Source organism: Lygodium microphyllum, chromosome 29, assembly GCF_053477565.2.
Source record: "Lygodium microphyllum isolate KBCC chromosome 29, Lygodium_microphyllum_v1.1.10, whole genome shotgun sequence".
In the NCBI taxonomy this organism is placed as follows: Eukaryota; Viridiplantae; Streptophyta; class Polypodiopsida; order Schizaeales; family Lygodiaceae; genus Lygodium; species Lygodium microphyllum.
In genome coordinates this window covers 24,558,370-24,702,548 of record NC_141163.1, presented here as the reverse complement: position 1 = coordinate 24,702,548, position 144,179 = coordinate 24,558,370, and the positions used below count along the sequence as shown (strand labels likewise).

The window sequence follows — 144,179 nt, the reverse complement described above, 5'->3', positions numbered from 1 at the left end:
GTAGGCTTCTCTAACTGCCTCACACCAACAGAAGCTCCTAGAACGGCCGCTTAGCAGGTGAGTAGAACAAGGTCACTAGAACTCCCATCTACAATGACTACTCGAACCTCCCACAAGCATACCAAACCTAAACCTGGGACTTCATGCCTCAATTGCCGGTCCCCAACAAACAAAAAAAAGTAACCCTCACAAGAATATATATCATTAATTGCTTAAGGGAAAGACTCAAAAAGGGGACGAAACCACCTAGAATGGCCACAAGAAGCTCCTCCATAGCAAAGGCTCCCTCCAAGGACTTCGTCAACCTATATGATGCAATCACTAAAACAACAAACCATTAAACATACCTGCACCAAACAGACATAGGGCCCTCTTGGCCTAAAGGAATAGCACATTTTTACCGAAAAACTAACTGGCCCTCTTGGCCTAAAGGAATAGCACATTTTTACCGAAAAACTAACTGGCCCTCTTGGCCTAAAGAAAGCAAACATTCAACCCTTAAAACAACTGGCCCTCTTGGCCTAAAGAAATTAATTAAACTAGCTCATATAGATTGCTCCTTGGAAGAGGACAAATCTACAAAAATATGCTCTATTCGAAGGGGAAAAATAGGGCTTGCAGCCCTAAACTAAATGCATCAAGTTGTGACCCATACTTCCTGCATATATAGCAAGAGGCATACACATAGCATGTCATCAAATCAATCTATGGGTCCAAGATAATAGTGGTAGATGGGTCTCGGCTACTCTTTGCATTACCCATATCAACCATCGCCTGCCATATAAGACATGGTCTGATAACATTCCCCACAAGCAACCAAGTCCTATCTCATTATCAAGAGCAACATTTGGACTACGACCACAATTGAAGAAGAGGTTCTCTTCATAAGAAAAATGGGATAATGAATCCACAAACTGATTCCAATAACATGGAATTATCTTAAGAGAGACGCTGTCAAATTCATCAAGTAGGGTTAAAGCAGTTCGATGATACATACGAAGGATGGGATTCTGGACTGTATATGTCCCATTGAGTTGATTTAAGATCAGTTGGGAATCCCCTTTTACTAATAACTTTCGAATGCCACCTTTCTTGGCAATATTCAATCTTATAATCAAGGCTTTATGCTTCACCATGTTGTTAGTGAATCCTACCTCGAGATAAGTAGCTAATTTCATTGTAACTCTACGTCGGGGATCCTAGATAACTACTCCAACACTCACTTTTTAATAGGGCCCCTAGACGCCCCATCAAAGTATAATGTGTACGTCCACAATGTACACAGCCACCCATCCAGAACTCCCCTATTCATAATATTTAGCAGATGAGCTGATGGCTCCATCCCACCTTCATCATTAAAGACTACATGGACACTCCTCAAAATCTGCAAAACATTGATGAGACAGAAGATCTTAATCTCCCAAACGAATGTCCTGTCGCCTTGCTCAGTCACTTTATAGCCTTTAATCCACCAGATGAGCTTTCCCTGATGATATCGTTGCTCTAGATATGGGTGCTCTAAATAAGGAATCAGTTGACCCATCAATCTCTATCGTTGTTTCCTTGCAAATGTGTGATCAATCACGCATAGGCCTGCAAGGCACTTATGTCATTAGTGTAGTCAGAAATAATAAGGTTTAATCTTATTAAGATTAACCTTATTCTTAAACTCCACACCCTCAAGATCTGCTAATAATGATGTGGATTTATTCTTCCTGATCCTGACAATCCTATAAGGGCAATCCCATTTGGGCTCCAACTTTCCTGGAAATAATTCTCTATGCACATTATAATACAACACTAGATGTCCTTTCTTAAAAGTATATTTCTTTGCTTTTAGGTCATGGAGCTGCGTCATCCAATGATTGGTCACCTCCTGATGTAGTAAGCTCTGCAATTTAAACTCATCGAGGTGTGCTAGAGTTGTAAAGCACTCTAAGAGGGCATCCCCATCACTCAAATAATGATTGATTGCGAATCTTATCATTGGCAACTCAATCTCTAGAGGTAGGAGACACTCCTTCCCATAAACTAATTTGAATGGGGTGTGACCAGTAGCTCGTTTGAATGTCATATTATACGCCCATACTGCCACATATATTTTTGTATCCTAGTCCCATTTCTTTTCAGAGACTATCTTAGATAGGATACCCACAAGTTGCTTATTGGTACTTTCAACTTATCCATTTTCTTGAGGATTATAAGGGGTCATCTTATTATGCTTGATTTTCAACGCTTTCGTCGGGCTTTTAATCACCTTGTTCAAAAAATGGGTTCCAGGGTCTAATAATATTTCTTTTGGAGGATTAAATAGACATACTCTTTGCTTTAATAGGAGACTAGCGGTTTCCTTTACATCATCTTTCTGTGTTGCACATGCTTCCGACCACTTAGTAAAATAATCAATCGCTACAATAATATATCTTTTTTGTGTAGTGGACGATGGAGTAATAGGGCCCACAAAGTCAATCCCCCGATTCCCAAATGGAAGGATTGCCATAATAGGAGCGAGTAGTCGCTTCCTATTCTCTCAACTATCATGTCGTTGACAAATGTTGCATCTTTTAACGTACTCAAATGCATCCTCGAAAATGGCAGTCCACCAATACCGTGCCCTCAAGGCTTTTTGCACAATTAGCCACCCAACGAAATGATATCTGCAAGCAGAGTCATGGCATTCTTCTAAGGTCAAAGGGACCTCATCAGGTATTACTCATCGACAGATATCGTTTACCCCTTGCTGATACAACATGCCTACGATTATTGTGAATTTTAAAGCCTGCTACTTAATCTTTTGCTTTTCTAACTTCAATAGACTAGCTCTAGTCTCTCCCGTCGACAAATAATGTGTCATCATCACATACCAGGAGGGAATAGATGCCATGTCAATCTTGAACAATGAGTCCCAGTCACTACCTTCAGCCAGAGCTTCCTTTGGCTCCCCAAAGTCCACAAGGCACTCTACAATACCCTGCAACTTGGGTGGCTTGCTCTTAACCTCATAGTCAAACTCCTGTAAAGTGATTAACCACTTTGCCAAAGGATAGGGTGGTTGTAGCTTATTCATCAGTAGTCGTAGCCCTTCTGCCTTCCTATAAAGGACAACCTTCTCATAAAGGATGTATTGCCTGAACTTTTTAGTCACAAAGACCATCGCAAGGCACAAATTTTCCATATAAGTATAATTAAATTCGGATACACCAGCTTCTGACTAGCGAAGCAATCGGGTGATACCACTTCTCTTCCCACATCTGCACTAAACAGCAACTAATGCTATGCATGGTGATTGCTAAAAAGATATAATAAAAATTTTCCCTCTTTGGTGCTTTCAGCACAGGTGCTCTTACAAGTTCCTGCTTGATATCCTCGAAAGCCACCTTACAAGGGTCACTCCACATAAACAAATAGTTGAAGGATAACAAATTTGTCAATGGCAATGTTCTTTTTGCCAATGCGTTTATGAACTTCCGATAATATCCAACTGATGACAAAAAGCTGTAGACTTCTTTGGGGGTCCGTGGTGGACTCATGGCGACTATAACTTTGATTTTTTCAGGATCTGTCACACAATCCCTACCAAGCTAACTACATGCCCCAACAAGAGCCCATAAGGTACGCCAAAAATACACTTCCTCGGATTGAGAGCTATGCAAAATTATTTGCATCGCTCAAAAAATTTTCATAAAATAAACAACTACCTTTCTCTCACGATGGCTGCCCCTAAATCATCAATAAATACCTTCAACTCCTCAGGGGAAATGTCACCAAAGGTCTTATCAGCAATTTGTTGCCAAGAACCAAGCGCATCGCATAAACCAAATGCCATCACATAATATGCAAAGGTCCTAAACACTGTTATGAACATTATTTGAGCTTATCCTCTTCTGCAATTGCCATCTAATTATAGCCTGCAAAACAGTCCATGAAGGAAATATATCTCCTTACCCACCAATTGATCCAGAATCTGGTTGATAAAGGGCAGTGGGTAATAATCCTTAACTGTTTGCTTATTCAACTCTTGAAAGTCCACACATAGTTAGATTTGATTATTTTTCTTCTTCATGATCACAACTCGTGAACACCATTCAGTGTCCTACACAGGGAAGATCAAACTCGCTTGTCATAATTTCTGTAACTCCTCGAACAGCCCATCCCGCAACTCAAACGGCATACGCCTGACTTTCTGTCTCGCATGAGACAGCTTCTTTTCTTCAATGGAATTGAATGGACAGCGAGGCTGGGAGGAATTCCCCTAAGTTCATTGTAACTCCAAGCAAAAATATCACGGAATTCTCGGATTAGAGTGACATAATCCTCCCATTCCTCCGCACTAAGCATAGACCCTAGCTTTATTAGCCGCTCATCGTCTGGTGCACCAAGGTCTAGCTTGATAACATCTGCATCCCTTATTTTATCTTGAGCTTCTAATGGCTCATTCAATGTTACTTGATAGAGGTCTTCTGTGGTGGATCCCTCTTTGGATTCGTCAGTCAATGACATCTCACTTGCAGACACATCTTCCATTATCTCTAACTCTGTAGAAGACAAGGGAGCTTACTCACTTTGAGGTGATTTAGGATATGCATCGATGACTACCACCCGTCTAGCACCTCTGCCAAATATCAATCTACCAATAGGTATGTCTACTTGACAATCTGCTTGTAAAATCCAAGGTCGACCAAGCAGTACTTTGTAACTTGGACGCCCTGCGTGTATGCTTTATAAGTTTGTATTCATTCTCTCCTCTTTATTTCCTCTCATAGTTCTCTCATTGATTCACACACACACACACACCCTCTCTCCATTTTTTATTGCACTCATATGTTTGTGTATGTGGGCATGTGTGCATATGTGTGCATGCATACATGTGTATATATGTTGTGAGCATGTTTTTATAATATACGTATATTTGTGGGTATTTTTAGAATACAAACATTACATACACATGCTTAACCATTATAATATTATTTCATCTTAAAATTCTCTCTTTTTGTAGTATATGTATATTTGTGGGTATTTTTAAAGTATGCACACATTGGATGCACATTTCAACCATTAAAAATTTATTTCATCTCATATCTTCCATGGGAAAAGAAATTAATCTCATGTGCATATATACATACACTAGTATGTGTTTGCTCATGTGTATGCATACATGTGTGTGTTGTGTGCTTGTTTTTATAGTATATGTACATTTGTGGTGGTTTTAAGAATATGCACACATTATCTGCACATGTTTAGTCATTAAAATACTATTTTATTTAAACTTTTATTTTTTCTTTTATATAGTATATGTATTTGTAGATATTTTGATTGTGCATACATTGGATACAAGTCTTCAATCATTAAAATCTCATTTCATCTCATATCTTCAATCAGAAAAGATGCTTCTCCCACACAGAGAGAGAGAGAGAGAGAGAGAGAGAGAGAGAGAGAGAGAGAGAGAGAGAGAGAGAGAGAGAGAGAGAGAGAGAGAGAGAGAGAGAGAGAGAGAGAGAGAGAGAGAGAGAGACCCAACTTTTCACTTTCATTTCCTCTTTCCAAATTAAATCCTCCTTACAATAAACTCTTTATTTCTTGAATACCAAGCCTCTTCTCCTTTGCCACAAGCAAACCTTTAAATAATAAATAGTACAGATTCTAGCCTTTGAAACGATCACCATCATTGTTGATGTTTGTTAATACACATATATGCACAATAGAGTACAACTTACAAGTGCTTGTTAGCCAATATCAGCCTTGCTCATGTGGTTCAACTAGGTTAGTCTAAGCATGGATTTGAATGTTTATATTTGTGTAAATATTCTCAAGTTGAAAAAGTAGGTGTTTTTTACTTTTATGTTGCACTAGTATTGTTGCACACATTCACAACAAGCTTTTTGATAGCATGTGAATATCACTATTCAATTAAATGTTTTGGTTTTCATTCAAGAGGATAAGAGCAATTGAAGCTCTAGATTACATGTGCACTCCTTGGCTCTGTTCCAATTACATAAAATAAAGATATGTGGATAGTTTATAGATCCCTTTGGTAGTAATTAACACTTGAGTTTGAGGGGGGTAATGCAAGTTTTCTAAATCTTAATCTCATTAGTCTCGGTACACGAATATCGGATCTCGATGACTCCATAAAAATACTAGTGTTAATATTCATTTTAGTCTAGAATCTAGTATTTATATGAATCCATAAGAGGTGACTTTGTGAAATATTGTTGTATAAGCATTAATCTCACTAGTCTCATAACTTCTAATGGTGTACCAATTGTTAGTGGCAAGTCTCAATCATGTTATCCATTTGTTCAAGGCAGTCATATTTAGTGTTATTAACATTTTTTGTAAGGTATGTTTTAGTAAGGTGATAGCAACCAGCTTACATGACATGGTAAGTTCATAAGTTTGTGGAGCTTTTCTTTTTTGCTCATGATCAAGTGGCTCCCCTAGCACAATCAACCATTTTTTTATCAACCCATAAACTCTAGTTCAAAATCTCCATTTTTTAAACAATCCTATGAGTGTAGGAATTGAACTCAAAGACCATGTGGTTACCATGCTTCAACTTTTCAGTTGACCTACACCCATTTGGTCAAGTATGTGTCTCTCTCCTCTCATTTTCCACTATCACTCTTATTGAAGTTGATTGATGTATTAAATTGGCCTATTTGCGACTATGTTTTCACATACAAACCATGCATTTTGATGATGATTAAATGGTACAAATGACAATATGGCTTTCTATGATATTTGACATGCAAGATGGTATTATAGAGTTTGTATTTTTCCTTAGAGCACAAAGTAGAAGTTTCATTCCAAAAGAAGAGAGACATACATTGGTTAGATTTTTTTGTATAATATGTGGTGATGGGCTCATTTGTCACTTTTAAACTTTGGAATTTCTTTTTCATTGATTCTATGTGTGTTTGTGTGTGTAATTGTACTAATTAGAAAGTGTAGATTTTTTTGTATAATATGTGGTGATGGGCTCATTTGTCACTTTTAAACTTTGGAATTTCTTTTTCATTGATTCTATGTGTGTTTGTGTGTGTAATTGTACTAATTAGAAAGTGACAAGCTCTAGCACATCAACTATAGAGACCAAGCCAAGTCCATCGTATTCAACTTGGGGAAAGTCCATCCTATTCAACTTTGCAAAAGCTTCTCATTCACATTCCAAGAAATGATTCGAGCAATAGCCAAATTTTCAGTCAATAGGGAATTTTCTCACAATTGATTATTTATTGGATGCCAAGAGGTCTTCTTTTGCACCATTTTCGAGGAACCAACAAGATGTGGTAACAACAATGGGGATTTTCAACTTATGTGTTGATCAAAACTAAGTACATGCCACAATGAGATCTAAATTTGAGTGTTGCCATGGAATATACCCATATTCTATTTTGCAATCATGTTTCACCTAGCTCCTCACATGGTCTATTGACACTATGGTCGAATAGATTGGTTGTTCACTTGACCATTGTAAGATGAATGCATATTTAGGTTGTACACTAGCCACCTATCTTTGAGATGGTGACAAGGGGTTTAGTGTTTAGGTAGCTAGTAAATTTTGGAGAAGAAAATGTCTCTTATTTTCTAAGAAAAAAAAAGATATAATATTATGAAAGTGAGTTAGAAACAATATTGTAAATGTAGATGTTATTCAAAGTAGTTGTGTGAGCTAGAAATACGTGTGGGATAGAATAAAGTTGCAATGACATGCACAATAGGAAGAAAAAAGGAGTTATTCACAATGCATTGCCAAGTGAAGGAAAAGGATTGGTGAGAGAAGCATGTACCCCTCATCACTCATCCAATAGTCAGAAAAGACATCTACCTCACTCTCCTCTACTATTTGGCTAGTTTGTGTCAACTCTAAAGTTTGATTGTGATTCAGATACACCTCCACCTTATCATAGGAAGAAGGCAAAGAACATCCAATCTCTAGTCTCACTAGCTCTTACAAAGAAGGAAAAGCTCAAGGTAGTAGACTCGAATATTCCAAACACACAGTTGTTTAGCTCTATGCGTGTTAGGTTTGTAGGTGCCTAATCATGTTGTTACCTTCACGTGTTGCATGTACACGTTAGCTAGTCTAAAAGAGATACTAACTCAAGTAGATTGGCAATGTGATGGTACTAGTATGCATTCTCATTATTATTATTGTTATGGATCATTGTGTATATAATTTAGAATTCATGCATCATTTTTACATTATGCATTTTCTACATCTATTGGTACTTTCAGCATGTGTTGTGTCCATGTAGTACAAGTGACTTAGTGAAAGCAATTAAAGCTTGGGCTATTGGATGGTTCAATGAAACTAAGGACAATGACGATGGGGAATTTTCTCAAAGGGATATGGAAAATGAAGTGGAGGCTACTTTAGACATCGTGAGAAAGCCTAAAACTGGTGAAGAAGTCAAGGATACTTTGGTTTATGGTAGTTGAAGAACTTGGTGCCACTTTTTCTAATGCTAGTGGATGTGAGCCTAAAGTTCATGAAGGATCCTTGGCTACTTTTTCTAATGCTACTGGACATGAGTCTACAGTTAATGAAGGAGTTGATTTTGCTATTGGTGGATACATGAGACAACAACACGGTAGGGTATATTTCCCTTGAGTTAATCTAGACACACCATTATTTAAGAGCAAGCCAACTATTATCTTGGATATCAAGGGTGTGTTACTTGCATCAATCAATTAATGGTAAGTGTGAAAAAACTAGTACCATACTTTTGGATTTAGTTGAAGTGAAAATTGGTATTGGGGTACTTGTTGATAACAAAGAAGATACACATCATTCCTTAGATTTTAACACTTTGATTTCTTTGTGTTTCAAGAAGAGAAAAACTAGTTAAATTATTAAAGAATTGCTTAATTCCGATGTTCAACTTTGGAGTGTTTACACAAGACTATTACATGCTAGGAATGGATTTTAAAGACATGGGAGAAAACTGTTTTTTACAAGATATTGTCACACTTTTGGGAGTTGAAACTAGATTATATACCATTGAACACTATTGTGCTAGATGACAATGAGTACAAAGCATTGTAGGATCCCTCAAGCATATGTTACATATAGCAAAGATACTGGAAGATCAAGATCATATGGAGATGAGGTAGTATTTTATGACAACCATATCAATTTGGTTCAATATTTGGATTAGAGTTGAAGTTCACATGAATTTTGCAATGATTTCATCTTTGCAACAAAGGAAGATGCTAAGAGCAATGCATTTGAGACTATGTGGCACAACACAGTGCATTCTTTTAGTAGGAAGCTTGATCCATGATTATAATCAAATTAACAATGTCATGTAAAATTATCGTAAATCATAAAGCTTCAAAAGTTTGAGGACTTTGAACCATGATGTGTTCAACTATTTTGAAGTTAATCTCTAGAATGGAAAACACATAATGGAAAAAAGGTAGCAATGAACATAAGTACAAAAACTAACACAACTAATGGTTCAAATTTCTATCCATATGTGCATGAGCACGAGCTTTGATGGTGATCTAGATAGATGCTAGATTGACAGATGATTTTTGGCACCAAGAAGTGCTTAAAAATAGCCAAAAATTTTGAATTTTAGGGGAAAAATAGACTTTGTCAAAGGTGGCAGCTGCAATCAGTGCGATTTTAAGCGGCAATGCCCAAAAAGTGTTTTAAAGAGCCACTGGACGACGGTCGGTGAATTTTCATAAATTTTTCGTATGACAGATGAGACCTTGGGAGATGCCTAGCAATAGGGAACTTCAAGATGAACAGGATTTTTTGGACCACGAATCGGACACCGAACACGGAAGAGGGAGTGCCCGGGAGGCCAAGGACCACAAAGGCCAAGTGTAAATGAACTAGAGGTATAGGAGGTGTGACCTTTGGGGCCAAAAACAACCCCCCCCCCTCCAACCCAAATTTTCATGCAAAAGGAGGGGGGACTATTTTTCATGAAGGAAAAAAGAAGGAAAATGGTGCTAGCTTGACAGGTGACGAATGGAGAGGAGGAGAGGAGAGGCCATCTACCACCTAAATGTATCCCCCCCCCCCCCCCCCCCCCCAAACTGATCAAATGGATGATCTCCCTCCTGTCTATACTTCCTATCATTGCCTTTGGCCTTTGAGATGGCTACCCAGTTGTGGAGATTCAAAAACAATCTTTCTCTCTCCTCCCTCTCTCTCTCTCTCTCCTTAAGAGGTAGTTCATGCCCATGAAGAAGATTGAAGATCCATTGAAGACCGCTTGTCCGACATGTTATCGAATCACTCCCGGATTGGTGGAGGGCTATCGTTTGTTGTTTGGAGGTGGGCTGAGCATTGAATGAGGATTATCTTGCTATCCTACATCAGATTTTAAAACCCGCAAAGAAGGAAAAAACCGGTAATTCTATTTTACAAAGGAAAATTGCTTGTTTTTGACATTTGATTGAGTCAATGTTGTTCTTATGGAGTGAAAATTGGTAGAAATGTTGTTCACTGTTTTCTCTATGCTTCCATGATGAAAAGAATTAGAAAATGTAAATTTAAAATATTGAAAATAAGTTTTAAAAACCCATAACACACGATTTTAAAGAGAAAAATGAGATTTTTGTGTTTTTGGGTGGGATAAACCGATACACATGGGATAAAATGCTTATAAAATCTATATTTCTGTTTTCCTAAGAATCAAGAGCCACATCTTTGGAAATATATCAATTTTTACTTGGAAAAATAGAGAAAAATAGAAAAAAATAAGAGAAAAAATAAGAATATGGCTTAGAAAAACAAGAAAAAATATAATAAGTAGTTGTGGATGTATGGTGGGGTAAAGCATGAGGTTTGGCTTCAGTTTGCCTTATTGTTTTGTTATAATGTGTGACGTATTGCTATTTATACACTAAATCATGACAAAACAACCTCTATACACTTATGCAACGAAGCAAAACTTAAACAACGAGGGTGAATAGGATTTTGTGCAATAGTTTGAAGGCTGAAATAATATAAATTCTGATTTTTTTTTCTATGCATAGCATTTAGGAAACGGTTTATTTGGAAATTAGGGATCTAATAGCACTAGGTTTGCCTTGGTGCTAGATTCTTGCAATGAAGCATATACGCGTATTAGTTGGAATTCATGGAAAGATTGTTTGTGTACTAGCACATAGGTTGATTTCGAAACATAAATGTTTGTGCATGATGAGACATCCACCTATTGCATTGATCATACATGTGGTATCAACTCGTGAAAATGCATAGCAATTATTTGAATTATACTTGACCTCCACTTGAGAGGGTGAGAAGTCCCTTGTCGTAGGTTAGTCATTCGTTTCTTGGAAAAATTTATTGGTAAGAAACATGGTATCTCCTGGATCTCGTTGACAAAGAGAGGAGTCTTGTTGCGAATGTGTTTATATGTAAAAGTAGCGCATCTAGGGGCCAATCCCCAAGATGTAGGAGATCTGCAGTGGGATCATGACAATCTGTCGGTGGGGTGCCTCCTTCATGTGTGATACATGGCTCTTATTCCCAATATGTGTGGGATACCCCCTTTGAGGGGTTTTGGGGAAGGTACCGTTGGACTCTCATCCAACTACAAACACAATATTAGAAGTATCTAGTATGCATTTAGTTATTACATACACTCTTGGACCGTGAAGCCAGGTGGTAGTGGAGGTGTTTGTTTTATGCATGAGGTTTAGCTAGTGCCATAGCTAGTGCTAGCCCATTTTTGGTCCCATTAGTGGTGCATTTGCCGGGAGCTGCCTCAAAGTGGTGGCTTTCGAATCTAGGGTTTCTTGGGACCTATTTGTTAGTTGATGTCCTTTGAAGAGATCCATCAAGCCAAACTCCAAAAACAAGAGAGAGCTGAGAGAGTTAGACGGAGGGCCGAAATCAACATGCATTATTCTCCCAAAAGGAGTAGTCCTGAACCTATTCAAGGGCAGGGTCTTAGTAACCTTGGCCTGAATCAAAGTCCGTCAAGAGAGGTGGAAGTTCTAGCACTTCCCCCCTCCCAATTAATATGCCCACTTCAAGTGGTGTGACAACTTTGCTTATCCCGATTCCGTTAGCAAATCCAATCATTGCCATGGCACAACTTATCGCAATCCCTGTGGTGGGAATGGTGGATTTGCTAGCCTTAGGTTTTTCCCTACCCATTTTTTAATGGGTTAGTGAAAGAGGATGCAGAGCGTTATATAAGGGAGTTTCAAAAGCTGATGTTTAATTGCCACATCCAAGAAGAAGGGCATCTAATGATGTCCTTCAATATGACCCTGAAGGGAAGGGTAGCCATATGGTATCACGGCCTTGAGGTTGGAACCATAACCACCCTGAACTTATTTTATGAAGCCTTCCGAAGGGAGTTTTCCCCTAAGAGAGGTGGCCAATATTGGATGTGCGTGTTGAATTTGACACATCAAGAACCACATGCAAATATACAAGCGTATGCCAAGAAGATCAAAGAGGTTTTCAGTAAATTGGATGCCTCTATCCCTATTCCACTCGCTGCCCAGTTACAATACTTCTTGCATGGTCTTGATTTTAATATCCATTAGTAGTGTCACCTTGGCGAATATAGACACTGTCATTAGACGAGTGCAAGAAATAGAGTCATGTTTGCAAGTGGTCTATGCTTCTCGAATCAATCCCAATATGGGTCTAGCATCGGGAAATAATTTGCAATTGATCAATGGAAGTGGAAGCCAAGGGATGGGGATGGCCAACCCTTATGGGAGAGGGAATGCGATGTCAAATGTGCCTTTATTGCTGCCAGCTCCACCTAGTGTGACTATGCCTATGGCTATCAGATACCTCTAAATGTGGGAAGCCAAGCAGCGAACCCTAACGTCATTCCTATGGGTTAGCAACTAACACAACCAATGCCTAATCAAATTGTGCTAGCCAAGGGACCGGTGGGTAGATGATTAGGGCTATGAGTTAAGTTTGTCAAATGTCCTTAGCAAAATCAAGGACTGATGAAGCACTACACAGATATGATCTCTGAAAAATATCGGCAAATAGCCGTTGATGTTAATTTCTTAAAGAAACAACAGAATCTGATGGAGTTGACGCCCCGAAGAGGGTGCACCCTCTAGATTCAGCTGCCAATGGTGTGGTAGAAAACATTATCCACGTAATTGCCTAAATGTCGTGTGACATTTGTGGGAAGTCCAACCATTTAGAAGCCACCTGTTGGAGCAAGATCAGTTCCCTCAAGCAAGGCAGTCGGCACAACCAGGGCCTATTAATCATTGTGTGTAAGGAAACAAATTTCAGCAGGATGATGGGCCAAAACAAATACTCCAAAGAGGTAAGGCTACTATCGAGGAACTACCAGGTGGTAGTGGGGTGAGCCTCATCTAGACTATGTCGGTTAATGGAACTGAAGCTTCTTGTCTACATGCCATAACAAGAGGCCAAAAACATAGAGAAGGCAACAAAGATAATGTAAAACCTATCGACGAAAACCCAGGCAAGATGATAAAGAAACACAAGTTCTAAATCTTGATAAAGAAGGCAGACCTTTGAAGCCCATAGAGAGTAAGGCTGATGCCAAGAGAGATAAAGAGGTATCGAGAAAGAAGGTGAGAGTTAAAAAAGAGGCAATAAAGCCGGTGCAGCGTCCTAAAGAGCGGATGGTTTGGCATGAGAAGTGAGCTTTAACAAATTATCACTAATTTGATTTAGCTAGCTTCCTTTAAGATGTGGAACCAGACTTGAATCTCTTGCAGCTAATTAAGCTATCACCAGGAGTACGCAAAGAATTTAAAAAGATCTTGCGTACGGGTTATATTGTAGAACCCTTGGGAATAGCGCGGGTAGGGGATGACTGGTTTGAACATGCCAAAAAGCATTGCCCAAGGGTTGTAGCCTATGTTAATGGGATTCTAGTGGATAGTGCACAAGATCCTCGATTAATATTATGATTTTTGAATTGATGGAGAGGTTGGGTCTTGTGATTCAAAAAGATGCCTCCACAATCCTTCGAATGGCTGATAATAGTCTAAGACATCCGAAGGGCTGTATTACTAAAGTCCACATGACAATTGCCAACATAGAATGCATGTTGGACATTAGGGTAATCTGATTTATAGATGCATGCACACATGGAGAGACAAATCCACGCATGCACGTGTGCACACACACACACACACATATGTATGTATGTATCACATATATGTATACATGACATGCACGAATGAGGTGAAAATAGATGAGAGAAGGTAACTCTAGACAAAAAAAAAGATAAGGAAACTGATGAAGAGAGAGCACACACTTATCAGACCACAAACACACATATTTGACACACTTATACTGCACACCCCCCTACATATGCACATGCACACACATGAACATATGAGGTGAAAAGGATAAGAGACAAGGGGCTCTAGGAAAGAAAAAAAGAAGAGAAAAAATTTGATGAGGGGGAGAAATAAACACTTTAAGAGACTTCACAAATAGAAACACACATACTAAACACATACATATATATTGTACTAAACACACATGTTTTCCAAAGCCACTAGCAACTCCTAATCGACATGCCGTTCCTCCCGCCCTTGCCATCGCAACCCGTCGAACCCCCCCCCCCCCCCCCCCGCTGACGCGAGGCATCCCCCGTCTCTCTCGCCTTCCGACCGCCATCGCATTTTTTGAGCCATTGATAGCTCTCACCACCGCAACGACAATCCTCTCCCCCTGCCTTGCGGCCACCCATCCTGTCTCCCGCCCGATAGCTCGCCCCCGCCCTGCGCGGCCGCCTACCCTGTGGCCACCTGTTCGCCATGTGCCCCCCCACCCGCCCCCCTTCGCGCCCGCCCTACGCCCCCCGGTGCTCGGACCACTCGCGCTCGGCTTTTTCCCCTTGGCCATCCACTATCCCCCCGCCCCCAAGCGTGCTCTCTCATGCCTAGAGGCCCAGCTAGGCGGTCACACCACTGCTCTGAAAACAGCAAATTTTCCCTTTCCCCTCCCCCCCCCCCCCCCCAATAGCGCAACAATGTGTTAGGTAGGTTCCCAGCAAGGACACACAATAGAAATCTCTGATCAGACACCAACACATTCTGTGAGTATCCCCCCAATCAAACACCTTGCACATCATCCTCTCTAAGGAACAACTCTCAACCGTCTGTGCCACAGAGTTGGAGTTGAAAGAAACAACATTCTTTGATCAGGTCATTTGGACACTCCCCATCTAGGACTCAGCTGCGAGATTGGCTCCACTCCACGCTGCGCATTGGCACAGCGCAGATCGTGGAGGTAGTCCTCATGGGCGAGGTTTTTTCATGGTTTGACTCACCTTTGCGGATGCAGCTCATGAGTTAGTGGAGAGCTTGCCCTATGCCTCCACAAAGGGGGTCATCTACATGGTTCCCTAGTATAGCGGCTTTACGGTGGAGACATTCGCCCTCCACAACAGATTTCTCAGACACCCAGTCACTCTACTTTTTCCCAGACTGGCAATAGAGTACCACCAGTTAGTGGAGGACTTTTGATGGCTCTTCTGCACAATTCTTCCTGCCTCCTTCATAGATGCAGTGACAGCTATAGGAGTCCCGAAGGTACAAGTGGCCATGAAAGACACAAAGGGTATACCCAAGTTCTTGGAGATTGAGGTAGGAGGTCACTCCTTTAGGCAGCAGGTCATTGTGATTGGGCAACTAGAGCAGTGCCTGTGTTGTCATGACATTGGACACCAAGTAGCAGATTGCACGCATTCCGGAGCCAAGGTAGCTCCGTCGACAGGCCCACAGGTGGATGCTGACGGCTTCACATGGGTCCATAGACAACAGAGAGGGAGATGATAGGGGGGGCCGTAGCCAGCACCGCAGTCGCGGCCTCAAACAGCAGGGTGTAGAAGAGCGAGTGAGGCCCCCTTGGTAGAGCACTCTATAGCCCCCCTACCCATCCCACCCGGCAAGACCGCAGTCCCCTACAACCACCACCCATGCCACAGACTACCCCACCTGAGATCCCACATCCCTCACACCCACCCTCCCCCACATCCCACGTCCCCCCCCCCCCCCCCCCCCCCCGCTGACCCTGTGCCCCCCTTCCAGGGCCACCAGCCCCCCCCACACTTGCCACATACCTTCGACCATCCCACCATCACTCAACCCTCTTTCCCCCCACCATCTCCCCTACCAAGCAGCCCCCTTGATCTGCACCTGTGTCAGGTGATCCCCCCTGGACCCACTCATGCTCCTCCCATAGAAGGTGATGAGCCACACACGCCTACATCCTCCTCGCACCACCACTCTTTGTTAGATATGCTCAATGCCCCACCCTCATAAGGTGCCATCAATGATGCATGGTGCTCAAAGTTGTAAAGCGCCCTTTATGAGGAGAAGACAAATGTGAGCCCGGACATTGGTTGAGTCCTGACTTGTATATCTGATGAGGTCTATGTGACCAGATTACAAAAAGGTGACCATTGTGGATCTAATCTTTGGGTTGGACTGAGTAGTTACGCTAGTAGCAACTTGAGGCACATTGCATCGAGTTCCAGGGTAAGGGAGTTAAAAGGGGCCCCTATTTTGGGGTCGAGGGGCCACAGAAGCGGCCCTTAGCTGGGGGTTGCCCCCCTAAAAGGGGTCTGGGGGCACCACCCCCGGCCCGATGATGGTAAAGGGGATATTCCCTGGCTGACTAGTGGAGGCTCATATGGTAGGTCAGTCACGCCAACCTAACCGCCTTCATAGGCTATAAAAGCTAAACCCCTTCACAACCATCGATCATCTATCTTTTACCCAGTCAGAGTTGTTCCAGCTAGGCTTAAACTCTTCACCTATCTTCTGTCTAGATTGCTATCTAAGCTTCACTGTGGAAGCGCAAGGGTGGATAGAGCCATCTCTGTATCAGTTGTTTGGAGCTAAAGAAATTTTCTAATTCTCCTCTTATCTGTTGTGTACTCTCTATCTCTATCTCTTTCTCAGATTCTATTCGCTGCACCGTGTAATTTTTACATGGTATCAGAGCCTAAGGGGATCTAGGGATTGAAGAGTGCGCAAGAGGCAAAGGCTTCAATAGGAAAGAGAAACAATATCGTCTTCTAGAAGCGGTTCTTGTGCATCAGGAGGTGGTGATGCTATACTAGCTATTCAAACACTGAGGATTCATCCACCAACCTTCAGTGAAGGAAAGTTAGATGGTACAAACTATACCTTGTGGAAGTTCAAAATTACAACTATCCTTGATTCTTATGAGCTTTTGGAGACTGTGCTAGGGACTGATGTAGCCACAGCTTACCCCCGACCCATCAAATCCTAGTGTGATGATTCCTCCGAATGCAGATCTTCTATGAGCTTCGAAACGAAGGAATGCAGATGCATTGTGTGCCTTAGTTACAAGTTGTTCTAACAGTGTTCTAACTTTGATTCAGCATACAAACAAAGCATCAAAGGCTTGGAATGTACTAAGAAGCCAGTATGAAATGTGAAACCAAAAAAGGATTCAAAACTTGGAGAATCAACTAATAGCGGAGAAGTTTGCTGAGGAAGAGACAACTGAAGCATTCATCACTCGGATTAAGAATCTGCATGATCAAATGGCTGGTGCCGGGATACAAAAGACTAGTGAGGAGCTAGCTCGGAGATGTCTTTGGATTTGTCCACAAAAGTTTGATGGACTAGTAACTGTCCTTAATACTCAGGTGAGACCTCAAGCTTTGAGTTTTGAGGAGTTTTGTGCATTATTACTTGAGGTGGAGTTGAGGCTGAAAGCCCAAGAAGGAAGCAACAATGGAGATGTTGCATTCTCTGCCAATGCAAAAGCAAAGGTGGTTTCTCCACCAAAAATGATGGTTACAAAAAGAAGAAGGGCGGTAAGAAGAAGTTTCAAGGAGAGTGCTTCTACTGCAAGAAGAAAGGGCATGCAATCGTAGATTGTCATGTCAAGAAGGTAGATGAAAAGAATGGTACCCTTAAAATTAAAAGGAAAGAGACGGCCAATACGACTGAAACAAAGTTGGATTTATTCATGGCGACCATTGAAGAGGTGTACTTCTCAACACAAGAAAAATCAACCACTAACTCATGGGTATTGGATAGTGGGGCCTCCAACCTCTACAAGAATCCATCACTGTGACGATTGGAAATGATACAAAATGCCCTACTACGGGCACAGGTACTATTTCATTTGTTGCTGCAAATGGTGATGTCAAAAAGCTTTCAAATGTGTTATATGTTCCTGAAATTAGGAGAAATCTGTTATTTGCTGCCATAACTGATCTTGGTCATGAAGTGAGGTTCAAGAAGACAAGTGTAGAAATTCTTGACAGTGATGGCAAAGTTGTTGACAAAGGAGAAAGAAGGAACAACCTATATGAGCTAACTGCTCTTACAGCCACCGTTGGAGTGGGCACAAGTAAGCTTTGGCATGAAAGGTTTGGACACATTGGATTTGCAGTGTTGAAGGAGATGCACAAGGAATGTATGGTTACTCGCCTACTTGAAATGACTGAATTGAAGGAACCATGTGAAGCTTGTATGATGGGTAAGCAACAGAGAAAGGCATTTCCATAAGAAAGAAAGAATAGAGCACATGCTTCTCTAGAGTTGGTGCATGCTGACTTGGGCGGAAAGATGCCTACACGGGCCTTGGGGGGATCTTCTTATTTTATGTTGATTGTCGATGACTACAGTAGAAAGATGTGGGTGTACTTCCTTCATGATAAGGCTCAAGCTTTTGGTAAGTTTAAAGAATGGCTAACACTTCTTGAGAATAAAACAGGGAAAAGTGTGAAGAAATTTAGAACAGATGGCGGTGGTGAGTTCAACTCAAAGGAGTTTGAAGACTTTTGCAAGAGCAAAGGGATCAAGCATCCATTGACGACGCCTCACACACCTTAGTAGAACGGTGTTGTGGAACGCGAGAATCACACCATTGTGGAGATGGCAAGATGCATGCTAAAGGGCAAGGGATTTCCTAACCAGTTTTGGACTGAAGTTGTTAACACTACAGTCTACATTTTAAATCAAAGCTACACAAAGGCTCTCAAGGGAAAAACACCTCATGAGGCTTACACTGGTAAGAAACCATTTGTCTCACACTTTAGAATTTTTGGATGTGAATGTTATGCACATATTCCAAATGAGAAGAGAAACAAGTTACAACCAAAAAGCAGAAAATGTATCTTCTTGGGTTATAGTGATGAGCAAAAGACTTATAAATTATATGACCAAGAGGCAAAGAAGATCATTGCGAGCCGTGATGTGGTGTTCAAGGAGCAGCTACATACATTAGAGGAGAAGGCAAGTTCTTCCACTTTATCATCAAGTAAAGAAGTAGTCCACTATGAACGTGTCCCGAGAGATGTCCCTATCCTTAAGGAGGAGGAAGCATCATCTTCAAATGATGAAGAAAAAGTTTACCAACCTAACATCACCCCATAGGAAAAGCCATTTCCGTGTTGGGTGAAGCAGCTCTATGACCACAATAATCCTATGCCCACATCTGTTGAGAAGAAGGCAGATGGACCAAGGCGGTCTCAAAGAATAGAGGAGCAAAGGAGGGCTTCATCTCACATAGTCAATATGGCCTTGATGGCTAAGATTATGAGAGAAGTAAAGGAGCCAACTGACTTAGAAGAAGCACTTGCAACATGGAAGGCAGCTATGCAAGCCGAGTATGACAGCATAATGAAGAATGACACTTGGGAGCTAGTGGATCGGCTAGCAAAGAGTAAGGTTATTGGAACCAAGTAGCTCTGAAAAGTAAAGTACAAGGATGATGGTACCTTAGAAAAGTATAAAGCTAGGCTGGTTGCACAAGGATTTTCACAGATTGAAAGGTTTGATTTTCAAGAGTCATTTGCCCCAACTTCCAGAATGACCACTATTTGCACAGCACTTGCAATGGCCGCTCACAAGCAGTGGCCAATTTACCAAATGGATGTTAAGTCAGTATTCTTAAATGGTGACCTCAAGGAGGAGGTGTACGTGGCTCAGCCACCAGGGTTTGAGACCCCCCATTCTAAGAACAAAGTGTGTAAGCTGAAGAAGGCATTGTATGGGCTGAAACAAGCCCGCAGAGCATGGTACCAGTGGATAGATTACTTTTAAACCATAAACTTTAAAAGATGTGCCTTAGATGATAAATTGTATGTTTACAGGGATGGTGAAAAGTCTGTAGTGATTGTCTTATATGTGGATGGCCTTCTTATTACAGGTGACTATGAAGATATGATCAACCAAACTCGAAAGGATTTGAGTTTTGAGTTTGAAATGACAGACTTTGACTTGCTGCACTATTGTTTGGGAATTGAAGTCTGGCAAGAGCCAGGAAAGATCTTCATCTCTCATAAGAAGTATGCATGGGAGATCTTGAAGGCATTTGGTATGACCGAGTGCAAGGAGATAGCTACACCTATGGAGGTGAATGCAAAGTTATCCATTGGGGATACATCAACACTGGCAGACATTGGGAGGTACAGGAGGATGGTCAGTAGTCTAATCTAATTGTGTAATACCAGACTAGATATCAGTTTTGCTGTTGGTGTTTTGAGCAAGTTCTCAAACAAACCTCATGAGAGTCATTGGAAGGTTGGGATGCGGGTGCTCAAATACTTGAAGGAAACTCTTGACTATAGTATCACATACAATTCCAGGACTTCTCTTGTGGGAAATTATGACTCAGATTTGTGGGCAGGAGACAGTGATTCCAAGAAGTCGGTTTCTGGTTATTGTTTCTCTTTAGGTTCAGGAATTTTCTCTTGGATTAGTAAGAAACAGCCACAACAATGGCATTGTCTTCTATCGAAGCAGAGTACAAGGTAGCTTGTTTTGCTGCATGTGAAGAGGATCCTATGGCATATGGGAGTGCAGGATGAGGTGTGACAATCAGAGTTGCATCGCCATTGCCAAAAATCCAGTGTTTCATGCACGCACCAAACATATAGATATCCAGTATCACTATGTGCGTGATTTGATGGAGGATGGAATAGTGAAACTGGCCTACTGTCCAATAGAGGAGAATGGAGCAGATATCTTCACCAAAGCACTTACAAAGGATCTTCTTCAAGTTCATCTTAAGAGACTCGGCATTGGACCGAGGAGATAGTTCACCTATGGGTGGACATTGAGGGGGGGTGTTAGATATGCTCAATGCCCCACCCTCATAAGGTGCCACCAATGATCCATGGTGCTCAAAGCTGTAAGGCTCCCATTATGAGGAGAAGCCAAATGTGAGCCTGGACATTGGTTGAGTCCTAACTTGTATATCAGATGAGGTCTATGTGACTGGATGGCAAAAAGGTGACCATTGTGGGTCTAATCTTTGGGTTGGACTAAGTAGTTAAGCTGGTAGCAACTCGAACCACATTGCATCGAGTTGTGGGATAAGGGAGTTAAAAGGGGCTCCTATTTTGGGGTCCAAGGGCCGCAGAAGCAAGGTCCAAGAGCAACGCCCCCGGCCCGACGGTAAAGGAAATATTCCCTGGAATATTCTCTGGCTGACTAGTGGAGGCTCATATGGTAGGTCGATCATGCCGACCTAACCGCCTTCACGAGCTATAAAAGCTAAACCCCTTCACAGCCACCATCGATCATCTATCTTTCACCAAGTCACAGTTGTTCCAGCTAGCCTTAAGCTCTTCACATATCTTCTATCTAGATCGCCATCTAAGCTTCACTATGAAAGCGCACGGGTGGACAGAGCCATCTCTGTATCAGTTGTTTGGAGCTAAAGATATTTTATAATTCTCCTCTTATCTATTGTCTACTCTCTATCTCTATCTCTTTCTCAGATTCTGTTCGCTCTGCCGTGTAATTTTTACAATCTTTCCCCTCCCACACAGCCACCAGCTCATCTGGCCCTGCCGCCCGTCACACCTTCGCAAGATAGGCACACCTGTTGCCACAGGAGTTCTTCCACAGTGGCCCATGGTCCTACTGAGAGTTGTGGAGCGCAGAGTGTTCCCACTACCTCTAGAGGTAGGGATCTCCGTGGTTCGCAAGTCAATGAGAGGCAAGGTCCATCTACTAGCACCACTGGATGGACCGAACTACTCCTTTTTCTTTTAGTCCTCTCACTCAAGGGGTTGGACGACAATACAAACGGAGGAGGAGTTGAAGAGTCAGGTGTGGCGGACCACATCTCCCAGTGGATGGAAGAAGGACTAGCATTGTTTGCACATTAGTGGCCTGGTTGCATGATGGACATTAATTGGTGGGCTGGGGCCAAGGTCCCATACTTGTGTCAAGATTGTGGGAGAGAAAGAAGGAGTCTCACTTGTAGCTTTCTTGCTTGCACAATGGGGGAATACACACAAAGATGGAGGCTGAAAACAATTTTTCTCTTCTTAGTTGTGTAAGCCAAAAGAACTCTCGTACAAAGAAATAGAAAAACCCTATATATGGGTCTCAAACCAAACTCAACTAACTAAGGTGGCATACTAACTGAGCCAGGAACTAGAGTAGATAAGGATAGCTGTCATCTAGCTATTATTCATGGGCGGTATACCAACCGCATCTGCAACTGACAAGTCGGTGACATAAATGCACAACGGTCACCCTGGCATATCACGAGGGGAGCTCGATATCTCAACACTCCCCCTCGATCTCAATCCCAATTCCTGCACACCAAGCAGGTCTCTGAACTTGCGCAGCTTCTCTGCGCCCAATGCCTTCGTGAATATGTCAGCTACCTGATCCTCTGTGCTGACATAAACTAGATCGATAAGACCTAGTAAAACCCTCTCCCGCACATAGTGATAATGCACCTCAATGTGCTTTGTTCTAGTATGATAGACTGGGTTATTTGCGAAGTGTATACTGCTCATGTTGTCATAATGAATGACAACTCGCCCATCTGTAGACTGATGCATATCATAAAGTAGCTTATGCAACTAAGCTACCTCACATGCAGCCATTGCTGCACCCCTGTACTTAGCCTCTGTGCTTGACAAGGCAACTGTAGGTTGTTTCTTGCTGCTCCAAGTGATTGTATCACTCCCAAAAGAGAACACATATCCACTGGTAGATCGTCTATCAGAAATACTACCAACCCAATCAGCATCAGTGTATCCATGCAATTGTATCTGAACCCCAGTCTCATAAAATAGTTCATACTGCAATGTGGACTTCACATACTTGAGTATGCGTCTAGCCACATCTAAATGCGGTTTCCTTGGAGCCTACAGAAACTGACTTACCAATCCAACAACATAGCTCAAATCTGGCCTTATAATAGTCATATAAATCAAACTTCCTACTATGCATCTGTATATAGTAGGGTCTTCCAGAAGCTCACCTGCATCTGCACTCAGCTTCATATTCTGCTCCAAAGGAACTAAAATAGACGTACAGCCTGTCATCCCATATTTGGACAGCATGTCCAATCTATACTGCCTCTGCAAGAGCCATATCCCACTTGGTGATCTAATCACCTCAATGCCCAAGAAATAACACAGCTCTCCCAAATCCTTTATCTCAAACTTCTACTTCAATAGCATTTTTACATAAAGGATATCTTCATCACTATCACCTGTGATAATCAAATCATCAACATAAATGACAAGCAGCATAATACATTTCTCTGTTTTTCTCACATAAAGTGAGAAATCTGCCTTGAAAATCTGAAAGCCAATAGTGACAAGATACTGTCCTATCTTGTTAGACCATGCTCTAGGTGCTTGCTTCAAGCCATACAAGGCTTTCTTCAACCTGCAAACAAACTTGGGATGAACAGCATGCACATAACCTGGTGGCTGCTCCATATAGACCTCTTCTTGCAAATCACCATGCAAAAAGGCATTCTTTACATCCATCTGATGTAAAGACCATCCCTTTGATGCAACCATAGCAATGACTGCTCTTACGGTTGACATCCTTGCAACCGGACTAAATGTTTCTTCATAATCAATCCCATATGTTTGTGCATACCCCTTGACTATTAATCTTACCTTGTATCTGTTCACAGAATCATCTACATTGTGCTTTATCTTATAAGCCCACTTACAACCAATTGCATTCTTATCTTTAGGCAAAGGTATCAATTCCCATGTAGCATTTGCTTCCAAGGCATTATTCTTCATCCATGGCTTTCTCCCATTTTTCTTTTCCCATAGCTTGCTAAAAAGAAGTGGGTTCTGGTTCCTGTATCACTTTGACCATATAGGCATAGTGAATGGCTGTAAATCCATCATATTTCAGCCTATCCACAGGATACCTAGCTCTGGTAGACCTGCGAAAAGTAAGTTCACTCCGAGGTGCTCTCAAAACATCCCTGGTCCTTCTTACTCTAGGTGTAACAATAGAAGAAATACCCAACTCATCATCAATGCTCTGTTCTGAGCAACTGGATTCACCATCCACATAAGAGTGACCTGCATTCACATCAAACATGGGCTGATCTACCTTCTCTTTTCCTTTTCGTAATACCTACATACTACTATCTGCATTGCTTTGAGAAGATTCTCCTGATCTCAATCTGCCTGTCCATGGCGAAGAATGTGAACCACTGCTAGAGGACGCTCCTAGTCCACTAATATCTTGTGACTGCTGCTGAGAATTCTGTGTAGCATTACCATTTTGTGCATCTACATTATCAATCACATTTACTGGTTTATACCAGCTACTCATCTCATCAAAAACATCTTTGCTCACTATAAACTTACGAGTAGAAGGATTATAGCATCTATACCCTTTTTGCTGCAGAGAGTAACCAATAAAGATGCAATTCTCAGCTTTTTGATCCAACTTGGATCTCAACTCATCTGGCACATGAACAAAGGCAATGCAACCAAAAATTTTCAAATGAGAAATATTTGGTTTCCTACCAGTATACCTCTCCTCTAGAGTCATGCCATGTATTGATGCAGTGGGAGTCCAGTTTATTATGTAGACTGCTGTAGCAACTGCCTCAGCCCAGTAAAAATCTGGCAGGTCTTTTTCATTGAGCATGGTACGAGATACCTCTCCAATATACCTGTTTTTTTTAATGCAATTCCATTTTGTTGTGGGATATGACTACATGAATATTTTTTATTTATGCCATGCTCTTGTAAGAACCTTGCAAACTCATTTGAGAGGTATTCTCCCCCTCCATCTAACCTTAGGCATTTTATTTACAGGCATGTTTCTTTTTCAACCATAGCTTTAAGAGTTATTTACAGGCATGTTTCTTTTTCAACCATAGCTTTAAGAGTTTTAAAATGCCCAAAAACTTCACTTTTTTTTTTCATAAAATACACCCAAACTTTTTTGCTATAGTCATCAATAAAAGTAACAAAATAATGACAACCTCCAAGATATGCAGCTTTAGTAGTCCACACATCAGAGTGGATTAATTCCAATGGCTTCTTACTCTCTTGAACATGTCTAGGAAATGGTTTCCTTGCCTGTTTTCCAAATTGGCAGGCTTCACATACCTTATGCATTTCTGCAACCTTAAATTTAGGCAATCCTGCAACAATATTTTGGGCTTGCATTGATTTAAGTCGTTGTACATTAACATAACCAATGCGTTTATGCCAAATATCAATATCTGCAACTACGCCGGTCCCATGTGCAAACATTGCTGCACTGAATTCAGGCATGTCTGCATCCTACAACAAAGCATCCATGAGAATTAAATCTGACCTGCAAGCCCTGCTTAACCATTTGACCAACAGAAACTAGATTCTTGGTGATATTCGGGACATGAAATACATCCGACAGATATTTCTTTTTCCCATCTTGCATAGACAAAGGAATTTTTCCAATCTGCACAATACGATGTGCAGTATCATCACCAATCTCCACAAATCCTGGTTTTTCCATTTTTCTTGCATCTTACATCCATTCTGCATGACCTGTCATGTGGTTTGATGCACATGAGTCAACATACCACACATCGTTGCTTTTTTCTGCACTTATCACAGAATTGGTCATGTGCTACACCATAAACAAATGCTTATTTCTATCATCACCTTGTCTACTAGAAGATGCATAATTCCCTTGTTGCAATTTTCCATTCATAATGTCATTCTGCTTTTTATAGCAATCTTTAGCCATATGACCCATTTTACCACAGTAGTAGCATTCAACATTGTTGTTTGTATTTTGGTCTCTTTGCCATCCACCACGACCTCTTTGGCTCCCCCTACCTCTAGAGTTACCACGTCCTCCTCCATAGGACTAGTTTTCTTGAGTTTGCTGCATATTTTGATTTCTACCACGGCCTCCAGATCGGCCTCCTCTACCTCTGCCTCTACCTCTTCCAGCATTTGAGTAGAAGACAGCTTCTTTTGAAGTTCCTCCTGAAGAAGATGCACCACCATTTCTCTGCTCCTTAGAAATTAGAAGAGCAATCAACTCCTCAAAATCAAGAAATCTTTCACGGACGGAAATGGATGTTCGAAACTATGCATAATCCTTTCCTAGACCATTCAAGGTCACACAAACTAAAGCATCATCTTCCACTGGCGACTCAATGGAAGCAAGTGCATCTGCAATCTTCTTCACCTTCATGTGGTAGTCATTGATGCTCATATTTTCTCTTTGCACATTTTGCAACTCTTGCTTGAGCTGCATTTTTCTGGCTTGCATATTTGTGCTATACATTTTTGACAAAGTATCCCATGTCTCCTTTGGCGTACTTGCATCTTGAATATGCACAATCATAGAGTCTGAAATGCTGATAGGCAGCCAGTACATAACTTTCCTGGCTCTCTCATGCCATGCTTTAAATGCTTGCATTTGCTGTTGATTGGGAACATCAGGAAGAACTAGTTCTTCTTCATTTCTTACAACGAATTCCCAATATCCTTTTTCCATAAGGAAATTCGTCATTCTAAACTTCCATGCTTGGAAGTTGTTCTTGTCAAGCTTTTCAGTGACAATCTGTGAAAGAGAATCAGACGCCATTACAGAATACTGCAAAAAATTCTGTCACTGTAAAGAACACAACTTCAGCCTCACAAGGGCAAATCTACAAAATTGACGAAAGTGGTATTTGATCACACAGTCACTTCCTAGTGACGATTTTGCATCAACAGGCAATAAGGATGATTCTGTAACTCCCAATGTCTCTGCACACAGGCATACGATGCAATTTCTACAGTAACTTTTCACCGACCTGTAGAACAGTGGTCGCACAGCATAAAACTGGGCCTTTTTCTGAGTGCGTGCAGAAAACTTCCGCCTCCAAAACAGGCCCTGAAATTGCCTCAAATCAAAAAAACAGAGTAACCATGGGCCAAAGCCCTCTCCCGCAGCATATACTGCCCTCTTGCTACATCACGAAGGGCGTCTCAATCTGAGACAATGCACTCTTGCACTTTCCGGCTGTGCTACCTGCAGAGACTTGCTCCCAAAACAGAAAAATGAAAGCAACACTGGTCCTCTTACCAGAACACTGCGAACTTGGTTTGCTTTCTTGATCTCCTTACCACGAACAAGGCTCTGATACCATGTCAAGATTGTGGGAGAGAAGGAAGGAGTCTCACTTGTAGCTTTCTTGCTTGCACAATGGGAAAATACACACAAAGGTGGAGGCTGAAAACAGTTTTTCTCTTCTTAGTTGTGTAAGCCAAAAGAACTCTCGTACAAAGAAATAGAAGAACCCTATATATGGATCTCAAACCAAACTCAACTAACTAAGGTGGCATACTAACTGAGCCACTAACTAGAGTAGATAAGGATAGCTGTCATCTAGCTATTATTCATGGGCGGTGTACCAACTGCATCTGCAACTGACAAGTCGGTGACATAAATGCACAACAGTCACCCGGGCATATCACGAGTGGAGCTCGATATCTCAACAACTTGAGCATTATCTTTTGAGCCCCTCCATAGTAGAGGGCTCCGAGGGATGTGATCAAGTGGCCCCTAGCACAAGCGGCCCATTTCTACGAGTGTACGAAGTCACAGTTCTCGGCATGGCTGATAGATACATTGATAGTACCACTTGGAGCATTTATCACCCCTATGGTTAAACCAAGGGCCACCATGGGGGACTGTAGTTCACCATCCAGACCTATGGCAAAACATACATGCATACCCTATAGTTTCTCATCCTCATTAGCAGCCTCCACACAGATCAGATGTCTGTTCCGTCAGTCGTAGGTTTCCCCATGAGCTTACACCTTGCATCCTGGAATGTGAATAGTCTCAACTACAATGGGGTATGTGGTTCCAGCAAGTTGATTATTCGACAGGAGCTATAGCCTGCCCTTGCCAAACGGATCGACATTTTACTTCTACAGGAGCACAAGCTCACTTCCTCCCAGGCCAGCGTGTAGGAAATGTACTCCCGGGCAGCTCACACACTTACTTGGAGCATGCCATAGGTACCCACGGCAAGAGTAAAGGCGTATGCACCTCTATTGGCTCGAGTCTCACCGTCTATGTATGAGACCACGGGACGATAGTGATAGGGAGGGTTCTATAGATTAGATTGGATATTGGTGACTCGTGCCTTGGATTTCTCAATGTCTATGCCCCTATGGAGGTTAGGGCACGCAGCAAGTTCTAGGTGGAGATCGCGAATGGACTCCCAGAGGTGGACTCCTGGATCGTTGGAGGAGACTTTAACATCCTGGAGACTTTAGAGGACCAGCAAGGCAGAGGCACAAACTACTAGGGCATGGCCGGGGAGGAGCAGGAGGCATGGGAGGTATTTCTAATAGCAGTTGGTACACGTGATGCTTGGAGAGACCCTGCCTGCCAGATGAGGGAGAGTTCGCTGCACTTCTCCTGGGGTTACAGGCGGCCAGGTGTCCTGTTGGAGCGGTTGGACAGGTTCTATGTGGGAGAGTGGGGAGGCTCTCATGGAGGCCAGATTGTGGATAGTTGGCGAGCACCACATTGTTCAATCATTGCCCGATTCTCTTGACACTAGATCCCCCAGCGTCTGCCCTAGACACTCGATCGTGTCGGATTCCTAACTCGATCTATAGGAGGGAGGAGGTGATGAGATAGATAGAGCAGCTCTGGACTAGGGAGTGGAACAGGAGGGACCAGATTGTAGAGAAGGTTGTAGAGGTCCTAGCCGAGTCGAGCAGAATCTGCCAAGAGACAGCCATACAGGCCAGGGAGTAGAGCTCATAGGAGAGAGCTCTCCGGCAAGACCTTGCAGCCATGCAGAGATTACTATAGGAGAGAGCTCTCCGGCAAGACCTTGCAGCCATGCAGAGATTACTACAGGAGAGAGCTCTCCGGCAAGACCTTGCAGCCATGCAGAGATTACTACAGGAGACACCAGGGGATTCCACCCTCCACGAACAGGAGGTGCGAGCACAAGCAACCATTGCTAGCTTAGAGGACAAGCGCTCAGTGTTCTCTTTCCGCACCTTAGTAGCTTTTTGGGCACGGAAGGGGGACACAATGTGCAAGGAGTTTTTCTAGGTGAACTAGCCTTGCACCTCAGGAGAGTAGATATATAGCCTTCGAGATCAGTAGGGAGAACTCGTTCTAGCCCAGACGAGGTGATGGAGATTGCCACTAACTACTGTGTCTTTTCTAGCAAGAGATAGCCTCAGCTCAAGGACAACGATGTAGGTAACAGGTGTGGAATCACATCCCGTCCCTCGTCACAAAGGAGATGGGGCGCTCCCTCCTAGCCCCCTTCATAGAGAAGGAACTAGAGGAGGCTTTCCATACACAAGATGGGTAGAAATTCCCCGGAGAGGATGGCCTCTCTAAGGCCTTCTTTACTACCTAATAGGAAGTGGTGAAGGACCCCCTACTGATGGCCTTCCAGGAGATTTTCACTTCAGGATGACAGATGCCAGGGAGCCTTTCAGCAGGCCTTATCAATCTTCTCCCTAAACCAGGAGACCGATTGGAGCTTTCCCAGTGGAGACCGATCACCTTATTATCAATTGCCTATAAGACACTGGCAAAGATGATTGGTGGGTGACTATGCCCCATGCTGCCAGACATCATACATGACACACAGACTGGCTTTGTCCAGGATAGGAGTATCTTAGACAATGTATTCATCTTATTTGAGGCGACAGAGTGGGCTCAGTACAATGGTTAGAGACTAGTCATATTACTCTTGGATTTTGAGAAAGCTTATGACAAGGTGGACTGGGATTTCCTAGAGGGCACTATGGTGAGGTTGGGTTTCCCCCAGGCTTGGATTCCCGGGGTCGCTGCACTTTACAAATCGGCCACCAACAGGGTTCTCATAGGTGGTAGAAGGGGGGAAGAGCTTTAACTAGAGAGATCGGTCCGGTAGGGCTACCCCCTAGCCCCGTACATGTTCCTACTCTTTGCAAAGGCGATTCTCACTTCCTCGCGTCCCGTGTGAGCGGATTACGCGGCCCCCAACTCCCAGTGAGAGAGGAGACTAAGTTGTTAGACTCAGAGTATGCAGATGATACATCACTCTACATAGAGGACAATGAGTTGATGCTGGAGAGAGTGAGGCTGGCTCTTGAGGTGTTCTATTTTGCAACGGGAGAAAAAATTAACTCACGAAGGTTGGTTGGTTTCCTCACAGACCCGGACTCTAGCACAGAGTGGGGCGTCCACCTAAGATTTAAATGGGTGAGCAGAGAGCATACCATCCGATACCTAGGGTTCCAAGTGGGACTCAACATCACTCCCCCCCAGTAATTTATTCTAGTCCTCGATTCTATTCGGAGGAAGCTCACCTACTGGAGCATGGCTCACCTCTCACTAGTCGGCCGGGCCCTGGTGGTTAACCATGTTCTCCTAGTGACGACATGGTACATCGCCTCATATTGGTGCTTCTCCTCATCCTGCATAGTGTAGCTTCGCCGCCTGGTGCGAACTTCCTTTGGTCCAGGTCAGACAACTCTAGTGATTCCTGGGTGAAGGTGGCATGGGCGGCCATCATACAACATCGGTCAGAGGGAGGGCTTGGGATCATAAACCCAGAGTTTCAGAGTATGGCCCTCTTGGGCAAGCTAGTTGTCGGCAGCCTCACACCAAGAGGGCAGACCTGGAATGTCCTATTGCAAGAGGGTCTTCAGGATTGTAGATCGAGGCTTGGCGGTGAGTGGAGGTCGTCCCTAAGATGGATCTTCACATCAGCCAGATCACCCCTCCCCAAATCACCTTTCATATGCAGCTTACTCCACGTTTGGCAGGGCCTCCGTAAGGCCCTAATCCAAAGCCCCCCAGGCTGCCAGGAGGAGATAGACCATCAGCCGATGATCTGGAACCCCATGTCAAAGATCAGGAAGGGGCACAAATTGGTGAGCGCCCCCACATCCAGTGGGCTAGCTGGGAGGCCAGCCTGGCTCGTACCATCAGGACATGGTGGGAGGTGTTCAAGATGGCGGACGAGGAGGTGTTGCAACGAGTATTAGGCTGTTAGAGAGGAGTGGAGTTGAGGCGAAGGGATATCTTTCTAAGTTCGTACTATATTGATGTAGATCTTTCCATTTCTCTCACTTAAGAATTGATGTTTCCTTGCCCATTTTTAATGGGTTAGCAGAAAAGAATGCGGAATTTCACCTTTGTGAGTTCCAAATATTGATGTTCAATTATCGCATCCACAACATCATGGAGCTGTTCTGTTGGATCTTCTAACGCCACCTATGGGATAGCTGGAGGCCAAGGAGGGCATCGTAGGGCCCATAGGGCTTCTTGACCTGAGTATTCCCCTTGAGCATAGCAGAGATGGCGTCTAGGCGGTTGGTGGCACATGGAGGCTTGGTGGTGGGAAGTTGGCTTGCCCAGATGTAGGAGGAGGGAGGTTGTAAGCGTTGCACATAGTGGCCTCTAGAAACCCCAGAGCATTGCATTTGGTCATGTGAGGAGGTGCAGCTCATGTGGAGAGGAGCATGCCGCATCCTTTGCCGTATGGCACCCAGCCTTGGATATATCTCATGGGGAGCTTTCTGCTGGTAGGCACTCAGCAAGGGCCATCACCTTCTGTATGAGGTTGGGATGCAGGACACGGTATTCATCATTGAGATAGGGTCGTGCGCAATGGTTGGTTTGGAAGCTCTACCCATCTTCCAGGTACTGGAGCCCACATCAGACCGCTTTGAGGTATAGGAGATCATAGGGAGTCTTATTGGATAGCATATCTGGAAGGTGTGGTGTCAGGAGACTTTCGGCGGAGAGAGACTTTCAACACAGGCGACCTTAGTAGAGCTTTGGACTTCCATCATCCACTCCCTCCGTGGCCGTTGAGATCAGGTGTAGGGCAAGTCCAAGACTTGTCAAGAGCTCCATTGTCACTTCATGCATACTTGGGGCGGCCATGACCTATTTTTCATTATGCAGGCAGCCAGCCCGAGATGGCGATACACCCCCCCTCCATGGCTTCTTGCCCCTATCCCCCCCAAACCGCCTTGAGAGGCTTGTATACATTATGTATTTATGACTTTGCATCAACTCCAACTAGTCTATTGAGCATGAGCACTCCGTTGTAATCAGTTTTTTTGAGCAATATAATTAGCCACATTTTATTTGCAAAAATAATTTGCACTAAACACACATACATATATACATGTGTATGTGCACCCGTGCGCATGCACACATACATAAATGTCACACTAAGGCCAATGTGGCCTCCACGACAAAATTGAGAGTGCATCCATGTCTAATATCATCTCATCAATAAGGTGGGGATAATATTAAAATTAGTAGCCTATAAAACAATGCTGAGAATAATTCTACAATGAGATTTTCCTAGCGCAGAACCATGTCTAGTGTTGTCCCATTGATAGAAAGAAAACGGAAAACCAAAGCTAACAAAACTATATATAGAAAATGTAATGAAAACTATAGGTTGTATGATGCAATTCCTAGCTGCTCAACTGATATGCTTGACTATGAGTCTTCAATGGAGAGAGAGAGAGAAAGAAAGAAAAGAAAGAAATATATATTAACATCTACATAAGGCCAATGTGGCCTATGACACAAAATCCAGAGTACATCCATATCTAATGTCATCTCATTAGTAAGGTAAATATAACATTACAAATAAGTGGGTAGCCTATGAAACAATACTGAAAATAACTATACGATGGGACTATACTAGGGTTGAACCATGTGTAGTGTTGTCTCTGTCTCTGCTAGGCTGGTAGTGTCCGTAGGGTCATCTCTATAAAAAAAGTCTATCACTGCTCTCTGTGTGTCTTTTGGATGAGTTGGACTCATGTCTCATAGTAGTGCAGTTCGGTGCCTCTCAAGCTCCAAGAGGAAAAGACCTGGGCATCTCTGGTCCTCATACTCCATGACATGACAAAGAGGTCCAAATCCATCACGGAAGAGGCAGTGGTACCGTCCTCGTATGTCATAGTATACTATACATTTGCATATGTAGTGCTCCTCCATCTCAGGCTCTCAACCACAAAGCTGGCAAGTCCTATCCTCTGTTAGGGTATTTGTCCATCTACTTGTCTCCATCTAAAGCCTATGTGAGGAGGCGTGAATCTGTCCGATAGCAACCCATACGCTATGGGAGAGATGGGTGTCTATATATGTTGGCCGAATAGTAAAACCATCATTAGAGAGAGACAAGAAATTAATCATGTAGAACTCTATCCTCGATCCTAGAGGGAGTGGTGGATGGATCCATGTCCTTGCTATCTCAATCCTCAAGATATCAACTCTAATCACCTGGTTCGGCTAAGAGAAAGTGTAGGGCAGTCAATGCTATAATCCAAAGGTGGAAGACAGTCAATATCCAACCCATGTAGGCTTATCCAAATAGCCATCGGTGAAAACCAACAGTTCTTCTCACCTCCTGCTGCTAGTTGTCTAGATGAGGTTAGTGCCAATCTAGAGTATCTATGGTGTGGAAGTTCCCATAGTCTATGCTAAAAGGTCAGTTCCCTCAAGAATGCCTCCGTAACTATAGGTGTTGCCCCTAGCTCTGCTCTGACAATGGGATGTGGGGTGGAGAGCTTACTCCTAATCATGTGTGTTATCATCATGATCAATGGCCTTTCCATGCTATCCCAACCATCATAATAATCCCTCTCTACTCCAATCTGATCAATGAGTGGGCTAAGACCCTTGTGGTACAATCTGCAACCCCATATCTCTGCTCCATATAGTAATGTAGGTGTGACTATGGTATCAAACAACCAGAGTTTGGTGTGGGGCTTCTGAAACTGTATATGAGCACAATGACTCTGGAGTGCCCCTAGTGTTGTGTATCCACATGCCAGACGTGCCTCTAATGCCCCTCTCAACAAAAAACGTGGGCCAGAGAAGGCGACTCCCAAATAGACATTCCCTCACATGCTCCAATATGTCTACCCCAAATGTGAACCGGTACATAGATCTAGTCACCCATGCTGCTGACGTATTGAAATCCATGGTTTTGGTCTTCCCAAGGTTCACTGTGAGGTCTTTATCTCTACAGAAGATATGCAAAGCGTCTAGATGGCACTACAATCCCTCCGGTAAATTTGAAATGAGAACAATATCATTTGCATACAATAATATTGGTATCAATACCCCTGCCAAGCTAGCTCCAGCTGCTCCTCCTCGGTCCATGCAATCAGACACTTCATCTATGTATAGACCAAACAATGTGGGTGAAAGTGGACATCCTTGTTTCACTCCTATGGTACTGTCAATCCTCTCTAATAGCCCCCCAGGTATACGTACATGACCTATCACTGCCTCATATAATGCATAAACACCCCATCATATACCCTCTGGTACTCCAATGTCCTGCAATCTCTGCATGATGCGTGTACGAGGCACTGTATCAAAAGCTTTGCGAAAGTCTACAAAGCAACAATAGATCCTCCTCACTAATGGCTTTTAAGTGTGAGAATATGGTCCAGCGTGGTATATCCTCGTCTGAAACCTACCTATCCTTGTGCTCTCTTGCCTTGCATTTCAGCCCACTCACTGAGTTCATGCTCCAATATAGATCCATATATCTTGGCCAAAGTATGAACGATCATAATAGTCCTGTAGTTGCCAGGAATCAGGGGATCACCACTTTTAAATAGCGAGATTATAGTATTATCTGACCAACTCATAGGGAAACCTTCACATATTGCTCTATTGAACATATGTGCTAATATGGGTGCTAATATGTTACAAGCATGTGAGAAATGTTCTGCTACTAGTCCATCCTCATCCTGTGCCCTCCCATTTTATAATCTATAAATTGCATCCCTAACCATTTTCCATGTGAAAAAAGACCACTGTCTTGGCCTATAAGCTTGTGGGGGCTGCATAGAAGGCTGTCTTGGCAGGTCATACAACTATCTCCCATAGTCAAGCCAAGCATCTGGTGATGTAATCTGTATGGGAGGCCGTCTTTCATCAAGCATATTCCATGCGCTCTTGCTATCCCACCCCAAAAATAGTTGATATATCTTCGCTTTCGCTTTTGCTAAGTAGTCTCGTTTCTTCTTCCGCACAAGGCATTTGAAGAACACCTTTGCTTGGCGATGTGTTTGAGTGCCTAGCTCCACTTCTCTCTGTAAGCAAGCTTAGGTGACTACACTTATCATCATACCAGCTATTTTGCAGTAGATCGTGTGGGTCTACATTGGGGCAAGGTGTGTGGGAACACATACATGGCTAATCCATGTATAGCCTCTGCTAAATCCCTTGTACATTCTTCCAACAATCTACTTAAGTCCAATGTATGTAAACTAGTCTACAGAGAACCACTGTAGATATGTGAGGTGTCTTCTATAAAGTAGTATTTGGGATGTCTAGGGAGGCATGGTGTTTCATGTTTCATATGTACACAAGAGCATGTACGTCAAAATAGCATGATCTGCTGCTATGCCAATTGGTCTCTTAGATATCTTAAAATTTTGGATGTTTGGTATCAATGCTGGTGAGCCCATCAAGTAGTCCACAATACTTCCCCCTCCTTTGTGATTGCAACATGTCAAATTGTCAAATCTTGGCCATTGTGGCTGACCATTAAAGATGGCTAGTCTATGTGCACTTTCCAAAGTCAATAAGTGTGTCCCATAGGTACTCACTTTTTTATCCTCCGCTCTCCTACGTAGGCCTATTTCATCTTTGTCGATCTCTTTGAACATGGCATTATCATGCATATAAAAGTCTGTCTATCTCCAATGTGTGCATTGAAATCTCCTACTAATAATATGTCCCCAATGCTCGCATATCTCATTATATCCTCAAAGTACATCAAAGGGAGATCCATCTCGTGTGGCATAGGTAGAATTTGCAAGAGGAAAGCAGCATATTGCGATGAATATATCCCGTGGTCTTTCTGCATGTATCCTAATCCATAAATATCGTGCATCATCATCTCTTTTCATTACTTGCACTATCCCTTTGAGGTCCTTCCGATATAGTATGGCCACACCTCCAGAACCCCTAGTGCTTCCTAGTTTTCTAGGTGCTGGACGAAATACACTTTTCCACTTGTATCCCCTCACGTCTTGTAGTCGGCTACCTTTACATTGGTGTATTTCTGCGTACATTGCTATATCTATGTTTCGGAAGCCATCTTCAAAGTAATCAATATCCAAACGTAGGGCTCCATTACAATTCCATGTTGACATCCAAAGTGTCTCATACGCCCAAAATGCCTTCACACTATTTACACTCACTTATAGAGCAACTCCTTCGGGTCAGCACTCATGCCAGTCCCGCCAGACTACTATCACTGCCGTTGCTCCTACCAGACTGCCGCCTCTTGTAGGACGGACATGACAACCACATCAGCTCTTGTCACTTGCACCGCCAGGCACGTCTCATCACGCCATCTTATCACTCACGCCAGCATCCCCCGTCAGTATTTCGTCAACGATCGCGATCATGATGGCTCAGGCGATCCCGCCATAGCATCCCCATCAGCGATCAGTGTCACGCTAGTCACGCAAGCCTGTCCCGTCACGCACACCAATGTCATGCCAGAGTGACGCCCATCACGTCACTCGCCACAGAGATAGAGAGAGAGAGGATGAGAGAGAGAGAGAGAGAGAGAGAGAGAGAGAGAGAGAGAGAGCACACGCACACACACGAGGGGGGGGCCATAAGAGAGGAGAATAGAAGTGCCAGAAGGTGATGAGAGAGAAAAAAGAGATCAAACAAACGATGTGGTTTTGAAAGGAGACTAATGGACACACATACATACACGAGTGGCTTCTTTGCAACTCAACCACCTCTGAATGTTCATACCACATGAAACATGCACTAGGATGTGAGGTCCCCTAATTGTTATTGACACTGATTCTTTGAATCAAAGTGCAAAGCAACACGAAAGAATCCCTAACTGTTATTGACACTGGTGCGCAAAGCACCTCAGAAGAACCCCCAATTGTTATTGAGTATGGTCCTTCAACCCCAAGTGCAAAGCACCCCGAAACAATTCTAGTGCGAAGTGCCAGAAGAATCTAGGCCTAGAGTGCCTAGTCCCATTTTATTAGACAAGATTGAGCCCCATTTTTCACCCTTAGCAGATGTGGGAATTGACCCTGATCTGAAAGGCAACTCAAAATGCATTTTTAAAAGAAGAAATAAAAAAGACTAGAATGCCATAAAAGCTCCGCAATTTTCAAATCAGAGTCCAAAATGAAGCACAATGTAAAACGTAAGTATCATTTTAAACAAGCATTATGGGATGTTCATTCCCCACCACAATAATGATGCTTACAAGCTAGCTTATTGGGTTCATAAAAAGAATTGGAGCTGGCAATTAATATATATGATTGGAGATGCTCAAATCTGCTTTGTGTATGATGTCTTAAACTGACCTGTGCCCTACCCCCAAATTCCAATCTCAAGGGGGACAGAGAACTTCCTCTCACTTTTAAGACAACCACAAGGGGGAGAAAGGATCCTTTTCTCTCTCTTTTAAGCCGATCACAACAGGGAGACGTTCACTGTACAGTGGAAATTGCAACTAGCAAAATTTCAACCCCAAGCATCTAGGGAAGCACATCAGACTCTTCCTCGTGTATACAAGGTGCAACACTTCAACACCATCTAACAAGAACAGTTATACTACATGGGCAACACATGTACAGCATCTTCAGGATCTTCTGCTGTAGCACTGCCTGCCTGCCTGCCACCAAACATGGGGCGCATGTAGGCATCATCAAACTTACGCCAAAAGTAATGTACAGTTGATGTAGGTGCCCTTAGGAGCATCTGAAGACTGCTGGAATTTGCCAAGGTATTATTCCCGTTCAATGAATCCTCTCCCAAAAGTGGAGAATACAATCCGGAACCTTCAAGAGGATGCTTTGGGGACGATACAGAAGAAGATGAGGTAGAGCCCTCACCTGACCTAAGATGATGGGGAAGCACACACTCTACTAGGGGCTTCGTCAGCATCCCGAAAACCTGAAACCAGTTGATTACATGCCTTAATAAAGCTTTTAAAACAGTTGGACATTTCGAGCAGTTATTCTTACAAAACACACATACCACAGTGCTGACGAGCACAACAATGAGAGTGCTGGTAATCACAGTCGCATGAACAGGATTCCTAGTAGTTCCAGAGACTGTAAACTGCATAGAAACAAATTTGATATGAATATAGGAGTGGAGAGGCAGAACAAAATTAATTAGTGTCACACAATCTAATTCCATTCTTTTTTACTGGTCTTCTAACTAATACAGACAAATAGTACTCTCAGGTTTGTTTGGAAACACATCCAAATAAAGGGATTAACTGTATGGACTGGTAGTAATCAGAGTGCTGAATAAGCACTTACTTGATTATATGCAAGGGCTACAGAAACTGCACCCCTCATTAAACCTGCCCACAATATGATTATCTGCAATATCAAATCGACTAACTTGAGGGTTAGAAATTTAAAATTGAAGCTAACTTACACTTGTTGAAACTCTTGTGTGAAGGTGGTCTACCTGGTGCCGAAAACTGATTTTCGCACCCGGTGTCCGCCTTAAGAAGTTTGAAAATGCTGACAATGGGAAAACAAATGCTGCTCTGCCCACGACGATGCAGAGAATAAGAGCAGCTGAAATTGCTGCAGATGTCAAAGGACTGCATATGAAACATAAAGAGTTGTCTTAAACGCTGAGGAATACACAAATACAATTACTAGAGCACACATATAAACAATAGCACTGCTAAAGAAATGACCAACATGCATGTGATGACACTCTTTACTGAATCATGATTATAACCTCACACTCAACTTCTCCCCTTTTGTACGTCATTTGCCAAAAGGGTCTTGATATCAGGCACCTTTGCCAATGCTAGTCAGTCAGAAAATGCATGGTGGCTGTGATGCCAAACCTCCTACCTGTGTCACTCTGCAGGCATGTATAATGGGCGCTCTGGATGACTTATCTCCAATAATTCATGCTCGTGACCCTTTTGCTGTGTCTGAATATCTCTTGGTGAGTTCCTCGTCTCCTTGTCACCTTGCTCATCCTCTCTACTCAGTCCAGAAAGAGCTTAGGCATGATATCGACGATCAATCATCAGGTCGCCTGTAAGGCTTCCCAGACTCTTATCCTCCTGAGACATACTACATCCGTGTGCGCATGCATGTGCGAGACACACACACACACACATTTATATATTTATTTATGTTCAATTGTTTGCATGTTACTTGAAACATAGACTAGCTGTATAGTGATTTGTCTCACAGCCAATTTGGCATCTACCTAGAGGTTGATATATCTTTCTTTCTTTATTCTCTCTTCTCTTTTTAAAAAGGATTCCAAATTGAAGTATATAAATATTTACGAAGGGCCTTCCGAACAACCAGTTGTTGTCAAAGAAAGGTACAAAACAACACATTTAAGCCACAAGGCTACAATGACAAGAAGGGAAATCATGAAATAGGTAAAACCCAGGTGGAATGAAGGTTGCTCCATCGCATGTAGTGCAAAAGAAAAATCTACCACTGCTATAATAACCCTTTGGATAGAGACCCTAAATTGGTAGGGAAGTCTAGAGTTTCACAATTGAAGCCTCCAATCTCACTACTGAGCTCAACCATCCTTGGATGACCAAACTTTACTTGCCTTCCCAATCACCCATCTATTATCTGCTACCATTTTGTGATAAACCTGATTTGGCCATTTCCTTCCTGGATGCACAGAAGCCTGGTCCAACAACTACATAGACGACTTCACAGAAACAAGTGTGAGCTGGTATGACAAGGAACGGTGCATCATGCAAGCATGACTTCATAGAGAGGACAAAATCGGCTAGCTCACATGGGTCACATTGCATCTCTCAATGCTTCATTAGGCACAAGAAATGGCCCTACAATGCGAGGATTGATGAGTTCTTGCCACTCATATTGCATCTCTCAATGCCTCGTTAGGCACAAGAAATGGGCCCACTGTACGAGGATTGATGAGCTCTAACTTCTCCCAGCTCTTCTTGAGCTAAGATTGCAAAGAGGCTTGGAGAAGACTCTTGAAGCACCATCATAACACCCCTATTACCTCATGAAAGGTTTGGTACACAAATCATGCACTTGAAACCCTCCCCCCACCATAACCCAACACTGCGCCATCCTTCTTCAATAATAAGAGGAATCCCTTTTTCCAAGAAATTACTTCAGAGCAAAACAAAAATCTGAGCAACGTGTAGCAAATCATCCCCTTTAGTATACCATCAAAGTGTCTCTCTCTCTTAGAGGGAGCCACACAATCAACTTCACAGTATTTTTCTACATAGAATAAGGGGGAAGAAAACATTGTTTGGACATAATGAAAAGACCATGATTTGAAAGTTTTGATCCTCAAAGTAGTAGACAGAAAAGAGTATAAAAGTTGCATCATTCACTTCCCAATCAACATGACCTTATTTTACTATTTCATGAAGTTGGTAAGTGTGTGCCTACCATATCACCCACTTGACTCTATACCCCTGTGTAGATATAACCAACCTTTTGTATATAAATTGTTACCAAGATATATTGGCTCAATGACTCAATTTTATTTTATGCTTATTTATATTGAAAGGCGATTCATATTATTTGAGTGGTTCAAAATATAGTTAAAGGTTCATCTCTCTATTCGAGAGTGGCAAATTACCAAACGCCTTGGAATTATACTTCACTCATCATTGATGAGATGCCTAAGAGAAATTATAAGTTTAGACGGGCGGCCAGATTGACCAAAAAGCCCAAATAACTAAGATCTTTTCACTCAAGTAGTCATATTGACAAGAAGCCTATATAATGAGTGGTTTCAGAAAGCAAAGCCAAATACTTATGGTCAAAGAACCAAACCATGAACCGATGAATCTATAAAATTAAGTTCTCCATAATCTAAATTTGATAGTTTCTAAAATTTAGAAAGTTACTATTTTTGAAATTTTGTCAAATGGAAATTCTATTTATATCAAAAGCTCTAGAATTTCACAAGAAACAATTTTGTCTGAAACAACTATCTCAAATTCTTAAACATTTGAGAGTTTTTTTTTTTGTAGAAGGTTTAGAAGCTTTTTTCACTAGAAGGGTGGCATGTGATATCTAGAATAGGACATGTGTCATTTTGAAGGGACAAGTATTTCTACACTTGTCATTTTCAACGAACACTTGTCATTTGTAACGTTTACTTTTCACTTTTGAGCATCTAAGCTCCACACACATATATTGGAGGTCTCTCTCTTCATTTCCAATAAGTTCTCTGAGATTTCAGCCACATGCTTTGTACTCTCCTATCTATCACTCATCTAAGAAGCACTTTCTACTTAGCTTGATCTATTCTAAGCAATAAAGAACAAAATCAGCTTGCTACACAAATTATATAAAACTTTGAAAACCTAATTTTCAGAATTGCAGCAAATCAGCCCTTCGTATATGATTCACGCACTTGGTGCCCGTGGTTTGTTTCAATAAATTCTTGTAAAGGGGAGGGAGCTAGTTCCCCTCTCAATGTGGTATTGAGTCCTCTCTCTCTCTCTCTCTCTCTCTCTCTCTCCTGTGTCTTTTAATTTTCATGGTTATAATTGATCAAGTTGGTTAAGTTTAAAGTATTGTCATTCTCACGTCCTTCCCCATGTTCACATTGGTATCAAAGCAAGGTTTTCTTTCTTGCAAGAACTTTTTTGGGGCAACAAGATCCTTGGATCCAACTTTCTTACCATATCAAGAGGTGAAGAGGAGAATTTTAGTGGATAGGAAGGCTCCCGATACTTTGTATTATATGCTTCTCTAGTTATAAGGAAATACAAAGATACAAGGAGTTGGAAGCGGATCTAGGATTTCAAGCTTTGATGAAGAGAAGGGATAAAGAACACACTAAAGCAAAGGTCTTTGAAGATCTCCCTACAGAGAAGGCTCTCGAGACAAATGGTATTACAGCTATAAAGAACTATCTCAATATGAAAGGTATCAATGTTATTGATGCAACTATGTCTATGAAAGATTACACATCACCTATCATTCGAGGATTCACCCAATCGGTGACTTCAAAGTCTCATCATACAAAAGTTATCTCCTCCTATCCCAAGGATCTCTCCATGGAAAAGAGCAAGGAGAAAGTCAAAGAACCAACTATTTCCATGGTAGTTGAATCTCCAAATATACTTTTAGCAAAGAGTACGAAAAGACTTCAAGCCTAGAGAAAAGAGTGTCAAGTTTGATACTTTCTATGGCAAGAGAGATTCTCAAAAAACTATCCTTTACTAGACAATTTAATGCTGCTTTTGGTGGTGATGATTATACAGAAAAATCAAAGATTAGGATTATTAAAATGCATTTGAAAGACCCTACTTTAAATTGGTGGTTCAAAATTATTCAAGAGAGAAAGAAACCCAAGTCTTGGAAAGAGTTTAAGGAGATGTTCAACATGAAGTTTTTGTCTTCATCTTTTGAACCCAATGTGCAACAAGAATGGGATGAGCTGAAGCAAAGTCAAGGAGACAATGTTGAGGCATATATCAATAGGTTTGGAGCTATTTCTCTTAAATTTCTCTCTCTTAATGAAGTTCCTTCCAATATAGAGATGAGAAAGTTTATCCATGGATTACATACAATGACACAATGAGCTATCAAGATAAAAAATCCTTTGAAGGCAGCCCAAGATGCAGCCCTGGAAGCTGAAGGACTATTGATGCCATGGATGATTCGTAAAGCCTTGAAAGAAGAACAACAAAAGAAGAAGACCAAGGTGTTTAACCAAAAGAAGTCAAATAAACAAGACGCAAAGCGTGAAGATGGAGGTATACCATCTTTGCCATCCAAAAAGAAGCCAAGATATTAGCAGTTAGCAAAATATACAAGAGAAGGGGAATGTTTCTCTTGTGGAAAAAAAAGACACAGCACGTCAATGTCTTAACAAGGCAAAGAGGAAAAACCAGCCTTGAAAGGCACCTTAAGTGAATGTTGTACTAAGGGATCATTACAATGGGGTGAAACTCCATAAAAGTTTTATATGTATCCTCGGATTTTTAAAGCTCTACATCTACCAAAGAAGAGGTTTGAAATAGTAGAAATTTCAAGTGCTACTTTTCAAGGAATGAAGTCTCAAGTTACTCCCATTTTTTGGGAAACTACAAATTGAGATAGGACACTACGTAGATCATGATAGGTTTGTCATGGGAGATCTTAGTCATTGTGATTTTGTATTAGGAATACCTTGGCATAGAACAGTAGATCTAGCCATTGATTGGAATCAAAATAAATTTAGAGTTCCTATAAGGGCAAAAATGTATCTTTTAGTATAGGAGTGGAAGGAAACTTTATTTCCATCTAATAACATGTGCAAAGTTGTAAAGCAATGAAAACGTCTATTCTCTCATACTTCCATTTTATCAAAGATTCTAACAAAGAGTCTAGAATTGAAGAGTCCATCTCAAATATGAATGAGGAGAGAATAAATATCTTTAAAAAGTATGAAGATTGTTTTACAAACACTTTACTTGACGAGCTACCACCAAATAGGCCAAAAGATCATAACATTGACCTCATTCCTAGGAGCTCCCCTCTAAATAGGCCACCCTATCGTATGAGTCCAGCACAACAAAGAGAGATTATGAAGTAGGTGAATGAGATCTTGGAGAAGGGTCTAATAAGACCTAGTTTCTCACCTTTTTGCTCTCCAATCCTCTTAGTGCAGAAGAAAGATGGATCTTGGTGAATGCATATGGACTATAGGAACCTCAATAAAATTGCAATTGGAGCATTCCCCATCCGAAGACCGAGTAGTGGATGTCTCTTTGATAGCTAAACTAGAGTCTTTCTTCTTCTCCTTGACCAATCTTTGCCTATATTCTTCAATGTAATGACTGGGCTTCTTTATAGTAGTGGTATCTTCCTTTCTTCTTGCCTTTATCTGCATCATGGGCAGACTTGCTAGATTGCTGTCCCACATCAGCCCTCGGGTGATTTTTTTAAAGCTTGCTTTGCTTTCCCATTGCCTTCGTATTTGGAAAGCATGGCTACATCACCTGAATGCATAGTAACATACTTCCTAGTTTATTCCTCCTATAGCAAGAGACATGTCAACTCCAAAAATGTGAGGAGCTCTTGTGCCCCCCTCAAAGACAAATTCAGCAAAGTGTGAACTCCAAGGCAAGAGTCTAGATGAGAGTTCAAGGTGATGTTTATCATCTCATCATCTGTCAGCACCTCATCAAGGTCCAACTGCTGCTCTCTCAAACATGAATGTAGGTGGGATGATTCTTCGTAGCATCACCCTCGTCCATATCCACATGAGCCAATTCTCTTCTCAAGTAAGAGTTTCTGGCTTCATTACATGCTACAACCATCTATTCCAAGATATCCCAAGTTGCCTTTGAGGTCTTGCATGACCGGATAAGAGGGATAATTGCCCTCTTCACTAAAAGAAGAGGGCAATGAAAGATAAAGCCTATGCATCGTTTTAATACCATTTCTTTTGTTTTTCGGTAAAAGAAACATGGGTAGCAGTAGGGGCAGCTTGCTGTGCTCTAGCCCCTCTAAGGTGTCTAAGGTGCAAACCCTCATGGTCGGGCTGAGTTGCCAATTACGAAATCCCAAACCACAAGAAGAAGTAGCCATCCAATTTATCCTCCTAAATGAGGATACCCAAAATTTTGTTCTAGTCATTGTGACCCAACTGAGCCATGGTTGCAATAAATGCACAAACTGTGACCAAACACTTCCAAGCTGAAGTGCAAAATGTACTCTCACAAGTACTAAGATCTCAACATGGGATATAAATCTAAGTACCAAAACTATCAAGTATCTTGAAATCCATGCAAAGACTACACAAAACAGTACCAAATCTGTAACACAGCATTTTATTTACTGTACCACTGCACTTGCCTTGGAATGTGTGCCAAATACAAATTTCAGCAAATTTAATGCTGAAAACCCCCAAATTTTGGAGAAACTTTTCTGCCAAATCCGATCCAAACAGCAGTTGAATGCTGTTGCTGCACCTATTTGCTGCCTTGGGATGCATGCCAAGTAAAATCCCCAAATTTTCTCAACAAAATTTCAAGAAACAGAACAAATTTCATACTTATAGCCTTAGAATTCCATGTAATGTCACCTGGGGATGCACGTAGACAACAACTAGCAATTGGCCTTTACCTTGGATGCGTCCAGACCCAAAAATCAGAAAAGCCCCAATTTTCTTGCACTGATGTTGAAGAAATAGCGCAATGTTAACAATTTCAATGGATATTCACACAAAGGGGCTCAAATTGAACAAAAGCCCCAAATTTGCTCAGAGAAATTTCAAGAAAATTCAAAATTTGGGCAATGGTCGAAAACCCCCAAATTTCTTGGCACCAGTGTGAGAAATTGATTTTTTCTTTGAAATTGGGTATGAGACGAGCAAGATACAAATTCTTGAAAACCCCCAAATTTAGAGATTAGAGCTTCAAGTTTTTTCTTTTTAGATCTGCAGAAAATGGCGATCAAGGCTTAGAGTATCATGGGCAGATCTGAGATGTTAGATATGATTAATGGCCCACCCTCATTAGGTGCTACCAATGATCCATGGTGCTCAAAGTTGTAAGGCCCCCATTATGAGGAGAAGCCAAATATGAGCCCAGACATTGGGTGAATCCTGACTTGTATATCAGATGAGGTCTATGTGACCAGATGGCAAAAAGGTAACCGTTGTGGGTCTAATCTTTGAGTTAGATGGAGTGGTTAAGCTGGTAGCAACTTGAGACGCATTGCATCGAGTTGTGGAGTAAGGGAGTTAAAAGGGGCCCCTATTGTGGGGCCCGTGGGCCGGGGAAGCGGCCCTGGCTGGGGGGTCCAACGGCCCCCCTGGCAGGGGTCCGGGGGCAGCGCCCCTGGCCCGATGGTAAAGGGAATATTCCCTGGAATATTTCCTGGCCGACTAGTGGAGGCTCATATGGTAAGTCGGTCTGACCTAAGGACCTTCGCGGGCTATAAAAGCTAAACCCCTTCACAGCCATTGATCACTCATCTTTCACCCAATCAGAGATGTTGTTCCAGCTAGCCTTAAGCTCTTCACCTATCTTCTATCTAGATCGCCATCTAAGCTTCACATAGTGGAAGCACACGGGTGGACAGAGCCATCTTTGTATCAATTGTTTGGAGTTAAAGAATTTACTGATTCTTCTCTTATCTGTTGTGTACTCTCTATCTCTTTCTCAGATTCTGTTCGCTGCACCGTGTAATATTTTACATGGTATCAGAGTCCAGGGGGCTCTAGAGATCGGAGAGTGTGCAAGAGGCAAAGGCTTCAACAGCAAAGAGAAACTATGTCGACTTCCGGAAGCGATTCTAGCGCATCAGGAAGTGGTGCAGGAGGTGGTGTTGCTGTACCAGCTATTCAAACACTGAGGATTCGTCTATCAACCTTCAACGAAGGCAAGTTAGATGGTACAAACTACACCTTGTGGAAATTCAAAATTACAACTATCCTTGATTCTTATGAGCTTCTGGAGACTGTATTGGGGACTGACGCATAACCACAGCCTACCCCCGACCCATCAAATCCTAGTGTGATGATTCCTCCGAATGCAGATCTTCTACGAGCTTGGAAACGAAGGAATGCAGATGCATTGTGTGCCTTAGTTACAAGCTGTTCTGACAGTGTTCTGACTTTCATTCAACATACAACCAAAGCGTTAGAGGCTTGGAATGTACTGAGGAGTCAGTATGAAACACGAAACCAAACAAGGATTCAAAACTTGAAGAATCAACTAGCAGCGGAGAAGTTTTCTGAAGGAGAGACGGTTGAAGCATTCATCACTCAGATTAAGAATCTGCGCGACCAGATGGCTGGCGTTGGGATACAAAAGACTAGCGAAGAGCTAGCTCGGAGGTGTCTTCGGATTTGTCCACAAAAGTTTGATGGACTAGTAACTGCCCTTAATACTCAGGTGAGACCTCGAGCTTTGACTTTTGAGGAGTTTTGTGCATTATTAATGGAGGAGGAGTTGAGGCTAAAAGCCCGAGAAGGAAGCAACAATGGAGATGCTGCATTCTCTGCCAATGCAAAAGGCAAAGGTGGTTCCTCTACCAAAAATGATGGTGACAAAAAGAAGAAGGGCGGCAAGAAGAAGTTTCAAGGAGAGTGCTTCTACTGCAAGAAGAAAGGACATGCAATTGCAGATTGTCGTGTCAAGAAGGCAGATGAAAAAAATGGTACCCTTAAAAGTAAGAGGAAAGAGACAGCCAATACGGCTGAAGCAGAGCTGAAATTATTCATGGCGACCATTGAGGAAGTGTGCTCCTCGGCGCAAGAAGAATCTACCACTGACTCATGGGTGTTAGATAGTGGGGCCTCTCGTCACATGACCAACAAGAAAGGTCTATACAGTTCTATGCAACCTCTACAAGAATCCATCTCTGTGACAGTTGGAAATGATACTAAATGCCCTGTTGTTGGCACAAGTACTATTTCTTTTGTTGTTGCAAATAGTGAAGTCAAAAAGCTTTCAAATGTGTTGTATGTTCTTGAAATCAGGAGAAATCTCTTATTAGTTGCTGCCATAACTGATCTTGGTCATGAAGTGAGGTTCAAGAAGACAGGTGCAGAAATTCTTGATAGTGCTGGCACAATTATTGGCAAAGGAGAAAGAAGAAACAACCTGTATGAGCTAAGTGCTCTTATAGCCACCGCTGGAGTGGGCACAAGTAAGCTTTGGCATGAAAGGTTTGGATACATCGGATTTGCAGTGTTGAAGAAGATGCAAAAGCAAGGTATGGTTGCTCATCTACCTACAATAACTGAATTGAAGGAACCATGTGAAGCTTGTATGATGGGCAAGCAACAGAGAAAGGCATTTCCACAAGAAAGCAAGAATAGAGCACAGACTCCTCTAGAGTTGGTGCATGCTGACTTGTGTGGTAAGATGCCTACACAGGCCTTGGGGGGATCTTCTTATTTTATGTTGATTGTCGACGACTACAGTAGGAAGATGTGGGTGTACTTCCTTCGTGATAAGACTCAAGCTTTTAGTAAGTTTAAAGAATGGCTAAAACTTGTTGAGAATGAAACAGGGAAAAGTGTGAAGAAATTTAGAACAGATGGTGGTGGTGAGTTCAACTCAAAGGAGTTTGAAGGCTTTTACAAGAGCAAAGGGATCAAGCGTCAATTGACGATGCCTCACACCCCTCAGCAGAACGGTGTTATGAAACGCACGAATCGCACCATTGTGGAGATGGCAAGATGCATGCTAAAGGGCAAGGGATTGCCTAACCATTTTTGGGCCTAAGCTGTTAATACTGCAGTCAAAACACCTCATGAGGCTTACACTGGTAAGAAACCATTTGTCTCACATTTCAGAATTTTTGGATGTGAATGTTATGCACATGTTCCAGATGAGAAGAGAAACAAGTTAAAACCAAAAAGTAGAAAATGTATCTTCTTGGATTATAGTGATGAGCAAAAGGCTTACAAATTATATGACCAAGAGGCAAAGAAGATCATCGCGACCCGTGATGTGGTGTTCAAGGAGGAGCCACATACAGTGGAGAAGGAGAAGGCAAGTTCTTCCACTTTATCATCAAGCGAAGAAGTAGTCCACTATGAACCTGTCCCGAGAGCTGTCCCTATCCTCAAGGAGGAGGAAGCATCATCTTCAAATGATGAGGAAAAAGTTCACCAGCCTGACATTACCCCACCGGAAAAGCATTTGCCGCGCTGGATGAAGCAGCTCTAGACCACAATAATCCTATGCCTGCATCTATTGAGGAGAAGGCAGACGGACCAAGGAGGTCTCAGAGAATAGAGGAGCAAAGAAGGGCTTCTGCTCACATAGTCAATATGGCCTTGATGGTTGAGATTATGAGAGAAGTAAAGGAGCCAACTAACTTAGAAGAAGCACTTGCAAATCCATCATGGAAGGCTGCTATGCAAGCGGAGTATGACAGCATAATGAAGAATGACACTTGGGTGCTAGTGGATTAACCAGCAAAGCGGAAGGTTATTGACACCAAGTGGATCTGGAAGTGGCTGCCCATAAGAAGTGGCCAGTGTACCAAATGGATGTTAAGTTAGTGTTCTTAAATGGTGACCTCAAGGAGGAGGTGTACGTGGCTCACCCACCAAGGTTTGAGGCCCCCCATTCTGAGAACAAAGTGTGTAAGCTGAAGAAGGCATTATATGGGCTGAAACAAGCCCCCAGAGCATGGTACCAGCGGATAGATAAGTTATTTTTAAACCTAAACTTCAAAAGATGTGCCTCAGATGCTAACTTGTATGTTTACAGGGATGGTAAAAAGTCTGTAGTGATTGTCCTATATGTGGACGACCTTCTTATTACAGGTGACTATGAAGATATGATCAACCAAACTCGAAAGGCTTTGAGTTCTGAGTTTGAAATGACAGACTTGGGCTTGCTGCACTATTGTTTGGGAATTGAAGCCTGGCAAGAGCCAGGAAAGATCTTCATCTCTCAGAAGAAGTATGCATGGGAGATCTTGAAGGCATTTGGCATGACCGAGTGCAAGGAGATACCTACACCTATGGAGGTGAATGCAAAGTTATCCGTCGAGGATACATCAGCACTAGCAGACATTGGGAGGTATAGGAGGTTGGTCGGCAGTCTGATCTACTTGTGTAACACCAAACCAAATATCAGTTTAATTTTTGGTGTTTTAAGCTGGTTCTCAAACAAACCTCATGAGAGTCATTGGAAGGCTGGGATGTGGATGCTCAAATACTTGAAGAAAACTCTTGACTATGGTATCACATACAGTTTCGGAACTTCTCTTGTGGGGAACTGTGACTCAGATTGGGCAGGAGACTGATTCCAAAAAGTCAATTTCTGGTTATTGTTTCTCTTTGGGTTCAGAAATTTTCTCTTGGATTAGTAAGAAGCAGCCAACAGTGGCATTGTCTTCTACCGAAGCAGAGTACAAGGCAGCTTGTTTTGCTGCATGTGAAGCAGTATGGTTGAGAAGGATTCTATGGCATATGGGAGTGCAGGATGAAGAACCAACTGTGCTGAGATGTGACAATCAGAGTTGCATCGCCATTGCCAAAAATCCAGTGTTTCATGCATGCACCAAACATATAGAGATCCAGTATCACTATGTGCGTGATTTGATGGAGGATGGGATAGTGGAACTGGTCTACTGTCCAACAGAGGAGAATGGAGCGGATATCTTCAACAAAGCACTTATGAAGGATCTGCTTCAAGTTCATCTTCAGAGACTCGGCATTGGGCCGAGGAGATAGTTCACCTATGGGTGGACATTGAGGGGGGGTGTTAGATATGATCAATGCCCCACCCTCATTAGGTGCTACCAATGATCCATGGTGCTCAAAGTTGTAAGGTCCCCATTATGAGGAGAAGCCAAATGTGAGCCCGGACATTGGGTGAGTCCTGACTTGTATATCAAATGAGGTCTATGTGACCAGATGGCAAAAAGATGACCGTTGTGGGTCTAATCTTTGGGTTAAATGGAGTGGTTAAGCTGGTAGCAACTCGAGGCGCATTGCATCGAGTTGCGGAGTAAGGGAGTTAAGGACCCGATAGTAAAGAAAATATTCCTTGGCCAACTAGTGGAGGCTCATATGGTAGGTCGTCAGCAAGCCGACCTAATGACCTTCGCGGGCTATAAAAGCTAAACCCCTTCACAGCCATCGATCACTCATTCTTTCACCCAGTCAGAGCTGTTGTTCCAGCTAGCCTTAAGCTCTTCACCTATCTTCTATCTAAATCACCATCTAAGCTTCACACAGTGGAAGCGCACAGGTGGACAAAGACATCTTTGTATCAGTTGTTTGGAGTTAAAGAATTTACTGATTCTTCTCTTATCTATTGTATACTCTCTATCTCTTTCTCAGATTTTGTTCGTTGCGCCGTGTAATATTTTACATGAGAGAGACTGCATACGGGATTCCATAGGAGCTGAAAACAACAATAACTTCTCCTCACAAATAGTAGCTTATTTTCCAACACAACAGCTCCTCTTTGACTTCACATGGATGACACCGACTAAGCAATGGTGAGATGGAACCCATGTGTTTAGCTCTGATACTAACTATTGAAAAATGGAGAGAGAGAGAGAGAGAGAGAGACTATATGAAGAGGCACTGGCTGTCAAAGATCAACTGACAACATACCTTCTAGATGTGCCACCCTATGAGGCTCCCGATCATCTCCTACACCTGTGAATGCAGCACAGTGGGCTTCTGTACTTGATGGATGGGTAGTGTGCCTAGGATGTGCACATTGTAAGAACCTACCTCAATGATGATGATCATGTTATACATCTTATCCTCATACAATAAGTGGCAACCCTGACTAACTGCATGCCAACCAGTATCCCCTACCTATAGACTATCTAGCCACTCTAAGGGAGCACCATCCAATGGCTTGTACCCACAAGAGCAGTCCAAGGAGCTATCATGCCTACAAAAAGCCAAGCGCCTCTAAGCATCCTGAGCTTTTACTGCCAGGATAAAGGCCATCCAAGCTTCATGCTCCTCATTGGCCATGACCTTGAAGTCCATGCCTCACCTCTAATGGTCCTCTAGCATCTCTAGATTGTTGAAGTTGCCTAGACATATAAGACTTGTAATGTCATTGTTTAATATGCTACGAGCTCAAGGGTGATGGACTAGTACTAGAGATTCTTGTGCCTTTTTGTACACAAAGATTCTCAGAATAGTGTCATTACTGAGGAACAGAAGATCAGCCACCAGAGGATCAATGCACATACACAGACCACCTTTTCTTGTTCATTGTCACCATTAGAGGGGTCACAATGGAGCGGCCCATATAACTTGATAAGGCCATATAGCTTGATCAGGGCAGATGACCAAGGCTACATAAGGGGATCCAAGACATAATTGCCAGGCATCAGCAGCAGACGGATTTCTTTGGGTGAGGGTGTTATTACACAAGTTTTCTTCTCACCCCTATGTACCTTTTCTTGTAACAGTTTTGGTACAGGTTCTTCAGTACTCAGAATTGTATTCATCAGACATGTCATGTAGCTTTTCATGTAACAAATTCACAATTAAAACAAAATCATATCAGATGAGGCTAACATTACCAACTTGTCTGCAGCTAACAAAGAATAATCACATACAAGCACTGGAAATATACTAGCTCTTGATTCTAGTAAAATTTCATGGTTGCAGAACTAAGAAAGCACTAGTCCACACTACAATCACGTAGAGCGCTTCTGCCTGTCGCCGTACATTACAATTTCCAAAAAAAGCAACAAAATAAACTTTGATAGGTAATAATGCTTACCCCACATTTGTCATTTGCCATTTATCTTTATCCAGAGCATCCATACCAACGTAAAGAAAGATAAAAGTTTCAGCAATAAAGGACATGGTTGCAAATGTATGCCTGCGAAGAATAAGTGCAATGATCAAACATAAATTTGAACTCAATTGAGATACTCAGCAAACTCCAAGAAGCCTTGCATAATATGAACTGTTTGTGACAATTGTAATATCAGGTCTTTGAAAGACTAGAAAATTCAAAAACATCCACTTTGAGATGTTTTTGTCCAGAATTTCTGCTGCTACAAGCTTGTTCCATTAATTTTTGGAAGTATTACATTTAAAGAGACGTAGAACAATGTTCAAAATACATAAAAGTCAATTTAACTTTTTCAATGCTTTGACATGATTTAAAACTCCTTGAAGATAAAAGTATAGTGTCTAACCCCTTTGATAAAAGCTTATCTAAATGGATCAGCTCCTAAAACTATGCGGGCACTGGCTCTTCTGCATCTACCTCCCTCTATTGGGCTCTTTTTATCCATTCACCTTGACAATCCCTTCCAATTCCATTTTCCACTCCCTTCCATCACAGCTCACATGCTTTCCCATGTCTCTTTGTCCTTCTTTTTACTCCAACTCCCCCAGATACCACTATAACACGTCTACATTGTTTCCTTTTCCTCCTCCTACTGTCACATGCTCACACACTCCTGTTGTCCATATGCTTAATCATAACTCTTATCTGAAAATAGCAGATTGTGAGAGTTGTGAACAGAATTTCTATTTGAGCAACTTCCAAAAATAGTAACCTCCTAAATTTAGGAGTCGCAAAATTTCAGTGACTTAAAATGGCCCATAATTTCTTACTGTGAGCTTAGTGACTTGGAATAAAGGCTTGCTAGAGTTTCTTAGACATTAACATGAAATATCTCCTCCTTGGTTTTGATAATAGGTGATAAGAGTGGTTTTCCATATATGATCTCAAATGGTAATTTACTTATAGAAGTACGAATTGTGTCGTTATAGGCATATTCTACTGAAGGCAAATACATTTCCCATTGTTGGTTGGCTTCATGGCAATAGCACTTCAATATATCCAATATTTTGAGATTGGCTATCTCACTTTGACCATCTGTTTGAGGATGATAAGAAGAAGAAAAGCTAAGCTTTGTATCCAAATTTTCAAAAAGAGCTCGCCAAAAGAGACTAGTGGTTCGTGGATCTCTATCACCCACAATGGATTATGCAATCCATGCTACTTAAAGATTTGTTGAATAAATGTTATAGCCATATGTTGAGACTTGATAATCTTCTTGATTGGAATAAAATGAGTCTATTTGCTAAACTTGTCAATCATTGCCATTTGCTGATTTTGGCAAGCCAAAAATAAAATCCATAGCAATGCTTTCCCAAGGTTGGCTCGGAATTGATAATGGTTGCAAAGTCCCTCTAGGCTTTGACTGGCATGCAAGACATTCTTTAATAAATTACTCAATGTCTCATCGAAGTCTTGGCCAAAATAAATATATTTCAAGTGTCTTGGTTGTGGCCAAAATTCCACAATGAGCCATTTAAGGTGCCGCATGACATTCGTCCATTACTTTAGGCCTGAAAGTTTTAGTAACATGTTACTTATTCTCCATCATAAAAAAACCATCTTTAATAACATAAGAGTTTACCCTTTTACCGAGTTATAAATTCTCCCATATGATTTTAAAATCTTCATCAGAAACATACATGTCCCTCATACTAGTGAAATCTGTATGATGAATCATGGACATTGCATGAATCTAAGGTCTTCTTGACAAGGCATCACCCACCTTATTTTGCTTTCCAAGAATATATAGTATTTGAAAGTTAAATTGAGATAAATGATTGGCCCATCGAATATACTTTTTTAAAATCTTTGGTTGGTTGAGAAAATGTCTCAAATTGTCATGGTCTTTCTTGATGAGAAATTCTCCACCTAAAAAATAATGTCTCCAATCTTTTAAAGCTTGAATGATAGTCATTAACTCATTTTCATAGATAGTAGCATTTCTTTCTGCATTTTACAACCTTTTGCTTACATAAGAAGCTATATGCCCTTTCTGGTTTAAGACTACACCAATGTAGTCTCCTAAAGCATCACATTCCACAAAGAAAGGTCTCAACAAAATAGATATAATCAAAACAGGTCCTTTACTGATATAGAACTTTAGAGCTTCAAAAGTTTCCTTCTCTAGTTTGGTCCATCGGAATGCCACTGCTTTCTTGGTTAAATCATTCAATGGTCCAGCAACTACTACAAACCATTTAATGAATCTCCTGTAATAAGAGCATAATCCCAAGAAACTTCAAACTTCATGAATACTAGTCAATTCTGGCCATTCTACATTTTTTGGATCCATTCGAATTCCATCTTTAGATACAATATGGCCCAAGTAGTGAATCTCTTCTAAGAAAAATTCACTATTTTTGCCATTGACATAAAGTTTGTGTTTGCAGAGTTCTTGAAACACTATTTTCAAATGTTGCTTATGCTTTTTTTCATCTTTTGAATGAGCCAATATATCATCAAGGAAAGTATATGTTAACTTCCGATGTGCACTAAAGATTCTTTCTATGATTCTATTAAAGGTTACAAGAGCATTGGTGAGACCAAATGGTAGTACAAGAAACTCATACAAACCAAAAGTTATCCTGAATGCTATTTTATCAATATCTTGACAAGTAATCCTTATTTGATGGTAACCACTCTTCAAGTCAATCTGGGCTGAATACTTTAGATCCATCAAATCTATCCAAGATATCATCAAATCTTGGAATGGGAAATCTATTCCGAATTGTAATTTTATCGAGAGCCCTGTAGTCCATACACATGTGCCAAGATCCATCTTTCTTCTACACTAAGAGGACTGGAGAGAAAAAAGGTGAGGAATTGGGTCTTATTAGACCCTTCTCCAAGAGCTCTTTCACTTGCTTCATGATCTCCTCTTGTTGTGTTGGACTCACACGATAGGGTAGCCTATTTAGAGGTGAGCTCCCAGGAATGAGATCAATGTGATGATCTTCCGAACTCTCTGGTGGTAACTCGTCAAGTAAAGTGCCTACAAAACAATCTTCATACTCCTTTAAGAAACTCATTCAGTCCTCATTCATATCTAAGATGAACTCTTCAATTCTAGACTCTTTGTTAGAATATTTAATAAAAATCAAGTACAAGGAAATAGATTTTTTCATTGCTTTACAAATTTGTACATGGAATAAGATGAAAATAGAGTTTCCTTCCACTCCCACATCAAAAGATACATTTTTACCCTTGAAAGGGAATCTAAACTTATTTTGATTCCAATCAATGGCTGGATCTATTTTCTATGCCAAGGTATTCCTAATACAACATCACAATGATCAAGATTCCTTCAAACTCCATTACTTAAAAAGCAACACCTAACATTTTCAGTGTTCCAAACCTCTCCTTGGATAGATGTAGAGCTTCAACAATCCGAGGATGAATATAATGATATACACCCCTTGTATCAAAATGAATGAGAACAAGTTGATTCGCAATCTTACCCCAAGCCATAAAAAGCTTTCTTTTCTCTAATGGAGTTTCATCCTGTTGCAAGGATTCCTTAGGTTACAGCATTTGCTTGAGGTGTCTTTTGGGGTTGGTTTTCCTTCTTTGCCTTATTAGAGCATTGACCAACCATGTGTCCATTTTCTCCACAAGAGAAATATCATCCTTCTCTTGTATATTATGCTAACTATTGATATGTTAGCTTCTTTTTGGATGGCAAAGGTAGTCTACCTCCATCTTTATACTTCAGTTTTTGTTTATTGCCTTTTGATCAAATATCTTGATCTTCTTTTGAGGCTTTACCAATCATCCATGGCATATGCAATTCTTCAGCTTCTAAGGCTACATCTTGGGCTGCTTCCAAAGTATAAGGTTTTTTCATCTTGATAGCTCGCCGTACTGTCAAATGTAATCCATGGATAAACTTTCTCATCTCCATATTGGAAGGAACTTTCTTAAGAGAAACAGTTCCAAACCTGTTGATATATATTTCAACATTGTATGCATGGCTTTGCTTTAGCTCATCCCATTCTTGTTCCACATCAGCTTCAAAGGATGAAGGCAAAAACTTCTTGTTGAATATCTCCTTAAACTCAATCCAAGACTTGGGTTCCTTTTCCTCTTTAACAACTTTGAGCCATCAATTCAAAGCAGCATCCTTTAGATGCATTTTAACCATTCTAATTTCTTATTTTTCTGTATAATATTCACCACCAAAAGCATTGTTTTTCTTTGCTAAAAGCATCTTTGAAAATTCAGCTACCATAGAAATAGCTAGTTGTTTGACTTTCTCTATGCTCTTCTTCATAGAGGGATTCTTGGGACAAGAGTAGGTAGCTTGTGTATGATGAGGCTTTGAAGTTACCGCTCGGGTGAATCCTCAAACTATAGGTGATATGTTACCTTTTCAGAGACTTAGTTGCATCAATAACATTGATACCTTTCATGCTAAGATAGGCTTCCATAGCCATAATACCATCTGTCTCAAGAGCCTTCTCGGTACGGAAATCTTTAAAGACCTTGGCTTTAGCCCGTGCATTAGCCCTTCTCTCCATTAAAGCTTGAATTTCTAAGTTAGCTTCCAGCTCCTTGTATCTTTGTATCTTTTCATAATTAGAGAAGCATACAAATACAGAGTGTCGGGAGCCTTTCAATTGTTCACCAAAATTCTCCTCATCGCCTATTAACATGGTTAGAAAATTGGATCCAAAGATTTTTTTCACCTAGAAAAGTTATTGCAAAGAAGAAGTCATTGCCTTGATACCAATGTAAGTGTGAGGAAGAACGTCGGAGTGACAATACTTTAAATTTAACCAACTTGATCAATTTATTACCATGAAAATTAGAAGAGAGACAGAGAGAGAGAGAGAAGAGTCGACACCATATACCAAGTGTCTGAAACATATTACAAAAGGGCTAATTTGCTACAATTCTGAAATTTAGGGTTTTGAAACCCTAATTTCTACAAACTCTAGGCAGCAAGTTGATTTTCTTCTTTAGTGCTTGGATTAGATCAAGCTAAGTAGAAAGTGTTTCTTCGATGAGAGAGAAATAGGAGAGTACAAGGTATGAGGCTAAAATTTCAGCACGAGAGCTAGTTTCAAATGAAGAGAGAGACCTCCAATATATAGGTGTGAGGCTTGCGTGCTCAAAATTGAAAAGTAGAGCCTACAAATGACACTAAAAATGACACGTGTAGGAATACCCCTCCAGAGAGCAGTTACAAACTTTTTAGTATAGCTGACCCCTTGACCACTGCCATCTTAGACACTACATCTCCTATTAACAAGCACCATCAAGGGATATCATCAGCATCACAGTAGACAGAGCTACAACATTATTCAGAGCACAACGCCCTAGAATACCTCCTCAGCAACGTAGGCATGATCATTAGCGACATATTCATGTCACAATTTCTCGTTACAGATGAAGATTACCACAATGACTCAGTCAAAGGTAGCTTGCAAAGCCTTGGTGGATTCCATATACTTAGAGGAAGATACTCTACACTCTTTTCAGTCTTTCAGTTTCTCATATTTTTTATTTTCCATTTCAATTTATTACGTAGACCTAGACATAATTTTATTTTCTTCTCTAATGAGAGATGATGATACCAGTTATATTAGTTATGGTCTTATATGCCATTCTAGCCTTCTAGAGATGTATGACCGTAGGGTCCCTGATTGGACCATCTCCCCAGCATCTGACAGGCATGGAAAGACCTCATGCACCATAAATGAAAAGAAATAAGAATAAATTCATCTCATGATTCGCTCTGAACTATGAATTATGAGACAAGAATTGAAGAAAGAAATACGAGAGTAGGTCAAAGCCAAACTGATAGTAAATCAGAGGGCAGAAATGCAAGACATGCAGATAAAGATTAAGAATGACTTACAGGTCCGAAATGCATACACTGAAAACTGAAATGTTGAAAGTGATAGATGCCTACAAATCTGAAATCTTAGAAATGGGAAAAGAATTGAGTACATTTAAGAAAAAAAAAGTGAATGTGCAAGAAGAACTACAAAAAGAGAAAGAGGCTTTGAAGGCATGTGAAAGGGAGGTTCACTCATAGGCAGAAGTGGCAAAGACAACACAGAAGCAAATAGAAGAAGCTAGCCCATGGAGTGAGGTAGTAAAAAAGAATAAGGGAACATCCGTGAACAAGACTGAAGTAATGAATGCTACCTTGGAAGAAGAGGCTAGGAGACCAGCTAGGGTTTTACACGTACGGGTAGTAGGATGGGAGGAGAAGAGCAGCCCACAAGAAGATGCTAAGACACTTGCTGACAAAATTGGGGCTTCAGACGTACGTATCGTCAGTGCTTGGAGAGTGGGAAAAGAGGACTCTAAGCCCAAGGCTCTAATTCTTCACTTTGGGGACATAGAGAAAAAAAAGGCCTTCCTCCTCAAGAGGAGAGCCCTCAAGGGTGAGAAGATCTATTTGGATAAGGACCTTACCCCAGCACAAATAGCGCATCACAGAGAACACATGCCCAAGGTATTGGAGGCTCGCAAAGAGGGAAAGTGGGCTGTTTACAGGGATGGACGAGTCATCATCACTGACAAAAGGACTTCATGACGGTACAAGACCTATGAGACACTTCGGATGTCAATATGGAATTGTAATGGAGCCCTACGCTTGGATGTTGGTTACTTTTAAGATAGCTTCCGAAACATAGATATAGCAATGTACACAGAAACACACCAATGTAAAGGTAGCCGACTACCAGACGTGCGGGGATACAGGTGGGAATGTGCATTTCGTCCAACAGCTAGAAAACTAGAAAGCACTAGGGGTTCTAGAGGTGTGGCCATACTATACCGGAAAGACCTCGAAAGGATAGTGCAAGTAATGAAAATAGATGATGATGCACGATATTTATGGATTAGGATGTATGCAGGAAAACCACGGGATATATTCATCGCAATATGCTACTAACCTCTTGCAAATTCTACCTATGCCACACGAGATGGTTCTCCCTTTGCTGTACTTTATGAGGATATCATAAGATATGCCAGCATTGGGGACATATTATTAGTAGGAGATTTCAATGCACGCACTGGAGATAGACAGAGTGACTTTTATATGCATGATAATGCCATGTTCAAAGAGATCGACATAGATGAAATAGGCCTACGCAAGAGAGCCCAGGATAAAAAAGTGAGTACCTATGGGACACACCTATTGACTTTGGAAAGTGCACATAGACTAGCCATCTTTGATGGTCTGCCACAATGACAGGGATATGACAATTTGACATGTTGGAATCACAAAGCAGGGGCAAGTACTGTGGACTACTTGATGGGCTCACCAGCATTGATACCAGACATCCAAAACTTTAAGATATCTAAGAGATCAATTGGCATAGCAGCAAATCATGCTATTTTGACATTCATGCTCTCTTGTGTACATATGAAACATGAAACACCATGCCTCCCTAGACATCCCAAATACTACTTTACAGAAGACACCTCACATATCTACAATGCTTCTCTGCAGACCAGTTTACATACATTAAACTTGAGTAGATCGATGAAAGAAAGTACAAGGGATTTAGCAAAGAATGTACAAGGGATTTAGAAGAGGCCATACATGGATCAGCCATGTATGCATTCCCACACACCTTGCCCCGATGTAGACCCACAAGATCTACTGCTCCCCAAAATAGCTAGTATGATGATGAGTGTAGAGTCACCCGAGCTCACTTACAGTTAGAGGTGGAGCTAGACACTCAAACACATCGCCAAGCAAAGGCGTTCTTCAAATGCCTTGTGCGGAAGAAGAAACGAGACTACTTAGCGAAAGCAAAAGCAGAGATATATCAGCTATTTTTGGGGCGGGATAGCAAGAGCGCATGGAAGGTGTTTTATGACAAACAACCCCCCATAGAGATTACATCACCAAATGTTGGCTTGACTATGGGAGACAGCTGTATGACCTGCCAGGACAGTCACCTATGCAGCCCCCATAAGCTTGTAGGACAACACGCTAGTCTTTCTTCACATGGAAAATGGTTAGGGATGGAATTTATAGATTACAAAACCGGAGGGCATAGGATCAGGATGGACTAGTAGCAGAACATTTCTCACATGCTTTGGACATATTAGCACCCCATATTAGCACATATGCTCAATAGAGTAGTATGTGAAGGTTTCCCTATGAGTTGGTCAGACAATACTATAATCCCGCTATTTAAAAGTGGTGATCCCATGATTCCTAGCAACTATAGGACTATCATGATCGGTCATACTTTGGCCAAGATATGTGGATCTATATTGGAGTATGAACTCAGCGAGTGGGCTGAAATACAAGGCAAGAGAGCACAAGGATAGGCAGGTTTCAGACAAGGACATACCACACTGGACCATATTCTCACACCTAGAGCAATTATTGAGGGTCGAGAGCCCGAGACAAGAGGATCTATTGTTGCTTTGTAGACTTTCGCAAAGCTTTTGATATAGTGCCTTGTACACACATCATGCAGAGATTGTAGGACATTGGAGTACTAGAGGGTATACGATGGGGTGTCTATCCATTATATGAGGCAGTGATAGGTCATGTACGAGCACTTGGAGGGCTATCAAAGAGGATTGACAATACCATAGGAGTGAAACAAGGATGTCAACTTTCACCCACATTGTTTGGTCTATACATAGATGAAGTGTCTCATTACATAGACCGAGGAGGAGGAGCTGGAGCCAGCCTGGCAGGGGTGCTGATATCAATATTAATGTATGTAGATGATATTGTTCTCATTTCAGATTCACCGGAGGGATTGCAGTGCCATCTATACGCTTTGTATATCTTCTGTAGAGATAAAGACCTCACAGTGAACATTGGGAAGACCAAAACCATGGTTTTCAATACGTCAGCAGCATGGGTGACTAGATCTATGTACCAGTTCACATTTGGGGGAGACATATTGGAGTATGTGAGGGAATATGTCTATTTGGGAGTCACCTTCTCTGTCCCACGTTTTTTGTTGAGAGGAGCATCAGAGGCACATCTGGCACATGGATACACAGCACTAGGGACACTCGAGAGTCAATGTGCTCACATACACTTCCAGGAGCCCCGCACCAAACTCTAGTTGTTTGACACCCTAGTCACACCTACATTACTATATGGAGCAAAGGTATGGGGTTGCAGCTTTTACCACAGGCGTCTTAGCCCACTCATTGATCAGATTGGAGTAGAGAGGGATTATTATGATGGTTGGGATAGCATGGAAAGGCCATTGATCATGATGATAGCACGCATGATTAGGAGTGAGCCCTCCACCCCACATCCCATTGTCAGAGCAAAGCTAGGGGCAACACCTATAATTACAAAGGCACTCCTCAGGGCAGTGACCTTTTGGCACAGACTATGGGAACTTCCACACCATAGATACTCTAGATTGGCACTAACCTCATCTAGACAACTAGCAACAGAAGGCGAGAAGAACTATTTGGATGAGCCTACATGGTTTGGATATTGACCGTCTTCCACCTTTGGATTACAGCATTGACTGCCCTACACTTTCTCTAAGCCGATCAGAGCTAATGAACCAAGTGATCAAAGCTGATATCTTGAGGATCGAGACAGCAAGGACATGGATCCATCCACCACTCCCTCTAGGATCCAGGATGGAGTTCTACAGGAGTCATTTCTTGTGTCTCTCTGATGATGGTTTCACTATTCGGCCAGCATACATGGACACCCATCTCTCCCATAGCGTACGGGTTGCTATTGGACAAATTCGCACCTCCTCACATAGGCTTCAGATGGAGACAGGCAGATGGACAAATACCCTGGCAGAGGATAGGACTTGCTAGCTTTGTGGTTGAGAGCCTGAGACAGAGGGGCACTCCATAATGCACAGTATACTATGACATACGAAGATGGTACCACTGCCTCTTCCATGCTGGATTTGGACCTCTTCATCGCATCATGGAGTATGAGGACCAAAGATGCCTAGGTCTTTTCCTCCTAGAGCTCAAGAGGCGCTGAACTGCATTACTGCAAGACAGGAGGACAGCTCATCCAGAAGGACACACACAGAGAGCAATGACAGATTTTTTCTACAAAGCCCACCCTACTGACACTACCAGCCAGCAGAGACACAGCCACCCCGCCAAACACCTTACAGGCCACGCCATGGAGTCACATTGACCTTATGTAGACTTTAATCTCTCTCTCTCTCTCCACATCTCCATGGAGTTCCATTTGCCATAGCCTACTAGTCACACGCGCAAGCTCCTTACCTACTAATTAGTTGCCCTTCATCCGGGCTGAAGGTAAAATAGGTCCAAGGGGGATAAAAGAAGTGCCAATGCGGATGAAGTCTACCAATAAAGTCCATCGGTGAAAAATCTCTTCACACGATCCTGGAAACCCCTCTCTGAAAAATAAGGGGTCAGGGAATTCATAGCCATATCACCAATATCGTTCCCCTCTGAAATGGATGGGAGGTACAAGGGAACCACCAGAGGAGGTGGTGGGGGTGAGATGAAACCTGTGGAATAGGTGGTGCATAGTTAGAAAAACCGCTGCAGCTACGAAAGCCAAGCTTGGAGGCCTCGTACAATGAAAAAGGAATGGAGCTTGTATAGCCCTCTCTCCTGCTAACCTATCACTAAAATGGCTCCTCAAGGACCCTCAATAAAAACAATCTACTCGGTAAAGACAACCCAAGTATCAAGTCTAGTAGGGCCATGCACAGAGGAGTGGGAAGCCCAAGTCTAGAACATGTAGGACTTCAGAAACAAAACTCAATGGATAGTGAGGCAATAATGGCAAAGTGCCAACCACTAATAGGCACCGACAAAAAAATATCACCCAATTGTGCCTATACCCTCTAATGGACAAAGTTCCTGCAACAAATCTCCTTGAGGAGTCTTAAGATTCGAAGTACCATTGTCAATGAGCCAAGGCCCCTCTGTAGCCGATAAAGGCTCCTCCATCTCATGGATGTGAAGGAACACAAACTCACTCATGTGTAACAACTAGTGAAGAAGTAAAGGAGGACTCAAATGTTTTAGCTCCATCATTCGCTCTAGGACAAAGATGATGGTATTTTCTCCAGCACTTCTACCTAGGATGAGTGTCCTTCCCACTGTGTGGGCATTACGGCTTTTCTCTGAATATATAACACAGCCCAAGAAAGCCTTCAAATGTTTAATCTACTTGTTTTTCTTGTTCTTAGCCTTCATGCTCCCAAACTAGTAATAAAAGCTTTAGAAAGACTAGATCCACTCTCACCAATCTCTTTGAGTCGCTCTTCGTGCTCCAAAACAAGTGGAGATAGCTCTTCCCATAGAAGAGTTTCCCAAACCCTAGAGGTAAGCCACCTAGTGTAGAAGACGTTCTACTTGGAAGATGGCAACTAAGTAATGAGAATCATTACCATGTTCTATGATGAGATTTTCCTACCTAGGGATGCAAGCTCATCTCAAAGGCCCTCTATCTTATTGATATCATCTTGCATAGAAGGGAAATCGTTAACACAAAACATCCAGAGTTTCTTCCCAAAGGGTTTCTTGGCCCATCATATATCCAATGTGGGGATCCTCCATTGGATGGAAGATAAGGGTATAACAAAGTCCCATAAGTCAAAGGTATCAAGGATACACTCCACTTTGCAACATCAAAGGGAGTAGTCACACCATCAAGGGGATCTTCGTTAGGGAGCGAAGAAAGCATGGACACTTGAACACAGGTGCCATTACAACAATATGAGGACCTATAGTATGGGCCCTATAAGAAACATGTAGCGAAGCAAAGGTGGAAGGAGGGTGCTCCAATCTTCTCAATCTATCAAATCAAGAATGAGGCTTTGAATGTAAATCCTTGTATCGTTCTTTGCAACAGTTTGACTTATGGGACCACCTATCGAAGGAATTCCTAAACAATCATCTCATCTGAGTCATCAAGACTATCAAACTAGCACTCCATAACTCTTCAAATAGACCTGCAAATGCATTAAAAAACTCCTAGGTTTTGGTGTCGAGCTGCCCGAATGTAGGGAAAATTGGCTACACTGTGCAAAGAAAAGTTGTAAATGCTCTTCACACTTCATAGAAGGCCCCAACAAGCCCCAAAATCTGTGTTCTTCACAATAGATCTGCTCCAAACAGCAAGAGTGGTCTTCTCTTCACAAAACCTTGAAGTCCTCATTTTGGCAATGATACCATATGAGGGTGCGCAAGGGAAGGGGAAACACAAACACGGAGAGAGAAGGGAAGAGAGAAACTACAATGAAAGAAGAGAACAAAAGCCAAAAATCTGCACGAAATCTGAATGAGAGCTCAATACAAAGAGAATTGATGCTACACACAACCCAAGGCATCAGTGAGTGTACCGAATTGGGCTGATGATGGAAGGTAGCACAGGAAGACAAAGGAGAATCCCTGAAAGTCGAAGTGTGCTGAAATCTATAGAAGGTAATGATGGCAGACACTAAAGGTGGGCCATATATATAGCCAAATATGCCCAAAACTAGCAAACTGCATAAATCTAGGGCCAAAAGTACTGGCTGACCTGATAATCAACAAAATAATAATAAAGAAATGTTGACTATCAATATACAGCTGGTCTCCCTCATCCTAGTTGGTGTGACCACACCTAGAACCGGCTGAAAAAGAAATGCATGCTCTGAACAGAGCTGCCTCCTCCATCAAAACATGATTGACTAAATGTCAAACCTCCTAATGTCCCTGTCTGACTGAGGCTCACAAGCAAGAGATGATTGTGCATGACAAAAATGACTGCTAACAATTATAGCCCACCAAATTGGTTGTGTCCGTCTCTGCTAACAATTATAGCCCACCAAATTGGTTGTTCACACAACCATTGTGTTTGTAATGTACTTAATTACTCTTCACAGAGTTCCTTGTACTTTGTATTTTGCCTCAAGTATTTCTCTAAGGTGTTATTAATGGAATGTTCTTTCCTTTATTTTTATATTTTTTTTTTAAGAAAACCTTTCTTGCTATTTGGGATTTGGGCATGGGCACCTTCCACTCGGATCTGCTTATGGCCTCGCACTGCCACACATTTGCTTTTTCCATGGCTCTTGTATTAGATATACTCCCCTATTAGTGGATATTGTTTTCTTTTTTTGTGGGCCATCTACAAGGCTTGTATCCTTGAGATTGTTTGACTAAGATGGTAATTAAAGATTTCTTTTTTCTTGGATAGAGAAAAAAATAGACAATGGGGAATTCTGTACTGAAGCCTGCTTTGAATTTAGAAAGGACTAGTCAACGTAAGACAGATATCAGCTTATTTCTCAGTAGATAAGGGAGTACATAAAAGGCAGTACTCTTGATAGATGTGAGGGTATGTAAAAAACAAAATCAGACACAGATCCCATCCTCTGTTTTGTCAGGAAAGCCATAATAATACATTGGATGAGCTTTCATGAATGGATTATTTGGAAAGTATGGTGGCAGAGTGAAAAAGATTCCAAGGTTCTGTATAGATTAAATACATGCAGATTCTTTGCTGCGACAGATAAAATAAACAAAGAAAACACTTGAAATAATATCAAGATTCTCTGGTTTTCAGAGAAAGGCCTGCACAACATTCTGAAACAGGCTAATGAACTTTTGAGAAAGATATAGTTTGACTCAGGTATACTGGTCGTTTTGCTAGTACACTTGGCACAAAAAGAGGACAGGGTAATGAACTTTCGAGAAAGACATGGTCTGACTCAGGTATATTGTCTGTTTTGCTAGTACATTTGGAATAAAAGGATGGTTCATGCCACATGGATCATGAAGCCCTAAATAGGAATCTAGTTTCCACATCTTGGATTACTCTTACATGTGACAGTTTCATAGGATTTGATGAGCAAAGGATACAAGCCTCTTGTAAGCAAACAAAAAAGCTTGAGTACATTGAAAAAAGAAACAAGAGAAAACCAGTTAAACCTACACCATGTACGCAAGAATAAGATGGAGCAAGATTAAAATAGCATGTAAGAGGGAAAAAATACAAGTTTCTTTATCATTGAAGTTACTACAGTAGGGGTTAGTGGTCTCTCTTGGTTGCTACATTCACCTTCTTGTAATTCATGCATACTTGGATTTTCCCTTCAGTTTTGAGTACCAGGAACATGGGTGATACCAATTTGTATGCTCAATTTCATAGACGAATCCTAATTTGAGGAGCTTGTTCAACTCTTCTTGAACATGATGCACACACATATCACAGATTCATCAGATATAAATGTTATTTGATTGGGATTGTATGTGTCAGCACATGGAGTGAGATTCCCTTGCAATCATTGTAATTCCAGACAAACACATCTCAGAACTCATTGAGCAAATTGATAACTTTCCACTCATCCTCTTCAATGAGATCCTCTGCAATGTAAATCGGTCTTGGTGTCTTTCCTTTAGTGAGTTTAGCTCCTTGACTTGTTCGGGTCCCTCAATGGCTCACTGGGCTCACCTTGTCTCTTCACGTGAAGAGCATCATAATGACATGATCCCCTTTGGAGTGCTGAGGGGCATGCTGAGGTGTTTTTTTGACTCCTTGCATCAGACTTTGTGTCCTTCTGAGCACTTACGATAGTTGCAGTTGCAAATTTATGGCATGAGATGGTTGCAATCCTGAGGTTAATTTAAACATTCAGAATTATATTCATTTTGTAACTTGCCTGGTGGTTATCCTCGAGCTTGCTGTCACATTGTGCCATGTATAATGGGACATCACAATGCCGCAAAAGAATACAGTTAAAATGCCACTCAAGGAGAGTAACTGCAGAAAGAACATATCCAGTTACTGATCACCCAGTCAATGTGGCTAAGCAGGACACTTTTAATGAAAAAAAGAAAAGTGGAAACAAGACTGATAAAATCAAAATACCTCAGCTAGCATGTAAGACAAGTACGGCATAAGCACCATTATCGCAATCTCTCGATCAGTTGAATGCCTAGTAAAGTTCAATCTTGTTAAAAATGTGTAGAAACAAGAATAAACAAGAAAGTAGACCACTTCTACCAAAACTGATACACAGTCAGATTTTAAGAAGGGTTCAATTTGAATGCTTGAAAAAAACAACCACTAACTACATAACTAGCACTTATCACTACTTTCAAACCCACTCAGCTTTGTCTTGCAGTTGGTCATTGCCATTCTCATCCTGCAGTTGTGCAACACAGCAAGTCTGAAAGACGCTCTTGTCTCTTCTCTAACTTCACATTGTTCTCTCTCATTTTGATGAGGATACCTATGCAGATGCCTCCTCCACTATTACCTTTTCTTGTGCTCATTTCTCCTGCCAACTCAGCCTCTGTCTCCAGTGTGCATTCTTTAGCCACCACCATCTTGACTTTGAAATTGTTTGTCCATCTTGCCCTTGACACACCTCCCAGCTGTCTCATGATATTTCCATTGGTGTGTTCCTAATTTCACACATTCCTTTTGTGCATCTGTGATTTGAACACGTTGACAGTCATAGAAGTCAAATGGTTAAGCCTTTTGAGAAAAATGTCCACTTCGCACTCTAGGCTGTGTATGTTTCCTGCTAAAATTGTTGCCAATTGTGCAACTTCAATGCTTGCACTTGCTGCCAATCTACCCTCATGATGAAACGTCCCAAGAAGTGCAATCTCATTGGATGCCATGTCAAAATATCCATGCTTGTTTGGTTGCACTTGGTTTTGAGAATAGTTCAAATGAGAGAACCATTTAGATTAGGCATAGGTGTTGGTGACTGGAATTCGAGCAAGCTCTGGCTCAACTTAAAAACTGAGCACACACTTGGATGTGCATATTAACTCCCAAAAGTCATCCACACTGTGAAGAAGGAAGAAGCACAATGTTTTTTCAATTTAGTGCAGTTCCACAAGGTCTTCATAGTAGTCATCGAGGCTTCATTCAAAAATAATTTGTTTAGTAACAACAGTTCTCTTTCTCACACTATGTTTTGTGATATCCTGCTCAATGTTGTTCTGAGTTCATGTATTGAAAGTATGTGTACCTAATAGGGCCATGGTGATCAGCATCCAGGCAGTCTCCATCTCCAGCTGCCCTGATATATCTAATGCTCTGTGTACCATCAGCCCTCAGTGTAAAATGGATGATATGGAGGGAGAGGGATGTAATATTTGCATATCCTTCTCCTTGGCCACCTATGCAACTCAACTTTGTTAAAAAGACGGATCTAGAGCATGGCAACTATGGAGGTTGGAAGATGAAAACTAGATTCATAGTGACATGGACCAACTGTTACAAGAGTGAATTAGGTTCCAAGATGGAAGCTTGGACACATAAACACAATCTTTGTAAGGGACTGACAATGACAATGACACTAACTGAAAGTATAAAGCATCATGATATTGCATTACTCCCTTTGAAAATGATAGTCAAATACAATGCTTTATAGTAGTTGGGTGGTCTCTCCTCACTGTGCATATGGGATTCAAGACATCTCTTCCTGGAGCATACATCATTTGTCATACCTTTCAATACCCTCCCTCAAATGATGAGTTTCTACACTTGCTGGCTTTTGCCCCCCCATATGATAACATGGCCCGGGAGACTAGCTCATAGACAACCTAGTCAAGTTAAAGCTTGAAACTTTACATCTTTGGCAAGGGTTTTGTTTTACAAAGCAAATCCACTAAGGGAAACAAAATCCACTATGGGAAAACATAAGATCCACTATAGAAAAGATTATTTCTTCAAAACAATCTGTCAGAGTTGTTGATAGCGGAAGCATCTTCTTCATTCATGAACTGACTTTGATGATGGTTACCATTATGCACTTGTTGTGCTCTTTTACAGTGGAAACATTTACTGGCTATATGGCCGGTCTTACCACAATAATGACATGTATTCCGATCTTTGTGGTCGGAATTGAATCCTCGGCCTTGGCCCTTTGCTTCATAATTTCCTTTGGTGTACAACAGATTGTCTTTCTGTGCTGAGACAACTCCCTTTGCATCTTTGTTTTTATGTTTAGTTTCTTCATGAAGTAGAGAGTGCTCAATGTCCTTAAGTGAGAGATTTGGAACGTTACTTAAGGTAGATACAAGGTTCTCATATGGCTCTTAATTTACACTTGCTAGTAATACTGCTATGGCTTCATCTTTATCGATGTTCTTTTTTAGAGTAGCAAGTTGAGTTTTCAGACTCTTAAACTTATTAATGTGCATGATCATAGAAGAACTATCTTTTACATCCAGTTTGTAGAATTGCAGGAGTAGTTTTACCTTAGAGTTTTTAGCTTGAGTTCCAAAGATCCTGTCAAGCTCATCCCATGCCTTTTTTGCATCTTTGATGCCGGAGATATGGTGCAATACATCATCAAATAGTCCCCAAGCAATGATGCCTAGAGCCTTGCTGTTCATCTTTTTCCACTCTTTTGTCTTGAGCTGGACTTCTTCAATGAGCCCATCTTCATCATCTTCCTTCTAGCTATCTGCATCTCTCCTGTATCATCCTTAAATAGATCCCAAAGATCCTTCCTCATGAGATGGTACATTGTCTTTTCCTTCCACACATGAAAGCCTTCACCATTGAATTTGGCTATTTTCTGAAGTTCTAACATTTTGAAGAAGGTCTTACCTCGAGTATACTCGAGCAATGTCTATCCTTTTACAATGAGATTGAAGCTTACAAGGGATTTATTTAGTTGGGCATTCCAACTTAAAAATCTTCATGTTTGTGATTGCAAGAACTGAAGTACAACCAGCAAATGAGTTGTTCTTGGATGTGTTAAGAAACACAAGTGCCAAGAAGCACTAGATAAGTATCAAGAGATACTATCTTGGTGTCAGGCTTGATGATGCCTGATCTTCAGGTAGATTGCTTGAAATCTTCTTCTTGAAGTTTGCACTTGCTGAAACTGATCAGATCTAAATGACAGAAACTCCAGCTCATTGAGAAGGATGAGAAATTGAAGTGGGAGAAGAGCTTGAGTTCGGTGACTATGGATGCTTGGTCTTCTCTTGAATCTTTTTCTTGCTGACTTGGAGGGCAAACCTTACTCGGAACTTCAATGACTCAACGAATCAAAGTAGCATGGACTTCTTTGAGCTGAGAGAGGTGAGAAAGTGAAGAGATTTTAAAGCTTGAAATGAGGAAGCTATGGCTTCTCTATTAGGGTTTGCAGGCAGCTACCAATTTTCCTTGTGATACAACTTGTAGGAGAAGAATTTCTTGGAGATATTTTATGGGGAGAGAGATTGGATATGGAGCTTTAAAAGCTCTATAGCTGCAGAGTAAACCACCACGTGCAGGAGGAGAATCAACGGTATGAATTGCAACAGGCAAAGAATTACAACGAGCTGAAATTTTTCGAAATGCTGGGGCACGAAGCATGTAATGTCGACCTTTGATGTGATTTAGTGATGCATCCTGAGTGAAAGAACAAATCTCTAGAAGAGAGCTAGCTAAGATAGGCTCTGGTTGAGGAGATCCAAGAGCTCCAAGTGTTGCAGGTCCAGTCCGGCTATGCCTACCAAACAGTGAGTATGAGTTCAAGTGAGAAACTAAAGTCATGCATTTAAACTAAGCTGTCTTGAGGTTGAGTAGAGCTTAGAGGAGTGAGAGGAGAGCTAAGCCATGCTTGAGTGAGCTCTAATACCATATTAAAATGACGGATCTAAAGCATGGCAGCTATGGAGGTTGGAAGATGAAAACTAGATTCATAGTGGCATGGACCAACTGTTACACAAGTAAATTAGGTTCCAAGATGGAAGCTTGGACTCATAAACACAATCTTGTGTAAGAGACCAACAATGACAATGACACTAACTGAAAGTACAAAGCATCATGATGTTGCAGTACTCCCTTTGAAAGTGATAGTCAAGTACAATGCTTTATAGTAGTTGGGTTGTTCCACTCTCCTCACTCTTCATATGGGATTCAGGACATCTCTTCCTGGATCATACATCATTTGTCATATTTTTCAATATACTTACCTCAATCTTCAAGGTGTGACACATATACACATCCATGTGGTTGGGTTGTCCGATAAGCATTTCTAAGTCTAACAAAGTGTCTCCCTTTTTCTTTTCTTTTTTTTTTGGACATGGGGGGTGGCATGTGTGGGTGTGTTGTTGGGGTGTGGTGGTGGTGGCATGCAAGTTGACACCTATTGAGGCCGAAAATGGGTTATGAGAGAGAATTGTTTACAATGATAATCGTCAATATACATGAAAGTGGAGCATGCTGAATAATGATCAATGACATACAATGCAAAGCAAAGAAATATACAATGGTATACAATAAAGTACCCATATAGTGATATAACAAGAAGGTGTGCTAGATGTATGGAGCAATACATGACTAGCTATGTGATCGAATAATACTACACTGATGACTACCTCCATTCAATCAGGAGCAATGGTGGGTATAGTATCTCAAACATCCCGTGACAAGATAATGTGTGGGTAGCATTTGGACTAATCCTTCAGCTCTGTCTGCCATGCTACTATTGGACTAGTGGTAGGATAGTAGACAAGGTGGATATCTCCTCCATGTAGCCTCTTTGACAAAGTGATAGTGGCTCTCTGTATGTTTCGTGCGTGTATGAAACACTGGGTTCCGTGCCATTGCAATGACACTCTGACTGTCAATAAACAAAGGAGTAGGCTCTATGATAGATACATCAAGATCCGCCAACAAACATCTCAGCCATACACATTCAACCATCGTAGTGAAAGCCGCCTTGTATTCACCTTCACATGACAATGTGGCAACAATGGATTGTTTCTTGCTAAGCCAAGAGATGCAAGATGAGCCAAGAAAGAAACAATTATCACTAGTAGAGTGGCATGAATCAAAATCACTAGCCTCACAACTTGCAAATGTGACATGCGTCGGCAATGCATATATCTGCTCACGGCTGAAATTGCAAACTAAATGTCTGGCCTTGTGTTACATAAATAAATGAGACATCCAACTGCTGGAGCATATGTATGGATATCAAACAAATCGCTATCATCATGCAAGGACAACTTGAGTCCAATCTCCATTGGTGTGCAAACTGCCTTGCAATCCTGTAAGCCAAACCTCTCAAGAAGTTTGTATCTAGACCATGACAATCTTAAGAAGTTTGTATCTACACCATGACAATCCAATGCCTCTAACAACATGAATGAACTGAATGCCCAAATAATAGTGCAAAGGCCCTAAGTCTGGCATTTCAAAAGTTTGCTGCAAACTTTGTTTGAATGCTGAATTTTGATCAACATGTCTCCTTGTGAGTAAAAGATCATCAACATAAAGACATATGATCAGCAAGGATCCCCCCTCTTTACATACATAAAGTATAGACTCTAATGAGCTATTAATGAACCCTTGGCTGAGTAAATACGCATCAATTTTTCCATACCAAGCTCATGGAGCTTGCCTCAAACCTAACAAAGCCTTTTTCAGCTTGCATACCAAGTGTTTGCATCCCTCAACTGCAAAACCAATGGGCTGTTATACATACACTTCTTCGAAGTTCCCCATGTAAAAATGGAATCTTAATATGAAGTTGTGGTGCACAGTCCAACCATGATGGGCAACCAAAGCAACCATAGATTGAATGGTGGTCATGCAGGATGTAGGAGAAAATATCTCCTCAGAGTCGATGCCTTTCTTTTATACATAGCCTTTGGCCACAAGCCTGGCCTTATACTTGTCAATGGATCCATCTACATTCTTTTACAGCTTATAGATCCACTTTGTACCAATGGCTTTCTTCTCAACACACAAGGTCACTAAATCCCATGTTTGATTCTTTATGATAGAATCAAACTCAGCTTGCATTGCTGCCATCCAATGCACACTATGTTGTACATCCTCGAAACATTGAGCCTCCTTATCATCAAGTGTACTACCATAACAAACTTCATTGTATTTGCACCACATCATACAGATGAGCTTGTCTTCTACTACAATCAGCAATAAGAGCATCCAAATGCCTATCTTTCATAGTCTGCAAGTACCATCTAGGCATCTACCTAGCTTCCTAACTATGTACAAGCTCTTGCTGAACTTCAGATTCAGCATCTTGCTGAATATTCAGATCAGCCATAGGCTGATTTTCTGCATTACTCAAATGGAGCAACTTGCTGAACATTATGTTCACTTGTTGAAGCTCCGGCTATATCACCAAAAGAAATGGGTAGCAACCCTTCAAATACATCATTGGCAGCCTGATATGTATCAAAACCAGCAAGGGATAATAATGATTTTTCATCAAAAACCACATCCCTACTAACAAATACCTTCTTAGAGACACGATTCCACCCAAAAGTACTTGTCCAAAAATGTGAGCATACACAAGACACCCAAAAGTACAAAAATGTCCTACAAAAGCTATCCACCTGTTCTGGGCACCTATTCAAAACATGGCAAGCACACATAACTACTTCCATACAAAAACTATGTGGTAAGCTCTTTGCTTTTCAGCATACATCTGTCCATCTCCATGAGTGACCGATTTTTCCTCTCTACAATCCCATTCAGCTGTGGAGTATAAGCAATAGTGTACTAATGGACAATGTCTTTCCGCTTCAAAAAATTATTCAACATGCATGGAAGACATGTATTTTCCCCCTCAATCTGAACGAATAGTCTTAATCCTATAGCCAGATTGATTTTCACCAAGTGCTACAAAAGACAACAATGCATCATACACCTTTGACCTTCTTACCAAAGAGTAGACCCAGCAAAATTGAGTAAAGTCATCAATGAAAAGTGACAAAATAGTAATAGCCATCCAATGACTTTGTCTACATATGGCCACATACATCAGAGTACACAATCTGTAATCTGGCGGTTGCTTTAAAACCAACATCACTAGGAAATGAAAAATGATGAATTTTTTACAAAATACATCCCTCACATATATACTCAGCAGGTCTCTCCAAGAGAGGTAAGCCATCAAGCATCTATATACACTACATAAGCATCAAGCTGCCATAGTTAATATGCCCCATGCGAGCATGCCATAACTCTGCCTGTGACATAGCAAAGTAAAAGTAGATGTTACATAGACCAACTGATCAACTAAATAAGCATCTAACTCATATAGTCCATGACATAAAACACTAGTCAAAACCAAAGTCATGAGTTCTTTATCGCTAACCATACATCTGTCATCATCAAATGTGACTTGTAGACCACACTTCGCCAAAGAAAAAACAAACAACAAATTCTTCTTGATGCCTGGCACAAATAATGCATCCTGCAAACAGAGAATAGAGCCATAAATGGTTATTAACACAATCTCCCCAATACCTCTAACAAGGTACCATAAATTGTTGACACACTGCATAGACTTACAAATAAGAGCTGCAATAACAGAGAAAAACAAACCCCTGTGAGTCATAAAATGCTTAGAAGCACCACTATCAAAGAACCAAGTGCTCGCATCCTCAATAGAGCTAAATGCTCTATCAGCCCAAGAAGAGTCACAATTGCATGTATAGAAACAATAGCCACAATCTACCACAAAAGACGCAGACTCAATAGCAATAGAAGATGCATCAAAAACAGACATCCTTGACTCCTCCTTGGCTATGTGCTTCCTACAGGCTTCTTGCAAGAGTGGCAGTTGCCCTTCTTGGCTTGCGTACCCCCCTATTTCTTATTTCTCTATGAAGTACCTAAAGTCCCAGAACTCTACGGAGCATTTTTAGCTTGGTTGCCCTTGCCCTTCTGCCTTGCCATAAAAGCCTACTCAAAGGCTATAATATCCACCTCACTATTGTTTCTTTTTTACTCTTCTTCTAAGAGCAAACTAACCAACTGAAGAGAAGTAAGTGTCTGTGGTGTAACAAAGCCACAACTCCAGGCCGAACTTCTTCACTATTGACATAATCCCTAAGATTCTTTGCAATCAGCACATTTTTCATCATAAAAGACCATAGAGAATAGTTGTTGCCATCCATCCTATCCTCCTTGGACGCATATGTGAATATATCACCTTGTCCCTAAATGGCCATGGTAAATGTCACTCATCAAAGAGCACAAGAGCAATACTTCAAGCTTGACCAACCTAGAAATCTGAGAATTTCCAGAAATTACAGCAAGCACCTTGCTGTAATTAGCAAATCTAATCACACTTTGTTAAAAACTATCTTATGTGTACGTTATCCAAGGCACAAACAGTGCTCAGCAGTACAAAAAATGCAAAAGCTGTCCAAGGCACAAACAGTGCTCAGCAACACAAAAAATACAAAAGCCCCAATATTTGTTGTCCCAAAATGCACAACTTCAATCTCTTACAGTTGACGCTGATGTACATTTGCCAATGTCTGAGCTGACTTCAAAAGCCCCATATTTCTGACCCAATATTCACAAAATCTCAGCAATAAATGTGTCACAAACACATGCAGGAACAAAGATATGTTGCCCAAGCGCAAGCCCCTACCAAAAGATTACATCTAAATAAAAAATTGATAAATTTATTATTTTACCTCCTTTATGGGTCATCACGGCTTTAACAGCTATGAGCTTGCGGACAAACCACGGCACTAGAAGCGCTGGAGAGGCAAGTGGCGTAGCTATAGAACCAAGCGGAGCTGGCAGACTGCAGGTGGCGTTTGGCAATCGAGCTAGAGGCAGAGCCACAAGGAGCATGTCGACGAGAGCTGGGGCAGGCAGGGAAGTAGAGGTATTGTGGTGGCGGACCAGGCGAAACAAACAGGTGCAATCAAACTGGCGATTGCTGAGCTCGAGGAGGTGGCGCACAAGACTAGAGGCATAGGTCGCAAAGATAGCTAGCAAGCTACAAACAGTGACTAAGCTAGGCTTTTGACGGCGCAAACCTGCAATAGGTGGCAAAGTAGGCAGACAGGCGGGAGCTGGTTTGGCAAACGCTTGTAGGATCAGGTACAAGAAGCAACAGCTATGCTGGTGGCGCCAAGCAGTTGGCGACTGCTGGAGGTGGCTCTAGTGGAGCTGAGGATAGCTGGTGGCAATGAAGCTGCTAACACTCAAGGTGGCGGCTCAAGTGGTGGTGGCTACGAGCTTAGCTTCAACTCTAATACCAAATGTGAGAGGTGAGAGGATGCACAAAGATCGAAGCTCAGCTAAGATTACAATTGACAGTGAAGAGAGAGTGAGAGTAAAGACACGAATCCCAATGCAATAATCAAAAGAGTGTAATGTGCACAAAGTACAACCCTTAACCCTTAGGATTGCTAATGTGTGTTCACATCCAAAAGGTGTAAAACACGAAGTGTCCAAACTATGTAACATAAACTCATAAAATAAAAGAGAATAAAGATGGGAGGAAAAACCTCTCGTAAGGAGAGTAAAAAGTGCCCCATTGTACTACCGAGGATCACCAACACTCCTCTATGAGTGTAGGCATGAGTCAAACCCAACATGATTGTCTATCCCCTGTTTGTAGGATACCTACTTGAAGAAGTGATATGTGGACCCTCTAAATCTCAAGTAGGAATCAGCTTAAGCATCTCTGGAGACTCCATGACTAATCTAAGGGGATTTTCTCCTCTATATAATGTGGGGTATCAAGCCCAAATTGTACTATTTGCTTTGCACCTGCAAATGTAGTGATTTTCATTGTGAAAATATGCTATGGTTTACACAAAGAAAACATAGAATGTATGAACATAGCTAAAACACAATAACTCAAATAGTAACGCAATAAATGCAACCCTAAATGCAAAATGCAAAACACAAAATGCAAAAACACAAATACAAACAAAGAAGAAAGAAAACTCTGAAGTAAATGAATCAATGCTATAAATGAATGAGAGAAATATATAAAATGCTCAAGAGCAAAGCTTTCTAAAAGCCAGTGGCTATTGTGGGAGCAGGCTAAGGGAGGTGTCAATGTTTGTTGTCTACCAAAGACAAATCCTGAGTGTAGTAACCACCACTCGAAGCAAAGACTGATGAAGAAAAATGTTGAAAACACAAAAATAACCTAATGTAGAAGCAAACACATATCAAGCTAATGCTGGAAATGGAAGGATAGCAGGCTAGAAACCAAAATATATCAATCTCTAGGGCTGAAACTAGTAATACAACAGTGTAATTGCCTAAAGATGATGGCAGTTGATCATCGCCAGCAGTGGGAGGGGGCTGGGCAACAACTATAGACCACATAACAGCAATCGTTGAGGGGTTCACATCTAGTAGAAGCGGATTGATGGCCAAATGTACAAGATAAGGATGAGAAACTTGCACAAAAGGATCCAAGGCATTAGACAAATGGTGCGCGAGGTTGATTGCCCAGTGGCCTACCAAGACTATGGAGGCAATGGTTATCTTACCAAGGGAGCCCAAGTGATCACCCCAAACATGTCAAGGCATCAAACAAAGGATGCTCATCAGCTACTCAGTGGCCTACCAGTACCTATAAAGGCAAATGGAACCACATTGAACCTCTTTTTGTTTTCTTTGGAAGAATAGATATGGTTTACAGCCTTTCAAGTAACTATGTCCCTAGGTAGAATGAGAAGGGATGGTTAGATCTAGACATCACAAAACAAACAAGCTATCCCAACCATTTGGTGGTGTAAATGACAAGGAAAAGAAGTAAAGTATAGTGATATCATGGTAAAGAACTGTCAATGGAGACAACTGAGGATCTACCTAGGTGTGCTCTGCATAATGAGATAAATAGAGTAGTGTGCTACATGATGAGAATGAACATGCAGTAGATGCCACTTGGACAATATCCCTTGTGGAGAAATTGTTCCCTTGCCCAAGCACCCTAGAACAAAGATGATAATGATCATGCAATGCAAAGGGAAAGTACAATAGGAAAGGGAGATTGATGTCGAAGACAAATGCTGAAACCTATAGAATACCGATGAAGGGTAGGAACACCCTCCCAACAATAGATGTCTGTGCCAAAGGAGAAAGAGGAACCTAATATCGGTCTTGTTATGGTATCGAGAACTTTGATGAATCTGATAAGGAAGGTAGACCCAACACCTCTTAGCCAAAATGGCCAAAGGAAAATCAGCCTTCTGGATAATAAATATGTTCATACTTGATCTTGGGAGAGGACTCACATGCTAATCAACTTGCATAGGCAAGTCCCAATCTTAATCTCAAGAGAAGGCTTCATGCTAGTTGAGAAGCACCAAGAGAGCAATCCACTATGCAAATATATCAAATGGATGAAGATGGAAGGCCTAACCCTCCCCAACTAGGAGGGCACTAGAAAGGTCAACCACCAAGGTAGTCAAGATGGACCCGTACTTGATCTCGGGAGAGAGCTCCACTAAGTGTCATAAACATGCCTGAAACTCAACCTCGAGAGATGGCTCTTATGCCAGTCAAGAATGTAAAGGCACAACCACAAACCAAAATTGTAGAAAATGATGATTAAATGATTAAAAACATCTCAACTAAAAGAAAAGAAAGACCCATACCAAGAAAAGGATGTGCAAGTCCCGATGTCTAAAGAGAAGATATTGTCTCCATCTTCATGCTAATGGAGGCAATATTCAGCAAGGCAAAAACCAATAAACAAACCTTCAACCTAGGCAGGACTGGTAGTATACCTACAATGTTAGTCCTAACTAGGATACAAAACCCAACATGAAAAGATCAAGAAAGAAACCTACATACCGGAAGTTCCATATTGAGATGCTTTGGATGTTATGAGCGTGAGATGCAAAGGAAGTGAAGAAGGAAGGATGCAGCAGAAGACTTAAAAAAGTGCGGCTAAGCCTAAAGGAAATGTAGCCTAAGGTGCCTAAGGATAACCCAAGACTCCTCAAAGACTAGCCTAGGGGAGGATAAAAACCAAAACAATTAGAGATGCCATGAGGCACTAAACTGAGGGGGAGATCCAGGATCTATTCCACTAGTGGGGCCAATCAATGATGACCATGGATACAAGGGGGTGGAGAAATTGCACTACCTCCCCGAGAAGAGGTTAATGAATGGGGATTGGATTCAGCTTTGGTGTAGATAGAAAACCCTTAGCTAGGGATGAGGTGACTTTGGGTGTGGGTTAAAGACCCTTGGCCTTTGAGCAGCAATTGTCATCTGCATGGCCTAGTTTCTAGCAAAATGTATAAAACCTATTATTTTTAGGCAAGAAGTGCTAGAAGGGTCTTTGTGAGAGTGTGAGTGTACCACTCACTTTTTCCTTCAAAGAATAAGACTGACCATCGGCAGCAAAACATGGTTCGTGTTTAGGGTTGATCGGGAAGGCGGAATTGAATCCAAATGTGGAGGTAATTTCTTTTCGCTCCTTGTTTCCTTCAAAGAAGGAAGTGACTCATTAGCACAAGATGGAGATTCATGTATTTGAGAAATCAACGAGGGTGGTACAATGTCCAAGAGGGGGATTCCCCACACAACAAGACCAAAGGACAGAGAGTAATGCACTTGCGGATGTGTGTAAGATACAGTGTTAAAGGGTAGTATTAGGTGACCGTCAATGTTTGATGCGGAAGATTTCTACTAGGTGTCCCCCTCTATTATCAGCCACAAAGCACGACGGACTCCTCTCTGTTTCTCCTCCAAGCCATGTCTAGGAAGTGCTGGCTTGATTTCTCACTCGTGTGCCTCCCGCTTGCCGTCTCCTTAAGGTGAGTTATACTATTTTTGCACTCACTTCCTAGGCTCCCCTTGACCCCATTCGGGTGCCCAAGGCCCCCGAACGGTCTTCTCTCGCACTTGTTCCCCAAAGTGTTACACCATAAATGTAACATTTCCTTCCCCTTAAGAATCAGTTTCGTCCTTGAAAACAATACTTGGAAGGCCCAACTGTAAATTGGGAAATATTTTCCTTAAAGTACTTACTCGCTCCCATGTTGAGCTTTCTTCCGAACAATCTCTCCATTTGACCAGATATTCTTGATAAATAGTATTCCTTGTTCGTCTGTTACGAACATTTAAAATTCTTTCTAGTTCATGTGGATTAGATTGGTCATCTAATAGCTCCTCAATATTATCATTTAAGATTAGATTATCCATATCACCTAGCTTCTTTCTTAGCTTACTTACATGAAAAATTGGATGTGTTTTACTACCAGCAAGTAGTTGGAGCTTGTAAGCCTGTTCTCCCACCCTTTTAAGTATTGTGAAAGGACCACAATACCTAGGTGACAGCTTTGGACATCGTCCCGTTTTCATGGTTTTAGTTTGTTCAGGCACCTTAAGATAGACCAATTCCCCTTTTTCAAAGGAGATGTCTCTTCAATGAGTATCTGCACAAGCTCTAGCTCGATTTTGAGCTTTCTTAATATTTTCTTGAGCAAATTTTAACATATTATTCATATCCTCCAAAAAGTCCTTGGCTGCCTGAACCTTTTCCTTATGCAGTCCTACTGCATGAAGAGCTCTGGGCTGAAACCCATATATTAGCATAAATGGACTATATACAGTGGAAGAGTGCTTGGCACTATTATATGCAAACTCCGCCATCAGTAGATACTCTTCCCAATTATTTTGCCTTTACTTACATATGCCATGAGCATATCTTCAAGGATTTGGTTAACCCTTTCAGTTTGCCCATCAGTTTGAGGTGCTCCACCGTACTCATGCTAAGTTTAGTATCCAATTTCCTAAATACAGCACGTCAGAATTGACTATCGCCGAAAGACTATACAATCGGTATATGTTCTCTATGAACAATCTAGCCAATTCTGGTGTTTTAACATCAGTTGAAGTTGGAATAAACCTAGCCATTTTGGTTAACCTATCCACAATCACCCACACAGAGTCGTGCCCCCTCTGTGTTCTGGGTAGCGTGACAATAAAGTCCATAGAGATACTCTCCCATTTTCCCGAAGGAATCTCTAATGGGTGGAGAAGTCCTCCCATTTTCAATCTTTCAGCTTTATTAACCTGGCATTTATTACATTTGACCACATAGTCAAGGACGTCCTTATTCATTCCAAGCCAATAGAACTGCCTTTTAATAAAACTATAAGTCTTATTAACTCCTAGATGTCCCGCACTAGGGGTATCATGATGCTCAAAGAGTATCTAGTGCCTTATTTCTTCATCTTTCGGGACACATACTCTAACCTTGTAGAGTAAATAACAATTATCAATGGTAAAATTCTTCCACTTGAATCCCATTTGAGCAACTCTTGATGCTCCATTTCCTTGTTGAACATTCTCAGATGTTCCTTCCTCAGTGGAGGCTCTTCTATTTGGATCCCCATTTTCTATTGCTTCCCATATGTTGAAATATGCCGGATCAACCTGGCATTTTCCTTTTAAGGACTCAAGCAAATTGAAAGTGAACTGAGTAAAACTCAATTTGTTTATGATGGGCATTCTACTGAGTGCATCAGCCACTATATTATACTTTTCTTTTCTATATCTTATCTCATAGTCGAACTCTTGGAGGAGTTCGGCCCATCTGGCTTTACGCCCTTGTAGATCCGGTTCGTCAGCCACTTAATGCTTTCATGATCCGACAAGATCAAAAGTTATACAGATACTACCTCCATTTCTTCATTGCATGTACTATTGCATACAACTCCCTCTCATAGACAGAATAATTCAGTTTTCCACAGTCTAATTTCTCGCTTTCAAAAGCAACCGGTCGACCCTCTTGTAATAAGACCGCGCCTATTGCTCTATCACTGGCATCAGCTTCGACCATGAATGGTTTATTGGGATCCACAATTAATAGTACTAGAGCTCTAGCAATAGCTACCTTAAGTTTTTGAAAACTTTCATTTTGGTCTGTTTCCCAATTAAAGCTCTTCCCTTTCCCTTTAAGTTAGTCCGTCATTGGAACAACTACCTTGGCATAATCTCGAATGAATCTTTGATAAAATCCAGATAAACCTAGGAAGATCTACAGATCTTCCAGGTTTCTTGGAGATGGCCATTCAATAATTGCCCTTACTTTTTCTGGATCCATCTTGATTTCCTCTTTCGAGAAAATATGCCCCAAATATTTGACCTCTTATGCGAAAAATTCACATTTAGTTTTCTTCGCATAAAGGGAATGGGTTCTTAACAATTGGAATATTAACCGTAAATGTTCCAAATGTTCTTCTCTTGATTTACTAAAGATCAATATATCATCCAAGAAGACTACTACAAAGTGTCTAGATAGGGTCGTAACATACTATTCATCAGCTTCATAAAAGTAGCTGATGCATTAGTAAGGCCAAAAGGCATCACCAAAAAATCATAATGCCCATATCTAGTATGAAATGCCATCTTAGGAACATCCTGGGCCTTAATTCTTACTTGGTAATAGCCTGATCTTAAGTCAATCTTTGTGAAGAATTTGCCCCTTGTAATTGATCAAAAAGATCTTCCATTATGGGCATAGGAAACTTATTCTTCACTGTTATCTTATTAAGTGCTCTATAATCAACACAAAGTCGCATAGAACCATCTTTTTTCTTTACCAATAAAATTAGTGAAGCCCAAGGTGAATTACTGGGTTATATAAACCCTTTATCAAGGTAATCCTTAATTTGTCTTTTAACTTCTTGGTGCTGTGTTTCACTTAACTTATAAGGTGGTTTAGAAATAGGGTGTGTATCCCTATCTATGTCAATTGGGTGATTTACATCACCCCTATCTAGTGGAAGGCCACTTGGTAAATCAGAAGGAAAAACATTTTTAAATTCATCTAACAAACCACTTAATTCATTACTTACATTCAACTCACAAATATAAGAAAATTGTTGCTTTATATTACAAAAAGTAAAAGTGTCCTGTACAGGGAGGAACCATAACGTATATACCTCACAAGCTTCCTTTTCATCATCTTCTGAACTTCAAGGGAACACATCAAAGGGTTATTAGATACTTCATGTTCACCTTGAATCACAAAAATCTTACTATCCCTTTCAAATTCCAGTGTATTATGATAATAACTACGCTTTAAGGATGGTTCCAATCCCCATAGCCACTCCCTCCCTAAAGCAATATCGGCCCTTTCCATATTCATAATTTGGAAATCAAGCTTATCTTTATATCCTTGGATCTCGATTTTCAAATTGGATACCATTGTATCCCATATTTTATTATCCTGACCTTGCATCATACGAACAACATATTGATGCTCACTCTTTTGTTGGGGAAGTTTCAATTTTTTGACAAGTGCATAATTTATGAAATTGTGGGTGGCAGAGTCATCAATCATGACTCTGACCCTCTTTCCCGCTATCAATCCATGCACTCTAACTAAATCATGTGGCCCGAAAGTAGGCTGCCACATAGAAGTTGACATACAACACCTGTGTTGTACATCCTTGTGCAAGACCTCTAAAGATTTATACTTTTCATGCCCCTTTAATTCCAGGGTCTGCACTATATGGATTTGTTTCTCTTTTCCCTTGCCCTTCTCCTTATCCTTTCCTTTATCTTCCCCCTTTTTCCTTTGAGAGCAATTCCAGGCAGCATGGTTAGGAGATAGGCAGTTGAAAGAGGACCTTTCTTTTTTGGCCTTATCAAAGTCATCTTGACTTAACTTTGGCCTTACATATTGTTTCTTTTCAAAGGGTTGTTTCTCACCCTTAAGGAATGGCATTTTTCTTTTAAATTTTCCTACAAATTTTGAGGCTTCAAATTCCTTAGTCTTGGGCTCCGTGTCGATGAGACTAATGAGTGAACCTGGACGCGTACTATCTTCATTGATTAATGCAAATTTAATTGCCTCTTCAAGCGTCTTAGGTGAACTCCTTTTCACTTCCTTTTTACAGGCCTTATCTAGTCCCCTTATGAATCCTCTTGTCTTTTGAAATTCATCTATTCCTTCCAATTTGAGGATTATCTCACGATACTCCTCGAGATATGTCAGCAAAGGTCTTCCCTTTTGTCTAACAAAATCCCAATCTTCCCAATTTCTTTCTATTTCATTTTTAGAAAGGAATTCTTTCAAAAAGACTCATTCAAATTGAGCCCAAGTTTCAGGTAGTTTATTTGCCTCCTTTAAAGTTCTCCACCATTTATATGCTTTCGGCCCCAAGGTTAGATTGGCCTCCAGTGCTTGGAGATGTGGTGGAGTATTCTTTAATTTGTGCAAATCTTCCCATTTTTGAAGGAAATTAAAGATAGTATCTTTATTTCTATCTCTTTCCTCCCCATGAAACTAAGGGGGTTTCATATCTTTTAACACTGGGTTATCCCTCAACTTTTGGTGGGGTTCCCTAGGGTCTCACATAGTCACATCTAGATCTTTCAATGAATATGGAATATCTGAGGTCTGTACCTTACCTTTATCCCTTTCTAGTAATAAGGCTAATTGGGATTTTATTTCGGTGAGTGCTTGAGTTAGCAACTCCATTTGAACCCCCTTTGCTTGCACACGAGCAGTTAAATCATCAAATTGTTCTCGTGTAGCAAAAAATTCTTCCCATTGTTCTTCTTGAATTTCTGTTTCATGGGGATCCATGGTCCCCGGAACTAGAGCCTTCGGTTACTCCCTCTTTCTCCTTCCCCTCCATTAATACACTGGAATTAAAAAGCAAATATAAGAAATTTTCGTACAAGATGAGGTACTTCCCTGATTACAGTGATAGGGCAGATGTCCATTGCCTTGACAGCTTAGTGATAGCAAAAAACGTGAGGAACAGTTCAACTTTCCTTCAATCTGTGCAGATCGCGTGAGAATAAGGCCTATCAGGCAAGAACACAAGATAAGGAGGGGATTAAACACCCCCCTCTAGGTCACGTGTGAACAAGCTGTGACCACAATTGTAATTTAAAAAAGGATTTCGCCCGACTTGCACCATCCTGTCGTCCATGCCAAGTACACGAACTCTACCCGCGACGCCAACACGGAAGTAATCGGTCAGGCAACGCCCACGCATGTTCGAATCTGGACTCGAACTGGAGACCTCTAGTGTGGATACTAGCGTGATAACCACCACCAATCCTATAGCCATCGCCAACACGAAAGCGTCCGCCAACACAGAAACGTCTAAGACAAGACCCAACGGCTCTTTCTGAAAAGACGATGACTAACATGACCCGCTCTGATACCAATATTAGGTGACCATCAATGTTTGATGCAGGAGATTTCTGCTACGTGTCCCCCCTCTGTTATCAATCATAAAGCAGGAGAGACTCCTCTCTGTTTCTCCTCCCAACCACATCTAGGAAGTGCTGGCTCGACTTCTCACTCCTCGTGTGTCTCTCGCCAACCGTCTCCTTAAGGTGAGTTATACTATTTTTGCACTCACTCACTTCCTAGGCTCCCCTTGACCCCATTTGGGTGCCCAAGGCCCCCGGACGGTCTTCTCTCGCACTTGTTCCCCAAAGTATTACACCATAAATGTAACAGGTAGCATTCCCACAACAACTTACCAAGGTGCGGAGTGCTAAATCTCTAAGTGTCTAGTAATGGCCTAAAACCTTTATGTGCATCAAAGACATGAATAGTCTTTCCTCAACTGAGAGGTGATCAATCTCGTCACAAAAAAGTGCTCCAACTGAGATGCACCTTATGAAGGAGTATGAAACAAAGAAGAGTTGGGTGGCCTTGGTAAGTGATCCCTACAAAGAAAGTTAGTAGAAAGAGCATTGTCCTCAAATCAAGAGCGCGATGTCTCCTTAGTACCTTCATCGAAGGAGTAGTTGGAGAAAGCATCAAAGGATTTGAAGATGTAGTTGTTTGAGCCATTGTAAATCAGTTATGTGTCATTCATGTGCTCGCACAAAACCAAGCCCTCCACGAGAGCCACAAGATACTCTTTAAAAGAGCATGGGCTCTAATACCATGTGAAGATTTGCATAGAGAAAACAAAAAATATATAAATATGACTAGAACACAATAACTCAAACAAAAGTGCAATAAACGCAACCCTAAATGCAAAACGCAAAATGCTAAAACACAAACACATACAAAGAAGAAAGAGAACTCTAAAGTGAATGAATCAATGTTGTAAATGAGAGAGAATGTACAGAAAGCTCAAAAGCAGAGTTCTGCAACAACTAGTGGCTCTCATGAAAGCAAGCTAAGGAAGGTGTCAATGTTTGTCATCCACCGGAAATGGGTCCAAAGTGCAGTAACCACCAATCAAAGCACAAACTGATGAAGAAAAGTGCTGAAAACACAAAAACGACCTGATATAAATGCAAATGCAAATCACGCCAATGCTAGAAATGAAAGTGCAGCAGGCTGGAAACTAGAACACATTAGTCTCTAGGGCTAGAACTAGTAAATGCAGCAATATAACCATCTAAAGATGATGGCAATTGATCACCCGCTAAAGATAATGGCAGCAGTGTGAGATTGGGCAACAACTTAGCAACACTCATTGGGGACTAGATAGCTAATGAATGAGGGTTGATGGCCAAAACCTGCAAGGATGAGAAACTTGCACAAAAGGATGGAGTTGAATGGTGGGCAGGCTATTATTAATGGATACAAAAGGCTTCTGCCAAATTAGGGTTTTGCATGTGGAACACAGAAACTTTCTAGGGCTATTTTACATAGCTAATCAGTATTTAATGTATTTTTAGTCAACACTCACTCTCCACCTTCCCTTGGCATACTCTACAAATCCTATTGGCTCTAGGAATGCAAGCTGCTCTTTGTCTCAAACTTGAGCTGACGAGCAAGATCATGAGCTAGACAATGACTACTTGCATCTCATGCACCATGTATATGTCTAGATATCCAAGTCTCTCAATGAAACCATCTACCATTGCCTCATCAAGTGGTCCTTGTAGTATGACATCTTCACGAGAAGGGGCTATTAAGGAGAGATCTATGTATGCTGTATATGCAACTAGTAGAGATCCTATCACATGACCAGGTTTCTCTTAGTGCAAGAAAGGTATATGGAGGGGAGTTGCAGTTGTGAAGAAAATACCCTAACACAGAAACACAAATAACACTATACAACAAAGCACAAACTGATAAAAAAACACAATTAGGGTTAGGGTAACTCAAAGACAATGAACACAGAGAATGAATAAAATGATATGACTATTGAATATACAATGCTCATATAGCAAACACACTATGTAGTGAATGAATATTGTACCTCAAACTCCTGTATCTACAGAATCAAGGCACGGATAACGAGCTGGAGAGTGTGTCGTACTCCGAATGGATCTTGAAACGTAGCAAGGGAGCCTCCGGATTTCAAACACCAGCAAACACAGCCAAGGAAGGCTGGATCTGATGCAGACGGCAGTGCAAAAGAGAGAAATACTAAAAACGCAGATGAGGAGAAAGAAAGACTAAAAACATAGGTGAGGAGAGAGAAAACAATGAACGTAGCTCAAAGGAGAGAGAAAACAGCAATGACAGGTTGAGGAGAGAGGAAATCTGCAAACACAAGGAGGAGAGAGAAAACAGCAAACGCAAGATGGGGAGAGAAAATATGCAGTGACAACAGCTGGGGTCTGCAAACGCAGCAGTATGTTAACACAGCAAGTTGTACGACAACTTGATGATGAACAGCAACAATCGCCTAGTCGGGAATAGCAGCAAATTGATAACGGAGACTGCAAATGGACCAAATGAGTGAAGAGTGCAATAGACAACTTAGACTGCGATGTCCTCTGCCAATAGGATATGGACAGCAAGTTGAAAACACCTGAAACCTACAACAATGAGATTAAGGCTGAATGGAGAGCAGCAAACCTATTTATATAAAGTTTGGGCCCTCCCAAGTGGGTTTGTGCTAATGGGATACAAACACTCTCTACTAGGAACCCATTTCTTTTTAAATAAACAAGGTTTCATCCTTAATTAAGCATGTTTTTGGATTGTTTAAGTGAAGCTAATGCATTTTTAGCTCAACACCCCCTCTGAAGCCCTACAATAGTGCCATGAGAAGTAGGCCAGTCAAGTCATTTTTTCTTTATCTCTTCAATTTTGCATCCACAAGCTGTTGAGATAGTGTGGTAGCAGTAAAGGGTCGATCATTAGTGATCGAGACCCCTTGATAATTGACCAGTTTATTTTGGAAGGGGTTGTTTGAGAATATGGGTACCATGTTGAAAATCTCATCCTCCTTCCATCCACAGATAGATGGTCAGTTTGAGAAAGCAAATTCTACAGAATTAGATATTTTGAGGTGCTATGTTTCAGACCACAAGACACAATGGGAGCAGTATTTACCCTTGGTTGAGTTTGCTTACAACAACACAGTGCAAAGTTGTATGGGCAAAGCTCCCACCCCAAAGCAGCTAGAGCATCGGACAAAGGATGCACGTCGGCTGCCCAATGGCCTACTAAGACTACAAAGGTGATGGTTATCTTACCAAGGGAGCCCAAGTGATCACCCCAGAGAGGCTAGGGCATCAGACAAAGGATGCACGGTGGCTGCCCAATAGCCTACTAAGTGCGGATGCAATCAGCTATAAACTTTTTTTTAATTTTTTGAGGGCTTTGTAGTTTTGATAGATTTAACATTAAGTGAGGGTATCAAATTAGTTTTTGCCCTATAGAGTATGCATGCCTCAAATGGGAGAGTGATAAGGAATGGCCAATAGACCCAAGACCTTCACAAAACAAGCATACTATCCCTACCATTACTGGACGTATATTCAAACACCACTTTTAGCACAAGGTATGGTCATTACGAGTTTATCATAATGTCATTTGGATTAACAAACGCCCCTGCTACCTTCAATAGATTAATGCAAGATATATTCAGACCTTATCTTGATGATTTCTTCATTTTATTCTTTGATGAAATCTTAACATATTCCAAGGATGAAAGAAGTCACGAGTCACAACTGCAAACAGTTCTTGAAACAATGCAGACTCACAAGCTGTATGCTAAGAAGAAGAAGTATGCATTCTTCAAGAAGCAAATCAAGTATTTAGGGTTTATAGTTTCAGCAGAAGGAATTTCAGTAGATTCGGTATGTACAAGACTGGCTGCCTCCAACCACCATAAGTGAAGTTCGTAGCTTTTTGGGTTTAATAGGATGATATTGGGTCTTTATCAAGAATTATGCCTTGATTGCTGTACCCTTCACTAGTTGACATGCTTTATAGACATCTCAAGCTAGCTTCAAGTGAGGAAGGCCCTTAACCATCTGACGGCGAGACAACTCATAAAGAGAGTCATAGCCAAGATGCCCTAGGCGAAAACGCCAAAGACGCTCATTGTTCGTAGGCTTTTGAGATGCAGCTAATACCTGGAAGCTATGAAATACCAAGCCCTCGACTATCAGCTCGGTAAGAAAATGGGTTTTGTGGTATAGGTCATTAAGCTATGCCTTACCACGAGAAATCACAAAACCAATCTGAGAGTCAAGGACCTCGGTTGTGGTCGCTATAAAGAAAACTGCTTACCCTAACCAACAAAGTTGCTGAACAGATAACAAGTCCACCCCAAGCTGAGGAACATAGGATACATTGTCCAACAAAGCCAAATCCGGACCCTTGTCAATGGCAAAACTGACACAACCTAAAGCTTGGATCTTGACCGAGGAGTTGTTTCCTACGCAGACCTGCTCGGTTGTTGCTGCAAAGGCTTGGATATAGAAAATACCCTCTATAGGAGTCATGTGACGTGTAGCTCTACTATCCACAATCCAAATAAGTACTGATGTGCTCGGTTGTGACAAGTGGGCCTTTGCGGTAACCTCGTTGGGAGGTAACTCACTGATATGGAAGAGACTCACATCGAATGTCTCTACGGAGACAATGTGGGCCTCTACAGACTAGTTAAACAAGCCCTCTAGAGTTAAAAACATTGTCCATTGAGATGGCTAACCGATGGCAGTGTGAGTCTGACCTTTCCGCTACCCCTCACCATCACCCTGCCTCCCCTAATGCGGATGCCCAACTAAAAGGCGAAGATCTGTGACATGGTTTTTGGTTCTATGCCTCTTGCCTTTGATCAATACTCATCATCAAAATGGCCAACCTTTAAGTACATTCTACCACCCGGGTTTGAGTTGAGACTAGGAATTTCCTTGTGATTCCACTACTGGATTTTGTTTTTTATATTGATTTTGATTTGAAGTTTAATTTTGTTTACCCTTCCCTTGCTGCTCCTTTTGAGAATGAGCAACAAGAGTCCCCCTCTGAGGGGTTATTCATATCAAACTGATCGAATAGTCATACATAATGCAATAGCCAAGTTATAAAGTTTGACTCCTTAAAACGAGCCTTGTCACATTAAATGCATGCTTACGTAAGATGAGGTAGAACCATGAGGTATCCAGAATGTGGGGTAAGTTGGAGGTGGAGGTGGAGGTGGAGATGGTGGTGGTAGTGGTGGTGTCGTCGTCGTCTAATAAGGAGCAGAAGGAAAAGATGGGTAGATAGATATAGGTTGTGATGTCCAATGAGTACTGATTGATGCGGAGGCACTGGAACATGAGAGTTTCCATAAGGTGCCGGTGGAGATGAAGGCACTTGGACATGTAAACCCTGTCCAAATGTCGGTGGGCACACAGCATAATGACGAAAGCGTCCACTAGGCAATGCCATGGAGGCAAATTGTGACACCAACTGATCCACACTCGGGCAAGTCTGGAGGGATACCGAAGCTGCAATGCTTTAAAAAGTGTCTAAGAAAAATGTGGAACACCACCCAACTGAGAAAGAGATGAGGTCCTAACAGCTATGCCTAAGTTTGAAGAACTCACCGGTGTGGTGAAGGAAAACACATGTGATCTACATGAGATTTAACATGCAGTGCACTTAATGGAGGCTGAAAGGATGTGGCAACAAAGGGTGGATGGGAGAGAGATTAAATGGATTTGTGATAGGTGTAGATGTGGAAAATAATGTGGGTTCTTTTTGTCCATTAGATGCATTAAATTGAAATGATAATGATGAAGATGCAACTATTTCATTTTGACCTTTGAAAAAAAAAATTGTTCAAAGGAAAAGAAGGGGAACGAGTACTCACAATTTCTTGTTTCAACTACTTACCTAAGCTTGAGTTCATAAAGAAATGTCTATCTTCCTCATTACTCATAAACTGGAAGTTGTTTTGCATACATCCTTCATCATGAAAATCATCCATACCAATAGGAGAAGGGGAATCATCATTAATAGAATCTGAAATGGTAGACATAGTTGGCACCGGAGAGAATAAGTATGAAGGCAATGGAGTGTACTCTATGCCAGTTTCCACTTGCGGATGGCCGGTTCTAAGTGGAGATTCTACCCCTCTTGCATTGTCAGTAGATCAGTGCAACAAATCTAAAGGGTGAAATTCAAACTTACCTTCTATCTGTTGCTGGGCTCTATGCATCAAAATGAGATCGTACTCGGCTGCAGTGATCTCATAAGGTCGTGGAACTCCATGGTAGTCCACCGTCTATCTGGCCATGTTGGGAGCTTGTGAAGCAAGCTATGAGGCCCACTCTGACTCATTCCTCAATGGATTTAGCTCAGATGTAAGAAGTGGTGCGGAAGTAGTGTTGGAAGTCATCTACCCTTCTATTGTTCTTGCTTCTTATATAGAGCTTTCACATCAAGGACTAGGTTTCTCTTAGAGAACTCGGCTCTCATAACATGTGAAGAAAATACCCTAACACAAAAACACAAATAACACTATATGACAAAGCATAGATTGATAGAAGAACATAGTTATGGTTAGAGTAACTCAAAAACAATGAACACAGAGAATGAATGAAATGATATGACTATTGAATATACAATGCTCATGCAGCAAAAACACTATGTAGACAATGAATACTATACCTCGAACTCATGTATCTCAAGGATTAGGGCAGGGGTAATGAGCTGGAGAGTGTGTCATACTCTGAACAGATCTCGAAACACAACAAGGCAGCCTCCGGATGTTGAACATCAACAAACGCAGTCAAGGAAGGTTGGATCTGATGCAAACAACATTGAAGGAGAGAGAAATACTAAAAACGCAGGTGAGGAGAGAGAAAATAGTGACTGGAGCTACAGTAGCAACGACAGACTGAGGAAAGAGAAAATCTACAAACGCAGTAGGAAAAGAGAAAACAATAAACGAAAGCTGAGGAGAGAGAAAATCTACAGCAACAATAGCTGGGGCCTACAAATGCAACAGTATGGTAACATGGCACGTTGTACGACAGCTGGATGACAGAGAGCAGCAGTTGCTTGGCTAGAAACACTAGCAAACACAGGCCAAATGAGTGAAGACTACAAAGGACAGCTTGGATTGTGATGTCCTCTGCCAGGAGTATAGGCAGCAAGCTGAAAACGCCTGTAGCCTGCAAAAACGAGATTAAGGCTGAATGGAGGGTAGCATACCTATTTATAGAAAGTTTGGGCTCTCCCAAGTGGGTTTGTGCTTATGGGATACAGACTCTCTCTAGGAACGCATTTCTTTTTAAATAAACAAGGTTTCTTTCTTGATTAAGCATGTTTTGGGGCTATTTAAATGAAGCTAATGCATTTTTAGCTCAACAAGGATCAATAATGGAAGGGTGGGAGGTGGCCCATATCGATCCCATATCTTGTGAGCCATTGCTCAACTTGTGCATACTTTGAGATCTTGTGTCCTATTCATGCTAATTGCCTAGAAGCCTCAAAAGCTCTCATATGCACTTTGTCTCGATGGATCCCGTACACTCTGTGTATGAAGCTCCTGTAAGATAAAAGTGATCTGCAAAGTGATCCTCGAGTAAACATATGAGCTCACTATCTCCACTAGCTGCCCATCCAAAGTGAAAGATGGTCTCTTGCAAATATGAGCCAATATGTGGAGAATAAAAACACTAGTTTTCCCAAGGTTCACTGTCAATCCTCCAACTATGCAAAAACTCTGCAGAGCCTCTAGGTGTCTCTGAAGACCCTCCTATGCCTCTAAAACCAAAACAATATTATCAAGTTGAGTCCAACCTATTCTCCTCTAGTGATGTACTCAACAATCTCTTCAATGTATAGCCCAATTAGTATAGGTTAACACCAATGGTACTAGCAATCTCTCCAGATAGTCCTCTAGGATGTTTGACTCATCCCACTACTCGCTCATATATTGCATATATATCTCATATTATTCAATGGCACTCCTAGGGTCAAGAGACACTGTAGTAGTCAATCCTTTGGCACAGTATCAAAGGCTTTGCAAGAGTCCACAAAGTAAAAGTATGGTCTCTATCTCCTCATTACTCAATTATACATATTTATATTAAAAATGTGATCCACCATGGAGAAGCCCAATCTAAATCCTACTTGTCCCGTTGCCTACATGGACTTTCACTCAACAAAAGTACTCGGCTCCATCTCTATCACTGCTCCATATATCTTAGCAAACAAATGGCCAATATGGATAGGCACAATAGTATATAGAACCCACTCGTCTAAGATATCCTTCTACCAAGATCCGACTAAACTTGAAAGCAAGGAATGATGCTAGAACCTCTACAACATATATGGAATGCTCACCCTAAGGTGTGATCCGGCAACTATTCATGTTGTACCCTCTTGATGCTCTACCATGCTAGTCGTGAAGAAAGTTGAGGGTGTGAGATGTGGCTCTACTGTCATGTCCCTAGATCCTTCATGGGCGCCTATCGTCTAGACTCTCTAAAGCCTTGCCCTGCTCTAGTGGTATCTCTACTCTAGAAGAGTACGAGAAGGTCCCAATAGTGTGTCTCCTCCTACTCTTTCCATTTCCAACAAATGAAGTGGTCACCCTCTCTAGGCCCCCCTCTATGATTTGCCCAAGTGCAATCTGCACCCTAAGCTGTCAGTATTGTGCCCAACACTCCTCATCATACAAAATGTTCTAGGTTGTGACCCTCGGCTCTATGCTGTGTGTGGACCATGTGCGATCATGTACATGATGTGTATAGATGTTAGCAAGTTCTTGTAGTGAGGGAGAGGCACGGAGATCGAGACAGACTGTCGCTACGTGCAGGGAGAAACAGAGAGAGTGCATGAGAGCAAAGTAGAGAGTGAGGACGTTTTTAGATACAATGACGAGAGTGTACCTTTAGGTTTTTAGATAGATATATATGTGTAAATACAAATGCTAAGGGTCTGTTCACACTCCGGCATATATTTAAAAGGCACGAGGCCTTTATTTCCAACAATCTCTCACCTAAAGGCAATGTGCCTTAAGAGGAGAAAAGAATCAGCTAAGTCTAGGTATGTACAAAGCTGAAATACATATATCTATCCAACTCCCATCATTTTTCGGCAATGAGCAAACCGCTCTGCTGGAAGACCCTTCATGAGAAGGTCTACAGGTTATCATTTGTATGCACTTTGACAAGCTCAATGCTTTTGCTGTCAAGTACATCTCTAATGAAGTGATACTTCACCTGTATGTGCTTTGTCTTTGCATAAAAGACAGGATTCTGTGCTAGCATGATAGCACTCTTGACTATCACAATGGAGAACAGGTAACTCTATGATGCCAAGCTCTCCCACCAGACGTGAAAGCCATAAAGCCTCCTTGCATATCTCAGTGGCAGCCACATACTCTACCTCTGTAGTAGACAATGCAACACACTTTTGTAGCCTGGAGATCCAAGAGATTGCTTCTCCTGTGAAAGTAAACACATACCCAGAAGTGGACTTCCTGCAGTCCGCATGACCAGCATAGTTTGCATCTGTAAAGCCAACAACTGATGCCTTCTGCTTTCCAAAGCAAATCCACAACTCCTTTGTGCCTTTGAGGTATCTCGTAATACCTTTCATTGCATCCCAATGCTTCTTGCCAGGGGTTGCCATGTAACTGCTAACTACTCCCACTGCAAAGGCAACGTCAGGACGTGTAGCAACCATAGCATACATCAAACTTCCAACAACTGAAGCATATGATATCTTGGCCATTTCAGCCTTCTCATCATCAAATGTAGGGTTGTCCTCTACACTAAGTTTCACATATGGAGGCAATGGAACCCCAATTATTTTTCCCCCCTCCATATTGAAATGCTGCAAAACTTTGGAAATATACTCTTGCTGAGATAGATAGAGTAAGCCTTTCGATCTATCTCTGAGTATTCGCATACCAAGAATGTGATTGTCTTGGTGCTTGTTTCAGCCCATACAAACTCCTTTTGAGTTTACATACCGTTTTTTCCTTCCCTTGTTCAACAAACCCTTTAGGCTGTTGCATATATATTTCTTCGTGCAGATCACCATGTAAAAACACAGTCTTTACATCCATCTGTATGAGCTCCATATCCTCAACTGCAACCAAGCCCAAAATGGTTCTCAATGTAGTCATCTTGACTACAGGAAAGACAATCTCATCAAAGTCAATTCCATATTCCTGCTTGTACCCCTTTGCAACCAATCTTGCTTTGTACTTTGGTGAGGAACCAGAAGTGACCATCTTGTAAACCCATTTGCATAGAAGGGTTTTCTGTCCTTTAGGCAACTACACCAAGTCCCAAGTGCCATTTTTTTCAAGAGATTCCATCTTTGACAGCATGGCTTTATACCATTTCTTGCTATCCTGTCTGTCCATTGCTTCCTTGAAGCAAGACAGTTCACCATATTCTGTCAACATTGCTGCAAAAAGAACTAATTGTAGTATAGAGTAACAAGCTTTGTAAGGCATAAATTCGAGTAATACGAGTGCTTGTTCATACGAACAACCCCGAATGCGATCTAAGGAAAAAAATCAATATTTTTCATAATGTAAATTGGGATAATGTTTGAAATTAGGATAGTTTCCTTTTATGCGTAGATTTGATAGTTTCTTTTTCATCCCTTCTTAGCATTTTGCGCCAAATTCTTTCGGAACCGCTCATGACATAATCAACCACATTGATTGCACCAGGAACAAACCTGTCAAGTTGTCTAGTAGCCCTAGACGATCTCCTAACCCAATGGTCATTGTTTGCTGGCTGTTCTTGCAAATTTCCATTTTCAGCATGCTGTCCTGGCCTTTCAGCCTGCAAATCAGCATTAACAACTTGTTGTCTAGGCTATTCCTGCACATGTAATGGCTCATTTTCATGGGCAATAGCTGGCTGATCATTTCCAGCATCATTTCCTGCATTTACAGGTTCATTTACAGCAGGTATTTGCTGCTGTACAGCGGGCACATTTTGCTGTCCAAAATGTATTTCTTCCTGAAATACAACCCTACGGACCTCCTCAGTCTTTTTGGGTTGTTTGTGCATGCGATTTTCCCAGAAGATAACGTCATTGCTGTGTACTACTTTCCTTTCCTCGGGATCCCACAATCTATATCCCATTTCACCCTCGTCACCATATCCTAGGAAAATGCATTTACATGACTTTGGCTCAAGTTTGCTGCATTTTTCTTTACGAATGTGCACAAAAGCCTCGCAGCCAAATACTTTCAGATAAGCATACGAAGGTGGCTTGCCTGACCACGCTTCTTGGGGAACTCCCCCCTCCCCCCCCCCCCCCCCCAAAAGACCTGTTTGGTGACCAATTAATTGAGTGAGCGACTGTCATAACAACCTCTGCCCAAAAACCATGGGGTAATGTAGCATGAGACGGCATCGTACGGACCTTATCCTGTATGGTCCGATTCATACGCTCTGCAACTTCATTTTGGGGCAAATTAGAGGGGCAATGAGCTCTCTCTTTATCCCTTTGTTGTCACAAAATGCCCGAAAGGCCTTGGACACATATTCCCCACCATTGTCAGAGCGAAGACACTTAAGTGTCTTATCTATCTAATTTTCAGCCAATGCCAAGAATTTTTTAAACTTATCAAGCACTTCATCCTTGCTACGAATCGAGTAAACCCATACTTTCCGCATAGCATTATTGACAAAGGTGACAAAATATTTCATTCCCCCTAAAGATAATCTTGACATTTGATATACATGCGAATGTACTAACTCTAAAGGAGAAGATTTCAAAGAAAGAGACTTTTTGTGAGACGTCTGTGCATGTTGGCCATAAATGCAATGATCACAATTCTCAAAATCAACATAACAAAGACAAGGCAAGTAACCCAAACGAGAAAGCACTTTCATTCCTGTTTGACTCATATGTCCCAATCGGCCACGCCACAAAGAAACGCTTGGTTGCTCGGTCACGGCAACAACATGGTCACGCACACTAGATACATGAAGTGGATACAAAGTATCACTCTTGCAACCTCTGGCAATCACTCTTGATCCCTTACAGATCTTCCATTATTACATCACCAAAGGTGATATGAAAACCATCATCATCTAGCTACCCTATGCTAATTAAGCTCTTCTTGAGCTGAGGTACATGTCATACATGCTGAAGTGGAAAGACAGAGCCATGCTGAAACCGTAACTGCACACTGCCAATACTTGCAATCTCACATGCATAGTTGTCTCCAAGATGGACAACACCATGTCGACTCCCTGTATAGGCGGAAAACCACTCACGATGAGAGGTGACATGAAAGGAAGCACCTAAATCAAGAATCCAGGTATGCATGTCATCATCTGTATCTGCAAGCATGTGCACCAAAGTGTGAAGAGACAAAGAGTACATCACTCCCACTGTCACTGTCATGAGTGACTGCATTCACCTCTTCAATTTTTACACTGCACTTCTTAGGCTGACTGTCCTTCTCTTCCTTGATATCATTTGTCTTCTTGCCTTTTCCTTTCTCTTTCTTCCAATCGTAACAGTCACGTTTAAAGTGACCCTTTTTGCCACAATGATGGCATTCAACATCTTTGCCCTGTGATTTACTACCTCCCTTGCCATCATATTTACCCTTTTGCTGTGATCTGCCCCTAGTATGCAAAGCACTGGAAGACTTACTAGATGCATTGTTCTACCAATTCATCTCTTCCATAAGTAGAGCACTCTCTACATCAGCATACAAAAGAATTACATTAGAATTGCTCATAGCAGTCCTAAATGTATCCCAACTCTCTGGTAGAGTGCAAAGCAAGAAAGTAGCCTTAAATTCCTCATCAATCATGAACTTCAAGGAAACCAGCTCGCTGAAAATGGAGTTAAACTCAGTCAAGTGAGTAGACATTGCTGTACCCTCTTTCATACGCAAATCCATAAGCTTTTTCAGCCAATACACTTTGCCTACAGCACTCTTTTGTGCATACAGTTCTTCCAATCTAGTCCATATAGCATATACATAATCTAAACCTTCAATGTTGAAGAGCAAGGCATCAGAAATCGATAGCTCTATGGTTAAGCGTGCAAGCTCATTTAACTCATCCCAATCATCCTGATCCGTGTCCACGGGCTTTGCCCCTTTGGTTTTGATGGACTTTGCCTGCTTTTTTTGTAACAGGATATTGTAGCACTGCTTTTGCCAAATTGCAAAGTTATGTGCGCCTTCAAGCTTCTTTATGTGCATCATCAGGTTACTGATGTCATTGCTGCCAGCCATGATTTTCAGCCCAAATGTGACCAAAAAACCAGCAAATGCAAGCCCAAACTGTCACCCAAGTGACCAAGGTACAAACAAGTACCAATCAGCAATAAATGACCATGCAGAAGCACAGATTTCAGATCTGTAATTAAATTTTCAGAAGCATCAAACCATGTGCTACAGCATTATCCAACTGATTACAGCTGTTCCAAGGGCATCTGCATCACATTACATGAGGAATCCCAAAATTTCAGCTGCAATTTCTCTTGTACATATACCCACGGGCATAAAATTTGACATGAACGGTCAAAGGCCCCAAAATTTTGTGCTCAAAGCATCAAACACACATCTGCATTTCCTCTATCATGAATAGGACAAGCCAGTTTTGCCAAAATAGAGCAATTTCAGCAAAACCTTCAAATTTTACCAAGTGTTGATGTCCAAATTGCGTGGAATTCAACCTGCATGTACATAAAATGACCAAATGTTGCACAAATTTTGCCCAAACTGCAAAAGGCCCAAATTGCACGGGTCCAATGTGCATCAATGTCGAGAAATAGGGTAAATTTCAGCCCAATTTGTACATGTACATTAAAAGCCCCAAATGTCGGGGACAAAATGTCACAAATTCCTGCAATTTCCGAGACAAATATCACTGTTGCATCTTGCTCGCATCAAATCTGGACAAATCCCCAAATTTTCCAAGTCATGCGTGCACTAATTTAAATTGAAAGAATTTCACTAAAATGTGAAAAACCCATAATTCCCGGGCAAATGTTCACCGACTTTACACTTTCTGAGTCAGATTGTCCAATTCTGTGTTGAGATTTCCAAATTTGAGAAAAGCCCCAAATTTTTGGGCCAATTTTGCACAAATCTGAGATTTTGTGCTTGCGCGTGCAAAACCCCATCAAGAAAGGGGTAGAATCTGATTTTTTCTTTTAAAAAAAGAAAAAATAAGGACATGACGGGGTCCATTGACCTTCTGTCCCATTCGTGTGACGGGATGACATGCCGCCCGTCGCATTACGCCTGCTGTCGCCCTATAGCCCCGTCCTGTTATGCCTACTATCGCCGTGGTCCACGTTGGATGCCCAACCAGTCGCCTGTCCCGTCACTTGTCACGAAGACCGTTTGGCATCGTGTTCAGGTCGCCTCATCACCTGACACGCAGCTCGACCGTCTGTTCGTCTACTCGCCACGTGTCGCCTGCTCCTCAATAGTCCACAAGACTGTTATACGAGACTCTGCGTGTCGCCTGCTCCTCTCGACAGTCCACAAGACTATTACACGAGACTGTTACGCCTGTCGATCTACCCCTCAATAGCTTGCGTGAACTATTGGCTCTGATACCAGTTTGTAGTGAGGGAGAGGCACAGAGATCGTGAACCATTGGCTCCGATACCAGTTTGTAGTGAGGGAGAGGCACAAAGATCGAGACAAACTGTCGCTACGCGCAGGGAAAAACACAGAGAGTGCGTGAGAGCAAAGTAGAGAGGGAGCACGTTTTTAGGTACAATGACAAGAGTGTACCTTTAGGTTTTTAGATGGATATATATGTGTAAGCTAAGGGTGTGTTCACACCCGAGCACATTTAAAAGGCACGAGGCCTTTATTCCCAATAGTTCTTGTGTGAAGTAGAAGATCGTGTGGATGACTATGCTGAGGGGGGTGTGGACCTTGTGGGTAGGTGAAAGCCAATGCGATCATGAGGAAGGTGTGATCTGCTCCGATGGGTTGTGCTTATATGTCAAAAGAAGAGTCTCCACGAAAGGGATGGATCCCTTTTTTTTTTTTTGCAAGTAAAATGTAGCTGATTATATTACTCAAAAAAGCCGATTACAGCGGAATGTTCATGCTCAACAGACAAGCTAGAGCTGATGAAAAATCACAAATACATTATGTATACAAGCCTCTCAAGGCGGTCTGGGGGGGATGGAGGCAAGAAGCCATTGGTGGGGGGGGGGGATATCGCCAACTGGGGCTGCCTACCTGCATCACGAAAAACAGGTCTTGACAGTCCCAAGTGCACATGAAATGACCACGGAGCTCCTGATGAGCCCTGGAATCGCTCTGCACCTAATCCCATCGTCCGTGGAGGGAGTGGATGATGGAGGTCCAGAGCTCTGCTAAGGTCGCCTATACTGATAGACTCTCTCCGCCGAAAGCCTCCTGACACCGCGCCTTCCAGATATGCCATCTAGTAAGACTCCCTATGATCTCCCATACCTCTGATCGGTCTGCTGTGGGCTCAAGTGCCTATCGGATGGATAGAGCCTCCAAACCAGCCACTGCGCACGACCCTGCCTTGATAAAGAATATCATGTCTTGCATCCCGGCCTCATACAAAAGGTGACAGCCTTGGCTGACTGCCTGCCAACAGAAGGCTCCCCATGAGATACATCCAAGGCTGGGTGCTATACGGCGAAGGATGCGGCAAGCTCCTCTCCACACGAGCTGCACCTCCTCACATGACCAAAGGCAGTGCTTTGGGGTTTCCAGAGGCTGCTGTGTGCAACACTTACAACCTCCCTCTTGCATTTGGGCAAGCCAACTTCCCACCGCGAAGCCTCCATGTGCCACCAGCCGTAAGAAATACGACACCCTCCTCGGTCTCCAACTATCCCATAGGCGGCGCTAAAAGAACCGTCGAAAAGGCTCCTCCCAGAAGACATAGGAGTCCAGTCGCCATGTCTTCCCCTGAAGACCCACTACCCGAATCCTTCTCCACAAGAGGGCGGCTATCCCCTCATCCTGCTGCCCTCTGTCAAGGGCCAGACGTCCCCCCTCATGCACTGCAAAGAAAGTCCTGTGTGGGGCGCCACCCACTCTTCCTACCACCTGTAGGGGGATGCCTCCTGGTGAGAACCTAGCTTTCCATGCCTCCCCAGGCTCTATTGGCTCTCGTATCGAGGGAGCAAGCCACTCCAAAGGTATTGTTGAGTCTGTGTCCCTTCTCCTCAACTCCACTCCCCTCTGACAGCCTAATGCTCTCTACAGCAACCTCCTCTTCCGCCATCCTGTACACCTCCCGCCATATCCTGATGGTACGAGCCGGGCCGGCCTCCCAACCAGCCCACTGGATGTGGGTACGCTTGCCGATCTGTGCTCCTTCCCAATCTTTGACGTGGGGCTTCCAAATCACCGGCTGACGATCTCTCTCTTCCTGGCAACCTGGGGGGCTTTGTGTTAGGGCCTTGCAGAGGCCCTACCACACACGGAGTAGGCTGCGTAGGAAAGGTGATCTGGGGGGGATGATCTGGGCTGATGTGAAAATCCATCTCTAGGACGGCCTCCACTCACCGCCAAGCCTCAGTCTACAGTCTTAAAAGCCCTCCTGCAATAAGACCTTCCAGGTCTGCCCGCCTAGTGTGAGGCCACAGACAACTACCTTGCCCAAGATGGCTATACTCTTATATTCTCGGTCTATGATCCCGAGCCCTCCCTCTAACCGATGCCCTATGATGGTCGTCTGCGCCACCTTGGCCCTCAAGTCCCTGAAACCATCTGACCCTAACCAGAGGAAATTCTGCACTAGGCTGCGGAGCTCCGCTACACAAGATAAGGAGAAGCACCAACACGAGGTGATGTACCAGGCTGTCGCTAGAAATACCGGGTTGACCACCAAGGCTCGGCCTGCTAGTGAGAGGCGAGCCATGCTCTAGTAGGTCAGTTTCCTCTGAATAGAATCAAGGACAGGAAGAAATTGCTGGGCAGGAGTGATGTCGAGTCCCACCTAGAACCCAAGATACCGGACAGTCTTCCCTTTGCTCACCCATCTAAATCCCAGGTGGACGCCCCACTCCGTGCTAGAGTCTGGGTCTGTGAGGAAATCAACCGACTTTCGCCAGTTGATTTTCGCTCCCGCTGCTGAACAAAACACGTCAATAGCCAGCCTCACTCTCTCCAGCATCAACTCATCGTCCTCTATGTAGAGTGTTGTGTCATCTGCATACTTTGAGTCTAACAACTCAGTCTCCTCTCTCACTGGAAGTCGAAGGCCGCGTAGTCCGCTCACACGTGACCTAAGGAAGTGAGACATCGCCTCTGCAAACAATAGAAACAGGTATGGGGCCAGGGGGCAGCCCTGTCGAACCGATCTCTCCAGCCGAAACTCCTCCCCTCACCTTCCGCCTATGAGAACCCTGCTGGTGGCCGATCTGTAAAGGGCGGAGACCCTACGAATCCAAACTTGAGGGAATCCTAACCTCACCATGGTACCCTCCAGGACATCCCAGTCCACCCTATCATAAGCTTTCTCGAAATCCAGGAGTAGTACGGCCAGTCCTCCCTACCCACTCTGCTAAGCCCACTCCCTGATCTGGGGGGCTGGCGCAATCTGACGGAGCTCAGGGAGGGGGGGAGCTTGCGACATGACGGTTGCTGAGACCGTAACAATTAGTATGCAACCTATCCTCTAGTGGATGCCAATTCATGGATCCCAATATATAGTCTACCATGCTGGATATTGTGGTTTAGAAGCACATCATTGCTCTGATGAAGGTCACTTCTCCACCCCGCTATAGATAATAAGGTAGTGCCATGCTCTTGACTCAAGAAAAATGTTGTACCTCATACTATCTAGCCCCAATCCGCCACCATCCTCATCCCACTCGTCGGTGGGTTCACTATGTCACGAGGATGCGAAAATTTGATGCTTTGCTAATGTTTAATTGACATTTGATTAAAGGATTAATCAAATGTGGAATTAAAGATGCGCAAGTGTTGCACATGTGAGATACAAGCTACTTTCTCACAGTTGAAGACCGAAGGATCCTGTGAAAAATATGGGTGTCAAAGGCAAAAGTTGTAACAAGTTACACTTGTTAGATTCTAGGTAAATTTTGGTGTCAGTTTACCCCTAGGACCATTAATTGGCCATTAAGTGTCAGTGGTGACACTAGGGACTAGGCATTAATTAATGGATTAATGCTTGTCCAAGGGTCAATTAATGCATGGGACCACTTTGCGTTGCAAATGGCCCAGCCAATTAATTTTTAGATGGGCAAGTTCAATTTTCTGGGCATGGATTAAGGGCTGAATTAATTTTCAGAATTAATTAATTCTGAAAATTAATTAAATGGCTGAAAATTGCTGAAAATGGATTAAGAAAGCTACCACTTGGCAAAACTTTCCCATGCAAGTAGGGGAAAGGCTAAATAGGGCTGAAGGGAGAGGAAAATCTCGTTTTTTCATTTTGGAGCTGTTGGAAAGAGGTGTTGGACTGTTGCTGCCAGCTTTTAGGGCCAATTCCCAGCCATTGGAGACCATTTTGGTGATGGAGATTGCATATTCTTGACCTTGAAAAGCTGACAATTGCTGCTGATGGCACTTTCTCCTGAAGATCACAATCTCTGATGCTCCTATTGTTGTTGGTGCATCTGTTTGGGGCTGGTATAGCAGGGCAGCAGCTGATTTTGATCAGTTCTTCGCAACAAATCTCAAAATTTTCTCTCTCTACAGCATTCTCTCATCTCCTTCAACCTATGCTCAGCCATTCTCAGCAATTCTAAGCCATTCGGAGGAGATCTCAGCCCTTTTTGGTGGGCTGATCTGTAATTTGTACAGTAAACACTAATTCACAACAAAAATTAGGGTTTAGCAGCCACCTTGGGATCCGTGCCAAAGATTGAAGGCTCAAGGGACTGAAATTAGCAGCTGATAATTGAAGATTATCAAGGGATTTCAAGAACTAGCCCATACCGAATTGATTTGGGGCAGCATTTGGCCAGTCAAGGGTCAAATTGGAGAATAAGTCCTGGGTAAAACAAGGGGCAAATGACCCAAAAGGCTTGCTGGACATTTATAACAGCAAGAGCAATTGGTTAGCAAGAGGAGATTGAAGAATCTCAAATTGTACTCCTTCCAATTGAATGAAAGCTAAAGAAATACCGCAAGGGGCGCCAGTTTTGGGGCCAACACGGACTCTACTGTCCAAGAATGTTATGGTAAAGTGTGTATTTCATTTTATGTGCATTTATTTATTGTTGTAATTAACTCTTAAATCAGGTTATCACCACCCATTCTAAGAAGGAAGGCTGGTTGCACACTAGGTGAAGTAGCTCTAAAGTTTGCTTTTCACAATGGATCTACCTTTACTCTTCAAAACGTATGCCACGTGTTCGAGATTAGTAAGAGCTTGATATCTACTAATTAGCTAGATGACTTGGGATACCCTACTACTTTTAGGAGATAGTCACGTAAAGTCAACAAGGGATCATTTGTTGTTGTTAAAGAAGCCAAATGTAGCACTTTGAATCCCTTTTATGTATCTTTTGTCAAAAATCATGTAGTTGCACTATTTAAGTAGCCAAATATATCTTTGTGGCATCATCAGTTGGGACACATATTTAGAAAAGAAAACTTTCAAGGGGAAGAGGCATAATGCAATGTATTTATACCATCCTGGTGATAGCTCCATCCAAACCCACATGTACCATGCCTCTGCATCACATGAAATGAGTGAAACTCCCCCTTGTAACTCTTGCCGCAAGAGCACCGCTTTCGCCACTCTCTTTTCCTCCCCTCCCCAACCCGGGTCCACACATAGTGCCCTACTATTTGGTGCCCTCCCAATAGCTTACCCACATGTGTATCCTCTAATCCTATGAAGTCCCCTCTCTCGACTCTGGTGTGTAGCAGTGAGTCAGATCATGTCTCTATCTACCATAACCTCTTGTAGTCACCTTTGGCATGACCATAAAGAGCCATTGCAATTTCATATCATGATGCTAATATCTGTCCCATATGCCACGAGTCCTTAGTCTATGGCCTAGCCATCAATGATGATCCAACCATTTCTGTAAATAGCCTTCTTCCCCTCCTTGTGTGCCTCCATGATCTCGGGCATGGATGCCTCACGCTGTTTCACTTGCATCCGTGTGAGATCGTCATCCAAGTAAATCATTGGGTTCCCCTTCTCTCATACCCCGTAGGATTACTCTTTATTTCGTGAAGGATGCTCTCTTCGTCATTTCTGAATTGAAGTATAAGGGCCCTTTTTTATCACCTCCTTTCCCACTTGGCCTTTTGGAGACATTAACATTTCTTTCTTTCTTTGTCTCTCTCATAGTCGCCAGTCACTCCCCACAGTCAGCACTTCTACAAACAGATATATTCTAGGGTTGCCTCAATCTCTATTTAGCTCCGCTCTAGCATAACTGCTAGACTTGCCATATCTCTCCCTTAACACCTCTGTGCCAGAGCTGCCGTCAAGAAGAAGACAGCATACCGTGCAGTGCAAACCTGGCATACATCTCATGCTACTACATTGCTTAACACTATTCCATTGATTCTAAGTCTGAGCTACTTGAACTTGAAGCAAAAACTGAGTTCTAATACAAAATTCATACCTGCCAACATATAGTTTTTTGATAATATATGCACTCAGCAAGCCAACCTGCCATTCAAAGAAATGGGTACCAGGTCAATGCATTGAAATATACAATGCTAGAAAAACCACCTCATAAAACATAACATCAAGCTACGTCTTTTGGCTGACAAAACCACTTGAACACACATAGAACAATATCAAGCAACATTTATCATACTGAACAGTTTTCATACACAAGAATTTATACAGAAGTGTTACTGAACTTTCATTTTGCTTTTACTGGAGGACATTGTACTTGCTTCATTTTGATTCAACTTGGATAAGTGGGCTGGCTGCTGAAATATATATCTTGACATGGCAGCCAAGGTGTTGTGTTTTTGGGCAAGCTTCTTTTAAGCAATCATGGCAGGCAAGGTCGTGTGTTTTTTGGCAAGCTTCTTTTGAGCAAGCTTTTAGGAGAGATGTTCTTGTTAGGCAAGATGTTCCCCTGCTACTTTCTTTTTTTTACCACACTAAATAAGATTTTACCCATGCAACCAACATCGATAATTTGTAACATGTATAGTTAGGACTTTATGGTTTAGCAACTATCACTTTCTTGGTGGCACAATAGGTGTATTTTTCACCTGCTTTAAGCATTTGAGGATTCTTGGGCCTTGCAAGTTCATATATACTATTGATTAATTTTCAAGACAATGATGCTAACATTTGAAAAATAACTCAAAGTTACCAACCACCCAAAACTACTTTAAAATTTGGGTCCATAGAAAACGTACATTAGAGTGCATAATTCAATGATTTTGACTGCAAAATTGAGCTTGAATGGTTCAAATTCCTCAAAAATGAATGTAAATGTGACCTACTTAGGCTCTAGCTAAAATCTCAAAGAAAAGTGCCTTCTTGTGCCTCTGCAAACACCCAAGACTTGAAAAGCTAGCTCTCTAGGACTTCATTTGGGCCAAACAGCTCGTGTTTTCAAGATTTTTAGGCAAAGCAGTTTTTTGGGTTAAATTAACCAAACTACACCTCTAAATTGTACATTTATAATACTCCAAGATTTTTTGAAAGATAATGGATAGAAAAGCATGGCATTTCTAAGGACTCTTGGGCCTTACAAGATCATTTTTTCATTAAGTACTTTGCAAAAGACTAAATGTTAACTTAGCTTTTCAAAGAATTTTGTGTCTTGGGTGGTTTACACTCTAATAAGGTCCCAAGTACGTACCCTTTTTATCTCTAGGATGATCTATACAAGAACCAATGTAGCCATGTTGACAATTATTTTCAAGGTTTTTGCACCTTTGAAGCTCGTACTCGGGGTCAAAATCACCAAATTATGCACTTTATTGTATGTTCTTAATCAACCTAATTTTTAAAGTAGTTCTTAGCTACAGCCTACTAATGTGGTAACTTCAAGCTATTTTTTCCAAAATGGATAACTTTCAACCTACTTGTGAACTTTGCTTCCAAGATCTCACATGTCTTATTTTGAACGACTTCATAATAGTATAGCCATATTTACAATTATTTTCCAAGTTTTCCGGCCTTTTGGGCTCATTTTTGAGGGCAAAATAGCCAAATATCTATAATAATTTTTATTTATATGCATTCATGCTCTAGAAGTACTATTGTGAGAATGGTAAGTTCAAGTCGCTTTCCCAAAAAGGAGATACTTTCATGGCCTATGCCAACAAGCTTTTCTCACCTAACTTTAAATTGTCCCAAGAGCTCGCCTAAAATTTCCCCCCAACCAATGTACCTCACTAAGGTCCCAAGGTGACCCAAGAGTAATGTTCATGAGGCTTCCATGTTAGTTGAGATGAGTCTTAGAACCAAAAACCATAATATTTGTATCACTTATCATGAGGGGACTAGAAGCTTGTAAAAAAACTTTCATGGCTCTAGTTTTCAAAAACCTTACCCTCATCTCCAATAAAGTAAGTTGTATCATTTGGAATTCACCACTTGGAGGATCATCTAGATTTGCAATGGATAGCATGATGTTAATGTGACTCTCTCTCAAAAGAGCTTATGGACTCAAATCTTGCATGATTAAGTGTTGAATGTTGGATCTTGTTGTCTACTAGCCGATAAGAACTTGTCTATGGAATGAGTGTGACACTGCTATCCCTTTGACATACTACTCTTAGAAGCCCATCTTTAGCATCGCATCCTCTACAAAACCCCAATCCACAATGTTATTAGCCTTAAAGTTTTGAGAAGCAACACAATGAGATCGTCTCTCCTAGACTACGTGAGATTTGTGGCTTCTCCAAAAGGTAAAAATATTTTCTAGGATATCCCACACTTGAATGACATGAGTAAGAATCTCTTCTTAAATACTCAGGTGAGAGAATACAGTTGCAAGATTGGAACTCATTTTATAAATTGGTCGACGACTTCCTCTGCCTTCTTGTTCTCTCTTGCTTAAACCTCCATAGATCTTGCTTTGCTTGTGCTCTCACTCATGCTCCACCTTTCAACCGGTATCAGAGCGAACATTTGAGAAGCTTCATTGACCTTCACTTCAACCCGAGAAGAAAGCTTCATTCACAATTATCATGGAAACCACTCATTGAGGTGGTACATACCAGTCCCATTGCTTTCCGGATCAGTCACACATCTTCCAGCCTTGATCTCGACCTTTCCCTGAATGGTTTGAGCTCCAACAAGTGGTCATTGAGCTATATACCCAGGACAGCCAGCGTGATTTGCACCTATTTGATTGCCCCTTGTCTCTAACTAAATCATCTCTTCCAGCTCCTACTTGAGCTCCAAGATCATTGGACACTTATTCGGTATCCTCCCCGACATTGAAAGCTTACATTTGAGCATTGCTTTGAGTGGTTGAGATCAACTATTGACCTATTGTTCAGGATAGACCTACTGTATACTCTTTGGGTAGTAGCAAGTATTTGATTGTTTAATGCTCTACTAATGCTTATGGGGCAAGTTTGGCATGCCTGGTTGATGCTGACACTTGGGAAAGGCTCTTGGACCCATTAGAGCCCAAATAGCTCCATCCATTAAAGGGTTCTTTGCTATTATACTCTATGGACAGCAAGCTTACAAGTTGAAGGCTTATGTATTGAATGCCTACAAGCACTTTGGATATGCTACAAGGAGAGAGCCCCGGAAATGTTGAAAACTAAACATTTTGTAGAAAATTTGCAAGGAGAGGTGAGGACAAAGTTGGAAATTGAAGCCTGGTACTTTTGAGGAAACTGTGATGATTGCCATAGAAAAAGAGAGAGAATTTGAGAAAATTAAAAAAAGGGAATCATTAAGAACACATGTTGAAAATAGAGACCAAAATTGGCAAGGGGATGGACAAAACTTTCAAATGTTAGCAAGACAAAAATGCCCAATTAGCACCAGAGATTGAGGATCAATTGTCAAGTAAATTGCAAAATATGAGATTAGGATCTTTGAGAAGAAGATCTTGGAGAAGAGGAAGTGGAGGACCTGTAGCTCAGACTAATCAGGAAAATCTAGAAAGTGGAAGAGGAGGAAATGGGAGAGGATATTTTCGTAGACCGATGGTGACTTGTTTCCCTATGGAGTGTTAGGACATGAGTACAAATTGTCCTTATCTGCCTAGAGCAAGGGGAGTAGGTGTGGGGGGGTGTGGTGGGGGTGTGGTGGGGGGAAAGAGAAAAGAAAAGCACAACGTACATTCATCGCATCTAGGGCAACCTAGCTATTTCCCACATCACACCCTAGTGCACATAAAGAGCAATGGTATTTTCCTCGGGAAGTTCTAGAGCTCAAGAGGTATGGAGAACAGCCCTCTAGCGGTCTTTCATGAGCAAAGACTATGGTTGCAACTTAGGAAGTACTAACTTGGGTCAAAGGCAAAGGTGCATCATGTGGATATGAGGATGCCCAAGGAAACTATGCTTTTATTGTCATTGGCCGACATTTGAACAAGATCCCCACTCCAAACTGGATTTGGATTTCAAGGTGGAGCCATGCTATAGATTCCCAGGATGTTACCACTAATAGATGCTTTGTAGGATTTGGAGACGAATCGTTTATACTCTGTGGAAGCTAGGAGAGGTTGTAGGGTGGTTCTAAGGAGAGATGGTTTCTTGCACTTGTCGGAATTTGCTACATTATTTCACCTAACCCCTCATATGATCTGGCACTATAGCCCACCCAATTGGTTCAGATTGGTTGTTCAAACAACCACTGTATTTATGATGTACTTTGATGCTCTTTACAACCTTCTTTGTACTTTGTTATTACCTCAAGAATTTCCCTGAGGTTCCATCTATAGAATCTTCTTATCAATCAGGTTTGGATTAGAGATGATTAGTTCTAGATTTTGAGGAGGGTTTTAAGTTCTTACTTCGTGGAGGTCTGTAATTGCCACAAATGTTAATGTTAGATGTTGTGTAGCAATTGTACTTGAATGGTTTTCAAACCCAGAGCAACAGGAATATTTTCAACCCTTGTAACTTTACCTGGCGTGTCAATCTGGTCTAGGGTTCTAGGAAATAGAAGTATACATATGTAGGACTACGAGCAAAACTACCCTTGCAGCATTTAGGTTTCAGTTCACTTGTTGTAGCTTTTGAGGCACAATGAGTTCGTATTCAGTGCTAGATCTGAAAATTGCAGAAGATATTAGATTATGCCTAGCAAACATACTTGGAACAATTTCAGAATGGCAGCAACAGGCCTTTTTTCACCCTTGTGACTTTTTCCTAGAATGTCAATTTGGTCTAGGTTCTGGGAGATGAAAGTATGTAATGTAGGACCATCAACTCATCAAATCTCGAAGCATTTGGAGTTCGGTTCATTTCATATATAGCCATCCAAAAGCAGCCGTTTGAGAATTCTATCGAATTTCCCCTTTAACATCTTTATCTGTTGTTCAGATACTCCCCACCATTGTGTCGCGTCGCTGCCCCCCCCCCCCCCCCCCCGGTGCCCGCCGCCTACCTTGCCCCACCCCCCGCACCTGCCCTGCACACTCCCCTGCGCCTGCGCTCCACCTTTCCCCCTGGCGGCCCAATACCGCCCCCCCCCCCCCCCCCCCGGGGCCTTTTCCCTTGACCCCCCCCCCCCTACACGCTCCCCCGCCTTGAGGCCCGGCCAGGCGGTCACACCACCGTTTTGAAAACAGCAATCCCCCCCCCCCCCCCTCGCCATCGACCCCCCCCCCCCCCCCCCCCAATAGCACAACAACGTGATAGGTAGGTTCCCAACAAGGATGCACAATGGATACCCCTGGTCAGAGACACTGGTGCATTCTGCGAGTGCTCCCACTCAAACACCTTGCGCATCATCCTCTCTAAGGAACAGCTCTTAGCCGTCCGTGCCATAGAGCTGGACTTGAAAGAAATAGCAATCTTTGGTCAAGTCATTGGACACTCCCCATCGAGGGCCCAGCTGTGGGATTGGCTCCACTCCACGCTGCGCATTGGTATAGCGCAAATCGTGGAGGCAGTCCTCATGGGCCAAGGGATCTCCATGGTTCGACTCACCTCTGCAAACAGAGCTCATGAGTTAGTGGAGAGCTCGCCCTATGCCTCCACGAAGGGGGTCACCCTGGTATAGTAGTTTCACAGTGGAGACATTTGCGCTCCACAACAAATTTCTTAGACATCCAGTCACCTTACTTTTCCCCGGACTGGCAGTAGAGTACCACCAGTTAGTGAAAGACTTTGGACGGCTCTTCGGCGCAGTTCTTCGTGCCTCTTTCATGGATGCAATGACAGCTGCACGAGTCCCAAAGCTACGAGTGGCAGTGAAAGACACAAAGAGTATACGCGAGTTCCTAGAGATTGAGGCAAGAGGTCACTCCTTTAGGCAGTAGGTCATCGTGACTGGGCAACCAGGGCAGTGTCGACGTTGCCATGACTTTGGGCATCAGGCAATAGTTTGCACGCGTTTCAAAGCTAGTGCGACTCCGCTAAACGGCCCACAAGTGGACACTGACGGCTTCACATGGGTCCAGAGACAACAGAGAGAAAGACGGCTAGGGGGGCCGCAGCCAACTCCTCAGACACAGCCTCGTCAGCAAGGATCAGGAGGGTGAGTGACCCGCCCCCCCCCAAAGGTCCCCCCCTGTCCGCCCCACCCGACAAGACCGTAGTCCCCCACATCCACAACTCGTGCCACAGACTACCTCACCTGAGATCCCACAGCCCCCATACCCCCCAAACCTCCCATGGAACCCCCACGGTCCCTGGCCCACAACTCCCCCCTTCCAGGGCCACTAGCCCTCCCCCACACTCGCTACGCGTCTCTGACCACCCCAACATTTCTCGATCCTCTTCCCACCACCCCCCTGATCCGCACCCGGTACAGGTGATCCCCCCCTCCCACAAGAGGTGATGAGCCACACACGCCCACATCCTCCTCGCACCAGCAGTCCTATTCCCCCCCCCCCCCCCCACACAACCACCAGCTCGTCTACCCCTGGTGCCCATCATACCTTCCCGAGACGAGCGCAACTGTTACCACAGGAGTTCTTCCGCAATGGCCCGTGGTCTTACCTGAGAGTTGCGGAGCGCGAAGAGTTCCCACTACCTCTAGAGGTAGGAATCTTCGTGGTGCGTAAGTCAAGGAGGGGCAAGGTCCATCTACTAGCACCACCGGATGGACCAAACTACACCTTTTTTCTTCAGTCCTCTCACTCAAGGGATTGGATGATGACAGATAGAGGAGGAGGTGAAGAGTCAGGTGGTAAACCACATCTCCTAGTGGATGGGAGTAGAAGGACTAGCTTTGTTTACACAACAATGGCCAGGTTGCATGATGGACATCAACTGGTGGGCTGGTGCCGAGGTCCCACACTTGAGCATTATCTTTCGTGCCTCTCCACAGTGGAGAGCTCCGATGAACGTGATCGAGTGGCCCCTGGCACAGGCGGCCCGTTTCTACCAATGTACAGAGTTCACGACTCTCGACTTGGCTGATAGATGCATTGGTAGTGCCACCTGGAGCATCTATCACCCCCATGGTCCCGCCCAAGAGCCACCATGGGGAACTGGAGTTCGCCATCTAGGCCTACGGCAAAGCGGGGACTTGTATGCCCCATAGTTCTTCGTCCTCATCAGCAACTTCCACATTGAACATATGCCTATTCGGTCAGTCACACGTTTCCCCATGGGGCCACCATGGGGAACTGGAGTTCGCCATCTAGGCCTACGGCAAAGCGGGGACTTGTATGCCCCATAGTTCTTCGTCCTCATCAGCAACTTCCACACTGAACATATGCCTATTCGGTCAGTCACAGGTTTCCCCATGAGCCTGCACCTGGCATCCTGGAATGTGGGTAGTCTCCACTATAGTGGGGCACATGGTTCTAGGAAGTTGATTGTTCGGCAGGAGTTGCAGCCGGCCCTTGCGGGACGGATAGACATCTTGCTTCTACAAGGCACAAGCTCACCCCTGCCCAAGCCCATCGGGTAGGGAAGATTCTCCCAGGCAGGTCATACACCTACTGAGAATACGTCATCAGTGCCCACAGCAGGAGAGGAGGCGTATGCACCTCTATTGGCCCGAGCATTACTGCCTACGTACAGGATCATGGGGTGATTGTGGCAAGGAGGGTTCGATGGGTCAAGTTGGATATTGGGAACTCCTGTATCGGAGTCCTCGATATCTATGCTCCCACAAGGTCAAGGCACGCAGCAAGTTCTGGGTGGAGATTGCAACAGGACTCCCAAAGATGGACTTCTAGATTGTTCGAGGAGACTTCAACAACCTGGAGGCCTTAGAGGACCAGTAGGATAGAGGTAGAAGATACCACGGCATGGCTGGGGAGGAACAGGAGGCATGGGAGGTCTTCCTACCGGCAGTAGGAGCTCGCGATGCTTGGAGAGACCCAACGTTCCACAGGAGGGAAAGGTCGTTGGACTTCTCATGGGGATACATGCTAGTAGGCGGAGCCTTGCTAGAGCGGTTGGATAGGTTCTATGTGGGAGTGTGGGGATGCTCTCACCGAGGTTGGATAGGGCAATTGGCCTATCCAACAATTGGTTGGCACCACTCTATCCCAGACCTCCTAACACTTAATCCCCCAACATCTTCCCAAGATACACGATCCTGTCGGATCCCTGACTCGATCTACAGGAGAGAGGAGGTGAAGAGGCAGATTGAGCAGATTTGGACGAGGAAGTGGAGCAAGAGGGACCAGATCGCAATGAGGTTGCAGAGATCCTAGCCACGTCAAGCAGTATCTACCAGGAGGCAGCCCTACAAGCCAATAGCAGTGTTGAGAGGAGAAGAGAGCACTCTAGCAACTACGCAGATTACTACAGGAGAAACCAGGGGACACGATATACATGGAGTTTTTTCAGGCACACCAGCCTCGCACCTCAGGAGAGCAAATATGCAACCTTCGGGATCACTATGGGAGGATTCACTTTAGCTCAAACGAGATGATGGAGATTGCCACCAGCTATTACAGAAGCCTCTTCTAGCAAGAGATAGACTCAGCCAAAGGACAGCGTTGCAGACAACAGGTCTAGGATCACATCCTGTCCCTCATCACAGAGGAGATGGGAGGCTCCCTCTTAGCACCCTTTATAGAGAAGGAACTAGAGTAGGCTTTCCACACACGGGACGGGTAGAAATGCCCGGGAGAGAATGGCCTCTCTAAGACCTCCTTCACCACGTACTAGGAGGAGGTGAAGAACCCCTTACTAATGCCCTTCCAGGAGATTTTCACCTCAGGACAGATGCCAAGGAGTCTTTCGGCAAGCCTTATCAGTCTTCTCCCCAAAGGGAAAGACCGGTTGGAGCTTTCCTAGTGGAGACCGATCACCTTATTGTCAATGGCCTATAAGGCACTAGCAAAGATGATTGGTAGGCAACTACGCCCCGTGCTTCCAGACATTATTCATGACACACAAGCAGGCTTTATCCAGGATAGGAGCATCCAAGACAATGTATTTACCTTCTTTGAGGTGACAAAGTGGGCTCAGCACAGTGGGCAGAGACTGGCCATACTACTCTTGGACTTCGAGAAAGCTTATGAAGGGAGGACTGGGATTTTCTAGAGGGCACCATGGTGAGGTTGGGTTTGCCCCAGGCTTGGATCCGTGGGGTCTCCGCACTTTACAGATTGACCATCAACAGGGTTCTCATAGGCAAATGGTAAGGGGAGGAGTTTCGGTTGGAGAGATCGGTCCGGAAGGGCTGCCCCCCTAGCCCCTGTTGAAAATCAGCAATCACACTCACTAAACAGCCTCTTTGTATGGAGCTTCACGGCTAAGGACATGCAGGCTAACCTATCCCATATGCACAGTGGTGCCTACTGCAGTTTCCTACTTTCCTATAAAGCATTATACTTGCTTCCTTTTCTTAAGGCAATGATAGTACTCTTTTCTTTCCACTGAAGTGTCAGTGTCATTGTCCACATACACAAGATTGTGTTTATGAGTCCAAGTCTCAATCTTGGAACCTAATTCACTTGTGTAACAAACAGTGTCTTTGTCTTCTCCATCATAAGTCCACACTTCTCCTTCCATCCACCATAACTCACTGCCATGCTCTAGATCCCGCATTTCTCACATGGTATCAGAGCTCAGCTAAGCATGGCTTAGCATGTTTCAGGTCCTCTCTCTACTCTCTCAATTTCCCACAATCTCTATCCAGCTCAGTTCAAGTGTTTGACTTCATCTCCAACTCCATTTTCACTCTCTACCCCTTGGCAGCCATAGCCAACCTACAACCTACCTCTGTTGGAGGAGCTGGATCTCCACTTACAGGGCATATCTTCACTTGCTTCCTTTTGAGAAATTGTCCCTTGCTTCAAGGCACTTCATCCCAGCACCTCAATCCATAACATTGGTGACTTGTAACTCCAGCATTACGAAAATTCGTCGTCGTTGTCCAAACTGCGCTGCTGCTGATTCGTACGTCATATTCCGCCTGCACACGTCCCGATGCTGACGAAGATCATAGGGCTTTGATAGGCCTTGGAAAGAGCTACATTTCCATAAAAAAAGTTTTGGAAATGATCAACCATAGCTCCTGCAATTTGCAAAAAACCAGGCCCCTATCTGAAACCCTAAACTGTCAGCCATAGCCAGTTTCATCAAAGCTCAAAAATCTCATCATTTTTTTCTCTCCTGCCACCTGGAGAAACCCGCTGCCACTCTGAGCTACTGTTCCAGCACCAAATCAAGGAGGGGAAGGACCTGAGAAGATTGAAGAACGACCAAACGATCCCGAACAAGAAGAATCAAGCTCAACATCAACACTGACATAGTGTGTTTTCACACTGTCATTAACTGTGTCTCTTGACACATTGCAATCTGCTCTTCTACTGATAAAATCTCAGAATTCTGGTGTTGATTTGCTACTGATCTTGCAACCTCAACATGGGAAAAGACTCTCCAAATGCTCGATTCAAAGGAGTCGGGTTTCACACCTGGCAAACCCGCATCAAGCTCATCTTGATGAAAAAGGATCTCTGGGCCATCACAAATGGCAAAGAGAAGAAACCTCAAGACGCGGACCTTGCAACTACTTGGCAAAAGAATGATGACAGAGCCCAGGCCATTATCAAACTGGAGCTAGACGACAGTTATATCCACCATGTGGATAACTGTGAGACCTCACAGGATACATGGAAGAGACTTGACACCTTGTTCGGTGCACAATCTAAATCATCAAAGTATGGTCTCCTGATTGAGTTCTTCAGGCTTGAAATGAAGTCCAGCACATCATTTGCCACACATCTAAATTACATGGAAGGACTCCTAACCCAACTTGCAGGAATCAACATTAAAATGGACAAAGATGTTTGCATCGGTGTTCTACTTAAGAGTTTGCCTCCTGAATATAATAATGTATCAACAACTTTAATCAACATGCCAAATCTTGAACTTGTTGATATCCAGGCATCACTGTTAGAAGAGAAAAAGAAGCTAAAAACTAAGGAAGAATCAAGTACCTCTAGAGATGAGCATGCATTATGTGTTGGCAACACGTACAAAGGCAAGAAGGATCAGCTCGTCTGTGACTTCTGCAAAAGGACCGGACACACCGAGAAGTTCTGCCACGCAAGAAAGAAATCCCAAAAGGCTTATCTAGTCGCAGTCAAAGAAGAAGAAGAAAATGAAGCAAAGAAAGAAGAAGAAGAAGAAGAAGACCACCAAGAGAAGGACAAACCTCATCAGTCCTTCTATTCTGATAGACTGTTTTAAAAGCCTTGTATTTCCTTGCCCTAATGCTTCCTGCCATAAGCTTTGTAAACTCCTTATGTAACTTGGCATTGCAGTCCCTGTACACTTTGTGAGGCCCCTGTTACAGCCTCTGGATGTCCATCATGTTTTGGTGCCCACACTTAGCCTTTTCTGCGACAGCCTCTGGTGTCTACCATGTTTGTGGTGTGCCCACACTTCGTAGGTGGTTCTCATTACAGCCTCTACACACTTTGTGCCTTTCTAGTTGTGATTGAGGAGAGGTGTTGAGAATCAATAATCACACTCACTAAACAGCCTCTTTGTATGGAGCTTCAGGGCTAAGGACATGCAGGCTAACCTATCCCATATGCACAGTGGTGCCTACTGCAGTTTCCTACTTTCCTATAAAGCATTGTACTTGCTTCCTTTTCTTAATGCAATGATAGTACTCTTTTCTTTCCAGTGAAGTGTCAGTGTCATTGTCCACATACACAAGATTGTGTTTATGAGTCCAAGTCTCAATCTTGGAACCTAATTCACTTGTGTAACAAACAGTGTCTTTGTCTTCTCCATCATGAGTCCACACTTCTCCTTCCATCCACCATAACTCACTGCCATGCTCTAGATCTCGCATTTCTCACAGCCCCGCTCTTTGCAGACACAATGTCTCACTTCCTCACGTCACGTGTGAGCAGATTACACAACCTCCAACTTCCAGTGAGAGAGGAGACTAAGTTGCTAGACTCAAAGTATACAGATGATACGGCACTCTACATAGAGGACGATGAGTTGATGCTGGACAGAGTGAGGCCGGCTCTTGAAATGTTCTATTTTGCAACGGGAGCAAAAATCAACTAGCAAAAGTCGGCTAGTTTCCTCACAGACCCGGACTCTAGCACGGAGTGGGGCGTCCACCTGGGATTTAGATAGGTGAGCAAAGGGCAGCAGACCTTCCGCTACCTAGGGTTCCAGGTGGAACTCGACATCACTCCCGCCCAGCACTTTCTTCCAGTCCTCGATTCTATTCGAAGAAACCTGACCTACTGAAGCACGGCTCGCCTCTCACTAGCAGGCCGGGCCCTAGTGGCTAACCAGGTCCTCCTAGCGACGGCCTGGTACATCGCCTTGTGTTGGTACTTCTCCTCATCCTACCTAGTGCAGCTTCGCCGCCTAGTGCAAAATTTCCTTGGTCTGGGTCAGACGGTTCCAGGGATTCTAGGGCTAAGGTAGTGTGGGCGACCATCATACAGCATCGATCAAAGGGAGATCTTGGGATCATAGACCCAGAGTATCAGAGTATGGCCCTCTTGGGCAAGCTAGTTATCCCCGGCCTCACACTAGGAGGGCAGACCTCGAAGGTCCTATTGCAAGAGGGTCTTCAGGATTGTAGACTGAGGATTGGCAGTGAGTGGAGGCCATCCCTGAGATGGATCTTCACGTCAGCCCAAAGCAACCCCCCCAGATCACCTTTCCTATGCAGCTTGCTCCGCGTGTGGCAAGGCCTTTGTAAGGCCCTAATCCAGAGCCCCCCAGGCTGCTAGGAGGAGAGAGACCGTAGCCGATGGTCTAGAACCCCCAAGTCAGAGATTGGGAAGGGGCACAGATTGGCAAGTGCCCCCACATCCAGTGGGCTGGTTGGGAGGCCGGCCCGGCTCATACCATCAGGACATGGCAGGAGGTGTACAGGATGGTGGATGAGGAGATGCTGCAGTGAGTATCAAGCTGCGAGAGAGGAGCAGAGTTGAGGAGAAGAGAGATAGACACAGCAATACCTCAGGAGTAGCTTGCTCCCCTGATACGAGAGCCGATAGAGCCGAGGGAGGTATAGGCCACCAGGTTTTCACCAGCAAGCATTCCCCTACAGGTGACAGGTAGAGTGGGTAGCGCTCCACATGGGACTTTCTTCACCGTACAAGAGAGGGGGCGTCTAGCTCTTGACAGAGGGCAGTAGAATAAGGGGATAGTTGTCCTGTCATGGAGGAGGATCCGAGTGATTGGTCTGCAAGAAAAGACATGGCAGCTAGACCCTTTTGTCTTCTCGATAGAGCTCAGGGAGTGGCGCCTCTGGATCTGGGAGGGCAAGCCACTTGATGAGCTAGAGTGGAATTCGGGAGAGTAGCTATGGCCGGCCACTGCGGTCGCCAAGAAGCCACCAAGGTTCCTGGAGTACACTGCCAAGATTGGCAAACACGTACTAATGCACGAGGATATGGATTGGGCGCCATCACGTAGCAAGCACTGGGCGGAGCCAACATCATGGAGCCTTTCCAATGGACCTTCAAGCGCCGCCTATGGGATAGCTGGAGGCCGAGGAGAGTATCTTATTTCTTATGGCTGGTAGCACACGGAGGCTTGGCAGTGGAAAGTTGACTTGCCCAGATGCAGAAGGAGGAAGGTTGTAAGCTCTACACACAGTAGCCTCTGGAAACCCCAAAGCACTGCCTTTGGTCGTGTGAGGCGGCACAACTCATGTGGAGAGGAGCATGTCGCATCCTTCGCCGTATAGCACCCAACACTGGATGTATCTCATGGGGAGCTTTCTGCTGGTAAGCAGTCAACCAAGGCCGTCACCTTCTGTATGAGGCCGGGATGCATGACACGATATTCATTATCGAGGCAGGGTCATGCGCAGTGGTCGGTTTGAAGGCTCTACCCATCCGCCAGCAATTGGAGCCCACAGCAGACCGCTCTGAGGTGTGGGAGATCATAGGGAGTCTTACTGGGTGGCATATCTGGAAAGTGTGGTGTCAGGAAGCTTTTGGCAGAGAGAAACTTTCAGCACAGGCGATCTTAGCAAAGCTCTGGACCTCCATCATCCACACCCTCCGCGGCCGATGGGATTAGGTGTAGGGCAAATCCAAGGCTCGTCAAGAGCTTCGAGGTCATTTCATGTGCACTTGGGGAGGCCAGGACCTGTTTTTCGTAGTGCAGACAAGCAGCCCTAGATAGCGAAATACCCCCCTTCATGGCTTCTTGCCCCCGTCCCCCCCAGACTGCCTTGAGAGGCTTGTATACATGATGTATTTGTGACTTTCATCAGCTCCAGCTAGTCTGTTGAGCATGAGCACTCCATTGTAATCAGTTTTTTTTAGTAATATAATCAGCAACATTTTACTTCCAAAAAAAAAAAGCAGCCATTTGAACTGATTCTGTGCTGTGATGTTTTAAGGTTTCTCAGGTCTAAATGGAACCTGTATCAGTTCTAATTATAAGGAAGATGTGATACTTTGCAGGGAAGGGAAACTGCATGAAAATACACATCTAAGAAATTTTTGACAATTTTTGCTTCATTAAGTGCAAATAAACGTACGAAAATTTTAGGTATTATGGTTTAAAACATTATTCTTTCACATCCAAAAAGCCAGGGATCAGCCATGGCACAGAAGCAGCAAAGAGGTGGTCATGGCAACAACAGTGACAATAATTCCTGATCAGGCAACCATACCCCATTTTGGATCCTCATCTCTTCAGGCCCTCTCTTTTTTCTCCACGACTTGTACTTTGCTTGGTGGTATATATAAGTGTGCATACAGGTATCTTATGCTAGCTGTACAGATTTTCTACATTTACCATACATCAATAGAAGAATTTACATTTTATAGCTGCGAGGACTTCACAAATTTTCAATTCTTTGCATTGGTGGCCACCTCCACAGCTTCAAGATTTATCAAAAGTAAGTTTGTTCTATGTGTTTCTCAAGTAATTGTGCTCTATTTTGATATTTAATGTAGCTAAAATTAACTAAGCATAAATCCAGAAACGTTTTCTGATAGACCCAGCTTATCATGATGTAAAAAACTTACCGAGATTCCTAGTATAGTACTTGTGAGAAAAAGGTAGAGAAATTTTCCCACCAATGTCAGAATCATCACTGCATCTATTTCAGCCAAATTGAGATCCTGAATTGCATTGAAAAGCACAATAGATGAAGCATCGTTCATAACACCTTCTCCAAATACCAAACTATAGAGGAGAGGTGTCTCATCTTGATGCAGCACCTGCAACATAGTAAGAAGTATGAGATGCTTGAGCATGCACATTCATTTTTAACAATCTCATCCCTAGTAATTTATTGCTTCAGGATGTGAGATAGTGTCCTTTAACTGTGCAGCTGTTCAAATGCCGACCCACATAACCTTGTTCCTAGGCACATAGACAAAATTATACAAGTAAAAGGGTTGTGTTTGCTTACTTGCAATGTACAAACAGAATCTGTTGCTGAAAATATGACACCAAGAGCTGTCGAAATGAAACAAATTGATAGTTTAACCTCATGAAATGAGTTGTGCTGATTAACACTACATTTGCAATTCGCACAACATTCTTACCCATAAAATCAGTGAATGAAAGTGGAAGATCCATTTTTGTAAATATCAATTTGCATCCTGTAGAGTAATGGTAAAACAATTGTTAGATATCACGTAGCATCCGTATCATTCATAGCACAAACACACAGGAATACAAACACTACTGCTCACCAATAGTAATGATTGTGAAGGAGATAAAGACACCAATGACACCAAACAGCATAATTGCAACAAAATTCTGGAAAAACTGCTTTTTCTTCACCTGAAATCTAGATTCAACACATGAAAACATGTTAACAGAACCAAAAAAGTGGAGAACCTGCTTTTTTCTTCACCTGAAATCTACATTCAACTCATGAAAACCATGTTGACAGTATCAAAAAGCATACAGATTTGAATTTGGCAAACAAAACTCCCAAAATCCCCATTCCAATCTTATCTAACCTTGTGGAGAAAAGCATAGAGCTAGAAGGAATAAAATGAAACGAATGTTACAACCATTTCTAGAAGTTAACCTTAAAACATGACAAAGCTAAAAACAGATAGGACATAGGCAAGGAAGAACCTAGCCTGAGAGCTCAACTAGTTTCACCATATAAGCATAATGATGAGCTGCATAACCTTCAAAGCCAAATCTTTTAATAGGGTATCTGACCCTGCTAGACCTGCGTACCAGTGGATCACTCAATAGAGCCTTTACATTACTATGAGCTCTCTGTACACCTGGTGTCCTGACTGAAGGAATACCAAGCTCATCATCCAAACTCTCTGAGCCACTTGAATCTCCATCAAATCCCAAATAATTAGTAGATGCATCATTACCATCCAGCACTTTCTTCTTTTCTTTGTCTTTGCCTACAACACTTATAGATACACCTGAAGATGTGGGGCTACTCCTTAGTCTCCCAGACCAAGGGCTCACTGTAGGTGTAGTACCTGATGATGTTTGTGGTTCACTATGAAATCACTTGGTGCATGAAATTAGAGTACTTTGGAGGCAACCTGTGTAAGAACAAAGTAACCTAGTCATCACCCGACGTAGAAGTGAACTCAACAAATAGACATTGATGCATGGGTGCCTTGACCTTAAGGCCATCCTGCTCATAGCGGTCAGTCAAGTGAGAAAAACGAATCTAATACTAGATTAAAGTGATATAATTAAGAGTGGAATCAGAGAAGAAGACCTTGTATCGACTCAACAATGGCTGTAGCAACAAGGGTGAGGTGGAAAGGCAAAGTGAAATCCAATATTACATGGTACCATGTGGATAGGCATGGTGACACGTGACCCTTTCCAAGAAAAAATGATAGTCAACTAGGTAGGTACCATACAGGTAACACTAAGGGTTGATATACTTGGGTACATAAACAGTGACCCTTGTGAATAGATCCCCAAAGGTGCTTGATTGGGGGATATACCCCCACCACCGATGCACCTCCACCACCCGTGTGGGTAAGAATAGAATTCAATGGGACATGTGTCTAAGGATTGTGTGCCCCACAAAGTAGTGAAGTGTGGCAAGGTGATGCATTGATGCATGTGCAATGGAATGTGTGTGTGGGGTGGGTGTGATGGTGGAAACTATGATGCACCAAATAGCATCTCCTAAATTGGAAAACAAACAAGAGGGGTTAGGTGATCTTTGTTTTTCTTGAGCCACCTCTATTTCCATTCATGTATGTCCGAATTAAGGTTATCATGAATACTTACGCCCATATCTTGCGCATCATCTAAAGTAAAGAAGGAAAAACTAGATGGAATTAAAACTTGTTTACCTATCACCGAATCTGATGGGTATCAAGAGACTAAATACACTACATCTCCCATGTCGGTTTGTCGTCCTCGGACTGGGAGTTCCAAATTCTTATCAACATCATACTCAGGCTGCTGTACACCTTTCCCCGGGTTGTAAATTAGGCCGTCTAGGAGTTCTGCATCCTCTAAGTCTCACACTCAGGCTGATGTAAATATTCCCCAGGTTGTATATCGGGTCATCTAGATGGTATGCTGAAGGGATAGAAGCAATGCTAGATTAGCCTTGAGGTATACCTAATCCTGAATCAAGGCATACCTAATCCTGAACACCTCTCTCTTCTCTTCTCCTCACAACTACAATATATTCATCTCTAGTAAGTGGGCATAAGCTTCTGAATGGAATACCTAGAACGAACTCGGGAGGATTTTGCATTTCCAAAGTATGATGCCAACTACACAAGGCCTCCATGGAGGTGGGTATCAGCACTAAGAAAATAGGCCTTGAGGAGACTAATTTGCAAGCCAACAAGTGTCCCTGACTCACTGCAGTTCCTGATTGTTTATGAAAATTTTTTGCAACAAACCTATTGAGCACTATAAGGTATGACTAGTTGCTAAAGGTTATGTGCAGGCTCATGGTATTGATTATAAGACATTTGGTCAGCTGGCATGTGCATCCATCATGGTTGATGGTACACTATGCAATGCTCACTACAATCGGGTTTCGGTCCACATGCGAGTAGCTAGGTGAGAGATGGCCCCAAGATGTTGGGCACATGTGGCCTGACAATGTTAGCCAAGAACCTTATATTTCATGCACAAACCTAGCACATAGAAGTGGCATGACATATTTGTTAAGTTCTTGAGAACAAGCAAGTTGGGCTTGTCAAAGTTTATATCAAAGATAACCTTGGCTAAAATGGCCACTTTAAGGACCATCGTAGCAATGGCTGCATCAAATGGATGTTAAGAATGTCTTTATGTAGAAGGAGTTGCAAGAGAAAGTCTATATGGAGTAGCAACCTAGTTATGTGGATGAGAATCATCTAGATTATGTATGCGGGCTTCGTGAGGCCTTGTATAGACTGAAGCAAGCACCCAAGGCATGGCATAATAGGATTGCAGAATACCTTGTCAACATTGGATTTTGCAGAGCACAAGCTGATCACTCGCTCTATGTCTATGAGAGTGATGCAAGTATTGTGGTTATTACTATATATCCGGATGAATTAATCACTGTAGGTGATAGTGAGACAAAGATTGACAATGTGAAGAGTCTTCTCAAGACTAAATTTGAGATGAAGAATTTGAAAGAGTGACACTATTTTCTCGATATAGAGATAATCAAGACTCTAGAGGATATATAGTTATCACAAAGACAATATATGTTGGATATATTGAAGAAGTATGGTATGGCTTATTACAAGCCTATTTCTATACCTTTGAATGTTAATGCTATGTTTACTACACACGAGGGCGACTTAGTTAAGGATCTCACTATGTATCGAAAGATTGTAGGCAGCCTTATCTATTTGACGATCACTAGGTCAGACCTAAACTACACAGTTGGTTCACAGAATCAGTTTATGCAGCTTCCATGAAAGCCATCTTTGGATGCATTGAGGCATACAATGCGCTATATCAAGTCCACATTGGACTACGCCTGAAGCTATAGTGCAAGTGTACCATTGGATTTGCATGGTTACACAAATGCAGATTGGGCTAGTAGTATTTCAGAGGAGATTTACCAATGGATCTACCTTTTCCTTTGGCATTGCTACTATTACTTGGAGCAGCAAGAACCAATTGATAGGTGCCTTGTCTAGCACCAAGGTGCTATAATTGCAGTATGTGAGGTGGCTTGGTTTCACGAGCTACTTTGTGATTTGGAAATATAAGTGGATAAGAAAGTTCATTTACTATGATAACCTTAACAGCATTCAATTGGCCAGGAACCGAATGTATCATGCATGGACCAAACACATAGAGATTCATTACCATTTCATTCAGAAGTGGGTTCTGGCAAGTGATATTGACTCAATTTATGTCAGCTCATAGGATCAAGTTGCTGACATTTTCACCAAGGCCTTCTGAGAAGCTTCAATGCTTCAAGACTATGATTGGAGTTCATTAGCTTATGCTGAGTTAGAGGGGGTGTTGAGATATTGAGCTCTACATGAGTTGGCATCCACTAAGTGCCTTGGTGATGTGGCAAGATATTACTCACTGGCATGTTAGGTAATTGACATGAGGATATGCCAGTGATTCTACAACTGGACTATACTCACATAGTCCACCCTTGGTTAAGGCACATTTATTGTGCCCCCTCTTCTTTCCTTAGTGGATTCACACTTAGTGACCACATGTACATATGTTGTGGTACTTTCATATTAGTCTTTTTATCATGTGGTAAACTTAGTTCTTGTATGTGAAAAAAGAAGAAAGAAGAAGAAGAAGATTTTAGCCTTCTCTCTTTGTGTGCTTAAGTCACTATTGCTTTTATATGTGTGCTCTTGGTCTCTTCACCTCTCTTTCCTCTTATTTGTTTTCAAAATCCAAAACCGTATCACCGCCGATATCATCCCCATATAAAAGGGATGGGAGATACGAGAAAATCACCAAAGGAGATGGTGGGAGATGGAATGAAACCTCCAAGATAAATGATGCACCATCTAAAACGGGTGCAACAATAGAAAGCTGCCTCAAAGGACCTTGCAAAATGGAAGGGAAATGGAGCATAGATAGTCCCCCTCTCCTACCAACCTGTCACAAAAGTGACTCCTATAGAAAAATCCTCAACAAAGATGGCCCGCTAAATGAAGACAACATGGGTCCTGAGTCTAGGAAGGCCAGAAACTGAGGGGGGAGGAAAACCCAAATTCAGAATATGTAGGGCCTTGGAAATGGAGCTCAATGGATGATCAAACAGTAGAGGCAATGTGACATCACCACTAATAGGCACCGGAGAGATGTCACCAATAGTGACGATACCCTCTAACGAACGGAGATCTTGCAACAAAGCACCTTGGGGACTCATATGACTTGATACACCACTATCAATGAGCTAAGGCTGCTCAGTAGACGAGACACTTGAAGGCTCCTCCACCTAATAAATGTGTAAAAACATGGACTCCGTAATAGTGGGTAATGAATAAGAGGTAGACAAAGGCTTCGATATAGATCCATCCTACACATCCCAAATGAAGTGAGGGTATATCCTCCAATACTTCTCCTCGAGGTGCGAGGTCTTCCCACAATGAGGACACGTGGGATATCCTCGATGCTTCCCACAAAAGCTGTATCAGAGTCGGAAGATGACTCCAACTTCTTCCTCTTCTTTCATGTATCTGAAGATATAGCTACATAAGCACAATAGCTACACCTCGTAACTCCAAATACCTACACCATTACAGTATCTTTGGTAAAGCTTCAACCACCCCATAACAACTTTACTCCAATACAAGTCATAAATGGAATAACAAACATGCCTTGCCAGGAGAAAATCCCTGAATAGAGGCCTTTTATAATGAAATGTTCCGGCTACAAGTCAATGATGGCCATGTACACAAGCTCTGCAAGAATCTAACTCACTGTGATACGCATCCTGCTCAAGCACCAATGGGACTAGCTTCTTCCAAGTGAGAGTCTCCCAACTACAAGAAGTGAGAAGATTGATGTAGAACACATCATAAGTCAATGACGGAATATGTGAGAGAAGTGTCACAGCTAGGTCCTTTGAAGGAATGTCCATACCAAGAAATAAAAGCTCATCCTGAATCTCCTCCATCCTGTGGATGTGATCCCTCATCATAGGGGAATCTACGATAGAAAGTTGTTGTAGCTTCAACTCGGGATAATCAATGCCCAAATGTCTAGATCCGAAAGAGAGATGCCAATCTCCTACAAACATCTGCAGCGGTGCAGATATGTCTAACATGCATGAGCACAAAATCTCTACAACTCAATAAGAGAAAAGAGCAGGTTCTGGCATTCAATCGATCCCAGAAAGCTGCCAAATCCATGGTCACATCATCATGAGAATCCACGGTAGGTCGGGATATAGGGATAATAACAAAACCCTGAAGGTCACAATCGTTGAGGAGACACTCCATGCGGCACGACCAAAGAGGAAAGTTCATCCCATCTAGCTTGTCGGATGCAAAGAGAGAGGGTAGGACAAGCACCTGTTGAGGAGATGCCATCAATACCAATCGAGGACTAAGCCCCGGAAGAATAAAACAGGAAAGAGAGATAGGATGGTGGTCAGTGTGAAATGTCTCAAACCACACGATTCCCACAGCATACATGTGGCCATATCTGTACTTCAAGAAATACCTACAAGAAAACAAAGAAGATGCTGCAACTGGGGTGTCCTCCACCTGTACGGGGTCCATCAATCTAGTGATCAGAAAGGACTTGTGGAGACAGGGAGTATCCAAGGTAGGAAGCAAGGACTTAATGCCACAAAAGTATGCTGACTAAAAACACACGCTGTAAGCTCTGCAGATGATGATATCAGCACCCAAAAGGGGTTCCCAGCCCAAAACAAAGATGGATCCAATATACGCAGCAATAAAGGGAAGTCTATCCTCTAGATAAACAGGATGTCCAGCCTGTAAAAGGTGCTATCCAGGGTGTTGAGGTACCATCTAGGTTAGGGAAAGACCCACAGAGGGTAAACGCAGCAAACATAAAGGATTCCCTGCATAAACGCAGGTCTGTCAGCCTGGAATGGGTTGTCACCCTGTCCGCAGGAGAAAGCACCTGGTCTGGAAATGGAGTACCTGAACAAAACACAGATCTGGCTGCCTGAAAACAGGCTGCCCAGGCTGCTATAATGCCGCCCAGCTCAAGGGGAGACTCCCAGCTGTCAAACGCAGGGAGTACATGTGTTTGTCCACCTGGAAATGAGCCGCCTGCACCTGGGAATGACCTACCAGCAGTTAGGAGCTGCCGCCCGCCTGAAATGAGTGTTGGACTTAAGGGCTGCCTGGAAAACGTAAAAGGGCAGCCCAGAGAATAGGCCACCTAGCCAATCAGAGGGACGTCCAGCCTGTCAAAAGGCCACCCAGCAATGTGTGAGGCAAAACGCAGATGTACTGCCCCCAAAACTGGCAATGAAGATGACTGGAACCACGAACAGAGTGCTCCTCTTCAAGATCTCTGACTCCCACGCGTGGCTCTGATACCATGTCAGAGTGTGCAACAAAAAGAGGAAAGTGAACATAGAGAGGAGGAGACAAAGAGAGATCGCAAGAGAGAAAAGGAACAATGTGACTGCAATGGCTCAAGATACAAGGCTGCAACAATCAGCCCCAACATGCAGCTCTACACGTCAGTGTGGGTGCCAAACAATAGCAGGGGGATGAGAGAATGAGGAGGGATGGCTGATCACAAAGGATCAATGATGGATAATGGATGGTGAAAGTGGGAGAGTAGGCCACCTATATATAGGCGAAAAAGAGGAAAAACACTAAATATGGTCAAACCCCTAAAAATGGCCAAAAGTGCACAAAGAGAAATGTACTAATATGCCCTCCATCTAAACTATCTAAAACATATTAAATGACAAACAAAGACAATGTCAAAGCTCCAAATGCCCTCGTCTGACTCAAATTGAGGCTCACAAGCAAGAGATGACTACACAAGACACAAGACTACTAACAACGAATGCTTTAAGAGCGTAGACATCATCTACACCTGTGAGCTTCACACATATGTCCTTAATGCTGCTTGACCATGAGGCATCTTTGCGTTTACAAGGAGGTCCTCCGTCTCATTACGGCGGTTCCAATAAGGCCTCTATTGCTTCAGAGAGCGGCAATAGGAAGTAGTCAAAGGCCCAATGTTATCACCGTGGTAAGAAAAGCCATTTGGAGAAGGACTCCAAGGAGCTAGCAACCTCTTGGAAGGAGGAGGAGAAGAAATGGGATGCGGCCTTCTCTGATGAGTCCTCTTTCTTAGACTCCAATTCACATACTCTGGCCAAGGAGAAGTCCACATCGTGGAAGGGATCCGCTTCTTCAAATCGAGGTAAGGTCTTGGCTGCCCCTTCCTCTGTTGCTTTCTAGTCCCCATAATGCAGTCATCCCTCACAACTCTCCAATGTCAAAGGGAATTGAACAAGTGGTGAGATGGGGTCAGTGAACCTCATCTATACAAGTATACATGTGCGCAGGTTCCACAAATGAACATCCTTGACACATCAACCGATGTCTGAAAGATTCAAACCCTGGAGCTGGGATCACATCCACATTTATGATGAGCTAGTTATTTAACAAAGAGCGTGCTTGGCTCCTAGTCTTGTGCTCAAATGAAGAGACACTTTGGCAGTCCTAGCCAAAGCCGGGGAATCCATGGTCATATATGTTCAAAGGCATTTCTAACAAGATGGTCTTGTATGCTACTGCAAGAAAATTGATGACGGATATAGGGACATGCTATGGTTCTTCTCTATTTTCAAGAGCTCGTACGATCCACATCGGTATCAAGTTCTCTCAAAGGCACCTTGGTAGTGGCTTGATCACCCACTACTCAAGTATCCATGATTCTACTTTAGTGGTTCTATGTTGTATGAACTACAATAAGTCATTCTCCATATATCATTGTATCAGATCACCCATGATTTGAGAGAGGATGTTAGCAAGATTATCAGCTCATATGTGAGTCTGTGTATGCATGTTTGGACTAGGCATACTTGTATCTATTTTAGGCATTTTATTTGTGAGTATTTTACACCAGATTGGCATTTATAATACCAGTTGGCCAAAATTAATGCTGGCCATCCAACATTTATGATAGGCACATTTATTGCCTATTTATTTGGGGCTCCTCCTCAACCAAATCATCATTCATTCACCAAGTGGACTTCCTGTTGGAGAGAGGAGCTGATGCTACTACCCACATAGTCAATGGCTCACTGTTATACGTGACTGTCTCATGTTTGGTATGTCAATTCCATTTCCCAAGCATTCTCATAAGCTCTCTTCTTTGCAATGTTCTCTCTTTGTCTCTTTGTCTTGTATTTTCTCTTTGTCTTGTATTTAGCAATTTATTTCAGCACTTGTTTATGCTTCCATTGTTGCATCCACTTCTAACAGCAAATGCTCAAATACTTAAAGGGAACTCTTAACTATGGTATCACATACAGTTCCGAAAGTTCTCTTGCGAAGAACTGTGCCTTAGACTAGGCAGGTGACAGCAATTCCGAAAAGTCAATTCATGGATATTATTTCTCTTTGGATTTAGGAATCTTCTCTTGGATCAATAAGAAGCAACCAACAATTGCATTATCTTCTACCAAAGCACAGTACAAGGCAAATTGTTTTGCTATATGCAAAGCAGTATGGTTAATGAGAATCCCATGGCATATAGAAGTGCAAGATGAAGATCCAACAATGCTAAGATGGAACAATCAGAGTTGTATCAGCATTGCTAAAAATCCAGTGTTTCATGCACGTACCCATAGTTACCTCTGTACAACGTACGGATCTGTCCATACCGTACAATTCATACGATACCATACTATACGTATCCGTACAAATTCATACGTGATTTTGCACCTATTTAGGCCACCTCGCCTGGGCATCTTGCGTCCTGCGTCACACGTTTCTTGCGCCCCCATTTTTACTCCACTTGCCTGCATGGCACTTTTTGGGGGATGGGAAGCCTTGGATACCTCATCCCACCCCCTTTTCTAGCCATGCACTCCCCTCCCCGGCCCTCTTTGGATTCCTTCTAGCTGGCAACCCTCTCTTTGACCGTTGACCCCTCTTTGACTGTTTGAACTTTGACCCTTCTCTCATCTACAAAAGGTGCTCCTCTCCTCCAAGCATTTACTATTCTCATCTTCCTCTCTTGGATCTTGATTCTTGAATGGACTTGTGATTTGTCATTCTCGAATCTCACCTCCCATCCCCTCTTTCCGGCACCCTATCGAAGCATTTGCCATTCTCAAATCTCATCTCCCATTTCCTCTATCCCACACCCTATCAAAGCATTTGCCATTCTCATCTCCCATCCCCTCTCTCTCACTCTTACTCTTTCAACTTTATGGTTGCTCCATTCTCACCGACGGATAGAGTGATCGTAAGAAACGTAGCATCATCAACATACTCATCTCATGTCCACTCGGCACTTACTTTTTACGGGCCATAGATACTGGCAAGAGGAGGAGAAAAATGATAGACTAATTCATCTACCGCCACATTCGACAAGCTATCATTGAGGTATACATTGCAATTTGCCTTTTAAATTTGTTTCACTTTCTTTCATTATGATAATATCATGATTCATAGTTGAAATTTGATTTATGCATAACTATCTATCTCCCTATTCTAATAATTAATTTCTCTCTAGTATCTATGATCTATCTTGATTCTCTCTTTTCCCCCGAGCCCAAGGCCCCTAACCCCTCGGCCCCATCTCTCTTCATTCTTGAATCTTAAAAGTTTAAAGTTGAAACTTGAAACTTGAAAGGCTCAAGTTTCAACTCTCTAGGCTCTTTCTCTCTCTAATCTCCAATTTCCAAGTATTGTTAGTAATAAGTATACTTACTTGTAATTTGTAATTTGTGGTTGTAGGTGGGCCCCTCAAATGTGATGCAAGTTGTTACCGACAATGCATCGAATTGTCGGCGCATGGGCCGTTTGCTTGAGTCCGAGTTCCCTATGATTGTGTCGACTCCATGTGCAAGTCATTGTTTGGACTTGCTCATGGAGGACATTGGGAAGCTCAAGTGGGTGAAAAGGGTGGTCCACAAAGCTACATCAATTGTCACATTCTTCACAGTAAAGATAAAGGTGCTTACGATGTATCGTGAGCATAGCACATTGGAGTTGAAGAAGCCTTCTTCAACTCGCTTTGCTTACATGTAGTTATTGCTGGAGCACCTTTATGAGGTGCGGTCCCGCCTTGCGCCAGACAATGGTGTCCACTCTATGGAATGAGTGGGATGAGCATGAGACGACAGAGGAGGCCAAAGCCATGCAACGCTTGTGCCTTAATGAGCAGTTTTGGCAAAAAGTCCGTGCCGTTGTCATTGTCATGACTCCCTTTTATAAGGTGTTACGTATGAGTGATCGCAAGGAGTCCACCGTGGGCCTTCTAGTTCACTTCTTTAGAGCGGCATTGGTGGAGGCACCTGCTTATAGTGATCACAAAGACACAGCATACACATGTTTTACAGATAGCAGAGAGGAGAAGGGCATGGATGCATAAACCCATCCATGGTTTTGCCGCATTGGTACATCCGACCTACAAGTCAACCGGCGGTCATGGATGATAGAGAGTTCTATTCGGACCAGCTTGCTTATTTGACTCGTAGTCCTTGTGGATGACCACAATGCAGTGCTAGAGGAGCTAGGATGCTATACAGTTCAGAGAGAACATGTGGCTTTTGCTTCTCCCACTTGTTGGAGGAGAGAGTCACTTGTGAAGTCTTTATTTTGGTAGCAAAACTTTGGATACGCACTGGAGACCCTTCAGCCCTTAGCCATGAGGGTCCTTGCCCAAGATTGCTCTTCGGATGCATGTGAGAGAAACTGGAATGCCTATTCTCTCATTCATACAAAGATTCGCAATCAGCTTAGCACACGACAGTTAGAGTGGCTATTCTATTGCCGCATTAACTTATGCATGATGAGAGCTATGATAAGCATGGGTAGTCTGAGAAGCAGTAAAGTTTAAACACTTAACCATGATATTTAAATTTTAAAATTTGTTGTTTTAACTTTTAAACTTTGAACTTTGAAGTTTATACTTTACAATTTAGACTTTAGAATTTACAATGATCAATCTTACGTGAATCACTGCATTGTGTAGGTGAATGTTGATACATTCGAGTTGATATGCGACACTCTTTCGAGTATATATGAGAAGGTGGAAGAGGAGGAGATGATTTTTGCAAAGCTCTATAAAGAGCTTATAGAAGCAGATACTCGTGACACTCGCAATCAGTGTACTCGTGGGCGAGGAGTTCGAGTAGGTGGTAGCAAGGGTATGGTCATTTGACGCCCTCCATCATCGAGGAGGGGTGGTTCGAGTGGTTTGCAAACATATGTAAGATGAGGCTCTAGTAGCTCATATCCTGTGCCTCATGATAACATCCCCCCCTTGCCTACACAGCCACCACCTAGGGAGCCATCATTTGATGATGATGGTAACCTCATCAATGAGGATGAGTATGAGTGTGTCTCATCATCAGATGCCGAGGATTCATCTTCAGACTCTCTTGATGAGCACTCAAATAGTTCCGATGATGATGATGATAGTGATGCCTCATCATAGATTCATATGACATAGGCCTCTCTTTTTTTTATATCAAATATACTAGACTGTAGTTGTATCACATGTTTTGCACAGCCCATGTGACAGCGATGGTCACTCCATGTATTCATCTTATTCTATAATGAAATGGCTATCTCCACTTTAAACATGTATTCTATGATTGATCATTTAATGATTTAGGGTTTTGTTATTTAAAAAATCATCTTAATTTTTTTCGTACTAATATCGTACCGTACCTTATAAAATCATAATGTACCATTTAGTACTGTATTTTATCATACCGTACCGTATCGTACCTTTCGTACATGACAACTATACACGTACCAAATACATTGTAATCTAGTATCACTATGTACATGATTTGATGGAGAATGGATAACAGAGCTTGTGTACTCTCTACCAACTGAGGAGAATAAAGCAAATATCTTCACCGAAGCTCTTACAAAGGACATGCTTTGAGTTTATATTTAAAGATTCAACATTGGACCGAGGATATAGTTTATCTGTGGGTAGACATTTGGGGGTCGCCCGCCCGGGGGGGGAAGGGGGGGGGGAGGGGTTGGGGTTTTGGTTGGTGTGGGACGAGGTCTTTGATATGCTTAATGCCCCATCCTCATAACGTACCACCAACAATCCATGGTGCTTAAAGTTGTAAGGACCCCATTATGAGGATAAGAAAGTGTGAGCTTGGACATTGATTGAATCCTAACTTGTATGTCAAGTGAGGTCTATGTGATTAAATGGCAAAATGGTGACCTTTGGGTTAGATACATTAGTTAAGCTAATAGCAACTTCGAGACACACTGCATTGAGTTTCAGGTTATGGGAGTTATTAGGGACTCATATTTTGGGCTTTAGGGGCCATAAAAGCAGCCCTTGGCTGAGGGGTCTCAAGGAGACCAACAGCCCCCTAATAAAGGTCCAAGGGCAACAGCTCAACGGTTAAAAGAATATTCCCTAGCTGAGTAGTGAAGGTTTATAATATGGTGGGGCAAACCAACTATCTATCTTCTCAAGCTATTGAAGGAAGACCTTCCAAAGCTATCATTAATCTATATTTCACCCAGTTAGAGTTATTCTAGGTAGCCTTAAGCTCTTCAACTATCATCTGTTTAGATTGCCATCTAAGCTTCATAGTGAAAGTGCACGGGTGGACAAAGCCGTCTCTATATCAGTTTGTTTGGAATCACAGAAGTACCTATTCTTCTCGTATTTGTTCTATACTTGCTATTCCTTGCTCAGATTCTATTTGTTGCATCGTGTAATTTTTACATGGACTCCATTGTCACTTTCCAGATGTTGTAGTTCTCACCATCAACTTTCCAATCTCAAGAAGAGATAGTAGGACAAGGACCTTACAGTCCATAAGGCTGGAATTCCATGTCTGCCTCAAACAATATTCTATTCCAGTCAGTCCCCCTTTGGCTCTAAAAGCACAATCGGCTAAGACTTCCTTCACCTGAACCTTGAGGACCATCTACTGCTAGAAGTAATAAGAACGCAAAATCTGATCCAAAAGGCATTGCAGACTTTTCAGCACTTTGTCAACTGTTCCTGCAAACAAAAACAGCAAGCAAGCCTCCATTCATGCACAACTCCACTCAATCCAGTAGTATGTTGATGCCCAGCCCTCCTGCTCACACTGATACACTGCAGCCTTTGTGTCGTACAAAACCTCTCTTCAGATTTGTCCACTTCAGATCAGCCCATCACTAGGGCTGAAATATTCTTCTTCTTCACAAAAGAACTTCGTCTGCTCTTGCTAGTTTGGCGAGTACAGCAAAGCACTACTCCTCTAGATATCTCGAAATGCCCTTTAACTATGCTCTCACTTCCCCATCACGATCTAGTGTACGAAACACACAAGTACATGACATGCAAATATATGTTTGAATATATTTAATGTATGCATGCATGTGTGGCCAAAATGTTGCTGGTTGCATGGGGTACGGCAACACATTGTCTCAAGATTTTGAACTATCATTTCAGTGTAACAGCTTAGTTGTAAAAGCCATGTTGCCCTATCAAAGCTCTTCCAATATGAAGTCATGATGGATTGATCTTCCATTTGGAAGATGGCTAATCTGCTCAAAGCTCTTCCAATATGAAGTCATGATGGATTGATCTTCCATTTGGAAGATGGCTAATCTGCTCAATCTTCAATAAGAACAAGCCCAATCTGTTCCACTGATGAAACACTTTATTAGCCATTAAATTCAATTAGCATATGAAGTACTAAATGCTTCAATTAAGCTGTAAGAGAACACTGAAAACAAGTATGATTAGTGGAAGTTTTACCAATCCAATTGTGTATTATAGCAAGTACCAGAAGCTCATGTGATTTGTACAAATTGTGAAAACAGTGAATACACATATGCAAAAACAAGAGCACTCTCATCTGCAGAAGTCCTCCGCATGGCCTAGGAAGTTGTGCCATTAAAAAGCTTATCGATCTCCATTCATGAAAAAAGTTGAATGGATGGATTAACTCAATACTGTTCGCAGATAACATGCATAAAAGGAAACCACAAAGGTCCTGCTTGCATTTAAAGGTCACTTTGATAGCAAATGCGCTCTGAATCCCTCACCCGGCATTGAAGATGATCGGGGGTAAAAGATAATAGAAGAAGAGATCTTCGTCAAACTGCAAAATGTGAGAGTTTTGGCCATTGGTAGTTAGAAAGACCACAGTGCCCGCTGCAAGGCCCTGCCTCAAAACACATTCAATGTGTCAGTTAAACGCCCAGATTTCACATGGCAAATACATTGTGGAGAAGTTGCCAACGCACTGTCGTGAAATTGTCGAACCTATGTGCAATGCTCAGATGTCCATCATGTTTAAAACGTATTGCATTGCATGACAACGTGATGCTTACTGACTGTGGAAAAGAATGCTAAGTCCTGCGGAAGATACAGAGAAATGTGAACACTTACGATTGCAAGAGATGTGATGGACTCGTTTACCCAGCGATTCGTATGGAGGAGATGCCCGATAAGCATGCAAAGGAGAAGTAATGCAACAGTAACGCAGATTGCCAGAACGAGGTTTGGATTTTCAGATTGCTTCAGGGATTGGACAGCGAGGTTGGGAAGGAAAGGCAGAAGCACGTCTAGTTCCATGATGGCGTTGGCCGAAGAAAAGCAATCTGCTAAGAAAGATATGGAGAGGTGGAAATTTGAGAGAGACGATTATCCGGATTAGGCGTTCAACCCATGGTGGAAAGCGTTTGGCAAGGTGAACAATCGAAGAGCTGGATGGAAGAATCCGATAAAGAATGAATCCACCGTTTCTCCTCTCTCTCTCTCTCTCTCTCTCGTTTGGCGAGGTTGAGCAATCAATGAGCTCGATGAAAGATTCTCGTACGAAGAGACGTCGGCTGTTCTCCTGTTAAGCGTCTCTGTGAGAAACGCAAATAAAGAAACAAGTACAAAGAAAATTACCTTTGCCAACCAGAAGGATGCAAGAACTCACCGAAGCGAAGCCTTTATCAGAGCTGCAGATGCGTACAGTATACTGCGTTTTGAGAGCCAGGAAGCGAGCCCATAGCTTTGGGAAGACAAAACGGGAAACAAGAAGCTGGCTTACGACGAAGAGAACATGTCTGAGTGAACTTGGTGATCAAGTTGAAGGTGACAGGGACAACCGAAATTAGACAGCTTCCAGACGAGTCTTACGCTAATCTTAATCCCTCCGTCTAATCCAGCCTGATTGTTCCAGAGAGAACGGAATCTTGCATGCCCCCGGCAGCTTTTCCCGGCTTGACTTCCAATCATTGTTTGCCACGTGCCGAGGCCAGGGCTTGCCTTCCAGCCTTCCACGTCAGCCTGTTCCCCATTTCCACGTCAGCCTTGTCATTTTCCCATGTGGGAGTAATTTTAACTTAGGCCGGAGGCTGTCCGTATGATCTTGGCATTTGTCGAGCCGCCCATATGCAGCCGTGCTTGCGAAAACCTTTTGTTCTTGCGACCCTAAACAAAATAGCAAGTTTCTAACGTTTCTAATAGAGTGAGATCTAACAGTCCCATAATCCATTACTAGGCGAGGGTGGGTGTTGGACGCATGACACCCGCCCTCGCATTTCTTTGTCGGGAGGTTGGGGGCTGCCACATGGCACCCGCCCCCACCTCCCCTTAACTAATAGTAAAGATCATTTATTTTTCCAAATGAGTTGCATGAATATTTTCTAATAGTCAAACTATATAGCATAACTGCCCAAAAAATATTTTTACAACCCACCTTACTTGAGTGACAATTTTACAAAAAAGATGAAATTTATTGAGGTATTTAATGTCATCATATATTTTTTTTAAATTACAAATGAACTTAATGTGAGTCACACAATTGATTTATGTAAATCTTTTTATATTTTGAATTTTGCAAAACCTTAAAGTAATGCATCCATGAGTATCTCTCTATTTGCCCCTCAACGTCACTCTTTTATGAATCCTTCATTTATAATTAGGGCTACTAGATAAAAATATCAATATATCTCCATATGATATAAATAGTTTAACCATCAAAAAATATTTATAGAACTCACTTAAAAGAAAATTTATCATGGAAGATTGTTAGATGATACTCCATTGGCCCCTTTGCCCTATTTTACATAGATTTAAAAAAATTTGGGCATTTTGATAGTTTTATCAAGAAAACCTAGTTATAAATGAAAGGTTCACAAAAGAGTGACAAGAATGAGGGACAAATAGAATGCCACTCATGGATGCATTGTCTTAAGACTCTGCAAAATCTGAAATCATTTGAAAATTCACATGGCTCAATTTTTTGACTCATATCACCTTCTACGTAATATAAATAATTTTAAGTGGCTAGAAAACATGCATCATTTTTGCAAAATTATCACTAACTTGGGACGAGGTGTGTTTTGCTTTTGGAGGGCGTCAGTTTATTGCCCCCTTTACCCTAAATGCATATTTTCTCATTCTAAAGAGTAAAAAATGTACTAAAATGTGCTAAGTGAGGTTGAGGGCGTAGCCCAACTTGTTAGAGCTCATGATTATGAGCAAGGGTGTGTGAGTCCAATTCCACCTTCCACTAAAAACGAACTATTCTCATTTGATGTGAGGCAATATATAGCACTTTTTGTTAAAAAACCTAATGATCAAGGTAGCACATCAACTCAGTGGGGTGGAATGATGGTGTGGGTTGCATGTGCTCTTAGGTTCAAAATCCCAGCTAGGTAGCTCAAGGGGGGTAATTTTTGCTAATGTGCAAAGCTTTATCTTAATGGGTAACCAATAGGAAAAGACCCGTCATTAAAAATCAAACCTCGCCTTTTTTAAAAGGTAGCTTCCAATGACTTTCATCAAAACACTTACAAAGCCACCAAACACCATGATACAACAATGGATGGGAACAAGATAGGAGGTAGAAGAAAAATAGAGAAAAAGGTGAAAGAAGAGATAAAATAGGGAAGGGTTAGTTTTTTGTGAGCATTGCCTAATTATGTTGGTAACGCATTGAGGATTCTATTCATAGGGTAGAGGGACCAATTGTCCAATTCGTTCAATTGAGCTTCAAATCCAAATAAGTCAATGACAAATATCTAGTATAACTTATATAATTGATCAAAAATATGTATTGTTGCAATGTGTAGATGTAATATTAGGGCCAGTTCTGACTTCTTTGGATGGCTGAATCTAACCCATGAAAAGATTGTGTTGAATAATGGACATGCACCATCCTTTAATTGCATAGGCGACACAAAAGGTAGGGAATACTTTATCTTGGGCATAAGGGTCATGGGAGAGTGAAATTCCTTCATGCAAACACTATGTAGTAGTTCCAACTCACAACACATTGGTAGCATGGCCTTGTAGTCCAAATTTTTTTGGATAGATGTGAATCTAGCATAACTCTCCTCCTTTTTACCCCTTCGGTACCATTAGGCTTCGATGACATTTCTTGATTCCAAAACTAAATGGTGAATTGTGTTGAAGTGAAAAGAAAGTTTTTAAAGTGTGAAAATAAGTTTGCCTCCTTTTGGACTTTTTATGCAAAAAAAAGAAGAAGAAGTAAGTGTGGCATAAATGGCACCTTTCTTCTATACAAATATGTATGTACATGCAAACTCAAGATTAAATGCAAGTCTTGGAATGGCAAAATTTATATCAAGTATCTTAGTTATTTAAATCAATTTAAATGTTAGCGTCACAAAAGGTTGTCGTCAATTTTACTTTGGAAGCTTTGAACTCAAAAGTGTCATCAACTTTTCTTTGAAATCCATCAAGTTCAATGATTGTGAGTTGGTAAGAATCATGTGGCCATCATGGAGATTCACAAAAATATTCCCAAGTTTCATGTGAAGGATTGACTCCTTACAATTACTTGCAAACCCCAAGGTTTAGAGAAATGAAATGCTTGTTTTCTATTTCTACAACTTTTTGTTTTTGGTATATTGTCCTCCAATCAAAGTAGCATCCTTATACATCAAATTATAAAGTGAATGCCATTGGAATCCACTCGCCCTTCACCATGAAGCCTTCTAACACAAATTAAACTTTTATCCCTTACCAAACAATAAATGAGTCTACAAAAGGCTATAAGTCTCACTAACCATTTGTATGTTAAACTAGTTGTATGTTGCTTAATAGCTTAATACCAAAGTAGCACAAACATCCTCTTCAATCTTAGTCAATCCACAGTGCAAACATTGAAGAGGGTCCATCTTTCTTATCAAAAGCACGGCCATGTTCCCACTTCACATCTAACAAGCTTATAAAGATTTGTCTCAAGGACAAAAAGTGAGTTGTTTTGTATAGGCACACGTTTCATAGAGTCATATTAAAAAATAGAAAACCTTGTCTTATAGGAGGTGGAGAAGTGCTAAAGAACTGAGCCATCAATCTCCTTTTAAATCCTCCAAAGTGATGGTGGACTCTTTTCAATTGTATATTGCTACACCAAGCTCCTTTTCAACCCTCCAAAGTGATATTGGGCCCTTTTCAATCCTCCAATTTAGTGATATTGGACTCTTTCCAATTGCATGTTGTCGCATTTATTGTGATCCATTCAATCGCTTTTTTTCAAGTGTGAAACTAAGCAAAGTATCTTAATAAGTACACTGATGGGTGCGTTGCAAACTTGGCAATCACAAAAGGGACATGATAGATAGAATTTGGCTAACATCTTCACAAACATGCTTTGGCTTTCTATAGATAGTGTTAAAGCTTAAAAGTCGGTTCTCATTCTTCCAATAATGGCTAAAACCTCTTTCTTGATAACTAAGACTTCGTGAACCACCACTCAATTCATCATGCACTACTAATGTAAAACAAAATTCCCAAATGGATTTGAGTGCGTCGAAACTAATAACTTAACAGGCCTTGCAAGTTTCGTCATCTATCAAAGCATTCAACACCTTATAGAATAGGATATTCAAGGAGAATCATAAACCATGAGAGCCATGAGTTTGAGAGAAAGAGAATAGTTATACTTTCATTGCATAAAGGATGCCTCTTTAAATAGGCATTGTAATAAATCTGGTGCATTGCTTTTGGTCCCTTTTGATTTGCCAACTTAGATGCTTATTTGTCCACCTCAACCACTCATCTATCTACACTCTAAAGTACAACTCTATTGCCAACTTAGATGCTTATTTATCCACCTCAACCACTCTCATCTATCTACAACTCATACTGCATTTGCAAACAAGAAGGCAGCATACATATGCATAGGCATAATAATCATCAAATATTCTAACATCGCCTTTAGTGTCTTAACTGGCTAATTTAAGATGATTATATCAATTACATCAAATTTTTTCCCTATCTAGGAGCATTCCTAGGCTACTACTAATAGGTGCTCAAGCTCTTTCTTTTTGTTGTTTTTCTTCATGGTTTTCTTCGTATTCATCATCAATATTCTTCTTGGCTTCTTGTCTTCAAAAAAGGTGTCCTTTAGTTGATGCATCCTTGTTCTTTTCTTTCATATGAGTCCACATTATTTAACACTATAGCATGTGCATCATCTTTTCTTACACTAGCAAGCTGAGTTTTAAGGCTTTTAAACCTATTTCCTAGTGTAGTAATATTCTTCTTTGCCTTTAATTGTAGCTTGTAGAATTGCATTAATGAATGGATTTGGAGTTCTTGGCTTAAGAGCCAAACAATTAATTCAATTCTTCCCAAGCCTTCTTTGTCTCCTATGTATTAGATGTATGGTATAATACATCATCATGTAGACCACTTGCAACAATTTCAAGTGCCTTTTTATTGTGTTTCTTCTACTCCACATCCTTTTCCTTGTCCTTTTCTTCATCACTTGGTTCACTTGCTTTCTTGGTGGTTCACTATATGTTACTCTCTATATCACATGTATTCAAGGGTTATTTATAAATACCCTCATTTGTGAATTTTTCACAACTAAATATATGCCTCTTTTCTATTCAATCTATAAATAACCCTTTATATGGCAACCTTTTGTATATGAAAAAGATGTGTAAAAATGAGATTTGAAAAATCCTTTATGTTAAATCTACATGATACACATATATATTTATGAATGACTCCCTAAGCCTACTTCAAACAAATCCCACAAATCCTTGCGTATCAATTGATACATAGTTTTCCATGTATGGAATCCCTCTCACTAAATTTCTAGATATTATATATTGCAATTTCACCCATTTCAAAAATATTTGGAAAGGTCTTACTTCTTGGCTACTAGCAAAGGGGCAACATCTAATTTGGATCACAAGTAGATGACAGATTTTGCGAAATTACAAGTGGATTTCAGCCAATAGAAATTCCTCATAAAACAATCCTTTTTGCCTTTTTTACAATTAGTTACAAACTTGAATAGGTGGAAACAAAGTTTTACAAATGGTTTGGGACTGTAGTGCGAATAGGAGCCTCTGTAAACCAATTTGTTGAGGATAAGTGTGAAAAGAGTTTTGGATACACTGGTTAGTTTGCAAGTGTGACAGGGGTTTATGCATGAATTAGTTGTAGCCAATGTGAATAGAGGTTTTTTAATGAGACCTTTTTCAAGCCTTAGTCAAATACTTTAGAGGGAGTTTTGAAATATAAAAAATGAGATAAATTGTGATCAATAGGTGGCAATAGGCAGTGTGAATCAAGGAGGATGGTGGCATGGATTTATTAACACCAATCTTAGCTAGAACACACTCAATTAGGAGTCACTTGATTTTAAGCTTTTAAATCCTTCAAAAGCTAGTAAATAGGAGACTCATTTTTCCTTTCTGTCTTTGTTTGCCAACAAAAGAAACCACTTGATTTTAAGCTTTTAAATCCTTCAAAAGCTAGTAATATAGGAGACTCGTTTTTCTTTTCTGTCTTTGTTTGCCAACAAAAGTAGCCCCTTAGCTTGACTTTAACACCCCTCAAGCTTATGGCCACAAGTAGGCCCCCAACTTAAAAACAAGTTGCCCCCTTGCTTCCAGGCAATGAAAACCTCAAATGAAATCTAGATAGGATAGTGTTTAAATGGAGATGATATTCCTTAATCCTTTGCAAATGATGGGTGCTCTTGACTTTGCTTTAAGGAGACTATGGTTCTTGCTTCAATCTCTGATCTTTAAAGCTTCACTTGTAATGATGGAAGACTCTCAACCTTGTGGCCTCAAGGATAGAAGCTCTAATACGACATGTAGGACATGATATTCAAGGAGGATCATAAAACAAAGAGAGACATAAGAGAGAAAGAGAAATAACCACAATTAGATCATAGAGGGTGCCTCTTTAAATAGGCACTAGAGTACATTTGGTACATTGAATTTGGTCCCTTTTGACTTGCCAATTTAGATGCTAATATTGCATTTGCATACAAGGAAGGCACCACGCATATGCACAAGCATAAAAATCCTCAACTAATATTGGAGAATGAAAGAGAGACATTGAAGCCCTCCAATTCCATCCACCTCTTAATTTTTTTTCTAAAGCACAACTACTTTGCTCTCTCAAACAAATAGGGCAAATTACTTTAGGCTTGCCACAAAGATGCATAGGGGGAAACACTTTCTAAATTTGGTCAATTGGGATTTGATAGGTAATGGCATGCTAAGAACCCTCCAAGCCATAAGATTTTATGTGTTGGATGATGTAACTCTCCATGAATTTTTAGTTAAAACCTCTAAGACTTCAATCTATGGTTGGGGCAACTTAGCTTTGCATCACTCTTCACTTTTAGAGCAAGAATAGTGTCTTTCCCTTATAGGTCCCTTTTTGTTGTGACATTATTGGATATGCTCATTTTTAGGATTTCTCCCATATTAAGACCAAACATAAAAATTAGAAAAAGGATACAAGGGCCAACAAATCTCAATTTTGCTATAGAAAATTGTCAACCACTATCCTTTTTTTGGACACAATTGAAAGGAGAATACCAATTGATCGAATCCCATAAATGTCAGAGTATTAGAGTCCCAAATATGTGAAGAATGTGAAGCTTGTTGCAAGGTGCAATCCACTATAGAATTGATCCAAATGGGTGGCTCTCCACATTAATCCTAGATGCATGTTGTGCCATGCAATCTAGAATGTGAGCTTCCTCCTAAGATAATGTCTTTGTCTATAAATTGGTGCTTCATGTAAACACATCCATCTTAGCCTTTCTTCATTGAGTGTTACAACTATAATTCACAAATATGAAAACCATTTTAATAATATATAATATCATGTGTACATATCACAATATCATGTAAATACATACTATAGTACATTATTACACTTACTATATAGACTCACATAAAGA

General features: G+C 42.1%; 1 protein-coding gene across 2 annotated transcripts; it reads right to left on the bottom strand.

Annotated features, from left to right (window-relative positions):
• Positions 1–37,426: 37,426 nt before the first annotated feature.
• On the bottom strand, positions 37,427–137,156 carry LOC148010456 (sodium/hydrogen exchanger 1-like). 2 transcript variants are annotated; one of them, XM_087670994.1, is made up of 15 exons: positions 136,920–137,156; positions 136,382–136,832; positions 136,036–136,154; positions 121,576–121,673; positions 121,426–121,482; positions 121,290–121,336; positions 120,901–121,095; positions 105,967–106,013; positions 67,368–67,434; positions 67,159–67,259; positions 52,466–52,567; positions 38,713–38,851; positions 38,559–38,621; positions 38,269–38,352; positions 37,428–38,184 (listed from the first exon to the last, which is right to left on the bottom strand). In XM_087670994.1, the coding sequence occupies exons 2-15, from the start codon at positions 136,565–136,567 to the stop codon at positions 37,843–37,845; spliced, it is 1,647 nt and encodes a 548-aa protein (XP_087527120.1). In that variant the 5' UTR covers positions 136,568–136,832; positions 136,920–137,156; the 3' UTR covers positions 37,428–37,842. The 2 variants fall into 2 exon arrangements, with proteins under 2 accessions (XP_087527121.1, XP_087527120.1); XM_087670995.1 differs by lacking the exons at positions 136,382–136,832; positions 136,920–137,156 and having other exon boundaries at positions 37,427–38,184; positions 121,576–121,666.
• Between the last annotated feature and the right edge of the window lie 7,023 nt (positions 137,157–144,179).

Bases quoted from the DNA above. Each gene is read 5' to 3' on its own strand.
- LOC148010456 (XM_087670994.1), bottom strand. From the start codon at position 136,567: ATGGAACTAGACGTGCTTCTGCCTTTCCTTCCCAACCTCGCTGTCCAA. The intron at 121,096-121,289 runs GTAAGCAAACAC...ACTATGTTGCAG, and splicing joins ATTCTGTTTGTACATTGCAA to GTGCTGCATCAAGATGAGAC. The intron at 106,014-120,900 runs GTAAGTTTTTTA...TTTGAATGGCAG, and splicing joins GTACTATACTAGGAATCTCG to GTTGGCTTGCTGAGTGCATA.